The 142,542-nt window shown below is 32.5% G+C and overlaps 1 protein-coding gene across 2 annotated transcripts; it reads right to left on the reverse strand.

The window, feature by feature from the left end:
- Window positions 1-7,224: 7,224 nt before the first annotated feature.
- On the reverse strand, window positions 7,225-80,745 carry LOC143233146 (igLON family member 5-like). 2 transcript variants are annotated; one of them, XM_076469086.1, is made up of 6 exons: window positions 80,474-80,745; window positions 31,090-31,187; window positions 30,750-30,939; window positions 27,167-27,355; window positions 10,825-11,136; window positions 7,225-10,551 (listed from the first exon to the last, which is right to left on the reverse strand). In XM_076469086.1, the coding sequence occupies exons 1-6, from the start codon at window positions 80,520-80,522 to the stop codon at window positions 10,337-10,339; spliced, it is 1,053 nt and encodes a 350-aa protein (XP_076325201.1). In that variant the 5' UTR covers window positions 80,523-80,745; the 3' UTR covers window positions 7,225-10,336. The 2 variants fall into 2 exon arrangements, with proteins under 2 accessions (XP_076325201.1, XP_076325200.1); XM_076469085.1 differs by having other exon boundaries at window positions 27,095-27,355.
- Between the last annotated feature and the right edge of the window lie 61,797 nt (window positions 80,746-142,542).

Raw genomic sequence — 142,542 nt, forward strand, 5'->3', positions numbered from 1 at the left:
TCAATTTTACTCCAATTTCATAAAGAGAAGAGATCAACATGAACCAGTGGAATTAATAGAATTTGATTATAATTTACTAGTATTAAATACGGTTTGAAATAATTTTCTATTAATTGTTCATCAGTACTTTCTAGGAGAGAGATTTACCATTTTGTCCAATCTAAAATTAGGTTAATATCCTCAAAGAAAATTGAAACGTTACCCTGTTGTTAATGTTTGTCATAATTTATTGAAACTTTCAATTTTATAATCTATCAATATTGTACGATGAATTTTCAAAACAAGAAATGTATCTTTTAGTATAATTTACGTCTCAATATTACGTCTTGTTACAAAAGCTAAAATCATTAGTAAAGACTTCGTCCATTTAGTATCAGTGTTTTTAGTAATGATCTACTTTTCTGTACTTCAACAGCAGTAAGAGCTTTATTAATATACTTAAATCTGTTTCACTCAAACCATTTAGATTTTTGAGAACGCCACATGATGGCAAGAACTCACACAATGTTGAATACATTATTAAAAATCAACAACAACAAATTACGATCAACAGTACAATAATTTAATGTTCACCTCCATTAATATCGACAAAAAATATGTTGGCTTCGTATCAAATATTCAAACTCATCCTAAAAACGTTCAACTGAATACAGAGTTAGTGATTAAGTTGATTAGGATACACGTTCGAAATCAGTGTCATGATCCGAAAAAACAGGTTTGGGAGGTTTTTGCGCAGTGAACTGTTGTGCCATTACGAATCAGTGCATGATACCAGTTGATATGGTGAAAGTATTGTACATTACGAATTTATTTCTAATCTATATAAGTCATTATTCCCCTTTTTATTTCGCATCGGCCCTAGTCTGATATTCGTCTCTCACAGCCACTTTGTAGACTAGCAAGCCTCCTTTCTTTTAACAAGCGGACCAATGTTTTTTTCTATAATCGATATAAAATTTACTATATTTAAATTTAAGCCATAAAATAATTAAGTAATGAATCTGTCACGATTGCTTGTCATTTCTTTAAGATGAACGTGAACGTCAGAACATTGACTTTGGTTTTGTTTAGTGATACTAACGGACGAATGAATCTTCTGTAAGAATAAGTTGTTCGCTAGAAACTTTTCGTTTTCGTAATTTAAACATATTACTAAGCGCGTGCCCAGAAAGGTGACAATTAAAATAGGGAGAGTCAGAAGATAGATCATGGCACTCACAAATAAATTTTTTGAATAAATTCTTAATGAAATCAGGGTTAGTGTCGGTAATCTAAATCTACAGATGTTAATTCGTTTGCTGAGAAATTTGTAACAAAAAATCGTAAACTTACCTTAATGTCTTTTTTCAACGTTCAATTTACATTCAATGCATTAATAATCCGGTACTTTAAACTTAAGATCTAATTTTATTTCACTTTATAAAAAAATGAAACAAGGAAGTTATTGTTTCATAAGTTATTTCTTTTTTCATTAATTTTCCATGAACATATAATCAGATTCTACAAATCTTTAGCTAAACAAACTGTATGTTCCACGAATCCATGATAGCATCATCTCTGATCACATTCAGTGTCTCACTTTGAATTGATGTTACATATTTTTCAGTACTGCAGATTTTTTATCACATCGTTTGTGAACGCCATTTGTTTTTCAAAGATGAGTTTAATTTTTTTCACCTATTTCTTTTAATTATTTTACTTCTAGAATTGGCTTCAGAATTTTCCTTTGCTGTAATTCAGTCAGAGTTGTTTGTACTCGTTGTATACGGAATGTATGCTTTAGTGCAGAGAAGAGTTGATATATATTTCTCCTGAATTTATTTTTGAATGTCTTTACTTTGTAGTTCACCGCTTACAACGCTAAAATCATGGGTTCGATTCCACTCGATGTACATAGCATTAGGACTAATCTAACAGAGTCATGGAAAATTTTACTTGGAATAATCATAGCAGAAAATATTTGCAGCTGCTTTTTACTCCAATGCAATTGAACAATGTAACAAACAGTTCATGGATAGCTTCATTCACGTAAGGGTTTAAGAAGCTGAGTCACTGAAGAGCTTTTTCTTTATGTTTTTTAGTTTTGGTGGGTATTCTACTTTTCACTGGTTTTAATCTACTTAAAGCATTTGATTGTGTATTTATGGCATTTGTATCAAAATTAAAAACGATTTTATCTTCAATTATGCGCAATAGCTATGAATAAACGTAATTATCTTTCGTGCAAGAGGCAGAGATTCAGTGTTAAAGTATGGTTCTTTGTTAATCAAATTACTTTCCACAAAAGCACACTCCTGTAGTATCTTAATTACTCTTCTCATTAGTGAATTTGGTAATTTAAGATAAACTTTGGTTTTTACTTACTTTTTTGATTGGAAATTTAAATGCATGAATTCCGAAGACATGTTTTTGTGAAAAAGGAATCACCCTGAGTGATTTGCATGATTTATTACTCGTTAGTAAATGAATCAATCGAACTCGATATATCATAGTGTTCTTCTTTTACCAAACAATTAGTACGGTTTAAATAATATGTTGAACTTCAACTATTAAAAGTGGGGCTGTATTTCAACGAGAAAAATACAGAGTATTTGATTACAGCGTATTAGTATATTTATGTCTTATCATGTTTGTCACGATCTACATGCACTTGCTACTTTTACATTTACTGTAAACACAATAATTCTATAATAACATCCTTATAATAATAATTGCTGTTTAAATAAGTAAAATCTGAGAGATGTATAAACAGTAGATCTTATGCAAACTTAGAGATCAAACGGCAACAAAACAAATGATATCTGGGAAATAATTTGGGAGATTTGAAACAATACTTTACAATCATACATTACTACTTATAGTAGCATAAAAATTAATACATATTTATTTATTTAAAGTAAAATATAATACTAATGTTTGTACAATTTATATCAATTTTCTTTTATATTTAGTCTAATAATGTGTTGTTTGTTTGTTTTGGAATTTCGCACAAGGCTATTCGAGGGCTATCTGTGCTAGCCGTCCCTAATTTAGCAGTGTAAGACTAGAGGGAAGGCAGCTAGTCATCACCACCCACCGCCAACTCTTGGGCTACTCTTTTACCAACGAATAGTGGATTGACCGTCACTATATAACGCCCCCACGGCTGGGAGGGCGAGCATGTTTGGCGCGACTCGGGTGCGAACCCGCGACCCTCAGATGACGAAGCGCACGCCTTAACGCGCTAGGCCATGCCAAACCAATAATGTGTTGTACTAATGAAAAATTACTAATTGTTAGTAACTATGTTCGTCTCTCGACAGTATGTTTTCATAATTATTCGGCATGGGCAGGTGATTAAGGCATTTGTTTCGTAAACTGAGGGTCGCGGGTTCGAATTCCCGTCGTAACAAACATGTTCGTCCCTTTTAGCTGTAAGGGCATTATAATATGACGGTTAATCCCACTATTCGTTGGTAAAAGAGTAGCCTCAGAGGTTGGCAATGGGTAGTGATGATAACTAGTTGCCTTCTCTCTGGTCTTTCACTGCTAAATTAGGGACGGCTAGCCAGGATATCCTTCGTGTATCTTTGCACGAAATTCGAAACAAAAATAATCAAAACCAAAATTTCCTTAAATGCAGAGTGGTACTAAATCTTAAGTTTTAATTTTGTTTTTACTCCTAGAAATCATTTTTATATTAATTTTCAAAGATTGATATGCAATTAAAAATGTATGATAAAACCTGGTATATGTTTTGTCACTTTATAAAATATTTAAGTTATATGTATTTGTTAATTGTACACTGTAGTTTCGCAATATTAGTCAAACTTAGTTCACAATATTATGCACACTGCAAAAAATAATTAAAGTATAAAATGTATCAATATTATTTAAGTTATGACAAAGCAAATGTTTTTGTTATGAAGAGGTCAACCACTGTCATACTTCATTGTAATGCAAATAAGGTGCATAGTGAATATGTGATATGAAATGCAAAAGTTGCGAATTCAGCTAAGTATAAATGAGGACAACGTCGTTTACGGATAAGGGAAACATTCATAATTTGGCAGTCTTTTTTCCTGCTCTTGACACGTTGTTTTCAAAGCTAAGTTGACCCGATACCGAGATATATGTCCTATATATATAAAAGTAAACCACGTTGAATGAGCTTATAACGTGTCTCCGGAAACGTAATTGGCGTCTGAAAAGATATATAGTCGCTCTTTGGAAGATAAATTTTCACATCGTGGGATTGCTAAACTGTAGATCCAGATAGCAGAGCATTAAGAAGAAAGAAGTTTCCAATTTTGCCAAAGAAGCGATAGGAAAACGAAAAACACACTAGAATGTTTAGAGCAGCAATTGGCTCTGAAACCAAGGCGCAAGCCAATCATGGCCAATGTCTTTGTTTTCAAAGTAAATGCTGTGGTTAAAAAAGGAGAACATCTAATCCACACCATTGTAACGAAACTGGGCTATATGTGATGCTGTTAACGAGATATTAAAGATGGGGTTAAGTTCACAAAGGCTTACCAATCAAAATATCCCAAAACGTCAGCCATACTTCGAAATCAACAGCTGTTTCCACACGAAAGATGTCCAGATAACTTGGATTCGTAGTAATATTATTCAATAAGTCATTTGCCATGTACCCTATTTCAGATTCTGAACCAGTTTTCTACTTCACTATGCTCTTTTAAGTCACATATCTACGATAATTAGTATTTTATAAAAAATATCACAAGAGAGGAGAGACAACAATGACATGGGTGTTCTTCATTGGTCTCATGAAAACGAGATTTTAGGGAAATCTTTCAAAATTAAGAAAATAGATAAAACATAATAATTACAGAGAAATACGATTTTCGCTGTCAGTATGTTTTCAGCTGAATCGTTCAAGTGAGACAAAGAGCTCGAAAATCAGTTTTAATTGTATAGTATAGTGGAGAATTATAATTTTTAAATAATAGTTGAAATACTTGTAACTAGTTTCCTAGATTGTTTGTAAGATATATATTTAATTAAAAAACAGTGAAATCCACAAAGTGTTATTACGGGCTATGTCGTATGAAACTGTCCAATGGATGGGCTTGAAAAAGAAAACAATGAATGCCATTTTAACTTTTTTTCATTTATTTTTGTTGTGTGTGTGAAGCAGCTTATATCTTAAAAAGAGTGAACTAAGATTTATTTTAATAATGTATTAGAATATTGAAATTATATACAACAATTAGCACTTTTTGGAATATTCATTGTTTTTTTCAATTTTTGTTTTAGGAATCGGGCGTGTTTATAGAGTGGTATATTTAGGTTGAAACGTAATATAACTCGTTTGATATTTTTATCTCACTTTCACTTTAGTGAGTAGATAAACAGAATCTACTTTTCTGATTTTCCTTTTCCGAAATAATCTGAGGTCAATTGCAGAAAACGTTAAATGAGTAACAGTTTATGAATATAAGTGAAATCGTGTAGAATATACCAGTAAACACGATAAATAACGTCTTTTATAACTTATCTGAAAATCACTATAGAACAGCAAATGCACAGTTTAAACTATTTACTTGAAAAGTAACTGAAATAAATTACAATAACACATTTCAGTTACAACGGTCTTATCGATACTCGAAATCTGAAAGTTATAGGGGTTTTCTATTCATACTATAGCATGAGTTTTGCCAGTAATTTCAAACCTATAATTTACTCGAAACATTTTAGTAAGTTTTTACATTCATTTCATTGGTACTGAAGCTAAACAAGGTGTTATTTGGGATAGAACTAATCTTGTATATATTTTAAATTTGCACTTCACACTTATGTTTACTAATCGTTTTTTTTTTTTTTGCTCAACTGACGACAGCCTTAAGAGCATTCAAAGCAATATTATGGTACATCAATTACGTTAATGGAACCTTTAATCCTAAATGCACTCTCAAGGAACGCGTAACTTATTTGCATATACAAAATAAATGAACACATGATAGGCTAAGCAGTTACAAGATCGGTATAAGTGTAGATATGAAGTCATATCATGACTAGCCTGTAAGACAATGGATAAGGGCAAGATACTTTCTAAGTTTTAGAGAGGGATGATGGTAGAAGCATGTTTTTAAAATCCAAAGACAGTTTCTTTGTTCATATTTTCAAAGCCATCTGTTGTCGAGATCTACTAACAGTAACAATGAAAAAGGAACAAGTATAGAATTAGGAAAAAAACAAACTATAGCTAAATATAATAAACGTAACAAACTTGTTGTTATACAGGTTTAAAAGTAAAGAAAGAACACAAACAGGTTGTATTTTGGTAAGACATATTCCGTCAGTAATGGTTATGAGTTCGCCATCTCTAATAATACAACGAAAAAAAACAACTTACCTAAGATTCAAACGCAAAATCAAGGCTTCAGTAATACATAGAGCAAACATAGGGACATTCAGTTGCTGAAAACGTGTCGTGAGATCTGATCAGTCGCTTTTCATCATCTTCCTCACTCTTGATATAATTATAACTGGAAGTAGACCACATGAGTCTCTTGTCTCTTCCTGTGTAATTCCTATAATTGTACGTTTCTTAATCGTGCAGCAAAATATTATCGTCGCAAAGGATGGATCCTTCAATTCCTTTGAAAATAACAATATCCAAAATATAACATGCCATTGTTCATCATGTTTCACCAAATAATTATGTATTTTCTTTCAAAGGGAGAGCGTATTTTCCAAGAAAGTGCACATAGAATATTTTGAACCTGTCACATGGAATAATCCCATATCAAAACGATACCTTATTCGCCTCTCTTGGAAAAGTTTCCCTCCTGAAGACCAGTCCTTCTTCAACACACACACTGTGACAGTACAGTACTGGCCAAAATACTTGAATACTGTTTCTATATTGAGGTTATTGTCTACTTACATGACGTAGTTATTGAGTAAACGCACGAGTACTAACATAAATAAAAGGCGGTTTATGAGGGAAAAACCTTTTACAAGTTCTTATTGTGGTCTGCATAAGTTGTTTAGAGCAGTTGTTTACCAAAACACACATACACATTTGTTTCGTAAAAAAAAAGGTGTGCTTTTTGTACAATCATTTTTTGAAACAGATCATCGCAAGGTTTCATAATACAACACAACACTACTGTATTTCTATCACATTTTAATGATAATGACCCTATTTGTTACAAAATATGCAAGCTAAAAATACTTTCAGGAGGCAGAATAACTTTATTTATTTTACAGGAAAATGTTATTACATGAAAAAGCAAAAAAAACATCACTCTAGTAATAAAGTTATATCATAAAAAATGAAACAATAACATTCAGTTTAACAGTGTTTTCTACGAATTTTTAATATACAGTATAATACATTAAATCATTTGAAATTATGCAGTATTTATCAACATATTTATTTCAGTTTTGTTTCCTCCTAGGCGATGTATTGATAATTTAGAAATATACTCCCAAACTTACTCTCCATCTCTTTAAGCATTTTGACTTGTTTCCAAAAATATCTACGTATTAGATACGGACAGTGTAAATGACGTTTATACATTCCTCAATATTTAACATCAAAAGTAACAACCATAATTCCAAAATTATTTAATTTATATGTGTATCAAAAGCATGTGATTAGTCTGTTCTATTATGACGTTTTGTGCCCTGTCAGAGTTTAATTACATAATTATTCAAGCACTTTTTTTAACAAAGAGAAAACCAGCGAATAAAAAGTCGAGTTTTCATAATGAATAGAGTTTCAGATCTCTGGAGGTGGCGAGCTAGAAAACTAATTACAAATCCTTCAAAACATAGTTTTACCTAAGCCATGATCAAGTATTGAGAAATACAGATGGTTTTATGTATTTGTTTTTCAAATAAAAACAACACTTTTGCTCTTTGTATGTGCCAAAGAGCTATTTAGAAATTGAAGTAAATTGCTTGCGTATGTGTGACCAGTAATAGTGCCTATAATATAATTGCTTGTTTTGAATTTCGCGCAAAGCTAATTTAGGGGTGTAAGACTAGAGGGAAAGCAGTTTAATCATCACCACTCAAAGCCAACTCTTGGGCTACTCTCTTACGAACAAATAGTGTGATTAACCACACATTATAAAGCCTCCACGCCTGAAAGAGCGAGCATGTTTGGTGTGACAGGAATTTGAACCCGCGACTCTCAGGTTACGAGTCGACCGCCTTAACCAACCTGGCCATGCCACACCGTATAATATAATAATTATATTTGTTTATAATGCCCACTCTTATGTTAAGGCATATATAAAATATGATATATAAACGTAGCATCATGGTCAAAAGTTGCTGTTGTCCTAAAAGTGATATCACTTTTAATAAATTTGTTAAATGCCTCAGAAATTCCAAAACTAGAATAATAAGCGATACGATATTTGACTGAGAGCACTGGCTGACGTTTAAGACTCTGTCAGACTTATTTTTCTGATGGTTAGTTGAATGCTTAAAGACATTTAACTATTATAACTGAAATATCTTAGAAATAATTAAAATAAAATTTTAATTATGTATTAATAAAGACATAATAGTTTTATGAATATTTATATAAACATTTTTAATGCATTTTATATCCATACAATAACATTCGCAGCATTTATTACATAAAAAGAAACATTATATAGTTTCTAATTAAATCACTAAACTAGTTACTGTCAAGATGATTTCCGTTTGTTCTTTTGTTTCGGTGGAATTGGCACAAGAAACAGTTAAAGCCAATATGTACATGTACGGCAAATTGTGTCAGCATTTTCTAAAGTTATTAATTTTCAATGAATGTATTTATTCTAGATTTGCAGTTCTTAAAATTTCAATCAGTCCGCTCAAACGTAAATTTAAAGAATTGTGACGACAGCAATATGTAATATTAATCAATGGCATGTTAGAACTAACACACTATAAAAATGTCAAAGACGTGGGTGAATATCAAATAAAGGAGTACATTTTACAGAAATTCTCTTTCATGAATTGACTACAGATATGGTGTGCATTATTACAGGTACAGCGTGATATATTGTGATAGCAAATTTGTGATGTCGAGAAAACCCACTTGTAAAGAAAAATATATATGTAAGAAAGGCTCGAAGAAGGTCGAAACGTTGTTCGCTCCTCGACGTAAAAATTTTCTCAACCTAAACGAGCCGTTTTTACATATATATAATAGAAAATATGTTCTATTCAATAGTAACAACTTGTCACTATATAACATAAACCCAATGCTAGATAACACGTGTCACCCACAGTTCTGCTCATTGAAGCAAAACTGTCACTTTTAAAAGTAATATAAAAAAAGAACTTTAAAGAAGAAAAATGTTCTTTATATACCTATGACTATATGAGTAATTTTTTTTTAAATTATTATAACTCAGAGAAAACTTCATTTGCTATCAGCGACTCACACTGAAGCATGAGATTTAGTTGTTTGGAATCAAGCACAAAGCTACCAATGGGGTATCTGTATTCTGCCCACCACGGGTATCAAAAACCATTTTCTCACGGTGTAAGTCCACAGACATACCGCTGTGCAATTGGTGGGCATCAGATTTGGAAATGACAATAATAATTTTAATAAATGTGTCACTAAGTTTAAGTGCACTTGTCTTTTATTTGTACAAGCATTTTATTAGTTTTATAATACTGAGTTAATGCAATTATTTTTCAAGGAGATTGTTTGTTTATTTCTTTTTAGAATTTCGCGCATAGCTATACGAGGGCTATCTGTGCTAGCCGTCCCTAATTTGGCAGTGTAAGACTAGAGGAAAAGATAGCTAGTCATCACCACCCACAGCGAACTCTTGGGCTACTCTTTAACGAACGATTAGAGGGATTCATCGTCACATTATAACGCCCTCACGACTGAAAGGGCGATCATGTTTGGTGTGACAGAGATTCCAATATGCGACCCTCAGATTGCGAGTTGAGCGCCTTAACCACCTGGCCATGCCGGGCCATTTTGAAGAATAATACAGTTTGAGGTTATATGATCAAGTTGCATAAAAGATTTGACAATTTTAGTGGGTCTTGGTCTCTGTTTTTACGTTCACATTAACATAAGTTTAAAATAATGTAATATATCCATGTTTTTTAGGTTTTTATACAGATTTTAAGATCTTAAGTTGAACAAACTAACGTAATTCCTTCTCCTTATATCACAGTAATTTTAGTAAAGATTTGTTTTTTAGAAATAACGTAGCCTTTATGAAGCATCTGCCAAAGTTTTAGTTGATTTGTATTTCTCAAAGTTCTCCATTTCCGTATAAAGATATTTCTGATTTTTACATATATAAGATCTGCAATATCTTCGTTCTTTACTTATTCTCTGTTGAAGTCTAGATCTTCAATAACTGACAAAAAATGGCTCCTCACGCATTCCTTGCTCCTCAGCGCGCTCTTCTGCATAGCGAGATCGGTAGCCAAGCTTCAAGATGATGTAAAACGAGATGAAGAGTGGCGGAAGCATACCAACAATAAAACCAGTTACGTTGAACTTTTTAGGACTTTTTTCCTCTTCTGAATTTGCAACGGTTTTGTTTGTAGCTGTCTCATAGATATCTGATAAAAAAAAATACGTAGAACAACTAATGTCATTATGGTCCACAATTGAACAATGTCACATGAAAGTAAAGGGCAGAATCATAAACTTCATGGTGCACTAAGACTTATGAAAGTACACGTTTAGGTATTATCCCGCTAACTGTAACACATTAAGGAATTAGCCCATATATTTATGTATTTTAATTTCTAATTAACGTATTGTACGTATTTAAGTTATCAACGAAGAAAAGAAAACAATTAATAAAGTATTAAATAATTGCATTCTCTTACCAATCAGCTGAAGAAAAGCTCGAGATCTACCGTGTTTGTTGCTGGCTTCACAAGTGTAATTACCATAACTACTGTCATTGGAGATCACAGTGAGAAACCTAGGTGATATATTCAAAGTGGCAAACACAGTACAGTTTGCAGCCTTTTTAATCGATATATTGTAATCGGGGAATGTCCGTTCATCGAGAACCGTGTTATCTTTAAACCAATACACGTCAGGAGCAGGAAGTCCTTCAACAATGCATTCTAAGACACATCCAAATTCCACTGTAATGTTAACCTCCTCATTTGGCACAAAGATCAAAGGCGGAACTGTAAAAAAAGAGAAGAACTGATAAGATCGAAAACAAAATCAAGTTAACGTTCCTTCTTTAATACAACGGTCAGGGAAGTAAAAATTTGCTTTAATAGCATCGAAAATAGATTCCATTAACGAATTGAGATTGTTAATAAGTAATGACATTTCTACAACGAAGAAATAAAACAACAACTACAAATTTTCTCATCTTACGATTTACACCCACGTTAAAGAAACCCGCTGTTTATGAAATGACAGTAACGTCCATAAAAGGAAGAAAGAAAATATTGACCAAGCTGACTGTTTTAAAGGAAAACATAGTTCATTAAAACGTAGATGTTTTTGTAGTTTATTACTTAAAGTGCAGGTTATTTAAGTTACAAAGAAGAACTTGCTAGTATTATTATTTATATCCTATATATAGTTTCATTTATAAAGCAAGTATAGTGTATACACATTTTCACGAAGTAATGTTGACAAAATAGCAATAATTAATTGTTATTCATTCAATGAAATTAAAAAATTATAGCTTAAAATATAAAATACATAATGTAAATATCAACTACATAGCTGTTGAAGGTTTTCAAAATATAAGCGTAACATAGTTGTTTTTCTCAGTTAAACTTTGTAACATATTTTTAGCTGTAACATTGGAGCTCATAGAAAAATTCATAGCTCTGTCATCTTTCCGACCAAATTGAGATCTAACCTTTTTGGGCTTAAGAGGTCAAATTATTTCGATTGGTGCATTTGACCACACCCAAGGTCTCATATATTAATTTATTCTAACCCGGCCTTCAAGAATTACAATCTGAAGGCTGGAGATTCTGATGAATAAGACAATCGAATCTGGTATAGGCATGCCCCACTCTTGGTGTTGCTGACACACAAAAGTATAGTTAATGAAAAAGGAAAACAAAGGTTTAATAAATTAATTAACTCTAATCTTCCTTTATAAATTAAATGCCGCAGCTGTTGAGGATTCCCTCTTGTTATAAGAACATTTTGTTCATGATTAAAAACTATATTTATTTAAAATTTTACCATTTATGAAACTTTAGACCTAAATTAATGTTTAAATAAAGGTTATTATGTATTTATAAGTTATATATTCTACTAAAACTAGTTTTAGTAGGATATATTACTCGTAAGGATTGCCGAAAGGAGTTAAAATAGGTTGAAAATGGGTTTTACATGTTATAATAAAATACAATAAGAAATTGTATGATACAATTATATACGTGTACAACATGTTTAACTGAACTCGGTTAATAGCAAAGCGTTGTAATCGTTGCGAACTTCTAATTTCGTACAAACGACTATATGTTTTTATAAACTTAATTGTTGTTAGTATTTGAAAATGGACATATTGAATTATTCGACCTCAAATGACAGAAACTGAATATGCACACATAAGCAAAAGTGAAACGGTTACTTGATGTTTATCGTATGAGTTATCGTGCATATATTTATTACGTCTACTTGGAATACTTTTTTACATATGAACATAATATTTTACCCAGTTGTAGCTTCAAATGACAAAAACCTGTGGTTACTTTAATTGTTTGTTTAGAATTAAGCACAAAGTTACACAATGGGCTATCTGCGTTCCGCTCACCCCGGGTATCGAATCCGGTTTCTAGCATTGTAAGTCCACATATTTCCTTTAATAATTTTAATATATATATATGTATGCATTGTCTGCTAACATAACAACATATTAGTACTTGTGTATTTGATGGAGGTAAGTTGAAGCTGGGTGTGACATTGTAAGCTATGTTTTCAAGATAAAATCTTAACGAACAATATAAATGTTGTGAAGAGACTTGAATAAAGAAATAAAAAAAAAACTACTTTAACAGTACCACAGTGGCACACTATAAAGTGATCTAATAAAATTATACGTACCAGTTCTCAAATCACAAATACAGATAGCGAGTAAATTACGCACTATTGAGTGGATGCAAATAGAGTTAGGTACAATGGTGAATAAGAAAACTAAAGCATTTTGCAAGTATATAATAACTTTCCTTCTTTTATGCAAAACACATATTCATATTTTAACACAATGTCATTTCAATTGCAGGAACTAGTAAAGGAACTAATAGAAATAAATAGATAAGTTTTGTTTCTAAAAAGAAAGAATGTCGATCAGTGCTGTAAAATCCAATATAATATAATATATAATAATAAAAATCTATTACTGCAAATTAATAGAATTATACCATCAAAAGCACTGTAGAAGCTAAACGTTTTTCATTTTAATTTGTACCTTAAGGCAAAAGAAACTTATAGGGGAATGTATCAACTGGAAAGGTGCTATAAATAGTTTACCCGCAATATTTTAGTTTATCGAACGCTTACTGATAGGTGGACTGACGTCTGTACTGTATAGAAGGAAATTAATTAGGAGTTTTTTGTTTGTTTCTTCCATGAGTAAGAGAAGAACAAAGTAATTACAAATAATATATCTATTCTGTTTCATCTTAAGTACGTATAATAAAGTCAAGTGCCTCATGCACTGTTTGTTGTTGTTGTTATTGAATTAAGCACAAAGCTACACAATGGGCTGTCTGTGATTTGACAACCATGGGTATCGAAACCCGGATTTTAGCGTTGTAAGTCCGCAGACATACCGCTGAGCCACTGCAAGTCCACTGTTTGTTCCGGAACGCATTCTTCTGTCTTTTTGTGAGTATGTATATATACATATAAAACTTGTAAATTACGCTTGAAACATTTATAATACCTCAAGAATACTGTTATCTTTCATCGTTAGATTAATTGCACCGAAATAATCAAAAGAGCATACCTAAAATTCGTGAATTCAAATAGACCGCAACATACTCATGACGTTTCAGCAAACGTTACGTTACAGTTTGTCTGATTATATTACTGGTCTTTTTTTATTCTTTCTCTTTATATCTTCGGGTCTTCAACTTAGTTACACGAATTGATTATTTGCAGTTGAAGAAAAAATTACTAGAAGTGTAGACATTGTTCTACTTCATATACTCTTAATAACAGGCCATTAGGAGTTTGTCTGATAAGCCATGAACGCTCCATTACGTATATACGTATTAACAGAGAGAACTTTAAAAGTAACAAAGAAAACTACTTAGTTGTGCAAGTGTTAAGTTATGGGAAGTATTAAGAAAATATATAAGTTACATATGTTTTGCCAGAGCTGTATCAGAAAAATTGCATAATTAGATAGGTTTTGTTATATCCACTGTAACTTCTTCTGATGATATAATAACATTTGACATTAACAGGCGATATATTATTTGTTTGTTTTTCTAATTTCGTGCAAAGCTACACGAGGACTATCTGCTCTAGCCATCTCTGATTTAGCAGTGTAAGACTAGAGGGATGGCAGCTAGTCATCACCACCTACCTCCAGCTCTTGGGCTACTCTTTTACCAACGAATAGTTGGATTTAGCGAAACGTTATAACACCCCCACCGCTGAAAGGGTGAGAATGTTTGGTGTGACGGGGATTCAAACCCGTGACCCTCGGATTACGAGTCGAATGCCTTAACCGCTTAGTCATGCCTGGTCGAATATAATCATATCATCAGTGGTACTCAAGGTTATTAAATATTAAGATAAATTATTTCTTATATAACAGATATTGAACCTGATAGGGATTATGTAATTCTGATAGTGATGTTAGATAACTACAGAACCTTCGTGTATATGATTTTTAGCATTTAATTAACAGACTTTAACGGCGCAGGTCAGAACAACATTGGTGCCGGAAAGTGTAATGTTGCACGTAGCAGGTGCCAATCAAGATCACCTACCCTAAAGATGTCTGCGTTAGCTGTCCCTAATTTTAAGGTTATAAACTATGAGGAAGGCATTTATTCAACACAATTCACTGATAACTCTTCTGCTATTCTTTACCAACCAATTGTGTGATTGACTGAAACAGTACAGAGTCCTAACGGCTAAAAGGACAAGCATGTTCAGCAATAGATTTCGGTCCCGCAATGTACAGTTTGCAAGACAAGCGTTCTAGTCATGAGGTCCTTCCCACTTGAAGGGTTATTATCTATATTTGTGATGTGGTTCAGTAAATTTACCGCTAACCCACCGGAAGACATGAAAAGTAAGAAAAACGATGCAATATTCCAAAAGCGATTAGAATATGCGTCGTACTGATATGGGATTTAAACATCATTTACTGTCTTAAAAATCCTTCATAAGACCTCCGAGAGGGAAAAACTGGCCCCCCAAAAAAACGTAAGAGCCAGAAACGGACAGGGATCCCCAGACTATGTAAATGTAATCTAATAATACAACCTAAAAAACAAACTTATTCTTCTGATTGAACAAATATACAAATAAGTGAAACCTGTAAAATGCCTTGTCAGAAACATAAACATTGAAAGAAAGGACACTGTTTCACCTCTGGTGTTTCTAGATGCTGATTACCTTTGGATTCATGCTTGAATAAATCAAATCATTAATTGGAAGTGAAGAAATGATAAAAAAAAGTGGAGAAGAAAGAGTAATGAGAAGGACAAGTGACCTGAGAGGTCAAAATCCAATTAGATTAGAAGAAAGCAAGGTATATGATATTGATTTAGGTGAAGATGGAAACGCTGAAACCTCTAAAACCATTACTGCTATGTACAGCTGTATCTTTTTCATACTTCATGGATTTCAAATCTGGATAATTTTATTAGTATTATTTAACAGATTTATTAGATAAAATTAACAGTAGTTTAACCAGTTAGTTATATAATTCACCCTATCAAGGTTGAGTGACCATTGAAACTAATATCTTATCGAGTGCGTAACTGACTATAAGTAGTGCATACAACCACATTATTAGGCTCAATAGACGCATGTCCTACATAGTTTTGATTTTGTTAAGAAGCAAGCAACCAAAAGTAGCAAATCAATATCTAATCTACAAAACAAAACAAGAGGTATATTTATATTCATGTCCCTCCAGTGACATTGTGGAATGACTGCGGACCGACAACGCTAGGAACCGTGGTGGGCAGAGTACAGATAGCCCATTGAGTAGCTTTGTGCTTAATTCTAACTGATCAATCAGTTTGTATATATAAATAATTACTTCAAAAATTAAGTAATTTAATAAATACATAAGCATCACCAATAATAACTACAAAAATTAATAATGTTATTAAACATTAATTCAACCAAACTAATAATGTTATAGTAAAGTTGTACAATGAGAAGTTAAGTAGCTTATAATAGGTATTAAAATGTAATATTAATGTTCTCAGACTGTTTACAATTTCATTGGACAAGCTTATTTATACGTAGGCTAAACAATGAGGCTAGATAAACCCTAGGATTTAGAAATAAACTCATCTAATACATGAACTTGTAGATAGCGGTAACTATCTCACAAGGGCTTAGTCTGGTTTTATAATTCGACTTCAACTTAGAAGAGTGTCCACCGACATCATGACTCGAATCTTAGATCCACAACCCGACACGTCATACCTACTTGGAAACAGAATAATAATCTGTTTACTTTCTGATACTAGTTCTAATTTAAGAAGTACCTTCCCGCTTTTTTGTCATACAAATTTTGTATTGTGTATTTATAATTTGAGGAATGTAGTTATAATTCTTATTTTGAGCAAATACAATTCCTAGCTAAGAAGGATACACCACTTTTTTTTTTTTTTTTAGAAGCTATACTAGTTAGGTGTAATATTGTGTCTGTACTGACGGAATATCATAGCTGAGACAGGCAACGTCTTGTTTCCTGAAGTTAAGGTAATGCTGAAAATAATTATAGCATTACTGATTAACATTTAACTTTATTTTCACATATCAGGCTTAGGTAAACCGTTCATATAAGTTATTCTTTTGTTTTTTTCTTGTATTACTGCTCTATTTTCTTGTGTCTTTAAAAAGATGCTTGTTTGGAATTTCGCGCAAAGCTACACGAGAACTATCTGAGCTAGCCGTCCCTAATTTAGCAGTGTAAGACAAGAGGTAAGGAAACTAGTCATTACCACCCATCGCCAACTATTGGGCTACACTTTTACCAATTAATAGTGGGATTGACCGACACATTAAACACACCTACGGCTGAAAGGAAGAGCATGTTTGGTGTGACAGGAATTCGAGCCCGAGACCCTCCGATTACGATTCGAGTGCCTTAACCACCTGGCCATGCCGTGACGCTTTAAGAAGATGCAGTGACATTTATCCCCTTGAAAATTGTTCGAAATAATTTATTCTTCAATAATAAATGTATGTGAGATTACTCGTAGCTGGCAACAAAGCTAACCAATAGACTCTTCGTGTTTTGCTCACCGCTGGTTTCGAAATGCGGTTTCTAGCGTTCTAACTTCGCAGACTTACCGCTGTGTCGCTATTCGAGTCTAAATTTTTGACTATACGATATTCTATTAAATAGTCTTAATTTCAAATTCATCTTTGTCCTTTTTTGTAGATTTTTATTTTATATAATATTTTTCTAAAAATTAAAGAGTAATATATACATAAGTAATTGAGAGATTGTATAAAATTTGCGCTTAAACAATTTTTTGATTATTTAAAATTTTTTAATTAAAATATAAATTTGGTCATTACTAAATTTTTTCTCTTTTTGGTTTTTAAAAATCTAAATAAATTGCTTAGCTAGGCAAACAAAGATCCGAGACAAACTTTCATGAATTAGGCTGGTGAACTTTTAAAATTCTAGTTTTTTCTTTATCAAAGGGTCTTCATTGTAAACTGATAATTAAACGATTATTTTCATACAAACTCCATTAACGGCTTAAGATACATTTAAATTTTTTTTATATTGATTTTCAGGATTTTAACATATTAGGTTTCTAAAAATTTAATTCATTCTAGAATATTCCAGATTTTTTGGAAAAAATAAGTTTATGTTATACACGCAGATACACGAAAATATACACACACATAAATATATAATAGAGTTGAATGTTTGTATAGAAATGTTTTTACATTTTGGTGAATTAATACTTATAGAAATGAATACTGTCGAAAACACTTGGTGAAAGATTTGTTAGCGAATAAAAATGACTGTGTACGCTAAGATATTTCATTCATGAACATAATGACGTTGTGAACATTAATTATAATTTTTTGAGCTAATGCTGTGTTTTTTAGTAATGTTCAAATAATGTTACTACTTCGACAAGACGAATGTTTGTGACAAGAGTAAAGTCGGTCATAATTTCGTCACTTGTGTACTGAAGTCTCATAACTGTATAAACATTATATATATATAGGTTTTATATTACTAAACTACGAATTATTCAGAACAATATCTTAATACGTTTATCACCATTAATTAGAAATCGTTAAACACATTACATTATAATATATCCAGTCGATTACCGTAAATGCTGTTAATCGTGTTACAACAATATATTAGTATTAAACTCGCCGAGAGAACATATACAGATACCTGTTATTACATAATATCACAAATTTTAAAGGAAATCCAATAGCCTATTTATTTTGTTTTTCTGCTCTCAAATTCATTGCATTTAAGTAAGAATTACTAAAAAAAAAGATTTAAGAGACAAAAATGAATCATACTATCAAGGTTTGTTTTGTTTTTATAAATGCAGCAACAAACATAATCGCGTCTTAGCGTTATAGTTAGTAACAGATTAGAGAACAATATTTTTGTTTTCTTAGATATTATTGTATTACAGTGGTTGTATGATCATTACCTAAATTTGTTGGATTCAATGCACAATATCCTATAAAGATGACGTAAAATATTTACGAATTTTAGGTTATCTATTTGTTTCTCATTATTTTCCTTTTCAAGAGTAGTCGAGAGATCAAAGCCTGTCGCCAAACATGGCCGCTCTTTAAACATTGTGGACGCTACAATGAGAGGACCAATTTTAATATTCGTTGGTGGAGAATAGCCTAAGTATTGGAGATGGGTGCAGTTGATATCTGCCTCCCCTCTAGTCTATCATCACATGTTAGGAATGATTAGTGCAGATACCCCTTGATTAGCTTTGCGCGAAGTCTAATAAACACACAAAATCGTGTCCTTGCTGTGGATAGAACAAAGATAACTTATTGTGTGGAAAAAAATCAAACTATCTGTATCTTCTTTCTTTCTTTTTCAACCATACGAGTTTGGTGGTTTGAATAAGATCCGTATCAAAGTGCACTGGATATTGGAAAGCTCAAATGATAATGGAAATTATGCTGAACACATGATACTTGGAGTAATTTTGCTTATGAATATACTTCATATGCTGACTTAGAATAACAGAAAATGGACTGAAATTATTCTATAGCAATTTTCGGTACAGACGGTATAAAGCCAAATGTTTTAAAATTTAGCTTATGGTACTAAGTTATAATAATTTAAAATGAAGATTCCCCTTTATTCGGATCCTGTGCATCAACATTTATGGATTTATTTATTTTTTATGTATTGATAATTTTTTGAGTGTAAATGGATTAATGTGGGTCACATCTGTTGTTTTAAGAAATAGCCTATTTCTTTTTTTACATCTAGCTTCATTAAATGTCATTGCTTACGCATTTTAATTAAGTTTTTGCATTAATTCATGTCCTGCATTGATTAATTTTGTTTAGAGTTTGTTTGTCCGCGAACTCCATCCACAGTTTTGAAGCTAGTAGAACCCAACTTGGCAGACGAGTCATGGTGGACTAGGGGTGCTCTTATCTATATGTAAAGTTACATTTACTAAGAGGTTACAAAGAGGGGAGTCTGAAGCGTGTGAAGAAGATTATTCATGCATGATGAGGGTCTAGAAATATGTGTTCAGGGTTGAAGGTTGCTAAACTTGAATATGACATTATATTTTGTGTTCTTAGCTTAATCGATTTTTGAATTTTTGGAGGCGTCACATTTAAATGATTTTCACACTCATCCTTACAAGGATGCAGAACGATAATGATCTGGAGTTATAAAGGGGTTTGGTTTTAGATATGTATTACCTCCCTTGGTGGGGACAATAGAGGTTCTTGATCGGTACATGTGACTATGCTAGTTGGTTATAATGCTTAAAGTAATTTGTGATTAATACTGGTTAATTCGGGTATAGTCTTCAGTTTAGATCTGAAACGTTATTTGCCTTACAAACGATATATTCAATTTGAAACATAAAATATTCTAATTGGTATTGAAAATATTAATTCTAGTAAGCTGTAGAATTTATAAAATAATGACGATACTAATAAACATAATTGTAATCTTTGGGAGAGATATACTTGACTCAATTCAAGGTAAATTACATTCTTTATTAAGATAGTAAATTTCTGGAATGAATTGCCAACTTTCATGTTAAGCTGGTATGTTAATAAAGATTCAGAAAGGACTAGATGAATATTTCGACCCCTTTTGTGTTAGGTCATCATGTATGATTAACATGGAAATTCATTTGATTTAATATTTGAATTCGCTTGAATTTTTTTTAAAACAAAATGCATAGCATAGGTACAGGAGCAATATATATATATATATATATATATCCAAATAAAAACAAACATCTTGCTTACTTTATAATGTAATTTAAAGTAGCATTTGTTTTAAATTTACGGAAACAGTTAATTGCGTGGAAATTCATTTAAGGTTATTATAAAGTCAAAATTTGGTTAAAATGCTATTGTGTACAATTTATTTCATATTTCTCTGATTTTACGTTCACTAGATCCATTAATGAAACATATTTACTAAATTAATATTATGTAGATAGCTTTGTTTGAAACTGAAAATGTCGTATGCTTGGTTAACAGCTAGATTATTTTAGGTGGAACATAAAAAAACATTAACAATAATATTTTTTTAGTAAGAGTAAATGATCAAATCTCCTGAAGATATGATTTAGCATAATATAATAGAGTGTTAGGATGTCGAGTACTGATTTGACGTAGTACAATAGTGTTAGGATAAGGTTAATTTGTGAAGAGTAATTATTAAGAGAAAAATCATCAAAGCATCTTAGTTTCTAAAGCAAATAAAAGGATAATATTAAATACAGTGACAACTACAATAAATAGATAATCTATTCACAGTAATCTATGAACTTAAGCAGTGTTATGTTGACAAAAGTATGGGGCTCTAGTAAGGTATTTAATTGTCATCCTGTTTCATTACATAGTTTGTGTAAAAGTGCTAAATTTGTCATTCTAACTAAGAAACACAAAAATTACTTTATCACTTGCTTTCTTATTATTGTTAAACTATCACAATTTACTTCTGAATTGTTCTTTTTAGAAATCCTCCGACAACTTCACGGGAATTCGATTTTATTGGAAGCTCTTTTTTTCGAAGTATAACAAGTTCGACCCTGTGAGAAATGTACCAACTCACATAGGTTTTAATTAATTTTACTGGAGCTCTCAATAGAACTCAGACAGCAATACTCGCACTGAGATACTCTGCTGCTAAATGATTTTTTTATTTAAATGAAGATGATCCTTCTAAGATGTGTCAAGTGCTTCTGGGAGAATTTTACTTAAATTCTGAATGAAGTGCAACAGCAAAATTATTCTCGTCAAGAAATAAAGAAAGGTTTGTAATACGTTACTTACTTAATTACTAATAATATCAATTTTTGAAGTTGAGTTCTTCATTTAGTTGCTGGCTAGACTTATTTGTGCAAACATATCAATCCAATATATATGTAAAAACGGCTGGTATGGGTAAAAAAAGTTGAATCTGACGATGACCGAAGAAGGTCAAACCGTTGTTCGCTCCTCTACATAGAGCTTTCTCTATCCATCCAGCCCTTTTTACATATATATTTTTCTCTACAAGTGCGTTTGTTCGTCATCACGGATTATTATATCATGCCAATTTATTAAATTCATTAAAGTTGTAGTTTCCTTTAATTTTTCTAATGCTGCCAATGTATCTTTCATTTGAATCTTATTGCTTTTGAATTTAAAAAAAAAATACAGTGTCATTTGTTGCCTTATTTGAGAGAAATATTGACAAACAACTTTAAAATAGCGTTAACCAATAATAAGGACTTAAAGCGGTACCTAGCAAAAAAGTTAAAGAATCACAGCCATAAGCCACGAAAAATGTTACCTTTTTCTTAAAATTCCAACCATCTATACTACATACGCTGCTATTATATCTCTGACTTCCACAGTCTTCAAACCATAATCAAAGTTTTATGAGTTTTATATTTTGGAGCTACTGAGTTACGTTCAACTCTGAGACATACTATGAAATATTCCCCATATTTAAATTGTGGTACATTTTAAGAGTATCTGAATTCTTTTCTGGTTGTTCAAAGTTAGGGACGGCAGTACTTGTGCCACAAATTTATTCGTTCTATTTCATAAGGTATAATGCTAGAATTTGTTTCTTAGTATAGCGCCAGAAAAGTGTGTGTGTGTGTTTTCTCTCATAGGAAAGTCACATCGGGCTATATGCTGAGTCCACCGAGGCCAGGAAGATCTTCAACCAACTACAATTTCTTGTTGCCATACAATTAGAGGAGAAACAGAACACTGAATCTAGCTTTAGAGAATACACCAACCAAGTACGTGGCACATGTTTCATATGTTTTTCACTTTACAAAAACACTTATTCCATATAAATAATATTCTAAAACGATTTAAGATATCTAGAAAATTAACGCTTTTAACTTGTAGAGATTTGTGTTTCACTAGAATAGCTCCTAACCTGTAATATATATTTGCCATGAATCAATATATGAAATGTCCAGTTTTAGCATTTCGTTATAAACTTTATTATTCGTTTCTTCAACGTAGAAGAAATATTCTAGTGCCATTTGATTACATTTGCTCTGTCTTGATCGTTAATGTCTTTTAATTCGTTGTCAGTTTTTATTGTTGTCAATGTACTAGGCTTGTTTGCTTGTTTTTAATTTTGCGCAAGGCTATAACGAGAGTTTTGTGCTCCAGCCGTCCTTAATTTAGCAGTGAAAGACTAGAGGGAAGGCAAAGTATTCATCACCACATTGTTTGATGGGACGAACCGATCAACTCGAAACCAAACATTTACCAGTTGTGTCGTTTTTGGTTCTAATTGTTTTCTCTGTTTTCTTTTCACTGTATTATACGTATATTTCACACTCCTTCATTCACTTTATACGTAAGTGATAATTAAAATAAATATTAATTAATTTTAGAGATTAATTAACTTAATATTCATTTACTTCCTTGCTTTGCTCGGGCTTGGGCAGATGGTTGGGGCGTTTGACTCATAATCTGAGGGCAAATTCCATTATTCCTGGGTAAACGAATAGCCAAAAAAAATCGGTGGTGGTTGGTAATGACTAGGTGTCTCCCCGCTAGTCTTTTGGAGGATAACTACATCATTTCATTTGAAGTGACCAGTATGCCGTCGTAGAAACTTTATGGATACCCGTTTCATTTTATAACTGCTTGAGGTACGTTACAGTTGAATAGATACATCGTGAAAGCATCGTATTTACATATGACTTCTGTTACTCTTCAGGATAAAGCTCCTTTGTATATTATGATGCATACTGTTGCTTGGAATACTTGGACATTTTTGACAAAGACCTTTGTGTTCGTGGATCATTTCCTGTTGCAAGATATCAAAATTAGCTTTCTACACCTGCAGTATGATTTTTTTGCTGGTATATTTCTGGATGGTCCAACGCACCAAGTTAATCCATGTTCTTGTATTTCACAATATCATTAACTATAAGACATATATCAGTCTTGAAAATCATAAATCTTCGATATGAATATTTTTCATGGTCTGGGTGTATGAATACTTTGCATAGGAAAGAGCTTTCCAAAAGCGAACAGATTTTTTGTTGCTTCGCACTGTATACAAAACGTCAAAGCTATACATACGTTCCAATGCAACTCTATATCGATATTGGTTATTATACGACTAGCAGACTTGTATATTTAATATCCATTTAATACAGTGTATGTACTCAATCTCCATAGTTACAATTACATTATAGAGGTTGAGTAGGTTGTCAGGGTTTTATGTAAAGACACTCCAGCCCCAAATAAAATTAAATAAAGTTTTAGGGTTAGTAATACACTATTAAAATATTGTTTAACAATTGTATGAAATTAGCTCGAAGATATCCGAATTAATAGAATAATGGAAATATAATAATGATAAAATATTTTATATTAAATATAACTTATGCCTCTACCTCTAAAAAAGTGACTACAAATCTTTGACACGGTCAAAGAGCCCATTTGGTCCTGAAAGATATTAGAATTAGTCCTGACCATAAGATATAATTCATGTACCCTGAATCTGTATTTTCTCTTAGTTTAGATTAATGTAGTTTTGAATGCGTGACGGGAATGATTAGCATGTTGAAATTATTTTACTCATGTTACAATTGGTTTAATAGTACTAAAATGACAGTTTAATAAATGTATGCTACATATAAAATTTTTAATGGTAATACTGTTAGACTAATAAATTTTATTTGTTAAATGTTTTAATCTAAATAACCTTAACGTAGTTTTAAAATATGTAAAAGCATATTATGCTTTTATAAAACGAAAACAAAACACAATTTCTTCTTGTTTAGCTGCTAGTGGAAAGCCCGTAATTGGAAATTGAGTTTCATGCGCCTAATTTGTTCCGTTTTCTGAAATGAAGGAAATCATTGATAATAATATAAAGTTAAATGGAGAAATACGTATTAATGCTTCTCGTGTGAATTTCTTTATGATTCCAACGTTGCAGATCATTCCCAAGTGTGGATATCTACTTTGATTATTTGTTTGTCTCGAATTTCGAAGTGAAGGCCATAATCGTGTAGTTACCCATTTGCAGCTGATAAAAGAGCTTGACAGTTAAATAAGTCATATTTTCTCATTTAAAATAATCGTGTTTGTTTGTAAATTTCGCGCAAAGCTACATGAAAACTATCTGTACTAGTCGTCCCTAATTTAGCAGTGTAAGACTAGAGGGAACGCAGTTAGTCATTCCCACCCACCGCCAATTGTTGGGCTACTCTCTTAAGAACGAATAATGGAATTGGCCATGACGTAATAACGCCCCTACAGCTGAAAGGGCGAGCATGTTTGGTGTGATGGAGAGTCGAACGCACTAACCATCTAACTATGCCGTGTCTACCTACTTTGATAAGAAACTTTTGTTTATATTGTGGTGTTTAGTTGAACAATAAACTTTCCAACTTCAATTTTTATGGTAACACCTTGGTTGGTAAAGCATGCTCTATTAAGTGATTGCTAATTTTTGTGATATTGTAACACAATTAAACTGATTTTTATTTAAACAACATCAAATGGAATATTGCAAACATTAACTATCGAGAGATCATAATTCCCTAATCAAGGTGTTATGTACCATAACACTTGATGTTTTGTAAAGACTGACATAAATCAAGACACAAACGAGGATACGTGTGTTGTAAAACTAATCTAACTAGTGAGCTTTCGAATTGAACGAAAGGTCTCGTTGACAGAGACGTGCAACATACAACGTTTGCAATTGAAATCCTATTCTACACGCTTCTTGTTGGAAATTTATGCAATATCAGCAAAGGACTTGTGGTTGAAACTATTATCTATGCTATAATAATTTAATATTGAACAAAAGCGATGTCCTTTTTATCTTTAAGTTGTGTTGTGTAACTCACATAGATATATTTGAAAAAGTTAACTTTAAAGGCATAAAATTGGACCTAGGATTTTAGGGTTTGTAAGTTCTTAAACTCACCGCTAACCTATCAAATAATTATTAAACAATAATAAATAAGCAAACATTTAGCATGAATCACTCGCATTTTTTTTTATTCTGTAATTATTTGAGTTGCAATCACTCGTTTTAAGTTGTATGCATTCAACATAAATGTGTCTATAACTACTTGCGTCCGGTGCGCAATAAATATTATATCTATTATATTTATCTATTATAGGTTTTGGTTTGTACAGGGGTTCTTAATAAGTATTTTTCTTCATAAAGACGTATACTAAACAAGGTTTGGTTTGTTTTTGAATTTCGCACAAAGCTACACGAGGGCTGTCTTCGCTACCGTCCCTAATTTTGCAGTGTAAGACTAGAGGGAAGGCAGCTAGTCATCACCACCCACCGTCAACTCTTGGGCTACTCTTTTACCAACAAATAGTGGGGTTAACCGTCACTTGTAACGCCCTCACGGCTGAAAGAGCAAGCATCTTTGGTGTAACGGGGATTCGAACTCGCGATCCTCAGATTACAAGTCGAGTGTCCTACTCAGCTCACCATGCCGGACCGAGTAAACAAGGCATACCTCATTTTAATTACTTTAATTTACGTTTTACAGAAGGTATAATGTCCCTTTCTTGAGTAGGATGTATACTAAACTTGACGTCATATTCATATTTAGGGACATGTTAGACACGAAACCAAGCTACTTTCTTAAATCAAACTTATATCGATAAAGAATTACCACATTAATTTTTCAGTTAATCGGGACATATATTAATCAAACAGAGAGGAAAGAAAACTTTTATCTATTAGAATTTGTCATTCATTGGTTTCGATACCCTTGGTGGACACTGTACAGACAGCCTATTGTGTACTTAACAATAAACTACGCAACTCTTTTTAAAGGAAGCATTCATTTATAAGTAATAAAATAATAATATCAGTACTAATCTACATTTTAAGAAAAAGATAATGTTTTCCTAGTAATTAAGATACAACTTACAGCTAAAGAGAAACATGTATTTTCCATTTGACTTGTCATTTACGTAAAGTGCAATCATATTCTTAATAGGATCTCTCAATGGATTAGAAATTTATATCTATTTAAAATCCACTTCCTTCAGTAAAGGTCATTCTGGCCTTATTTCTATTTAAAAAGACAAGCTGTTCTTACGAATATCGAGATGAAATATTTACTTTTCTTATTCGATACTTCAAACTGTTAAGAAACATGACTAATATTTTTTGGAAAGTAGTTGCACTTGATATGAAACATGATTTCTGTTTTTTGAACCTTGACTTACATTCAACAAGTAACATTATGTCGCTTTTTACGATGTAACCCGTTTCATCAGTCGTTTCACAAGTATAAATACCTTCATCTTCTCTCTGAACATTAGGAATGATTAAGGATTGTCCGTGAAATAAATTATTATCCCATGTCCTTCTCCACGAGATGGAAATCCGTGATCTGGAGCTACTGATGTTACAGAGCATGTGAACATTTCCACCCTGACATACAGCCATTCTGTATCTCGCTCGCATAGATCTAACATTTGCTGGAACTAAGATAAAAAAAAAGAAAAACAGCTGTTATTAATAAATACGTTAAACCGTCTGTACTAATTCGAGATTTCTCCAACTTTCTAATTCTTTCTTTAATTAATTACTTTCAACTTGTTAACGTTCTGCCTTAATAATCGTTGGTTTAAAGTAACGGTTTCATTCCACATTTAATCTTTTTTCATCTATCCTTAACCACTAAATATGTTTCCATAAGAAAAGCTTTTGAATTTGAGGTTTCCTGAATTTTACAAAACCATGGTTAGCACAAATCTGTGTTTCAGTTTTCCATTACTCACTACAAAAAACGAGTTTTTACGTAGGATTTGAAAAACACGTAATACTGCGGCTCTTGATTTATTTTTGTTTAAATTATTACACATATAATAAACAATAAATATGAATTTCAATATCGTTCGCTTTATATCTGTAAGATATAATGCAACATATTATTCAAATCTGTATAAATTTATGTCTACTGTGGTAACTAAAACACAACTACAAACACCATGTGTATACATGTCACAGTTCATTAGTATGTGAAGCTTAGTCTCCTATTATCTTTCTCCAGAGTTACTGATGAGGAGAGGAAATCCCCAAAACCTGTATAGTTAAATGACAAGTTGGGACTTTAATTATACATTGAGCTTATTATTTGTTTTAAGTATGGAAATAATTCATAAAAGGAGAGAATAGATAATAAAAATAACATTCTTGTATATAGTATGAGATAAGCAGGGCAGGCTTAAAAACTTGTAACTCTAAACATAAGCATCTGAACACGTGGGTATGAACTAAATGTGTAAGATATTTTAAAAGGTTTATACACTCAAAATAAAAAAAAAATAACCACTACCCAAAAAACCTTCAGTGGCTAAATTCCTAACAGAATGTCGAATGAAAACGTAAGAAATGAACTTATTATAGAGTCGTATAATGGTATATATAAAGAAAAGTGATATTAAATATCAAACAACAGAGGAAAGTTATTTGTTCCTAACCCTATATACATGATGTTAAATATCAAACAACAGAGAAAAGTGATTTGTTCCTAACCTTATACATGTCATATAACTTTGCATACTGAGATGTTAATGTATATCCAAAAGAAAAAAATTCACGGAGCTTAGAATTATTCAGTCGGTAAAGGAACATGTGTACAGTAATATTATTTAATGTTAACTATACCCTTTAAAAATGCTGACTCGCTTTATTAATGCTTGTCAATGAGTCTAGAAGTAAAATGCACCAATACAAGCTGCTTTTTCACGTTAATATTTAGAGGATTTTCTTAACTACAAAGAAAATGATAAAAAAACGTGTTTGTGATTATCTCATACGCCCAACTTGAACAAATTTGTAAAGCGTGTAAATTTACACTTTTGCTGTAAATCTATATTTTATCTTCAAGTGGTTCTTCGTATACAATAGTTCGTTATTACCATGGGTATAAGTTAAGATGACAACTGCAGATGAGAAGATTGCTCGTCTAAAAGATTTATTCCCTTTTTGTACGGAATTTCCGATCTGCTAATGCGTCTGTATCAGAAAAGACGTTTAATAAGACGTAAAAAAATCAATTTGGGTATTTCTATAGATGATGAACACTAGACTGGATTCAGAGAGATTCTATTTTGGGATTATGTGGTTCTCAAACATTAAGCTTTTAACTACACGAAATAGCTTTATTAAAAAGCTGCCATGCAAGTATACAGAATATTACATAAGCACAAAGGATCCTGCTTGCTCCAAGGTGCAAGCAACTATGCGTTGACGAAACGTTGCACGTTTTAATTCATGTCTTATGATAGTAGATTTACGACTGTGTAAGAGTAAAAAATGAACAACTGAATATTATATATGAACAAGTAGAAATAGTATTGTTTTTTTTTTTAATTTCGCACAAAGCTACTCGAGGTCTATCTGTGCTAGCCGTCCCTAATTTAGCAGTGTAAGACTAGAGGGAAGGCAGCTAGTCATCATCACCCACCGCCAACTCTTGGGCTACTCTTTTACCAACGAACAGCGGGATTGACCGTCACATTATAACGTCCAAAGGCTGAAAGGGCGAGCATGTTTAGCGTGACGGGGATGCGAACCCGCGACTCTCAGATTACGAGTCGCACGCCTTAACACGCTTGGCCATGCCGGGCCAAATGTAAATGAGTTAAACTATCTGCTGAACCCACCGAGGGGAATCGAACTCCTGATGTTAGGGTTGTAAATCCGTAAACACACCGCTGTACTAGCGGGGGGCAAAAGGGCAGGCATATTTGGTGTGACGAGTATTCGAGCCCCCGATTCTCAAATCATGAGTCGATCACTTTAACCACCTGGTCATGCTGGGCCGAAATGAGAACTTCCCAAGCCGGGAATCGAACACGGTCCTGCTGCGTGAAAGCGAGGTATCCTAGCCACTAGATCATATGGGATTATAAATAGTATTATACTATTATTACACAGTTTTTCTGACTCCTGCTTGCAGTTTGCTTAATTTTCTGCAACAACCATCTGCGCAAATTTTAAATTTAATATCTTACAATTTTGTTTTGAAAATAAACTATTTTTGTCGAGAGAGGAAGCACACTGTTTATTTCTTACTTGTTTCTTATTCTCATGAATCTGATTGAAAAATATCAACTAAAGCAATAAAAAGTTATGCTTCGAACACTTTTGAGTTCTAATAATCAAACGTATCTTGAAAATAAACTGAGAACTCACGCAAACAGTAAAGCATTGCTGTATCACAGTGAACCGTATCACTTAACAACGAAAATAGTTTTACAGGCAAACAAACGTACTCCAATAAAGATTATATTTCTCTCGGCCAACAAGAAATCAAAATATCAAATGCATTCGTAAGCTATACCCAAAGCTATTTCAAGTCAGTAATTTATCATCAGAAAACACTAAGTTAAGTTATATTAAAGTTTTCGTTAAAAATTAAAATTGTTATCTAATCAATTAAGAATAGCTAAAAGCATATTAATTATTTCATTTAACCTTATATATTGTATTAAACTTCTCTGAAACATACTATAATATTGAAAAATCGAAATTTTCCTGTATTAAAGATTAATTATATCCATCCAATACGAAAGACAAAGCGTCGTGACACGTGTGCACGTTTTTGCAGTTACTTTTAATTTAGAACACATTACGATAATGAACTTATTTGCCAAGTCTTTGCCGTGTCTTTAAAACTAATTATAATAATCCCATACGACGTCTACTTTGTTTTAACACAGTAGTCGTCGTGTCACGTTACTAGTATATGTTTCTCTAATTATTCAATTTAGAATTCATTATAATGATGAAATTGTCTGTCATATTTGATGTTGATTGTGAAACGTTAAAATCACAAAGAATATAGAATAGTACATATAATTTTCTTACCTGAAATATATAGCTGAATTTGCAAAATGCGCGTCTCATTTTTTCCTTCTGAGAAGCATTCGTCAGAATTACTTCGCACGTTTGGAAAGCACAGCGAGCAACATGGACGTCTGGGTGGGTGGTTTTCTAAATAAGTACTAAGTTTTCCATTTGGTGGTGGAGTACCGTTTATAGGTTTGAGTAGCGTTTCCTGAAACAAAAATAATGTAGCATGTTTTTTCACACTTTCTTTAAATCATAGATTATCTATAAGCATATTTGATTATTTTAAAAATTCTAAAAATATTGTTGTTCTTGAAGGGTCGTTTGAACAAATGAGGGTTGAAGAAAACGAGCGTACCGAACCAATTGTTTCTTTTTCTCTGCAATCGACTTCCACTAAGTCTGGACTTACGTGTAGTGGTTGTACTGGATTTGTGGTAGGCAGTGTCCACGAACCTGGTTTCATGAAGAAATACACTTTATATAACATGATGACATAAAAAAAGAGCACTACAATAATTTTTACTTGCTAATCAAAGTATGAGTTTTAATAAGGGTTTAGCGCTAGATGAATCGTTTATAATTACATATCATATAGATCAATCTATAAAGTGTATATTAAGAAAGACTTTGTCATGACACATAGTACTTTCATAAGTAATCATGGCTGTCACTGTGGATAAGTAAAAAGCGGACACAGATGTCTATTATAAGGAAGAGATGGATATATTTAGTTATCTATACAAACAATATATTTTAGAAGTGATTAAATATATAGATAGATGAAAAAAATTGATAGAAAGACCTAACATGTACATGTGAACATTCTTCATTGGTTTCGTGTATTTTCTTTTAAAATCATATCAAAGCAAGAAATAAAAACCGAGAACAGTGCAATCAATGCTTGGAAAGCAACTGAAATTGTAGTTTGTTCTCCCCCAAAAAAAACCAACAAAAAAACCATGAGATATATAATAAGACATTAGAAGCAGAGGCAAATGTGAAGATTTTTTTTCCAAGACTAAAACATCTGTGTTAATAAGATAGCTTTGATAATTCGGTAAAATGTGTTGTTGTTAATCAGAAAGTTATACAATGGGCTATCTGTGACATGATAATAACAGCTAATCGTAATCCGATATTTAACCTTATAACCTTTCTGCCTTACTGGTCAGTAGGGATAACGTAGAGACAAATCATACACTTCATTAGGTAACTGAAATCAATTGATTTTCTTTTCTTAAGAAACACATTTGAGCAGTACAAGCTTGTTTGTTTCCTCTCATAAAATCAAAAGAACTCTATCAAATACTATAATTGTTTTAAATAAAAGTTCTCAAAATCGATCGTGTTATTTCAGGAACATCGTACAAGCTGGAAACTTGAGATTATTTTTGGCTTTGCGGAACTATTGTGTGTGTCTTTTACGAATACACTGTCATTATTCTATGTATCAGTAAGTTCCTTCTATACTACTAATATTTATGGTGCATTAGGGTCTTCAAATAGCCAAGCACGCAACACTCTGTCCTCTATTAGATCGTTCCACGGATTGTTACCAATTATTATTTGATTTTTTCTTGTTTGTTTACAGACTTATGGGATTTTTAATGCGGCTTTAATAGGGATGGGGACAACAGAGTGTGTTTTAAATAGCTAGCAAAAAAGGGGACATGAAAACAAAACACAGTTTGCTGATTCAATACGTAGTTCAATCATATCGTCTTTATGAAAGCATTTATAAAGATTATAAAATATATTTTGCTACAACATTGGGGTATTCTTTCTTCTTAATACATATTATAAACATCAAATGAAAGTAAAAATATTATGATTGGTAAATAAATCAGTGCTTTGGCAATTGTGAATGCTTTGGAAATTTCCCATTAGAAGGAAAAAAATTGAAGAGATAATAATTCCAAGAAGTTTTTTTTTTTAATTTGGCGCAAAGCTACTAGAGAGCTATCTACACTAGCCGTCCCTAATTTAGCAGTGTAAGACTAGAAGGAAGGCAGCTAGTCATCATTACCCACTGCCAACTCTTGGGCTACTCTTTCACCAACGAATAGTGGGATTGACCGTCACATTATAACGCCCCCACGGCTGAAAAGGCGCGCATGTTTGGTGCGACCGGGATTCGAACCCGCGACCCTCTTGAAAAGGTATGTTTTTGGTTATACACAAGAGGAGATTGTAGAACCAACCAATAAATGGGTTTCCTCCCTAAAATTGTAGATTCCTGTCACTGTGCACAGACCGGGTAACTATGTATCTCAAGAAGGCTGGTATGGGTGGTAAAACTTTTATTAAAATAAAGTATAGAACAACGTTTCGACCTGCTTAATTCATCTTCAGGCTAACAAAGAGAGTTTGTAACTGATCGCTTGCCGGGCACATGTCTTAGGGATAACCTAACATCTAACTGCAACGCCACCTACAATCCCGTACACATTTATACTCTCGTACCTAATATACATGCCCGGCAACGATCAGTTGCCAGTAAACTCTCTTTTTGTTTACCTGAAGATGACCGAAGAAGGTCGAAACGTTGTTCTCTACTTTATTTTAATAAATGTTTTAATACCTATTTCAGCCGTCTTGAGACACGTTTTCACTGCAAGTGGGTTTCTCGTCATCATGAAGACCGGATAACTGAAACAGTCAATTAATTTCAAACTTCTGATCTTAGTTAGGAAGGCAATTGGTAGCAACAACTTTCTTTTGTTCTTTATTTATGTTATTTATGTATTTACTGATTTATTTATTTTTTACTTTATATAATGATTTATTATTATTGTTATTAATATGTTTTACACCAAATTATCACAATAAATAGGATTACGCAGTTTATTGTAGATAAATAAGTGAAGATCCCGACTCGACATTATAACAATAGAGCAACCAAATGCGCTACCAATCTATCGTCAACAAATTTAAGCCACGTTAACTTTTGTACACCTAAAACAACTTGAGATAATTAGATTATTTATAAGAAAGTAAAAATGATATTAATATTTTTAACTACAATAAAAGATGAGCTAGGTAAGTTAGGCTTTTTACATATCTTTTAATATAACATAAGCAGGGAAGAAAATAGACCAATGTTCTGTCGTAATATATAATTAACTTGCTGAATTGTACATGTCGTATTTTCATGACAACAATATTTTAGTCACTTTAATTCTTCTCGGATAAAAGACACAAGAGGGCCTTAAGAAATAAAGATAACTGAAAGCTAAGCTAATATTATTAATTTTGTTATATTAAACTTGAGTAAGAAAGCACATGTTAATATATTAACATAATTAATAATATTAGCTCAGTCTTCAATTATCTTTATTTTTAACGCCCTCTTGTGTCTTTTATCCAAGAAGAATTAAAGTGACTAAAATATTGTTGCCATAAAAGTACATATTCAATTCAGCAAGTTAACTTACACTCATCAACCAAAATCATGAATTGTCATGTCTGTATTTTTGCATTAAAAACATTTTAATAAAAAAAATAGATTTTAAAATGTACCTATCTTTTTTATTTTAATTTTCTTGTTTGTTTTTTTGAATTTCGCGCAAAGCAACTCGAGGGTTATCTGCTCTAGCCGTCCCTAATTTAGCAGCGTAAGACTAGAGGGAAGGCAGCTAGTCATCACCACCCACCGCCAACTCTTGGGTTACACTTTTACCAACGAATAGTGAGATTGACCGTAACATTATAACGCTCCCACGGCTGAAAGGGCGAGCATGTTTGGTGCGACCGGGATTCCAACCAGCGACCCTGGAATTATGAGTTGAACGCCTTAACACACTTGGCCTTGCCGGGCCGTTTTAATTTTCTTATTCTAGAGATACTGTATTTTTCCCCTTTTAATAGCCTTTTTTAAAATGTTAGAATATTTCTTAATTTTAGTTTAAAAACCATTAACCCAGAGCTTCCAAAACAAAACACGCGGATCCCTGTGGTGCCACAGAAATACTTCCGAGTGCAATAGTATATACACGATATTTTTAAGGTACTCAGCATATATAGACTTGTGGGGCAAAGAGGCATTTTTTTGGATGAATAGAAAGAAATTTCTGGACATTTCCGTTTATCGCTTATATTTTTCTCCAAGCTTCTGTTAGTGGTGAAATAAATTCAAATCGAAATATCTGACATGAGCTTCTAGACCTTATTCACGATGTTGAATGTTCTGAGGAGGAGGAAGGGACTGAAAAATGTGAGAACTCTGCACTAACACTAGTTGTATATTTATTACTATTATTATTATTATTAGCTGCGCGATTCATAGAACGGCTCAGTTTTTTTCCTTTTTTGTTGAATATAAACTCAAAACTCCACCATCTTTTAACTGATTTAAAATATAATTACATGTTTGGGCTCAGGAGGTCAAACAAGTTTTATTGGTGTAGTTTACTATGTTGAAATCTCATATGTAATCCTGCCTTCAAGAATTTCAGTTTGAGTGTAAGCTAGTAGATATCCTAATAAGTAACAGAATCAAATCAGGTGTAAGTGCACCTCCTGTTGGCATTGCTGGCGCACAAAAATATAGCTAATAAAAATGGAAACACAGGCCTCATAGATTAATTTACTCTAATCCTGTCTAAAAAAGCCCGGCAAGGCCAGGTGGTTAAGGCACTTGACTCGTAATCTGAGAGTCTCGGGTTCGAATCCCCGTCACACCAAACATGCTCGCCAATCCAGCCGTGTGAGCGTTATAATGTTACGGTCAATCCTACTATTGTTGATAAAAGAGTACTCCAAGAGTTGACGGTGGGTGGTGATGACTAGCTGCCTTCCGTCTAGTGTTACACTACTAAATTAAGGACAGCTAACATAGATAGCTCTCGTGTCGCGTTGAGTGAAATTCAAAATAAACGAACCTGTCCAAAAGAATTTCAATTGGCATAGCTATTGAGGATTATCTCTCGTTTTTTTATGTGATGTAATATAAGATATATCAATACATACAAATAACGTCTGTTACATATTATTATCTTCCCGGAAAAACCCCTAATTCATTATATTACGTAATATAATTTATATTTAAAGAATCTCCAGTTTATTGTCGTAAAATATTATGACTTCAAAGAGCCGAAACTTTTATTTTTTAATTTACAAGTTTATTGAATGTCGACATGTATCATATTTATATTTGCCAACAAGATTAACACAGAGAATTTTCTTTTTAAACACGAGGCCCGTTAGCTCGTAATCTGAGAATCAAGGGTTTGAATCCCCGTCACATCAAACATGCTTGTCCTTTCAGCCGTGGGGCATTATAATGTGCAATCAATCCCACTATTCGTTGATAAAAGGATACCCCAAGAGTTGGCAGTGGGTGGTGATGACTATCTGCTTTCCTCTTAGTCTTACACTGCTAAATTAGGAATGATTAACGCAGATAGCTCTCGTGTAGCTTTGTGCAAAATTCACAAAACAAACAACATAGAAACAACAATAAATTTATAATAACGATTATTACCAATAATGATTGATATACAAAGGTTTTACAAACACAAAAATTACCGAGTTTTCTATCTGATCTGGAACTGAATTTTTTATTGACGGTTCACGATGAGCGAATTTGTTCTATGTTGATATCGGTATAGTTCACTTAATGGGTAAACTATTTCTCGCTGCTTACACGTGAGTTTTTCACCGACGAAGATATCTAACGTTCTCTTAGAAATATTAAAGCTTTAAATTATTTCACTGAAGGTAAACAGTTATAATATTTGAAATCTGTAAACGTTCCCGGTCAGTTATCGGTAGTTTGTCGATCGACAAGAGTTATTACAGTTACAGCTTCCGAGGTTTATATCATACTTACTGTAACAAACCAACGACATTATACTATCTCTCCGGATATTGTATAGCTATTTTTTATAATCATTAGGCAAAGTTCTTGATAGTTCAGTTGGGAACAATGTAAAACAATTGTTATTGATTCTTACACTCGAGAATCTACAAATTTAGAAAACAGGTGGGCTTTTCTCAATACCTTAATCGTATAATGCATTTAGGCTAAAAATGTATAATAACAGTTGTGTTGCTGCTAGATCAGCATTTTATTCTGGTTTAAAATACATAAATTTATTTTTACCACACTTATTATTGAATTTGCACTATTTAAGATCTTGAAGTCGTTCACAGCTCATTTCATGTTACAGTTTTCGTGTAAATAACTATGTGCAGAATAAAATTGTGCTAAATTCAACTCCACGTTTTCTAGCAGGACAACTCAGAGTTATGTAATTTATAAAGTTTTAACTTGTCAGGTGTAGAAATAATAGGTTGTTATCTAAAGATTCAAAATTTTCCATATAGTATCAAACAGACTATTCTGTGTTTTTAGTTTAGGAACCTAAGATTTTTTATACTTTAAACAAAGCCTATGACATAACTTATCATCAAAGGAAGAACATAATGTTGTCAAAAGCCCCAGCATCACAACTATATTGCCTTCACAAAACCGGCTAAATGAAGAAAATTGAAAACCCATTCTTGACAAACAAAACAGTTTGAACAAAATACTGAGATTATCCGTATGTTACTAGAGGAACAGTTGTCAAGAATACAGAACATCTCGAAGACGTGCCAAGTATTTAAAAAGGCTCTTTTCTCATCTAAATGATTTGATTACCACTCTTTAAGAACTCTGAGACCATTTTCACTTTGTAGAACTAATTTCCTGACTTTAGATAATTATGACAGAAAAAACTTAATCGCTGTTTAATATGTAGAATGGAAAGAAAATGCACTGCATAAATAACTTTTTAGTTAGGCACACTTATTGAAAAAAAGTCAATATTTCGAGTTAAACGTGTGACATCGAAAGCAAAGGGTAAAATGGAATCTAATTATATCCGATGTGTAGCTATTCTTCAAGATGTTACAGCATAAATGGGGATTAAGATAAGTTCTTTGAGCGTGAATATCACGCTTGACACCCATTACTCGTGGAAGCAAACAGCGTACGGATTGACAGTAAGCCTCATCCATTAATGTTTGGAGAAGCTTTGAGAAAAGTTAGACGACTCTTCCGCTGTAAAAGTAAAGGCTGTGGTTGTAGCTACATTGATGAAAGGGAAATTCTTAGACTCAAGGGTATCATATCTTAACATGAAAAAGTTTGGCGATTATTTTAACGAGTATTTATTTCGTTCATTAATCAAAACAAAACCATTATGCAATTCAACTGATCATAATTTATTTAACGTTTAACTCCTTTACATAAGGATCTCTTTGATGGATGATGTTCTTCCTTACCTTATTTTAATCAGCATATTTTAATATTTCAATATGCAAAGTTTTTTGCTTTCTTCTGGAATGAAACGCCATGGCCCCAATACGGTTTACATCAACCAGGCTAATATACTGTTTGACTAGAAATGAAATTTAATAAACTTTCTAGTCTATAGCAAAGTATTACCTGTATCAAAAGACGACTGGTATGGGTATTAAAACTTTCGTTAAAATAAAGTAGAAAATAACGTTTAGATCTTCTTAGGTTATCTTCAGGTTAACAAAACTTGAACTTTAAGATGACCTAAGAAGGTCGAAACATTGTTCTCTACTTTATTTTAATGACTAATACCAACCATCTTGAGATGCATTTTACTCCAAGTGAGTTTCTCATCATCTTTAAAGTATTACATGGGAAGCGTCTGTAAACAAATAGAAAATAAGAAACTGGTATTACAAAATAATGATTTTTTATGAACAGTATTGCTAAGAGTTTCGTCAGTGCACTATACAAACCACTGTCAATGAGAAATTACGTACCAAAACTTGCAGTGTATGTATCTTTATGATGCACGGATTTCCAGATAAATATATTTTTAAAAAAAATGTCTATAAACACATTGATTTTGAGTTCAACACGAAACTTCAAGTACGTTCTGATAAGTTATTGTCATTTGAAGAATGAATTTGCATTCTGAAACGGAGTGTATCAGTTTGCAAGTACTCGGCGAGTATTAGGCTATGACGTGGGGTCAACAGTTCGTTGTTTACCCACGTGAATAGAACCTTTAAGAGCGAAGTGCATAATTCGTCACAGGTTCAAATCCATTTCAATTACGATTCTGAGGGGAATCCAAATGTGTGAATTCCCCTCACAGGTTTTTGACCAGCTATACTGCTTGTGAAGATGAAATACACCTTGTACATTATAAAATTTAAATCTGCATAAAATACACAAATTACGTCATTTCGTCCAGTATCACAGGTTTGATATGACATGGAGGATAGAGTGCTTGACTCGCAAGCAGTGGGTCGCGAATTCGAATATTGTTAACGATGTTACGTATTATAATTTATCCCAAACGAGACTCTAATTTGTCATGTTACGTAATAAAATTTCACGCAGCTGGGAATTTAAACTTATAAGTTAATTGAATGTCGATAAGTATCAAATTTATGACACTTTCCAACAAGATTCACACAAAATTTTACTTTCTTAACACATGTAAAACTTAATAAAGAAAAAAAACAAAATAACAACAATACAATCTATAGTAACGGTTATTAGAAATAATGATTTCTATACAAACATTTTACAAACGATGTTTAGTCTTCTATTTGCTCTTGTTTGTTTATGAATTTCACGCATAGCTATACGAGGGCTATATGCGCTAGCCGTTCCTAATTTAGCAGTGTAAGAGTAGAGGGAAGGCAGCTAGTCATCACCACCCACCGCCAACTCTTGAGCTAATTAGGGAAGACTTGAATTTCATTAAGTGAAAAATATATGCCTTGTTTAAATTTAACGTTTGTGACACGCGTGTCTATTAATTAAACGTCAATTTCCTTTGGTGTAGTCTACACGCGATTTCTAACCAACCACCCAAGTTGAGCCCGCTTCATTTGAATTAGGGCCGTGAAAATGAAGCGGTTATCAAACTTGAACTGTTTGTTCGATTGCTTGTTCATTTAAACTCTATCCTTAAGGCATAAGTTCCTAATATAAACTTAATTAAAATTGGTTCAATTGGCTCATCACAACAATTTGTTATAAATGAAGATTAGTCTGCAAGTAAGTCAATAAGTAGAATGTTATGCTAATCCGAGAATGGTCGGATGGTTTATAAAGCTAATAGCCGGATTTCTGTAGTCGGGCAGTCAGAGCACGGATAGTCCATTTTGTAGCTATGTGCTTAACAACAAACACAAACTCACACACTTATACAAAACTAGTTGGAGCACTATTTTACAGCTGCTTTACATTTTAATCAAAAAGTACAAAAATATTTTCTTTAAATAGATATTCTTGTTAATGGCTAATGGCAGGTTAACAATTACAAACTCATTCACTTTCCTATAACAAAAATAATCCAGGCCTTTTCTCTTTGGAATGCTACAATCAATACACTTAGTATTTTGGTGCATAGGTTTCGATCAATATTGAGTGCAGCTGATATTATTTGACAGCTAAAAATCAAGTTGTGCTCGATAACTCAGAATTATAAAGTGCGTCGGTGAAAATTTACTCTCTTTTTTGTCGTGACTAATAATGATATATACAAATTATTTATTATAATTTGGCTTACATCAGACTAACTCAGCACACTACTTTTGAGCTTTATATCTTAAAATAATATATTTAACTTTTAATTTAATTACTTTTCTTACGTAGATAAGAGGCTTATTTATCCCAATTGCATTTCACAGTGTATTTTACAGCAATGATATAATAGTTTAATATTAGCTCAGACACAGAATTTATTGTACGTGATAATAGAATAATATTGTCCATAATGTCCATTATACACTAACTTCAAAAAAGTATACCTTAAAACCAGTTCCACTGTTTTGTTTCAGCACAATATTAAAGTAAATAACGTATTTATATTATATCGTGAACTGCGGGAGTTGTTCATAATATGGATTGCAAGGAGTTACACAAAACACGAATAGAACGTTTGGACAAAACGCACCTTAAACAGTAAAAGTTCATTTAAATAAAATACCGTATTAAAACCTTTACTATTAATTGCTAAGGATGCACACTTATAAAAATTGTTCATACTAGACTTACAATGAAAATAAAATCCACTAAAAATGACAAATTTGTAAATTTCTTCGTCTTATTGTTGTTATACTTTTTCCAGACTAAAAGAAAAACAACTTGGTATATTGCATCCAAACCTTTTGTACAATACTAAATCATATACTGTAAAGGTCGTAGGGTAATAAAAGTCGATTTGTTTCTTCTATAATCTACATTAATAAGAAAATTATAATTGCAACGTAAACAGTATTATCATTACAAACTTAAAATCAGTTTTTTTGTTTTTTTTTTACAAATAACTGATGTTCCTTTAAAGAGCTTACCTACAGTGTACAACGAGAATTACCAGCCAATAATAGACGAACATTACATGAATGTAACATGTGGGTACTTAATGTTTTGTACACTACAAAATCGGTATCTTTAGGAAGCCAATCCTTATGTCACGTATAAAGTGAAGGAGTAAAAATGAAATTAGTATATATATATATAATATTTCATTTTATTACATACATTCGTAGAATAGCAACTTAAAAAGACCTGAACATTTATTTAAAGCAATGTTTTATATGTTTTAATAGAAGAACCTTTTTCCTACTTTAAAATTTTTTGTTTATTATGGTTGTCTTAGTCTGTGCATATATTTGCCCATTGCAATGTATTATATTAAGATAATTTAGTTACACAGAAAGTATAAATACTCACTGTATTCTCAAACTAATCTCCTTGAGAATCTTCAACTGAAACTGAGCATGCTACATCTCAAACTAATGCGCCAAAATAGTCAATAGCTATAGTAAATCATCGTGAACTGTATCAGCTAGCTACTAGCCACGTTTATTATCCTTACAACGTATAAAGTTGTCGCTATATCAAGTAATCTTTTGTCAATAACTGAGCATCAGAAAAAGCCAGCAAATAAGATAAATAAAAAAATTGGGAATTTTAAAAAAATCTGTAAAGTGGGATCGTAAAAATATAAAGAAACAAGATTGGAGATGTTACTTACCACGAGCCCGGCATGGCCAGGTGGATTAAGGCGTTCTACTCGTAATCTGCGGGTCGCGGGTTCGAATCCCCATTGCACCAAACATGCTTCCTCTTTCAGCCATGTGGACGTTATAATTCTAATGATTGTATCAGTTTACAAATGTCATATGGCAAACAATAACCAGTCCAAAGGTCGAGTAGTTTAGACAGAATTGTCGAAGCATGGCTCCACTAGTGCTTGAAATACAGTTATTTTTTTCTCTGATTGACCATTTCTGGGAGGATCTGGCGCATTGTATTTGTTAACGTAAGCTTCTACTAAGCCAAATTCAGTCAGTAATAACACAGGAGCAATCTACAATTGTACCATATACTTTTCAACATTTTGTGTAGTCTATATCACATAGTGTCTTGGCTATGATTGTCAGAAATGTCCAAATCCAAACTCTATATTAGATGAAAATCTTAATTACCTGTTAATCAATACGTATACACTTTGACTTAGATAACTTTAGTTGTAAATGTGTGTGTGTGTGTTTTCTTATAACAAAACTACATCGGGCTATCTGCTGAGCTCACCGATGGGAATCGAATCCCTGATTTTAGCGTTGTAAATCCGTAGACATACCGCTGTACTAGCGTGGATCTTAGCTGTAAAACTGTGTTACTTACAATGTAATACAATGCTGACAAAAGATAAAACTACTCCAGAAACTTCAGCACGATTTCACTTGCAAACAACGCTTATCAAAACTACATTACTCTAATCAATCGAAAACCTATTTCAGATTTAACAGTCAGAATGTACTGCTGTATCCTACTCTTATACAGTTTCTAACAAACAAATAAAATAGGATCACATCCTTCCTAATTCGTGCTTAAACTTATAAGTTTCATCCTGGTCTTAATTCTGTTTGAAAATAGCCTCTAATCCCAAATAATTTACAACTGTTTTAACGTCCAGTAGACTTGAAAGTTGAATGAGAAGTTTTTTATGTGGCTCGTCTAATATTCTTCGTTCGACTCGTAGAAATTGAAAGGATTAGTTGAAAACGAAGTAGGTAAGTTATTTATTATTAAATATTAAATTTCTGAATATAGTTTAAAGTTACTTTTTAAAATTATCTTCCCTTATTGCGTTGACATTAATTGGTATGACAATTTGACACCTAACTCAGTTTTATGTGGCTTATGAATACACAAGTCATATGCATATTTTCAACCTAACCAGCATTTTATGCGTGAAGGTGGGCTGAACGGCAAGGATAAAGATCTCTAGGTTTAAATAAAGCCGTCAGAAATGTTGAACCACTGTCTAAGATGAAGGCAGCCCATTAAGAATTCAAACCGGTAACTTTTTGAACCGATTATTAATTTATTTTTCTTGGCATTTACTTCTCCTTGAGATTTCCCGATGTTTACCAGAAATCTCGGAAGACAACTGAGTACGATCAGATACGAATGTTTTTTTTCGACCCTCACGTGATAGAAGAGTACATGCTCGAGTTGTGAAATTTGAGTGTAAGTGAAACGTAGAAATGATTGGAAACTGATCGAATGGGAGAAGGTCTGAGAAGCTGCAAATACATGCAGAAAGCGTATTTTTCTCTTATCTTGCTCGAACTCGAAACCAATCGCACTTGCTTGATTTATGCTCTTTTCAAGGATCAGGGATCTATAAATCCCTCATACCTAAGGAATTTGCTGAAGAGAGTGAGATTGAAGGTAGGCACCTCTAAAAACTCACTTTCACTGGTTAGGGGCCAAATGTTCTACCTGAAAAGTGCTCGATGATGAAATCAAAAAGAATATAGGCTACTTTTAGATAAGATTGAAAGAAGGAGAGATAGGAGTGAAAGGTTAAATCGGTTTTGTTGAATAAGGCCGTAAGGTATTCTTGAAGAAGGAAGAATGAATGAATTTTGCTGAATGAAGGGATGTCTTTCATTTGGGATGTTGTCATATTCATATTCGGTGTTTGAAGGGCGTCGGAAGAAAGAGTACGCTTGGTTTTCATTCGGTGTACGGGTCTGTGTGATTTGGTCTGCTGTTGTTGGATGAGCATAGGATGTTCCGGCTTTGTGGGTTTTTGTACGTGTTGTTGTTTTCCTCTTGATTGTATTTGTTGTTTGAGTGTGTTGGTCTTTGCTTGCTTGTGTTACAACAGTAGGCGGCTGGTCTCTTGGACAATGAGGTGTACTGTGTGACGGTGGGAAGGAGGTTGTTTGGGAGACTTTCTTGGGGTGTTTGTTGGAGGTGGTGATTTATGGAAGGATTTTTTCAACTCTTAAGAAAATGAAATAGAAGAAATCTCCATGAGAGAAACAAGGTAGGCAGTGGTTCGTCCGACGTGATGACCACAACAGTGCGGTGAACTTCGAAATTGTTTTTTAAATCATTGAACTGTGTGTATTTTGTGGCTTTCTCTAGGGATTGATGTATTTCTTCAGTGATAATGGATTGGTCTACGTTTCTTCAAAAACAACGAGAAAACAAACCATGTGTAGACTGGCACTGCCCTGGAGATGGTTGTGGGAATTTTGTGGGTGGGTTAGAGTGTTTTTAGGTTTTTCAGGAAACGGGCTGAAGGAGAATTCCCAATTTGCCTAGTCTTATTGTGCCCTCATGAATTAAATTAAAGTCTACAAGTTCTCGCAGTAAGTAATCGATAGTTACTGGCGGTGTTGATGTCATCTTGAATATTTTAACAGTCTTATATGTCCGATCAGTGAAAAAAAAGGAAATATAAATACGAAAAAGAAAACCCAGCAACAATACCTCTTTCAAACATATAAGGGGACTGTAACTTTTATATTACGCGACACCTAAGAATGTCAAGTGAGTTCAGCAGTTACATGTCTTGAATCGAACTCTTAAACCCTAGATCTGCGGTCTAATACACTAACTACTAAGTCACACCAAGACGTTGTGGAAAGAAATATTCTACTTAATTCAAAACTATTTATTGAAATTATGAAAATGATATCTAATATTTGAAGTTTCCTCATTTAAACACACTTAAAATGGAATTCGTTTTATTCTGTAGTTTTTAAAGTTATAAATTTACGCCTATTTTGTTATGAACGGAAAATTTTAAATTACTTTTTAACTTATGAGTTGCTTCTTAAATTTATCTATATTGTAAAGTAATTTTTTTACTTACATTAAAATATCTCAATAGCTATTACTAATGGTTGTGGAATTTTAGTGGATAGTTAATTAAAAATAACGACTTGAAATTTCACGTTAAGTTTCTCTTGTGAAAGTAAAATATTCACGTAACAAAGACAAAGAGCATTCACATTTAAGTCTAAATTCTAGTTAAAGTAATAAAAAAGTACGTTTGTGTATGTCATGGTGTACTTGATACAGACAGGTAACAATGTTAAAGAACATAGTTCCATTAAATTTAAATCAACATTTTCGTTTCTAGCTTGATATGAGACGGTTTAAATCAATGGTAGCTCAAATTCAAATAAGAGTCATGCTTCAATGTAAAAATGTCAATGAAACGAGTCTAGAAACTATACAGTAAAGAACTTTTCCCGAATTTGTGTTACATACATATTTATGTTTTTAGATCATAAGCAATTGTATGAGTTGGAAGTTTTATTTGTTTAAGTACAGATTCACGTAATGAGCTATCTGCGCTGTGACACTTCCAATCATTAAATTCATATTATTGAGCCTCATATGTTCTCATACGTACTTTTGAGCTACTGGGGGCTGCGAAGAACTTTCGATCGGAAAAGAGCCAGATGGCAATACTTTAGTTTACTCTGTAATTGTCTTTTATTAGTTTTCAAGAGTTAAGTATCATCTTACACAACACTTATTTCGAGGAAGTAGCTGGATAATAGAATACTACATCCAGACGAGATCCAATGAAAGTTTTCACAGTAAAACAATCTAATTGGTTGTAACACTATATATATATATATATAACATAAGAGGGAAAATGACTGCGTCTCAGTAATCAATATAATGGTAGCTAAAATAAAAGAAACAAAACGTGAACACATTATTTCTTTTTCAACAAATGGTGATAAAATTTTATAAGGTCCGACGAGGCCAGATAGTTAGGGCGCTCGACTCGTCATCTGGAGGTCGCAAGTTCGAATCACCGTCACACTAAACATGCTTGCCCTTTCAGCCGTAGGAGCGTTATAATGTGACTGTCAATCTCCTTATTTGCTGGTAAAAGAATAACTCAAGAGTTGGCGGTAGATGGCGTTAATTAACTGCTTTCCCGCTATTCTTACAATGCTAAATTAAGGACGGTTAGCGCAGATAGCCCTCGAGTAGTTTTGCGCGAAATTTGAAAAGAAACAAACAAACAAAATATCATACCTGAAAGTGTAGGTATGAAGATCATTTGTGACGTCAGTCCTATGTGCATAATATATTTACATAGGATACTATCATATACCATCTACATACAGGTAGTATATATTAAATTTAAAGTGCAAAGCCAGTTGCGTAAAAACAACTCTAAGACAGAAACTTAAACCTAAGGTTACTGTCTAACAGAGCAGGTGTCCTACCACTGAGCTGTCCTTGAGCTAGAACAGTGTTTCTCCCAATCTTCATGTATTAATAATTTGTATGTAGTGAACTTCTGAATGTAACCCTTTCCTGATGAATACTCGATTGTATTGAACGAATTTTGTAATTATTAATATCAGAATTTGCTTATTTTAAACGTTGCTGTTATTATATAAGGAACTAATTCTACACTTATAAAGTTTTTTTTTTAACTTTGAGTATGATTACCACATAAGTTATGGTAACAATGGACAGCAAACAACAGCTTATAAGCATAAGAATTTTTTTTTTTTTGACGGTTGAATATTGTTACATGTCCGACAGAACATTGTTCTGTTGTCTTCAGGCATGATCAACACCAAGCACTACAAGGTTTATGTATCGTCACAAAGACAATATGGGTTAAATGTGACAGAAATAGTATCAGTATGTGACAGATAATGGACTGTGACTAAGTCTGGTCAAATGTTTGAACGGTGAATAGACCTACAAAGACTAGATGTTAAAACTTAACTTTAAAACAAATGAAGCTAACGTTCTAAAATAATTAAAATCAAAGGAAAAGCTTACATAACAAGAGATGACAAATATGGTTGCATCGTAGATGTAGATAAATCACATTATATGTTTGTTTGTTTTGAATCTCTTGCAAAGCTACTCGAGGGCTATCTGTGCTAGCCGCCCCTAATTTAGCAGTGTAAGACTAGAGGGAAGGCTGCTAATCATCACCACCCACCGCCAATTCTTGGGCTACTCTTTTATCAACGAATAGTGGGATTGACCGTCACATTATAACGCTCCCACGGCTGAAAGGGCGGGCATGTTTGGTGCGAGCGGGATTCGAAGCCGCGACCCTCGAATTACGAGTCGAACACGCTTGGCCATACCTGGCCCCAAATCACATTATAAATATGTCAACATCTTATTAAATGATGGGTCTAACACCGTACTGAAAAGCATCTCACTAACAAAAATTCATAAGGATAACCTTATATACAATCTTTTGATATAAACTATTTTTTACCTCAATACCTGTTTAACACGCTTTACACTGCCTAAAAGAAAAATAAAAGACAATTCTGCAACAGAACATCTTAGCAACCTCACAAACTATTGCTTAAACAACATTATTTTTACACACAAAGATTTTGACATGATTTTTTTTTAATTTAGTGCAAAGCTACACGATATAATTGATATAATTTCAAATAATTACAGCTTAATTCTTATGGTTTTCAAATTATGAAAATCATTTGTGTTTGTTTGTTTTTGAATTTCGCACAAAGCTACTCGAGGGCTAACTGCGCTAGCCGTCCCTAATTTAGTAGTGTAAGACTAGAGGCAAGGTAGCTAGTCATCACCACCAACCGCCAACTCTTGGGCCTCTTTTACCAACGAATAGTGGGATTAACCATCACATTATAATGCCTCCACGGCTGAAAGGGCGAGCATGTTTGATGCAACGGGGATTCGAACCCAAGACCATCAGATTACGAGTCGAATGCCTTAACTTATCTGGCTATGACGGGCCTACATACAAAGACGGCTTCTACAAACAAACTAATGAGTTAACGATGGAAACCCATTTTCACTTAGTGATCTCTATACGTTCGTTCTAGAAGGAAAACTGTTTGGAAACAGATTCATACATATCAATAAACCATAAAGCTAATTAAGACATATGAGCGATATCTTCAATATATAACGACATAGTAAAGAAACTACTCAATTTCAATGAATTCTTAAATTCATCAAGACCCAGTGTTATAATTTTAACACGTACTCCAACAGTTGTGTTCCCTTTTTACGTGTGAATGTAAAAATAGAAATAATAAAGCTACCACCAGTATGTCTGAAAACCACATTCGGTCACCATACTGATACATATAAGATCTAGTCACCATCTTTCACAGATTATATCCCTCGACTTCATCTATGTAAATCATGCACACACAAAGGTGACTGACTTATTGAAATAAACTACCTACAAATCATAGTAATATCTAGAAATTTTAACCCTAATATAATAAATGGACTTGTTATATCAAACTTCAAATTAGTGAAAAATATTATGTTAACTCTAGCTTTCACCTATCAACAACACAAGCACAACAAATTTGCTTCATTTCCTTTTGAACCGCAAGTTACTAGACTTACTAGACTTTGAATAATTTGAGCATTGAACTCGAACTCTTCCATAGTATTAACATCTCTCCAGCTAGCTATAAAGAATTGTATTAAAATAAAAAAAACAGGTCATATACAGTATCCCATGCGAATATGGAAAAATACCTAGGACAACCGACACGTTCCTTAGAAGCAAGGTGGAAGGAACACCAATGTCACATGCGTAGAAGTGATTTCCACTTATCTACCTTAACTTGTCATAATTAGGAAGGCCCAGTATTGTCAGGTGGTCAAGGTACTCGACTCGTAATCTGAGAGTGGTGGATTCGAATCCTGTCTCACCAAACATGCTCCCCTTTTCAGCCGTGGGGGCGTTATAATGTGACGTTTAATCCCATTATCCATTGGTAAAAGAGTTTACAGTGTGTAGTGATGATTAGTTGTCTTTCTTATAGTCTTATACTGCTTACTTAGGGACGGCTAGCGTAGATAGCCCTCTTGTAGCTTTGCGCGAAATTCGAAACAAAACAAACCATCAATGTGAAACAGGTCGCAAAATGCCTTGGGAACAAATTTTTCTTCTACACCCACCAAATATTAAAATAAGAAAAAAAATATTGTTTATAATTTATAGAAGCCATGAAAACAAATGACCTCTTACTAAACTGTGATAATGACCCTAGCAACATCAGTCGTATTTGGCAAGGTCTATCTACCGTTCATACAGTTGAGCAGGCTTGACCTCCACCTATATCCATCATGTCAGCCACTGCTATTACTTCCCTCGCATTTAATCTTTATAATCTGTTTAAGGATTTATAAACCTGAAGAAGACAGGGCAATGTTTTATCGAAACATATAGTATGCTTCACCATCAATAAAACTTTTCCCCATATTTATAAATCATTGTTTTTTAGCTTTATTTATATGTTAGTATAATATGCTTCCTAACTCAAGTAATGTGATAAGTATAAAGACTAGATTATGAGGAAGTCTACGCTTATATTTGATTTTAAATCCCATTAAGACACAATAATTGAAAAACGTCACATGGACTTCAACCAAAGACCTCTTGCTGTCAGGATCGGTAATCTACCAATGAACGCTCGGAAAATTAGGAAACCATTTGTGGCTCTGACTATTCTATAAAAAAATATTTGTATTTTTATAGTATTTTTCATGATAAACTAACCATGTTCAAATTCATTTAGTTTGAACGAGTTGTGTACTTTATGTATTGAAATTATTGCTGTGTTAAACTTGTCACTATTGTATGTATTATAAAAAAAATTCTAAGAGACATCAGATACATGATATTCAGATTCTCAGTAGGATAGCAATAGTGTAAGATTTGTAACGCTAAAAATCGGACTTAGATACACACGGTGAGCTCAACACAGATGTCTCATTTTGCAATTAACTACAAACAAACGTGAATTTTGAAGCTTCTTAAATTATTTTATTTATTTATTTATTTACAGCAATCATTAAGCCAAGCTAAAATCATAATAATAAGCCGTACTCCACCAATAAATTAAGAGATAGTAATGTGGTGAAAATCATGTTTGACAATTATTAAACCTCACTCGTAACTAGTACTGAATTTCAACTTGTTGGTTCCTTGATTTGTTAGTTTATATCATTTACACTGTGATATAATGTTTCTTGATCCAGGCTGAAAAAAAACAAACAATATTTAAGATAGCGTTCTCAAAGTCACAGATCCATCTGAATTAATTATTTCTGTCATTGAGCAAAATACTTTCTCTTATATCAGACGTAAATTAAATGTATATTTCTTTGATTTGAAATTCGTATTCGTATGTTTTTGAATTTCGCGCAAAGCTACATGAAGGCTATCTGCGCTGGCCGTCCCTAATTTAGCAGTGTAAGACTACAGGGAGGGCAGCTAGTCATCACCACCCATCGCCAACTCTTGTGCTACTATTTTACCAACGAATAGTGCGATTGACCGTAATATTATAACTCCTCCACGGCTGAAAGGGTGGCCATGTTTGGTGTGACGGGGATTAGAACCTGCGACCCTCATATTATAGGAAGTAAATTGTGGGATAATAGTTATCAATCAGATTTATATTATCAAGTCACGTTACACAGAAGGTCAAATACGTTATTAGAATAGTTCACGCAATAACCACAGCAGATATAAAGTTGCAGTAGAACAAAAAGAATCACAACTACATTATGACATTTTTGGCTTTTCATAAACAAATGTCAAACTACCGAAAATTATTTGTTTTCACGAATGGTATGCAACAGACATGTAAAATCTAAAGTATTCATATCATTATATCATAAAGATGTGTTCAAATTAGGGATGTAGAATTCTCAATACTGGGATATTTCTTACTCTTGATAAAATTATAAAACAAAACAATATGGATTAATATGTGTGTAAGAACCATGCAGAAAGAAACTTGCAAAAACCTAAACCTCCGAAACCTAAGATACATTTTATAATACCACGTTGTAGGTTGTACTATAGGATCCCTTTCTAAAAATATGGGGCCTGGCATGGCCTAGCGCGTAAGGCGTGCGACTCGTAATCCGAGGGTCGCGGGTTCGCGCCCGCGTCGGGCCAAAGATGCTCGCCCACCCAGCCGTGGGGGCGTTAATGTGACGGTCAATCCCACTATTCGTTGGTAAAAGAGTAGCCCAAGAGTTGGCTGTGGGTGGTGATGACTAGCTGCCTTCCCTCTAGTCTTACACTGCAAAATTAGGGACGGCTAGCACAGATAGCCCACGAGTAGCTTTGTGCGAAATTCAAAAACAAACAAACAATTCTAAAAATATGCACCTTATTTTATTTCATTTTGGTTTTCAGGTTGAAAAGTTTATGGTTACAATTTAATTAATCAGAGGTCAGGATCTGCTGTTTTTAACGCAGTCCTTCCTGGTGATTTTGTTTATTCATTTTGTTTCATATATATATATATACTCTTCAAAAAAAGAAACGCAAAAGGGATATATTTTTTTATTTTAAAGAGAAATATATGTAATAACGTTACAAGCTCAGAATATGTGATGTTACACGTGCTAAGGCACTGATTGTCAGACCAAAATGACAATAAAAGTTGTGCACTTTGAAAACGGAGGAAAACATCGGATTTTTCGCCAAAACGCATTCGTGTTCAATAAATTTGTTTGAGAGATCTGCATGTTTTGCAAGTGCAACATGTACAAAATCCTTATAAAAGTGACGGGTTTTCGGTTTCCATAGCTCAGTGTTAAGCCACCGACACGCAATACAGTTACGCCAAGACTGACTGAAGCACAACGCAACAACGTCATTGGTCGCTTGGAAGTAGGCGAATCTCGATCAGATGTTGCCAGAGCTGTGAATGTCCACCCAAGCACCATCACAAAGCTACGAAATCGTTACCAACAACATGGATCAACTTGTGAGGCCACGATCTGGCAGACCTCGTGTGACCACGCCCACACAAGATCGCTATATCCGGTTATGTCACCTTCGAGATAGGACCACCACTGAGACGTCTACTGCCTCAACCATACCATGGCTGCGTAGGATTTTCGATTATACCGTACGCAACCGTCGACGAGATTCTTAGGCCCCATGTGCAACCCATCATGGTGAATGTCAACGACGTTTTTCAACATGACAACGCCAGTCCTCACACAGCCCAACTCACCACTGTCTTCTTGAGACACCACAACACCAACGTTCTTCCCTGGCCTTCCAGATCACCAGATTTAAACCCCATCGAACATCTTTGGGACGAGTTGGGCCGATGTCTGCGACGGCGACAACCTCAACCGCGGACTCTACCTCAGCTTGCAGCAGCTTTGCAGGCTGAGTGGACAGCCATTCCACAGGATGTGATTCGTCATCTCATCGCTTCCATGGGCAAGAGCTACCAAGCAGTTATTGATGCTCACGCGGGACATACTCGTTATTGACGTTGAGTGGCGTTAAACTGCAACCAGTGAGCGTGGATTTCGCCTTTGCAGACTTTGGATGTTCAGCAGTGAATGTGCAAAGTTTCACACATGTCATACAGAACTACCCGGAATAAACTTGTTAACAATTTGTCTCAAATTTTGCCTTTTGCGCTTCTTTTTTTAAGAGTATATATATATATATAGGTAAAGGACGGAAAGGAATATATAAGTAATTATGAAAAAAAGATTCACCATCTTAAGTCTCTTTTGTTCACAACCTGTGGTTTGCAGGACCGAAACAAGCCAACAACTACCATTATAGTTGTGGGGGGTCATACAACTCTACTGCTCATTCTAGTTTATAATTTCAGAAGGAGAGAAAGCTAAATTAGATAGCCCACTAGTAGACTGAAGGGAAATTTAAGAACAATCACCACTGCAATCGCTCTTTGCAGTTTAAAACAAAAGGAAAGAAAAACTTGTAGAAAATAGTTGTTTGTTTTGTTGATTAGATTTTATAGGTTTCCAAAGTAAAAGTTTCACTAGGAGAAGATAAAATGTGTTAAACGTGGTTTATTTTACCTCCCTTAATCTAATAAGGCTTAATAGCCGCGTATACAGCAATGTGAGGAAGTTGCTTAATGACATATTTTAAAAGTTATTCGTAAAATGTGATAAACCTAAATGGAAGTATATGTTAGCGAAGATTTTTTTTTTCTTGTAAAACTATTGGTCAAAATGGCACTTTTCTTTTCATGTAACTTTTATTCAAAATGGAATAAAGATGTATTAATAATGGATTTGTCTTTTGATTAAGAAAAATAATAGGAAACAAATGCTATAAGTTATACGTATGCATCAGTACAACCTTTGTAGAACACTTAATGGTTTTCCAGCTGTTCAACAGCCACGTTTCAAATAGCCACAATAGATTCCATATATTTCCTATAAAATTTACTCAGAAACATTTATATTGATTTTAACGTTTTGAAATATTTTATGATGCGATACGAAAAGCTTTCCACTACAGTAGCATTTTACTTGCTAGTTACTTGCCTGTTCAAATGCTGTTTTGCTTTTGGAGTCAAAACACCGTTTTTAGCTTGATTAAAAATAGTTGAATCAAATGGCATATTGAAAAAAATATAGAGAGACAAAGACCATGAAAGCATGCTAATTGCAAAAAAGGCTACCTGAAATTAGTAAATGTCCAGTAACGTGTACTTTAATTCGAGTCATAAACTTTTTACTTTGCATCATAATACATATCCGTAATGACGAGAAACCCCACTTGTAGAGAAAATGATATTTGTAAAAACAGCTGGTATGGGTATAGAAAGCACTATATATAGGAGCGAACAACGTTTCGACCTTTTTCGGTTATCGTCAGCGCTTGCTCTACCCATACCAGCCGTTTTTACATATATAAACATAATACACAGTTTGAAGAAAACGTTTTGCATAGAATAAAACATTTCGTTGAAGGAACTTATATTCTTGCATGTAAGAAAACAACTATTGCTTATTTTATCATTTCTGTGATGCCTATCAGTAAGTGTTTAGAAAAAAGTTTACTACACAAATAACGAGGTGAAACTGAACTTTATTGCTCTTGTGTGTAAAAGAAAGAAAAAATACTTGTAAGCTCAATTACTTGATGCTGTTTGAATGTGGTTCGAAAAGCTAACAAATACGAGTTTAGATCTTGTTGCATATATGTTTCATGCTATAGGGAAAATAATTCGTTCGGGATTGTTGTTCAAAGATTTTTGATGAAATAAATAATTTAAATATTTTAGAAAGTGAGTGCAGCAAAAGTTGTTTAACAAGAATACAAGACAGGTCATATTGACCTTCCTATTAAAGATAAGAAAATATTAACTCTATTGCATTTCTTGCTATTTTTATCTGTAAGAATACTTATCCGATCAATGAAATGTTAGACTAATTTAGTAATAATTGAAATACTATTTAATCTAAAAGAAAAGTTTCTTATGTTTTTCGCAGGTTTTTTTCTTTGGTAGGAAGTTCGATGTTATCAACTCAGTTAATAATTGAATTTGATATGAGACACAAAGATCAGTTACTGCACTTATAATATTTGTATCAGATATTTCTTTCTTCTGTAAAATGCACAAATACGTGACATTCTACTTATATATTGATAAAAAAGAGCTTAAACTATATTTGTATTATAAAATTTCTCGACACGCTTTTCTTTGAAACGAGCAAAGGATTTTAAAATAGAAAAATAGATACTTTTTGTAGAGTAATCAGCATTTCTTGTTTGCTAAGTACCGAACACATAAATATGTTTATTGTTTTGTTGATTGCATATGAGGTCAATATTCAAAATATCTTGTTCAGGAAAGAAGTGTACTTAATTATTTAAGCCATGGCTCAGAAAGTCGATTCATTTTGGAGAATCATACAGGAAATGAAGACTGTTTACATGGTCGTATAGATTACTGGAGAAGAAAGATTCTAACATAAATCTTGATTCTTGTCATAGAAGCAAGAAAATTAGTCTTTATTTTATTATGGTAGTAAATTATGTTATAATTTAGTTAAATGCGCTTCTCTACCTGTGTGATTACGTATAGTATCAAACTATATTAGAAATTTATAAGTTTGCCTTTTCCGACTTTGTTTTCTTCCTTAGATGCTGTTAGTGTATTCTTTATATATATACATTTTTTGCTAATATGGGCTAACAGAATTACTTCTGCCTCTTTGGGAGTAGTATAATGGTTGAAAGTACACCCATTTCAATTCCACATTAGTGTTTTTGTGTACTTTATCATTTTGGTAACAGACAAATTCCATGTGATATTTATAAATATAAGAATGCTGTTATGTTAAACTAAATAACAAAATAGTCAGATGCAAGTTTATTTTTTCTTAAATTAGTTTATATCACTTATCTTTCCATTTCTTATAATAATAATAATTCTAAAATTCTTTGTCTATTTGGAAACCATTCTTTGTTAATAAACATTAACTAGAGAAGCCTTTGAGAGTGATGAGTTTAGTTAATGTGGGAGGCAACAGTTTAAGTTTTTATATTTATATATAATTATATTCTAATATAAATTATATATTAGAACACGAAGAGAGTGTTAAAACATGAAATTTATATCAAGTATAAACATATCTGTTTCTTCATTTATACTTACAGAATTATTCTGTCTTTTCAAAAACTTAAAATAAAATGCGCTATTATTCTTTTAAAATTATGACTATATTCTCACAAGTGTTTTTTGAGGTTTAAGTACGATGTAAACAGAATATTTGACTAAATTTCTTTAATTTTTTTATAATTTTACAAACATTATTTATGTTTTTTTGTAAAAAAAACATATCAGACAGATACTTTCCTTGCATTTTTACGAGCATATCTCGAAATAAGTCGTGATAACCTAAAACTAATTTTAAATTAGATTTTTAAAGTGTGTGTGATTGTTTTCTCATGGCAAAGCCACATCGGGCTATCTGCTGAGCTTACCTAAAGGAATCGAACCCTTGATTTTAGCGTTGTAAATCCGCAAGCTTACCGCTGTACAGGCGGAGAGCATTTTTAAATAATGTACAAATGGAATTTTGCCGAAGTTGTAATTTAACAAACACTAAATAAGAATATATTAAATTATTTTTGAAGACTTACCCACTCTTAGTACCAACTAAATGTAACTAGAATCTCAATTTTTATTTAAATGTATTAAACTGTATATGAAAAAAATGACACAAATCAACTACATATTCCAAATTTTAGAATAAATACACATAACTGTCTGTGAATTGTTTGTCTGTTTTGAATATCGCGCAAAGCTACTCAGGGGCTATCTGCGCTAGCCGTCCCTAATTTACCAGTGTAAGACTAGAGGAAAGGCAGCTTGTCATCATCATCCATCGCCAACTCTTGGTTTACCCTTTTACCAACAAATAATGGGATTGACCGTCACATTATAACGGAGATTCGAATTTCGGGTTCAATAACGCAATATGCAACTTAAATGCAAATAATCCAGTCGTAACTGCCAAATTTTTATCTGATAATAAATTAAAATGAAACTCAATACTGGAAGCCGAGAAATTCCAGCTTAGCCGACCAGTCGTAAAACGTGAAAAATTGTTTACAGCTAGCTATTTATCTACATGACGAATACTTTATCAAATATAAATGTTTCTATACTTTAGTAATAGCTGTGTTGTGTTAGATAAACACGTGATTAACCGTTTTCATTCAGTCACGTTCTAAAAGCACGTATAAATAAGATAGAGATATGGCGAACCCTGCATATATTATCTTTAAAACACAATATAAATTATGCAAGCATCAATCTGCTTTCTATAATAACTGATTAATTATATTCCAATTTATAGAATGATTTTTAATTCTGACTATGATAATAAGTTTCACTTTATGACCTCATCGTAGCTAGGAAACCGACGTTGTATAGATGTCAGCGTGCCGAACTACCAATCTGAGAATCAAAAATTTATATTTTCTGCAGCAGAAAAAAAAAGATAAAAAACCTGTTCTTGATGCTATGTCAGATCGAAATTTTATGGACAACCCCCCTAGAGTTGACTGTGGGTACTACTGACTAGATGCCTTTTCTGTAGTTATTCTATTCAAAATTTGGAACGACTAGCGTAGAATGATCTTGTGTGACATTGTGCAAATATATGAAGGAAATAAACTGCAAATAATCTATTACTACAAATCAATATACAAAAATTAACGCATGATATAGTAATATTCGATTTATCTTTAATAATTAAATGATCATGTCAAGTTAAAATTAATACAAAACAAATTCATGAAACAGTTAAAACAATAAATATGTTACTATAAGTGATTAAAAAATGAACAAGAACGCCAATATTCTATCTGATGTAGATGAAATCTTTATGATTAAAAAATCTGTTGCTATCTCCAACAAAATATTTCAGAGCAAACCATGAAACAAAAATCTGTATCACAAGTACTTTTCTTTCCTATTAATTGAAATCAATTACTGAAACGTTTTCTAATAAAATCATACTTTATTCTTATAAATATGAGTGATCATGCATTGAATGAGATTTATAGTGACGCCCTGAATATCACGTGCTTTTGGAAAGTACTGACACCTAATCCTTAAAGAAATGTATATATGTGGCTACTATTGATTAAGCACATCAACAAAATATACTTTACTGATTAACATAAACATATCAATATTAAAGTTATTTTTAAAAACTGAAAACGACTGTCAAAACAAATAGCTGATACTAAGTGATAAAAATACTAATATATAACATAATAATACGATAAACGCGAAATGCCTAAAATGCGTTACAAATCAGATAACGCCACTTCAGTTGAAAGCATAATACTTATGGAATATCCATGTTTATTCATCCATCATTCATGGCAGATGACAGGTCTTTTGTCTTTATGACATATTTTGTGAAATTTTCATACCTGTATGACGCATGTTAAACAATTTGAATTAAAGCTACTCAAGCGTACTCATACTGATTTAACATGAGTTTGATTATATTAATTTATATATATTTGTTCGTTGAAGTGGGTTTGTGTTAATTCTTTTACAGCTCCAAATAGGTTGCACTAAGCTATAATATACAAAATATTCCCTATCCAATAGCACAGCAACATGTCTACGGACTTACAACGGTAAAACCCGGGTTTCGAAAATGTATGCTCAATTATAAACAAACATATACAAAATTACTATCTTAGCGTTGTAGCATGAGTGATACTAAAAATGTCAAAGGTAGTTATTATTCGAAAATTCTAGATCAACCTAAAAGTAGAGCCTGGCATGGCCAGGTGGCTAAGGCAATCGACTCTTGATCCGAGGATCGCGGGCTCGAATCTCCGTCACACCAAACATGGTCGCCCTTTCAGCTGTGAGGGAATTATAATGTGCGGTCAATCTCACCATTTGTTGGTAAAAGAGTAGCCTAAGAGTTGGCGGTGGGTGGTGATAACTAGCTGCTTTCCCTCTAATCTTACACTGCTAAATTAGGGAAGGCTAGCGCAGACAGCCCTCTAGTAGCCTTGCGCGAAATTCAACAACAAACAAACAAACAAACCTAAAAGTAGTTTGCGATGTTAACCAGCAGGTTGTTGTTGTTTTGAATTAAGCACAAAGCTACTCAATGGGCTATCTGTGCTCTGCCCACCACGGGTATCGAAACCCGGTTTTTAGCGTTGTAATTAACCAGTAGGAGATTAACATAATAGCATCAATTTTTATTATATCGTTCTTGATAAGATGTTTGTTTATGTAAAACAATCCTATTTGTATGTCTTTACATATATTATTTTTAATGTGTGAACATTGACCTATTAAATATCCGAAGTAAACATTTCATATATGCGTTTTTTACTAAGCTTAAATTATGCAAGTGAATTCACAATTCGCACATTTTACTAATAATAAGCTGTTTTATTGGATATTATACATAATTTAATATTAAACAGTACCATAAGTAACTCAGTAAATGTCCAATAGAAAATCTAAGCATTACAGAATGTCATGAGCACTTTAAATATTAACTGGTGGAAGTATTTGATACTCGGTGCACCTGCGTCCTGGTTTTCAGAGATACCACCATATAATTATAAAAGCACTCTTAATGTTCCACTACGCTGGGTTTTTCATTGTGAATTATAATAAATTCATTAAATTGTGAATCCATAAAACTGACTATCTTGATGTGTTTCATTAATGACAATTATGAGCAATGGCGATGTCCACGGATTAACAGTTTTCAACTGGTGAATGACGAGTGAGTGTGTTTTTCATATAGTAAAACCACAACGGGTTATCTGCTATGTCAACCGAGGGGAATTGTTCCTCTGATTTGAACGTTATAAATCGGAAAACTTACCCTCTGTCCCAGCGGGGCACGATGGATGATGAAAAACTGTTGTATGATAAAAAGATAAAAACACATAATGCTATGATGCATTACTAAAGCTTGAGAGCAAAAGTACTGAGCTGTCACGAATGATGTTACATTCTACTTGTGTTCAGTGAGACTAATAACTAAACAGTTTTTATGTTTTCGCTCATTTTTTTATGTTATATCTAGTAGCCATGCGGAAGGAAAGGCGCTCGTCAAAGTTTACGAAAAGTGACACATAAAGAAATATATTTTCAAATAGTTTGAATATATCTCGGAATGAAAATAAAACCCTAATGGTGTTTTTCTTTATTTTAAATTGGTTAAATTTCACATATCAACCAATCCATCTTGCAGTTAGATATAGATGAAAGGAGAACATACGTCGTAACATTGTGATTAATTTCGTTCCAGATTCATAACTAGAACTTTTACAACGCATGGCTTTTTAGATCAAAATTATTTGAAAAGTTTTTGAGTCATTTAAACATGGTATCGAATTTTAGACCATAGTTGAAGTCTGAGATGTATCTTTTTGTATGCTAATTTGTAAGTTTATCGTATATTATAATATGTAATGTTTGTAGTTGTGTCAAATATAAAATAAGAAACATTTATTAATATAACGTCGAAAGAAGTTTTAATCTCTTGCACCACTATACACTAGTGTGTAGTCTGTCAGTCAGTCAATAGTCACTAAAATGACATCACCTGAGGTACGCTTAATGTTCCAATTTGTACTGTCGTGACGTCGGTAAAAAGTGTGAATGTTGGTAATCACGTGAGGAATTATGCATTCTGGGCTACAACTAGTATGACATACGAGCTCTCATTCAGTGGCACAGCACTATATATATATATATATATATATATATATATATGCAGACTTAGAACGCTAGAAACCAGCTTTCGATACTCGTGGTGACAGAGAACAGATAACCTTTTATGTAACTCTGTGTTTATATACAAACAAACAGTTTGTTTGTTTGTTTTTGAATTTCGCTCAAAGCTACTCAAGGGCTATCTGTGCTAGCCGTCCCTAATTTAGCAGTGTAAGACTATCAACGAATAATGGGATTGACCGTAACATTATAACGCCCCCACGGCTGAAAGGGCGAGCATGTTTGGCGCGACGGGGATACGAACCAGCGACCCTCACATTACGAGTCGCACGCCTTAACGCGCTTGGCCATGCCGGGCCATGCAAACAAACAGATATAAAAACTTGAGAAGCAAGAACTTAAAATATTTATTACTCTTAATTTTGGTTTTATTTAAACTTGAAATCGAACATTTCAGGAGGCCCTGTGGTATACAACTAGTACGTCCCACGCTGGTACGGCGATACGTCTACGGATTTACAACGCTAAAATCAGGGGTTTGATTCCCCTTGGTAGACTCAACAGATAGCCTAATGTGGTTTTGCTATAAGAAAAAATAGACACACACATATACAACTAGTACGATCACGTGCTGCATACGCAGTTATTTTTTGGAAGGAATCTGTATTCTGGTCGCTTTGGGTTAAAGCTAATAAAGTTCAGGCAGGGAAAATAAATGTCAGTATATAACGTTTAAATTTTGTACTTTAAGAGTTTATAAAGCAAATAGTACGTCTTTTATAAAACACATTGGTTTTATTTTTTAACCAGTATATATATATATGCAATTGAATTATCATAGTTATATCAAAAGTTAATCCGTATATGCAGTTTAAATTTTTATCATAAGTCACACTATAAAACAGATGGATAGTGAGACTGAATACTTAAAATCAGTTGCATGGAACTCTGGAAAATGTGCAGGCGATGATGAATTAAGCCTGCTACGTTCACAACCATCTAAATTTTTATCTTCGATTTTATAGGTGTTCTTAAACTTTACGGAGTTTTCAATCATGAATGGAAAAAAAGTATTTCCTGACTTCTATTAAAACATAAATGCCGCTATAAAGCATTTTCCTTCTAGCGTCTGGAATCATTGAAAGTTTGTTTTGAATTTCGCGCAAAGCTACACAAAGGCTATCTGCGCTAGCCGTCCCTAATTTATCAGTGTAAGATGAGAGGGAAAGCAGCTAGTCATCATCGCCAACTCTTGGGCTACTCTTTTACCAACGAATAGTGGGATTGACTATCACGTTATAACGACCCCACGGCTGAAAATGCGAGCATGTTTGTTGGGAAAGGGATTCGAACCCGCTACGCTCGGATTACGAGTCGAGTGCCTTAACCTCCTGGCCATGCTGGGCCATCATTGTAAGTAGATAGTTCGTTTTCAGCATTTTCCTCATAATACGCAAGAACAAAACACAATTATTAAACTACAGTTCATTTTTAAAACACTAGATTTATGTAGTACATTAACTTTGATTTTACACGAACTTCTATTTATAATTTTTTACGAATGCATATACACACAAATAAATAATAAAGCAATCGTGATAAACTACAATTTGAGTTAGCAAAAATAATCGAAAACATCAAATCACACGTTCAATCATTTTTCTTGTTATAGCTATAGATAAGTTAATTGTTTATAGCGTTTCTAATTATAATTATATATAAATCCACAAATGCACGAATAATAAGGAAATAAAGCTTGATAAAATGCACTCAACTTTTGATGAGACAAAAAAATAACTGAAAACATCAACATGATTGCATTTTCTTTTTTGTTGTTTTATTTGCATTTAGTATAATTATTTCACAGCAAGAAACTTCAAGTTTGAAATATTAAAATATATTAATATGTTAATTAAACATATTAATTAAATTAATTAATTAAACTGATATGTATAACGTAACTTGATGTTCTGAAAATAGATAGTTTTTGTATTAAGGCTTATTACACCAGATTTTATTACTGATTATATATATATATATATATTGTGTTACACATAAAGGTAAACACATTTGTTTAAGACAAATAGTAGGAAACGTTAAAGGTTTATGAAATTACTGTACAAACAAACTTCTTTGGAAATCATATAGTTTACGAAAACTTGAATAAAATGCTGAACTACATTATTTTATTATTTCGCCAAAAAGTATGAAATCTAATATCTATATATCTTTTACAACTTATGTTTAAGCTGCATTGAAAACTAATAATCTAAAAGTATAAATACAAATTTTGAATCTTTTCAACGTGTATGTACATTTATACAGTATTGTGTAAAAGCATTAGGAAAATAAAATATTTTGCCATTCTTTCCATTTCATGGGACTAGTTGTTTCATGCTATTAGACAAAGTAAATTTCAACACTGAACCCTCTTGACAATGTAACGAGCAAGGGCGAAAATATTTATTTTTATTTAGAATTCCCATGTACGTGTACCAAGAGCATGTCGTAAGTGTTCTGTTTGAATGAAGGTATTGATGATATTTAAAGTATAAAGTAACTGTCATGGTGCCCTTACAGTGACTTAGCTATATGGAAAGAAGCCAGCATATGGTACTGGTATGTGATGGAAGAAGTCAATGTAATAGCATTCCACAAATAAACATTAATAAAAACAGTGTTTAACATTATATATATTAAGTTTTGTAGTCATGCCACGTTTCAAAAAGCATAGACAATTGTCATTTGAGCGGACAGTTCATATAGAAGCTTTATATGATTCTGGTTGGACTCTCCGATAAATTGCTGCAGGCTTGAAATGCTCTTCAAACACTGTCAAGTTTATCATAGATCATGAGATCGAAACAAGTAAATTTGAGAATATGAAAGGAAGAGGTAGAACACCTAAACTTAATAATACTGATGTTAAGTATCTTCGTTTTTACAGCTTTTGGGATAGAAGAAAGACTATCACTTATCTCAAGTAGGAAGTAAACGACCACGTATTAAATGACAAAATCCAGATCTGTATTATTATGAAGACCCAACAATAATGGAATATTTGGTTGTGTATCAGTTAAAAAAAAGACATTTACTTCGATCTCCAAGTATTGTCAACAGATTGATATTTGTTAAAACGTACAAAACCAGACTGTAAATGACTGGAAAATGGTGTTATTGAAGGATGACCCAAGTTTGAAATATTTGGTTCAAATCTTAGGTTACATGTCTGGCGAAAAAAAGATAAAAGATACCTACTTCAATGCATAGCACCGACCATTAAGAATGGGGAGGCAGTGTGATGGTTTCTCGGTGTTTTTCTGATGAGATGAAGGAAGATCTTTGCAAAATAGACGGAATAATAGATATTGATCCGTCATGGTATACAAAGTGGTTTGTATATTATTAGTAAAATTATTTTACTACCACTTGAACTTAAATACGAAATATACGTTAGTGCAAATAATGATAAACAAAATCTACTACAGAATTGTTTCAGTGCTTTTGGGGCGATGTACTGTTCTGCATAGTTCTAAACATATATATGTACCATATGGTGAGAATGTAACATTCTAAAACACTTATTTATTGTTATTGTTGCTGATAAAGCTGAAACTAGCTCTGTTTTACGAGAAAAGCTTTATGCAAAGTATAGTAAATAAATAATAATATTGATTTACATTCTCTGTTATAAATCACATAAGTAAATATACTATGAAAGGCAACAACGATTGTAAACCTTAAAGAAATACAGCAAAAAACAAATATATATATACACTGCTGGTCAAAATATTAAGGCCAATGAACATAAAGAAAAAATATGCATTTTGCGTTGTTAGACTCAACCACTTATTTTAGTAGAGCTTTGAAAGATTAGAATAAGAAAAGAGAAAATAAAAATATATTTTTTAGCATTTAATATGGAAAATATAAACACTATGAAATTAGCCTAAAGCTGATCAAATTAGGTGGTCAAAAGTTTAAGACCAAAGAAGTCCTAAACAGGGTAGGAAATGCCCAACAAGAGGTCTCAGTCGTGAGTTGCACGGCCGTCATTGCGAATAACTGGAAACATTCGCTTTGGCATGGTCGATATAAGCGTTTGCATAAGGCTGGCTGGAATATTTATCCAAGTGGTGAAGATGGCTTCACGAAGATCATTCACTGTTTGAAATTGACGTCCATTTCTATAAACTTCCCTTGCCATCCACTCTCAAACATTTTCAATAGGGTTCAGTTAGGGCGAACACACTGGATGGTCCAAAAGAATCACGTTGTTCGCCATGAAAAAGTATTTGTCCTGCGGGCATTGTGGATTGCAGCGTTGTCCTGCTGAAAGATCCAATCATTTCCACAAAAGCGGGGGTCTTCAGTCAATAAGGAAGCTCTCTCCAACATGCCAATGTAGCCAGTTGCTGTTTGACGCCCCTGTATAACCTAAAGATCCATTATTCCATGGAAGGAGAAAGCACCCCAGATCATGATGGAACCTTCTCCACGGTGTCATGTAGAAAATATCCCCAGTGGAATATCCTTATCGTGCCAGTAACGTTGGAAGCCATCTGGACCATTCAAGTTAAATATTTTCTTATTAGAGAACAAAACCTTCGTCTACTTTTCTACCTCCCATGTTTGGTGCTTCTCAGCAAAGTTTAACCGAACTGTTTCGTGGTGTAAAATGAGGCGTGGCCTTTGAAGACTTTACGGTTTTTAAAGCCTTTCTCTCGTAGATGCCGTCTTATTGTTCTTGAGCTGTATTCTGCATCTGTAATGGCCTTAATCTGTTTCGGCTGGTGTCTCGCCGGACAACCCGTCGAATCCTCCTGCTCAACGCCAACGAAATTTTCTTGAGCCGACCACTTAAAATTCTCGTTCCGTATCTCTCAGGGTCTTTTAACACATTTGCAACAGCAGTTTTACTACGCCCAATCTCACTAGCGATGGCACGTTGAGAGGGACCTCGCTTTTGCAGCTCGACAATTTTTCCACTTTCAAGCTCTGTCAACTCTTCAGCCTTTGTCATGTTTTCACTCAATGTAACACAGGATATGTCAGTGGAAGATGTTGACAACGCTAATACTTGAACACAAATGACTAAATTTCGTTAGGCGTTTACCGATTAACGCTTCATTTCAGTATGGTCTTAAACTTTTGACCAGCTAGTATTTAGGCTAATTTCATGGTGTTCACATTTTCCCTATTAAATGCCAAAAAAGTTTTCAAAAAATGTTCATTGGCCTTAAGGTTTTGGCCAGCAAGTGTATATATACATACTTTGGGCCAATCCATATTGTTATTAAGAGCCAATAAGTGTGCAATATTTAAGAACATTGATTATTATTTGGGATTCAATGTGTTTATAGAACTTTAGAATTCAATAAATGGAACGGAGCTTTGAACTACATTAGGACATTAATAGAAAATCCTATTATACGCTACTGTATAAAGTGCAAATAGCTTTTGGCAATATTTTAATGTGAGTGAATTTTGATCAAAAATTGTTTAAAATTCATTTTTATTACCAATTTAAACATAAATCAATTGTTATGCGTACATAAATTTTTCACTGGATTTTAAGGTTCACATATTATTCTTTTACAAACAGTTAGCATGTTTGTTGTGACACATTCATTATTAATTTATCTTGTTAAATATAAATATAACAAGTATAATATAACTAGATTTCTTATGCGTTTTGTTCATATCTTGATGAGAAATCAATCAATATTTATTTATTTTAACAGCTGTTAGTTTTAAGAATTTAAATTATTTCTTTGTTATAGTTTACAGGGTTTTTAACATATCCTCTGAGAGATTTGTTACTTCCACTAGGCCCGGCATGGCCAGATGGATTAAGGCGTGTGACTCGTAATCCAAGGGTCACGGGTTTGCGTCCCCGCTGTACCAAACATGCTCGCTCTTTCAACCGTGGGGACGTTATAATGTGACAATCAATCCCGCTATTCGTTATTGAAAGATTAGCCCAAGAGTTGGTGGTGGGTGGTGATGACTAGCTGCCTTCCCTCTAGTCTTACACAGTAAAATTAGGGACGGCTAGCGCAGATAGCCCTCGAGTAGCTTTGAGCGAAATTCTAAAACAAAACAAAAACATAGTTCCACTGTATGCTATGCACTTGAGTCGGCTGTACTAATTCAACATCAAACCAATCAGTTGTTCAGTGCTTTAAAAACACATACAAATACGCTAGATTTATACATCCTTCAGAAACTTGATTTAGCTTTGTTTTTAATATATTATATTCTACACCCAAAAACACCACACTCCGCTGGAATAACGGTAAATTTACACACATAAAACGTTAAATTAGGGAAATCGATCCCCTGCGGTGGACATATTACTTTTCTTAATGTGACTCTGTTCTAAAAGAAAAGAAATAAACAAACCTAAAACAGCAGGTATACACGTTGTTTCCTCTTTTCAGGATTTTTGTGCAGGTTTGCACACAATTCCAATAAACGTCTCTGATTTTGAGCTGATAGACTAAGGAATAGGTCGGTAACGTCAACTTTTGAAAAACTTTTGTTTGATCGAATAGTGGGATCTGACGGCCGTTTTCATTGCACACTCAAGGCCACAAATAACAGGAACTTAATTTTGTATTTTTTTGTGGTAACTGGATTAGTTCTTTAATTAAAACATAGAAGATTAATGTTCCTTTGCCAGTACTGAAAGATTGTAAGTAAGCGAGGTGACAAAGTTTGCCTTAAGTACTTGTTATTATTTTAAAATTAATTTACCATAATTGTTACTAATTGTATGATGAAAAATGAAAAGTTTGAATAATTATTTTAGTTTAATAACTAATTTACAAATTATATTAGATGTGAAAACCATATTTGTAGTCATACGATTTAATCTATCACAGTTTTATATGGCATGAAAAGCTTTAATTGTCTAAATTACACACCTCTCAAAGTTTGTTAAAGATTTTTGTGTTTCGAAGCTAATAAATGGCCAATTTTATTTTTATCTAGATCCGTATTGAAAGTAAATTTTTTTAAATTCAAGTGATCAGTGGAAAAATGTTCACTTCTATTCACTTCTAATATTATTCAAGTGAATTACAAAATCCTTCCATAAAAGCTTTTTTTTTTCAAATGGTTTGCTGTTTGTCATGTAGCTCATTATTGTATTGCCCTTAGTTCTGATATTCCAGTAATTGCGTTTTCAATTGTCTCTCAAACACGTGCAAAAAGGCGTTTAAATTTGAGTAGATTGTCACGTAGAAGTGACTTAGAATCCAAGGCAATGCAGTATGTCAGTATGAAGACGGCTTAACAAAAGCAAAACATTAAGTAAGAGGCACTAAACGCGTGTATGTTGTTTATAATTTCATTTCACCAAGAATGACATTATTTTTTTCACTATAGTTTTCTCCAAAAGAATTGTCTTTCAGTATTTTGTAATAGTTAAACTGTTATTAGGATCTGTAACTCTTTATATGTAACAATAACTTGCGTAAATAAAATTTTATAAATAATTTCTTACAAAAACGATCAAATTACATTTCTGGCACATAACATAAGTGTAATATACGTGACCCTCATAAGAATTGGAATTAAACACTAATTAGTAGTCATAAGTCATTCGTATTTTGATTGATTATATTTAAAATGTTTACTTCAAGATATTTGGACATTTATTTCTACAACAAATGGTTTTCATGTTGTGAGTGGTGAATAAACGGAAATGTGTTTTATTATGGTTGAACGATACTCAGTTAAGTTAATTATCGAGAGTCTGTTAGATTAAAGTAGGTGACATTTCTTTAATTAAAATACAGCTTATAAATAATAGTTTACATATAGCTTGTGAATTCTGTAATGTATCCATACTATTGGGGTGGCTGCTCAAATATCATCCGGGTAGTTTAAATGTCAGCAGGCATTTTCAATGTTGCAAGGAATTAATTAAAAGAAATTCATCTGTAATACAATACAACTAGGGTGAACTAAGAAATCATTGCTGGTTTATTTTAATATTCTACCATTTCTGGTGAGTATTTATAAAGCTTGAAAACATTATCATTTATTTCTTAGCTATTAAAATCTGGCATGTACTACATTTCTGCTAACTTTGTTTGTTATTTAACAAAAGTGGAGATATAAGATTTAATGCTATTATTACGCAACTACAAATGTTAAAAAGTAGGTTTAAGAATATAAAGGTGCATCAGTATGCTTGTGAACACGCGATAAGTCACTTACACGTTTTAAATCTTACTAATTTATCGCGAAAAATGATTCTGTGGATCTTGAACAGTGCTTAAAAAAAGTACGCATTCTAAAAAAAAATATTGTTAAGGTCGATCAAACTGGTGGTACAGCAGTAAGTCTACAGATTTACGTTTCTAAAATCTGCGGTTTGCTTCCCCTCAGTGGACTCAGCAGAAAGCCCGATGTGGCTTTCCAAAAGAAAACATAAGCTATAAATTAATTTATTTCACAAGTGAAACTATGGATAGATGAAAAATATGTAAACTTCAGATCTTTTCAATTTATAAAAAAACTCTTTATATATGTATGTTTACGTTTTCTATAGTTTTAATTAACGAACGCTGTTTTATCACATGAGAAGAGAGAAAGTAATAATGTGAAAACAACAATAGTTTAAGATCACATACAGTTAGTTGGTGTTAATGTTCATAAAGTTTGCACAGTTGTGCACAATTAATAAAACAAGTTTTAAAACATGTTTCTTTGTCTTGCGGAAGGAGCTCGGTTTTAAAATGAACTCATATGATTGAAGACTTACTTATAACCCGTGTTCATAGTTACACTTATTCATCAGAACATTTATTTCTATGTTAATATATATCACGTATTTATGGTCCTTTAAAACGAAAATAATACCATTTAGTTACGAAACATTTATCATTCTGGCTGGTAGGAATTTCACATAATTTATGAAAGTGTAGTTGTGTGTTTAATAATATTTTTAGTTGAAGTTTAAAAAAAAATACTGAACATTTCACTATGTATATCACTGGAAGATAAATGAGTAGATACAATAAAAAATGTACATTTTTGGTTTGTTTCTTATTACCAATGGATATGTTACCCATTTAAAACCTGTGAAGGTCTGATGTTGGAATAGTCGAACAAGACTAGAAATAGAAAAAAAAAACTTGAAAAATATTTTGAAGTTGTAGCTGATATCCTGATATCCTAATATCCTGATCAGATGTTTGTAGGCAATAAATAAATTAAATCTGGGGTTTTCTGTACACTAAGTGTTTTAATAGAGAAGATAATTTTTTTTCTTATATCTAACTAGCAGGATACTTTTGAATTATACAAAATGTAGCATTTTCATGACCTACGATGAAAATTAACTACAATAGATCTGATTGAGAAAGAAATATAGGTTTTTGTACGTAAAATAAGTTGTGAAATATTTTTAACTTTTTATGAATGAAAATCCCTTGAAATAAAATGAAAAAGTTGTTTAAAAAGTGTATAAAAACATTTTCTATCAGAAAATTTGGTTCTGAATAAACTACACTAACAGAAGTTCCACTCTACTTATTATGTGTCCACCGCTGGTGCAGCGGTAAGTCTACGGATTTCCAACGTTAAAATTAGGGGTTTGATTTCCCTCGGTGGATACATCAGAAAGTCCAATGTGGTTTTTCTATAAGAAAAACTCGCATACTGTGGTTATTATATAATAAAGCATTGTGTTAGTCTAAGTGAGAAACTTTAGTGAAATGCTATAAACGTACAACTAATACTCCGTTTATGTAACAGTACACTACGTGAAATTTGGTTAGTTTAACTTCTTGATACAGAATTTTAATAATAACTGGAAAAATACTACAAATTATATTGTAGTTCGTTATGGAATAGTGAAGTACGAGCCATTACTTGCATTGTCGACCAATCACTTGAAATTGGCTGGATACTTTTGTAAAAGTGAATTATTAAACAAATATAAAAATACCAGTTATTCTGTCTGTAATAAATTATAACTCAAGTGAAATAAAGTAAATATACTATTCTTTCGAACAACAGGCGCTATCGCGTATGCTAATCAATTCTTCTATTTATAAATAGGCTACTATAAAAATGTAACTTCTTCAAATATTCTAACATATGGTTATGTCGTATCATAGAGTTTTACGTAATAATAAAGACAGAGGCAATAAAACGAATATTAACCTGTTCAGTGTCGTAGACGAGATAACTCGTCCAAGCCGATCGGTAAGACAGTGCCACGGACGAGTTAATTCGTTTTTAATAATACCTAATTTCAACGCTAGATATCAGCACCATACATGCATTTGACCTACTTACAAATTGCTTCACTTTCGATCCAAAATGGCGTCACGAAAAAGTTACAAAGTGGAGAAGTATTAGAGTTGTATTTAGCAGCTGAAATACTTTGCAGTCAACAGGTTAACTTTAGCTAGTATTTTATAATTAGCAGAATCTACTGAAACTATTTGAATAAAGAATAACTAATTGCAATAAAACATTAACAAATAATAACAAATTTAACTTTAAACATTCTTTAACTACGAAATAACAAGAAAGTAAATTCAAAGAGTGAAAGGATATACATAAGCTGCTTTCTCACCAATATTTTATTTTAGAATTAAGGATAGCGTCCTCCGCTGGGACAGCTGTAAGTCTTTAGATTTACAATACTAAAATCAGGGGTTTGTTTACTCTCAGTGGACAAAGCAGATAGCCCGATGCGGCTTTGCTATAAAAACACACACACATCAAGGATTACTAGCATAAACAGTCAGCTCTTGAGAATCTTTCTGTATTACTCGAAAACAACGACAACAGAGCTACCGTTTTAAAGAATTTTTTTTGTAATTTCGAATTAACTTTAAAGTTAAGTACCAGTACCTGTGACAAAAATGTAATTTTAAATTAACATAAACTTAAATACGTTTTTACCATTTAAATGACACTTATTCCCCTTACTTTCTGAGAACCAGATGTGGTTAAAATTTATTTTTGTTTCATGAATTTGCAGCAAAGTTACTAGAGAGCTATCTGCGCTAGCCATACCTAATTTATAAGTGATAAACCATATGGAAGCCAGCTTGTTAGTCAACATCGTTCACCTTACGGTTTTTCTTTAGCAAAGAAAAGTGGAATTTATCATCATGTATAACATCCTCACGGCTGAAAGGGCAAGCATTTTCGGTGACAGAAGAAAGATTTATATTTAGTGTTCTGATACCAAAAATACTCATTCTGCGTTTTGGGGCCAAAGGTTGCTTTATAAATATGATAGTCAAATCCCATTATTCGGTCCGGTAAGTGTAGCCAGAGAGATAGCAGTGGGTGCTATTGACAAATTGCTCTCTTCTATTTGACTCCTTTCTGTAGCTTTGTGCGAACATTTTAATTAAATAAACAATTTTGTTCTAGAAGATTAGCATTCGTTTTTGCATAAACGTTTTGTGGATGCTCAAATTACGCTTATAAACAATAAAACTCTGGGAAATATAAATAAACATTTTAAAGCCAAATACTACCATATAACTAGCTGGAACTGATAATGACACTATTCTATATGAATTGGATAAACAAATGTCTATTTTTTAAGTTGCGGATTTTATAATTTTAGAAATCAGAAATACGTAGGTATGTGACATAACATATGGATTGGAACGAAAATGTCACACGTGGGAAAACTAGTTAAAATACAATTATTTAGGCAGTCATACAATTTTATAATTATATATCTTAAAAGTTGCAATCACTTTAATTACAAGTATTTAAGAACATCAGCAGTTTCTTACGACTTATATATCACGTATACTGACTCAAGCTGATAATAGTATAGAAATGAAAGCACGTGTCAGAATAACACGAATTACAACTAAAATTACTAATGTTTTAATTTTGGGATTTATGCAACGCATGCCAAAGTTTAAACAATACTATGAAGGGTTTTCGTACATTTTAATATTAAATGAAAAGGTTGTTTGTTTTACACCGAAAACACGTTGGTTTATCTGTTGTTCCTACCACGAGGAACTGAGCCCCGAGTTACAGCTTTGCAAGTTCAGAAACTTACTACTGTATTACCGCGAAACTGAATGTAATCAAATAGACACTTTGATAACTTAATTTAAAACAAACACCATAAGAGATTCACAAATAAAATTAATAAAATGCTCCAAAAACACTGAACTGAGGTTATATTTTTCTTTGGTTTCTTCAGATACATGTTTTCAAATACTTTGTTTTTATCGGTGTATTTTCATGCGTAAGAAAACTACTACATCGTATTTAGTTTCAACTTGCTTACTGATAAGCTTAATACTTGTTCAGATTATAATAGTTTCTGATTTAATTTGATATGAGATACTGTATTAATAGGCCCGGCATGGCCAGGTGATTAAGGTATTCGATTCGTAATCTGAGGGTTGTGGGTTCGTTATAATGTGATGGTGAATCCCACTATTCGTTGGTAAAAGTAAGCCCCAGAGTTGGCTTACGTTGCTAAATTAGGGATGGCTAGCGCAGATATCCCTCGTGTAGCATGAACACATGTGGTGTATCAAAACTTATTAATTTGCTTTGTAAATTCTAACGTCATGTCGGTGAAAGGTAGGTCTAAATTCAGATAAAATTCATTCTTATATCGACTGTCAAGTGTAATATTATTTTTAAACCGAACAGAACTCAAATTTGTTGTACTGTATATTTTCATTGCCCCTTTCGAGCAAACTGAAGTATTGATGCAACGTTTTATGGTGGAAAGAACTTGAATTTGTAAATACGGAATACCATAGGAAACGGTACAGTTTTACTGGAAACACAAACAGTGTAAGATATAAAGACCGAGTATTAGATGCCGCAGCACAGCATGAAAGGTTGTCGCAAGAGAAAAGATATTAAAAAAGAACCAAAAACCATTTACAGCAGTTTCTTCTGCATGAGATAAACGGAATTGTATAATCGCATATATCTGGCAGAAACTGCCGTTTTAAAGAATCATGAATGTACGTAAAGCTTTCACGTCCATAGCTGCGTATTAATCGCATTCCATAATGTTCCTCTGGCGCTTATTGGAGTGAAGAAGTCACTCATTGGAGATCATATTTCCCGTTATGTAAAACCTATTTTTTCGTGATAAATTCCAACTCATGCGAAATGACTCAGTTATATAAAATTCACGCATTGAAAGTATATTTGCCTTAATCTTGAAGTTAATGCAAAAAGTTAGAATAAATTTTTTATTTGAAATTTGGTTTAATGCTCATAGTATGGCTGAATACTCGGTTTCGTCAGTATACAAAATAATAAAAGAAACAGAACAGTATGACATATACCATACCCAGCAATATGAAAAACGTTGGAAGTGGACTCTACTTTAAAATGATGGCCACAGATATTTCAATTAATTATCCTCATTAAGCTGGTTACCATCTCAGTCAGTAATGAGGAACACATTCGAGTGTAACTAAGCCACAAAATTTTTACTTTGATAATGGATTTGTTTCAGTGAGTTTTAAAATAGTTTCAACAACTTAAATAGCGACTGGATGACCTTCGATTCAAAATAGCTGGAAGAATACAAACATAATGGTTTCACTTTAAAGAAATACTGTGATAAATATTGTCATTTTTTAACATGAAGAACGTGGATGAAGCTGGTACTGGTCTTGTACATTTACACAAAGTTACAATACGGTTTTTTCCACTAGTCGACCAAAAATTAGAACTGATAGAGTATTCATCAGCGTTCCTCTAAAAAATGGGGTAATATAATTGAATGGTGAGAGTAGAGTGGAATTCCTTCAATGGTTTCAGTTGCGAAACTGATTTTGCTACAATACGCGTATAACTAGGCCGTGAATGAAATACAAAGAAATATTTTATTCTTATCAAAACTTAGTTAAGCTTCTTAAATAGATATAACAGAGAATAATCACAGTAATAAACTAGGTAAACTTGTTCTTTGACAGAGTATTTAGACAGAGTACTTACGATAGAACTTAGTTGAAAGGGCTGCAACTTCCTGTTGTAGAAACACAATGTAGAGGACAACGTTTAGACAGATGAAGGACGAAAGACTTTCGAGAGGTCGTCCTCTACAATTGTGTTTCTACAACAGGCAGTCGCTATCCATTCAACTAGGTTTCATTAAGTTTCCTGAAATTTCAGTTTTATAAACACATATTATTAGAGAGGGTTTGTACGCAATGTTAAAACGAGTTTTAAAATACAGATCAAAGAGACATAAGACAAACACAGCCAATATAAAGTCGCAGCGAAATGGAGTGTATTAAAACTATATCATGACTTTGTTATAGCGTTACGTTTGACGTGTGATGCTAATGCTAATGAGCTCTGATCGCTTTTGGGAAGGGTATGTAATATACCTTTCTGAATGAAAATATTGATACACATAAAAATAAAGATGTGTTCAGATCAGGTGATAAAGACCATAACGACCTAGAGATGATCCAAAATGATTTTAATATCACGTACTCAGCTTTTATATAGATGTATATTCTTTGTAGAATTTATTATAAATTAAAAAGTAAATGTAGTATTATGAGCATATGGGGGCGTAAAAGTCCGCATCGTTCATCGTTATTCACCTTCTATACTTATTTGTGGGAACCCCTCACTAGTACAGCGGTAAGTCTACGGATTTACAACGCTAAAATCAGGGGTTCGATTTCCTCGGTGGGCTCAGCAGATAGCCCGATGTGGCTTTGCTATAAGAAAACACACACACATTTATGGGAAATTACCTGTCCTTAAAACACAATAAAAATATCAAATTTCAATAGGTTATGTGTTATAATAAAAGTTATAAACAACTTTTATTCCTTCTAACAACTTAATCCTTATAAAGATCACACGCAGACCTATCTGAACAGGCATAAGTTAATATGTACTGGTAGATGATTAAACATGAAATTTACTTTTAAATGCAGTAATGTAAGATAGTGCGTTACTTGTAAATTGTTAATTAATCTTTCTACTCAAACTACACGTTAAGACAACAAATAAAGATTAAATTTAATATTATTACCCAACTGGATGGAATTTACATCTACAGACAATTCTCTCACCAAGGTTGAGTATGCCAGTTTCGTGTTAATATTTTCACACTTTATTTTATTTGTATGAATGGCAATAATATATTTTCCAGCCTATATGAGGGAAACTTACTTTTTTACTCAAATGAGGTTATTTTATTTATGCGCTAAAGTTAACATAATCATTGTCTTGCTCTAGGTCTCAAATACTTAATTGTATATAAACTTTGTTGATGGAATACAAATAAAACGTATTTGAAGAAACAAGAACAATAAATTACTAATCCATGTTATTTTTCTCTCATTGTAAAATACTTTAATAACAACACAATGAATACTGTTGATTCACGATGGTTTGCTTTTAAATTTGCGCAAAGCTTCTCAAGGGTTATTTGCTCTAGGAGTCGCTAATTTAGCTCTGATAAACTAGAGGAAAGGAAACTATTCACCACCACCCACAGCCAATAAATAGTGGGATTGACCGTTACATTATTACACTCCAACCCTAGGCTAAAAGGAGTAAGCTTGATCGATGACAAGAATTCGAACTCGCGGCACTCAGATTGCTTCGCGATAGATATATAGTCCAGCAGTATGTTGATATTAAAATAGAAATATTAACAACATGAAGTGTGAACCTACTAAATTCTAACTGTTTTATAAATTATACTCTAATTTGTTTTCGGTAAAGATATATATTTCTTTCAGTTTTGTTATTTGTTTGTTATTAAACCCAATTTACGCAACGGGTTATCTGTGATCTGCCTACTGCGCGTAGAAAATTCCGGTTTATGGAGTTGTGAGTTCCCAGACTCGCTGATGAGATATTGGAAGAAATGAAGGGTAATGTTTATTAATGTCTGTATTTCTTATCTCAAACTTGCGGTTATCATAACATATTTTGATAAGCACAGTTGCCTTTGTGACTTAGTGAGGTGGATACTAAAGACAGAGTTGAAATATTAAAAGAAAAAAAAAAGGCTGCAAACGAAGATTTTAAGGACAAGTGAATTAATTTCTAGATATTTTACAGGAAACAGAAGAGAACAGTTTGTTTGGTTTTTGAATTTCGCCCAAAGCTGCACGAAGGCTATTTGCGCTAGCCATCCCTAATTTAGCAATGTAAGACTAGATGGAAGGCAGCTAGTCATCACCACCCATCGCCAACTCTTGGGCTACTCTCTAACCAACGAATAGAGGACTGATCGTCAAATTATAACGTTTTCATGGCTGAAAGGGCGAGCATGTTTGATGTGATGGGTATTGAAACCCGCGACCCTTGGATTACGAGTCGAGAGCTTTAACCACCTTATCATGATGGGCACAGGAGAAAAGAAAGAAAATAATACAAGAAGGGGAAAAATCTTCATAAATGAAAAAAAAAAAACTTTTCAAGAAATAGACATAAGAAGGCAACTATTAAAGGAAAACACTAATAAAGAAGTAAATACCTGAACAAGAAGTATGCAGAAATAGGGTATTTTGAACCAAAGTATAACATGTGTAAAATGCACAGAAGCATGAAAAGAATTTAACAGGAAATTTCCCTTCTCTGCCAGTGGAACCACTAAAAGAAAGGATGACAGAATACTTTTTGAAATCGAGGATGTTATAGAGAGGTAAGCAGAGAATGTTAAATAATTATATAATGATGCTAGGAAAGAAAAGTTAGCCCTATGAGGGGTGGAAACATATTAAGAATAGTCGAGAAATTCTCGAAAGGAAAGTACAGGAAGCCATTAGAAGATTGAAAAATGAAGAAGCTTTCGGCACAGGTAAGGTTCCAGCAGAAAGTGTACATTAAATGAAAATTTTAGGGATTAAATATATTACTGAAACGTAAAACTAAACTTATATAATAAAGTTTGCTAATATATTTTAAAAGGTCTGTTTTCGTGCTTGTTTCTAAAAATAATTAAGTTATGGAGTATTATGAATACAGAACTATGAGTTTGATCAGTCATACCTTTAAAGTATTGCAAAAGTGAATACAATTAAAAATTAAAAATAAGGTTTAGCATTAACTGTAATAAGATCAAAACTGACAAAGAACTAAACAATTGGCTTTATATATTAAGGGCATATGACAAGGATGTGCGACTCGTAATCCAAGGGTCGCGGGTTTGGATCCAAGTCGCATCAAATATGCTCGCCCTTTCAGCCGTGGGGGCGTTATAATGTGAAGGTCAATTCCACTATTCTTTGCTAAAAGAGTAGCCCAAGAGTTGGCGTTGGGTGGTGATGACTAGCTGCCTACCCTCTAGTCTTACACTGCTAAATTACAGACGGCTAGAGCAGATAGCCCTCGAGTAGCTTTGCGCGAAATACAAAACAAACAAACATATAAAAAAGGTAATTATTGATAAAACAGAGATCGTATTAACAGAAGATTTGTAATGACAGGTATGTGGCTAATTTTAGAAAGATAAGTATTAATAAAATAGGGCTCGTGTTTGACGGAAGTAGGGTTGTAATGATAGATATCTAGATGATACGGAAAGTGTGAGTTTATTATGAAAAATGTTTTATGATATGACAAAAACGTAAAAGTTAAAACCAGTAAAATAATATATTTATTAATGAATATCTGTAGCGATGGCAACTAGGAAAAAAAAAAATAAAATAAAGAACTGGAATGGGAAAAAAGTTTTTAATTTCAAAGAATTATTCAGGAGAACTAAATAAGTGACTATTAAACATTTGCGTGTAGTAATTCCTACTTCATAGGATAAGAACGAAGACTCTACCTCTTGAAACAAGACAGCATTTAAAAGCTTTTGAAATGGGACATTATAAATGAATAATGAAGACCAGCTACACAGAAAAAAAATGAAGTAGAACTGGAACATGCAAAGAAAACAGATAGCTAGGATATGGAAGTTGCACAACTTGGAGCTCATGGCTAGATCCAAAGGAAAGTTGACAGATATTTGAAAGGATAAATTAGAGGAAGAAGAACAAAACCAAATGAAGATTTCCTTTGCTCTAAGACATTAGAAAGTGGATGTAAAGAGGATATATTTGAGTTTGATAACCAGTGCAAGCAGAAAACAATGAGGAACCATAGCTATCGTCCCTCAGAACCGGCGAGGATTTTATGGTTGATTTGGCACATTGCGTATTGTGTATTTTCTTATAGTAAAGCCACATAGGGCTATCTGCTGAGTTCACGGAGGAGAATCCAACCCCTAATTTTAGCGTAGTAAATCCTTAGACTTACCGCTGTACCAGCGGGGGACAATTTGACACCTTAGGTAAGCAAGAAGTATTATGTAAGATCTTCCATAATATAAAGGTGTCGCTTCATATTTAGTAGAATTGTTGATAATAGCTAAGGTGATGAGTTATAGAAGGAAGTTCTAGTTCACTAGGATAATTAATTAAAATAATTACTTAATTAATTAATATATTATAATAAGTATAATTAATAAAAGAGGGAGCTTTTATAATTTGATGTTTATGGCTTAGCATTAATATTCGTACATTAATATAAGTTTAAGGTGTGTACAAATTAGGGTTTCTTAAAGTCATGCTATTTTACAAATAATTGCATATTTTTTGTGTTTGATTATTAAACAACAAATCAAATTTAAAGTTTATCAGCCAGTCTTTATTACATTAATTAGCTGCCCCCTGTTGAGACAGCATTAATTTTACGACTTAAAAGCTAAAAAATTCTGTATCCAAATTGGCCAGATAGCCCACTTTGACTATTATGTAAAAAAACAAAGTAATTTGAGTTGTCTTATAGCAGGCTTATATTGCTATAATCTATACTGTGATAATTTGTTGGTGATGTGAAGAATGTTGGACGTTTTTTTATTGAATACAATTTAGGTTTTGAATTCACGATAATTTTACAAATATTATACATTGTACACAAATGGAATGACTACAACATAAAATGAGCACGATTCCATATGCTTGTCATAAATTATTCAAAATTCATAAATTTTTAGATCTACTGTACAACTCTTTTTGTGTGGTTGTATAAAATTGGTCTTGATATGAAAAATATAAAATTAGATTAAAACGTTTACGAACTTAATCATAAATGTTAATAATTTGTTGATATATTTTATATACAACAATAATTAATGCTTTCATGAAATTAGATCTGCTTCATTTTGATGCTTTATTTGCTTGAAGAACAAAGAGCATAGATAAAAGGTTTGAATAAGATATTAAATATACACATAAGTCTCTTTGACAAAATCGGAACCTAAATTATTATGATAAATATTTCATTAAAAAAAATCACAAACTTTGCTGTTTGATCAAAATAGTGTAATTTATCTTATGAAGTGTGTATTTGTAACATATCATACCAGTGAATCACTTATTCTAAAACTTGTGATATATTACATTTCAATCAAAACTATGTTATCCATCATTTTGTTAGAAAGTGTATGTTAATTTTCTGAAATAAAAAAACAAAAACGTGCTATGCTTACGGGAATGTAACACATTTATATAGTTTAAGGTAAGTCATTAATAAACTAACAATAATGCACAGCCATTGTTATATATCCAAATAGACAAAAAGTATTCTATACATTTCTTGTCTGAGTGATTTGTTATATTCATTTTTCTTGGATCAGTAACGATTTAAACACATAAGTAGATTAATTCTACACTTCTATTGAATAACGCGGTGTTCTGATTTTCTTTATTTTTCTGGAATCCAGAAACCACAAACTACTCAAACTAAACAACGCATAACGTTTGGTACTGAGTGAAATATCAAGTTTTCAAACCGCCGTTTATTAACAACTAAAGACAAAGTTGATGAAATTATTGGAGATGTAGAGTTAAATAGAAACAACAAGATTTAAAAAAACATTATAGTTTTATAACTTCAAATGATATACATTCATATCTTTCTTCAATAAGTTTTTCTTCAGAACATGACTTAAGTTATTTTTTGCAAGCTTATTTCTCGTATTCTGATGAAAACCTATATACAATTTTTAACAGTTTAATGTATAGTTCGTCTTTCACGTTTATCTAAAAAAAGAACAACACAAAATCTTTCTTTTTTAAATGCCATGATAACAATGAGTGACAGCGACTGTTCCATGGCTGAACGAATTAAAATTACAATTAAAGAAATATATATATTTTTCATATTAATACACAAATGCGCATAAGTATAGTCTCACAAATAATACTGTCAAAACTTCTGAACATTTCTTTGTGAGAAATAAAAATTACACAATACCTTTAGACTTCAATTAAAACTTTAAGGGCTTTATAATGTTTCTTTGACTTGACACGAGTATTTGGAGTGACGTAATGTTTACACATTTAGGTAGTAAGTGAGAACCTTACTTGAAATATTTAGAGTTGCAAGAAAGGTTATGACTGCCCATTCATACATAAAAGACTCTGAATTCAGTCCCGGATTCTAAATGTTACAGCAAGACGTGGAGAATGGAATGATTCACCACGTACTTCTTGAGAATGTTCTGGAACTGTGCTCGCATCAATGACAAAAATATTTATGTAAAAATAACACAATTCTGGAACTGAAGATTGCAGCAAAACACGTGCGGGAAACTAAGAACCCTCTGTTAAAAACTGGCTGTTTCATCGATCCGCCAGGTGAGGTCTACGTTACGCAGGTGAGTCAGTGGGGAGTCAGCTTTATACACTTTGAAAATTTGGCACATTCTTAGCTTTCATTGGTTGAACTTAATCACGTGATATGGACGATCTCATTCCCTTCATATCAGTGGGTTTGTAAAGAATATCAGATTGAAGATCGTGTAAAAGTTTTGGTAATGTGTGTTGTTTTCATTTATTCTTCTTTCTAATTATTAAATAAGTGAATATAAAATGCATGTTTAAATGACTTACTAACATGCAAAAATGAACAAGAACAAACAATTTAATCATGTTTATTATTAGAACAGGTTATCTACTTATGCTGTCAGTGCTGGAAATCCAGAATAGATCAACAATTGTGGTGTAGTGTGTGTGAACTTCCTGCAGTAAAGATATTGGGAAGTAAAAAAAAATAATATGGATTTTTTTTCCATAATGTAATTATTATTTCTTTTGTATGGGCGCTAAAACGTTGAGTTATAAGCCTTTTTCTTAATGTATTAATTGATGTGTATAAGAATACTTATATACACAAACCCCAATAAAAGACTTCGACAGTTTTTTTATTTGGAACATTAACACTTTGAATATCCTCATGTGGCTCAAGATATTTTCACAGGTAAGATATATACAAATATATATACAGTGAAGCAACTAAACATAGGTATAGGCCTGGCATGGCCTAGCGCGTTAAGGCGTGCGATTCGTAATCTGAGGGTCGCGGGTTCGCGCCCACATCGCGCCAAACATGCTCGCCCTCCCAGCCGTGGGGTCGTTATAATGTGACGGTCAATCCCACTATTCGTTGGTAAAAGTGTAGCCCAAGAGTTGGCGGTGGGTGGTGATGACTAGCTGCCTTCCCTCTAGTCTTACACTGCTAAATTAGGGACGGCTAGCACAGATAGCCCTCGAGTAGCTTTGTGCGAAATTCCAAAACAAACAAACAAACATAGGTATATATATTTATATATTACATCGTATATAAAACACAAGTAGCTTTCTATGTACAAACTTTCTTAATGTGAAGCTATTATTATTATTTTTTACATTTTATTTTGTACGCCAAGCAGTTGATTAATGCCGCCAAACCGTGGTCCACATTAATCACATAACGAAGTAAATTACAGCTGGGATTCCAGGTTCACAAAGAAGACTGAAGTTGGAATAGCTATGTTGGTAGCTTCCGGTAGTTAATTTTCACGTGGCCAGTATTCTCAGCAATTGACGCTACGCAACAATGCCAATTACTCACTTTCTGAGATCCACACTTAGTACTTTCCGTCATTCTTCTTTGGTGGACGATAAATTGATAGAACAGTGAACATAGAACTTCTATTACAATCAGTGTTATGGATCTTCTGCAGCTGTTCCTGTTCTACAAAAGATGATGAAGTGATGAATAAATGATAACCGAAACCGAAGATTGAGAACTGCAGTACGTGGTCAATGACCACTTACAGTTTAATAAATACCCTTATAACCGCTTACCTTATTTGTTACGGACAAGAGTTTATTCATTTTTCATCCAATACCTATCGAGCTGATTCGAAATAAGTGTGTATTGCAAATCAGTAAGGTTCCATGCGTTTCTTGTCGTTGATGTATTTTAAAATTATCACTCAAAGCTACATAAAGGGATATCATCGTCCTTAATTTTGAAATGACAGATTAGATGCGAGGTTACTAAAGAGAAGCACCCATAAAAATCTCCAAAGCTGATTTGATCACTTTTTTCAATCCTTTCACTGACTGTCCCAGCTACACCAGGTCCAGTTTCATACGTATGGAAGAAAACTATTTACTTAATAGATTAGACGTTATAGAAGCAGAGTAAATTATTGTATATTCAAACTTGGTTTTAATTCTATTAGAAAAGTTCCAATATATACAAATAATGTATGTATATATATATATATATTTTCAAAAGGGAAAATTATTTCAAGCCAATAAATGGGTAACTTGCTCTACAAGTAATTCACCAGTAGTTTTATATTAAATATCTTAGTCATGAAAACTGAATAGCAGTAGAATAATTCTTCAAAATCAATACTTAGTAGTAATTCAAGAATAAACAATTTAATAATTAGACTTAAAACCTGCCAACTAGAAGTATTTCAGCTCTGAGACATATTTAGTGTAACACAATAATTTATCAATATTCTTTTATTTCGAACTAGCTGGGGTATCCGTTCCCTCGAGGGGTATTATGTAAATGAATAATTAATGGAAGGTTATGTTAGGTCATGGAAAAGTTACTTCCCTGATATGTAATTGTACCAAACATAAACGCTCATAAAAACTGCAAAACACAAAATGTGAAATCGCGAAGTTGCTAGTATTTTCTCACGGACCCAAGAAACCTTCTTGCCATATTTCGTGATGGTTCTTTTAGAGATGGTGAAGTATTGTTATAAAATATAAAAATGCTCATAAACAGCGCAAAAATCAAAATTCTAAACTGGAAAAATAGTTTGTATCTCTTCATAGAGCTATTGAATCTCGATACCAAATTTTGTAAAGAGCCATCTACAGGAGATGAAGTAGTGGTAACAAAGGCGAAACCTTCAATGAAACCGCAAAATAAAAAACCAAAAAACTGTATGTATCTCTTTCTATGGACTCAATGAGCCTCCAAACATATCTGATGAAGCTCCGCTCACAGGAGGTGAAATAGTGATAAAAACACAAAATTCCATTAGAAACCACAAAACTAAATAATGCAAAACTGAAAATTTGTATGTACCTGTGCAGGGAGTTAATGAACCTCCATACTGCGTTTGATGAAGATCCAAGATGGGAAGAAGTTACATAGACGTACAACAATATTTGTTTATGATATGCAAAGAAATAAAACAATCGTATCTATTAATTTAGATTTCATTGCAATAGAATAGTGACGTCATTGTTATACATTCCAAAAAATAAACTTTGTCTTATTTTCACTTTTAAACTTTTTTTTATTCAGCCTATCTTTCGGCCAGTGCTTTGAACTGTGACAAACTATCTGTGTGACAAATGCAGACTGCAACCAAATATGACTTTGATGAATATGGAGTGCAACGAATTGGGTGTGATGGGTACGGATGAGCCCCACTAGAACAGCGGTAAATATATGAATTTACAACGCTAAAGTCAGGGGTTCGATTCTCCTCGGTGGGCTCAGCAGATAGCCTAATGTGGCTTTGCTATAAGAAAAACGCACACACACTCGAGTACGGATGTGACAAATTGTCTCAAAATCATAAGGTAACTCCTTTTGAGGATCATTGCAATCTTTAATTATATAATATAAGTTTATTTGTTTGTAATTAAGCACAAAGCTACACAATAGGCTAGTTGTGCTCTGCCTATCACGTGTATCAAAACCTAAATTCTAGCGTTCTAAGTCTGCAGATTTTCCACCGCTATGACACTGGGAGGGAGGCTATATAGTATATGAGTTTTAATGAGATAAGTACATTTTCCTTAAACTGTATACAGTCTGCAAAGGAAGATGTACATTGTATTTTTATTTTTCAGAAGTACAAAATATATTCTGTAAAAGTTTGGACATATACATATTATGTATATAAAAATGTAATAAATATATAAAAGCATATTTTTGAAATTCACCGAACTCTACTCAATGCTCTTTTTTACAAAGTAAAAGTGAATAACATTGGATAAAATCCATTGCACCGTGTTAGCTATGACACTTTCTATCAAGACTGTTATTTCGAATGACAGGAAATAATAAATTTTCTCTCAAATTATCTTTTTTGACCAGTCGTAAGTCCTCGTTGGTTCCGTTAATTGAAGTTTTCGTTCACGTGATTAAAGAGTCTTAAGTCAACTACAGTTTAGTTTCATTCCAGTTAACACGAAGTTTGACTTTGTGAAATCAATTTGATTACAGACATCTCTGGAATTTTCTAAGATATTAACTTTCACAGAAACGCATATCCGTATGAAAGATTATATTGTGCATCGTGCACCATAACATTCTGTATTAATAATAAAATTCATGAATCATGTAACCTTTCGAGTACTAATAACGTAAGAAAATGCATTGTATTATTAAGATACTGATCCATTATCTTTAACTTTGCACAACACAAAGTAACGAATTCCCATACTTATAATTACTTTATTCTTATGTGTCAATAATACAGGCTGATTCTGACATATAGTCTTTGTTTGAATTAAGCACAAAGGTACACAATGGACTATCTACTTTCTGCCTACAACGGGTGTCGAAACCCAGTTTCTGGCAGTGTGAATTCACAGACATACCGTTGTGCCATTTGGAGTATCATATAGTTTTTAAATATGGGTCTGTGAGTGCATTGTTTTGTTGTAATACTCACATTTCGAGTACGTAACAGAAAGAAGCATTGGAAGTTATCAATATATATTATATGTTAGTCTTTTGTTCACTGGATTATCGATCTGTTCTGTGTGTATTGTATAGAGTATATATAGATCTTGTTTTAATTTGTTTAAATCATTTCATCTTGTAGCATTCTACTCTCTTGAGAAAACGATATTAAAGATCTTATTGGGGTTATAATGTTTAACTGAATTATTAGAAATGTTTTTAAAGGTAGGCAAAGTTAAAGAGATAATTAGGGCCTGGCATGGCCAAGCGCGTAAGTCGTGCGACTCGTAATCCGAGGTCTCGGGTTACAAAACAAACAAACAAACAAACAGAGATAATTAATGGGTTAAACCCATTATTTGATCGTATTTTCCCCGACAGGGTTACCCCTTTTAATCACTCGTACAAATATACAGTAAAATTCTGTCTATCAGTGAGATCAGGAAACATTAAAATGATGTCACATAACTTGTTTGCTTTTGAATTTTGCACAAAGCTACTCGTGGGCTTACTGTGCTAGCCGTCCCTAATTTAGCAGTGTAAGACTAGAGGGTAGGCAGCTAGTCATCACCACCCACCTCCAACTCTTGGGCTTCTCTTTTAGCAACGAATAGTGGGATTGACCGTAACATTACAACGCCCCCACGGCTGAAAGGGCGGACATGTTTGGCGCGATGGGGATGCGAACCCGCGACCCTCAAATTACGAGTCGCACGCCTTAACACGCTTGGCCATGCCGGGCCAGTGATGTCACTTAAATGACTCTTAACGTTGCAGTTTGTACTGTTATGGTGTCAGTAAAACATGCGCATGCGATAAATCACGAAAATATTTTTGAAATAGGTCAGATAATTTATGTATTTCGTCCCATTATTTTAATTTTCACTTTGTTTGCTTTTTAAGAAATGGATATTCTTTTTTCTCTTAACAATTTGTATTGCATGAGTTTATTTTATCTCATAAGACGGCTACTTTTTTTTACCAACGAATAGTGAGATTAACCGTCACATTATAACGTCCCAACGGCTGAAAGAGAAAGCATGATTGGCATGATGGGGACTCGAATCCGCGACCCTGAGATTACGATTCGAGCGCCTCAACCACCTGGCCATGCCGTGCCACTTCAAAATGCAATTGCAACTAATACACAAATATATATAAAACTGCTATCCTCTCTTTGTAATCAATTATTTATTTATATAATTAATGATGGGCGTGAATGAAAGAACATTATTTTCAGGTGTTTTATTAATTTAAAAAAAATCGAGTAACGATAATACACATCTTTTAACAAAAAAAAAACACAATTGATAGCTGATCACAATATATGAAAACACAGATGAAACAATATTTTAATTTGTATCTTCAAATACGCAATTTAATTTAAAGTTTGTAAACATGTTTTGATGTTTAAAGAGTTATATGTTAATACCATGAGTTTCTGTACTTCATAACTACATAATTAATATGTATTAACTAATATAGACAAACATACGGACACTAAAAATCTAATTTAAAAGGCACGACCTCAAATATTTCAGTTGTAATAAAGTGTAAGTAATGTTTTATGCTTTGATTTAGTTTTAAATATTTTTAAACTGTAAGTGAGAGTAATTTGAATTTGTTCTTGTTTCTATTGGTTTTTCTGTGGCGACAAAGTCTTCGTTTACTAAGATTTCTTGGACTTACTTGCGCAGAGCTTATTTAATTTCAACCATCAAAATATGAAAAACTAAACACTTTACAAGAAGACTGATCGTTATTAAACATTTGTTTTACGAGAACTTTTTTCTTTCTTCGTAATTTACAGGAACTATCTTAACTATATAACTGCATTTCTCATTAGTTTCGAGTTCTTCATTTTCGATAAAGCAGAGGTGATTGTTGCCTTAGCATTACCCATCTGGTTGTGGTACGACTTTTAACGTTTCTTTCGCTGTTTTCTTTTTTAAAGCGTTCTCCTATTTACACAAATTTTTGTTGATTGACCTGTCAACCTCTTCCCAGGAAAAGTCTTTGTTTGTTCATTTTTGATATTTTACTCAAAGCTTTTTTTTTTTCTTTTGAATTTCGCGCAAAACTACTCGAGGGCTATCTGCGCTAGCGGTCCCTAATTTAGCAGTGTAAGACGAGAGGGAAGGCAGATAGTCATCACCACCCACCGCAAACTCTTAAGCTATTCATTTACCAACGAATTGTGGGATTGACCGTCACATTATAACGCTCCCACGGCTGAAAGGGCGAGTATGTTTGGTACGATCGGGATTCGAACCAGCGACCCTCGGATTACGAGTCGAACGCCTTAACACGCTTGGCCATGCTGGGCCCTCACTCAAAGCTACTCGAAGAGTCACTGCGCTAGCTGTATACTTAAGTTAGAAGTGATAGACTAGAATGAAAGCAGCTAGCCATCACTATCACCGCAAATTCTTGTGATACTCTTTTGCCAACGAAAAATGGTGATTGATCTTCGCATTATAACGTCTCTACGGCTAAAAAGGCGAGGATGTTCGGCTACGAGATTTGAACTTGCGAGTAATAGGTCATGCCAGATCTCAAGAGAAAATAATTGAATCTATGTCGTTTATTTAGTTTTTTTTTGTAAAGCAAAGAAGTTAAACAGAAAGCTCTTGGCGCTGAGCACATTAAGCATACAGAAATTCAATTGTTAGAGTAATAATCTATCAGACTTAGCACTGAGCCACTGGGTGGGGAGTTATTTTCCTTTTCAATGTAATGTTGCATGTTGAAAAATTGTTTTTCTATCTATTATTGATACTTCAATAAATAAAAATATAAGCACGGTGTGAAAAATTTTGTTTTTAATACATTATAACTCGAATTTGTCAAATGTAAGTTTATGGACTTAGAAAACTAAAATCTGGAATTCGATTCTGGCAAAGGAGAGAGCGAATATAATCTAATGTGTAGCTTTGCGCTAAACAAGAACAACCAATCATTTTTTCATTCTGAAATCAATTTATGTTTCTAAACAGACAGCAATAGCTGAGACCAACGTTTACAATTTATTTTATATTTTAACGCTCTGAATTACTTTAACTGTTTAGGCATTAACATGCTGATAATAATTAACATGTAGCTATTATTAGGTTCATAAGTGATGTAAGGTAAGAAAATTACACTTTTAATAATACATTGTAAAATATACATGATGAAAGTATTTTATGTTTAACACTGATGCAGCTTTTGAGATCTCTTTTAATTGTTGATGTAAAGCGCTAAGGTAAACACCCAAGGATCTGTGATGTACAGAAAACCCACTTGTAGAGAAAAATATATATGTAAAAACAGCTCGTTTGGGTTAAGAAAATATTTTACTTGGAGGAGCAAACAGCGTTTCGACCTTCTTCGGTCATCGTCAGGTTCACAAAAAATGAAAGAAATAATTGACCGGAAGCTTACCACATGTTTGAAAGTGGTTGTGTAACTGAGTGTCGGAATGTAGAGGGCGTGATTAGATGTTTGAATATATAATTTTATATTATTTGTTTTATTATTATTATTTATTATCTTATATTTTAATATAGATATAAAGGTGTTCGTTTGTATTGGTTTATTTTGGGCTTAAGTTGTTGTATAAGTAAGGCTTCTTTAATTTTGCGTTTGTTTATGTTTGTTCCTTTATTTAGTATTTGAGTGTTTTCTATGATTATGTTGTGTTTATTTCACTTACAGTGTTCGAAAAGTTGTGAAGGTGACTTTTTATGTTCTTTGAATCTGGTTTCCATTTTTCTAATTGTTTCTCCAATATAGAAGTCGTGGCAGTTATCACATTGTATTTTATAAATAATGTTGGTGTGGTGTTTGTCAGTGTAGTTTTACATAGTATAGACCTCAATTTTGTGCCTGGTTTTTGAATAAATCTGGTATTAACTGGAATGTCATATTTTGTTACTAGTTTTTGCCAAATGTTGGTTATTTTTCTGCTGATGTCGGAAATATATGTTATGCAACAGTATATGGTTTCGAAATTTTTTGATTCGTGAGATATATTTACTTTTGTTGGTTGATTTTGCTTTCTGTCTAGATGTGTGCGTATAATGTTTTCTACGGTTTGTGGAGGAAACTTATTGATGTTGATGAAGTATTGTTTTCTTTTGTCTAATTCATCGTTAATTTTATCTGGTGAGCATAGTTTTATGGCTGTGTTTATTTGGTTTCTTAGTATGTTGAGTTTTTGTTTTGTTTCATGTGCTAAGTCCCAAGGAATGTATGGTCCAGTCGGATGATTTTTTGGTAGATTTCTGTTTTAACTTGTGTATCGGTTCTGTAATTTTGAGGTTAAGAAATGATGTTTGATTGCTTTATTCTTGTTCACATGTGAAGTTGATGTTGGGATATATAGCGTTAATGTGATTGATAAAATTAAGTGTGTGTTCTGTAGATGTGAATCCCGCAATCGTGTCGTCTACATATCTGTACCAGTATAGTGATGGATGTAATGCTGTGTTAATTGCTTGTGTTTCAACTTGTGTCATAAAAATATTGGCTGTAACTGGTGATACTTGGTTGCCCATGCTTAGGCCATTTGTTTGTATATAGTTGTGGTTGATGAACATGAAGTTTGTCTTCATCGTGGTGAATTCTGTGAGTGTTGCTAATTGGTTGCTGGGAATGTCTATAGATGGGTTAAATTAAAGAAGTCTTACTTATACAACAACTTAAGCCCAAAATAAACCAATACAAAAAAACACCTTCATACCTATATTAAAAATAATATAATAAATAATAATAATAAAACAAATAATATAAAATTATATATTCAAACATCTAAGCACGCCTTCTACATTCCGACACTCAGTTACACAACCCCTTTGAAACATGTGGTCAGTTTCCGGTCAGTTATCTCTTTCTTTCTTTGTGAACCTGACGATGACCGAAGTAGGTCGAAACGTTGTTTGCTCCACTACGTAAAATATTTTCTCAACCCAAACGAGCCGTTTTTACATATATAACGAAGTATCTGTGTTTGCCTATCTCGGGTATCGAAGTACGAGTTTTAGCATTCTAAGCTATCGGTCTAACTACTGAGCTATCGATAGGGGGGACGTAAGGACGAGGTTATAATTTGGTGTTTTTAATCTGAGGGGCACGTTCAGCTCACTTGGCTAAATGACCAGGTCGGAGTCCCCAAACTTCAGGCATAGTTGCTTTAGTTTAATTATACAAAGAAGAGAAAGGCTAACCAGAAAGTAACACCTGTCGTCTTTTAACCGGATAGCAGGAATGAGAGTTACTTTAGTTACAACCAACAATAAGGAGATAATTTAGCATAATACCACTTTCTCCTGTCTTGGACTGTCTGAATAACATTGGTTTCTTATTTGACAAAACTAAGCCTGAGTATGTAAGTTGTTTGGAAATTTAAATATAACTTGGTGGTCTGATAACTTAAAATTTCTCTAAAAAACAAACGACAACAAATATTTCTTATAATGTGTTTGATACAAAACTATGTCCACACAAATTAACCAAAATGAAAGACGTTAGACATATCTTAGCAAACCAATTAAAGGTTAAAATAACTGAGCAAGCGAAGACCTAAAACAATAAATAATTATATATATATGTATATATAAGGAAAAAATTGCTCGAGCTTTAATAAAGGCCAGGTGATTAGACACACAATATTAATGGTTTCTTTAAATGTTATTTTCGATGCCAGCGTATAGTGATTATAATTTATTTTTGATGAAGAGATTTTGTCCGTCGATATTCTATGCAAAATGATCTCACAAAGATGTACCTATTTCGGCCTAAAGTTAAATGTTTGTTTTCTACATTATACATCGAAGTGTCGTCACGGAAGAAATAGTCTTTAACTATCGATATCACGAGCTTTCTAAAAATTACGTATCTGGTGATTATGGTTACATGGAAGGTCCGAGGTGTGCTTCTAATTACAGATGTATTTGTATAATGAACCGTTACTTTAACAGCTTTCATTTTCAATATATGTAAAACACTTAATGACTAGTCTTGACTGACCCAACGAAAGATGAAAGGTTTAGGTTTGGGAAAACAATAACGAATAAACGGTATTCTCCGCCCTTTCTTCAGCGAGATGTATTCAACCAACTTCTCCACTTCATCATAAAAGAAAACAACAATCACACATTGAGAATATAAAAACTATTTTCTATTAAAATTTGATATTTTATTGATTCTATTGATATTTTCTATTAAAATATCAATATTTTTATTGATATTTTATTATCTTTGTCATTATGACATGTAGAGTTGAGTTTTCTGCTAAACTGTAAATGTTTATATGCTCGTCTATTCCATACCATTTGTTGTTTATTCAGCAAAGTTTATTCGGCAAACTTTCAACACTATTCATAAAAGAAAAATGACAAAACATTAAGAAAATAAAACCATTTTTATTACACTTTAAAAAAAAACCAAAAGAAAACTACAAAATAAGAGGGAATTCTCAATATGCGCGGCTGTAGGTAGAGCTGAAATTAGTTAAGAGATGGAGCCATTCTATGAGCCGCTGTGACGCCGCTGAAGAAGAAAGGACAATTAGGAAAATAATTAGTGTCAAGCCAAAGGTCACGACTTTTATATAAATTTATGAACATGATATCAAACTTATTAACATTATTATTATTATTTCCACATTATGACTATATGATGAATGTTTGCATGTCACATCTAATGTTACTGCTGCATAGCACAATATTTTCAGACGTTTTTAGCTAGACTATGCTTGAAGCCTTAGTTATTCGGGGTTGTAATAAACAACTCTAGGCAGCAGTAGTTTAAGGCTTCACTAATATAATTCTGTCATACAAAATTTAACTCATAAATTCTCAGACGAAACTGTTGACGTATAACCAATTTATCTGTTTCATGAGGTTGTCTTACTCAAGTGGCTAGTGGTAAGTGGAACATTTCACAAAGCCATCGAAATTTCACACATATTTTTGTAATACGTCATGTAACCAAAATTTTACAGTTTAAACCCGAAACAATACGAAATACTCAAAAGCAATATGCCTTAAATTTATTATAAAATTCTATCACAAAGTTTAAACCTAAAAATTAATTTCAAGTTCTCTAATCAGTTAATAGTGACGTAAGTACATTTGCAAGATAGAAAGAAAAATGTTTTATCTAAAAAAAATTATAGGAAAACTGGAAAATTTCACGAACACCAAAAATAAACACAGGAACTAAATCCATTAATTTCTAACTTAAATGTTTTTAAAACTCGTCAAGAACATCGATACATCTACGCCTAGCTAAGTGTATGCATAAACTAAAACGTAAAACAATTTAGAAAAGTAAGATTCAAGCCAGGCCGCGTGAACCTTCGAAATATTATTTTCATATTTAAGACAACAGTATAAGGACTTCGGTTTGTTGCTAAGCAACACAAACAAATGGCGAGTTATCAAAAGAAAATTGGTTTTTATATGTATATTAGATTGCAGCCGAAAATTGGAACCAGGTGTCAATAGTAAAAAGACCTTAATTTTTTGTTTATCTCGTACCCTTTTCTCAAACTCTTTAGTATTTTGGAATTATCTTATTAGACGTACATGTTTGTCTAGCAAAGTATTTTTATGTTGATTATGTTAGATTATCACAAACCCGTGATTGTGTTTTAGAAGGATTTTTAGCCCCTATGTTGGCTTTTTTCCCATATATTTACAGAATATATACACTTATTGTTACTCAAAAGAAATTTATTCATAAGTTTCTCATATGACTTAATTAGAACCAGGTTTTTTTACTATCAATCTAGTAACGTAGAAATAATGTAATAAACATTCACTTGTTCCAAGAAACTTAATATTCTGGAAACACAACGGGCAACTTTTGTTTCATGAACCTCACATATTATTGTGTTTTATTATCTTCACTGATAGATAATATTAGATTATCCATAACAATAAAATAGTTTATGGCTGAAGCCGATAATTACGAAAAATATGCATGTTGTTTTCTTAGTACACAGATACACAATGGACTATTATTACTTTCTCCACTGCAGGAAATCGAGCCCAAGATTTGTTGTTGCAAGTTCGTAGAATTACTAATGAATAAGTATGGTACACGAAAAACCACTGATTACACAATTAATATAAAATTAATCCATTCAAAAACAAGTAAGTAATCTAAGTAAAGATTTTATTTTATTTTTCAAACTTCTCACGTAAAGACAAATCAGGGGCTACTTACCTGCGTAAAACCATTCACAACTTTTAACACGTACACTAGGGAAGATAGCTAATCAACATAGCCTATCGCCAACTTTTAGTTGACTCTTATTTAAACGAATAGCCGAATTTGACCATCATTCTTAAAGTGCATCAATATCTTTTGTGCAAAGCATGTTTTTGAGGTAACATCACGCGGACTTTGAATTTTCTAATCCATGGTTTGGTTTGGTTTGGTTTGAATTTCGTGCAAAGCTACACGAGGGCTATTTGCGCTAGCCATCTCTACTTTAGAAGTGTAAGACCAGAGGGAAGGCAGCTAGTTATCACAACCCAACGCCAACTCTTGGGCTACTCTTTTACCAATTAATAGTGGGATTGATCGCCACATTATAACGCCCCCACAGCTGAAAGGGCGAACATGTTTGGTGTGACGGGGATTCGAACCCGCAACCCTCAGATTACGAGTCGAGTGCCTTAACCACTTGGCTGATCCATGGAGCGGGTACTTTAACTTCTCGGTCATGTCCTGACTCTGAGTAACAGAACAAGAAGACAGATAACTTGAACAATGTATGTTGAAAGTTTAGATTAATGCATAATAAATCGAGAATTTTCATGGTTAGATAGCTAGTTTTTATAAGTAATGGATTAACCTTCATCCTGAAAGGCTGCTCCCCATATGGGGACTGCCCAGTATGGCCAGATGGTTAATGCGTTCGACTTGTAATCTGAAGGTCGTAGATTCAAATCTTCATTGCACCAAACATGTTCTCCCTTTCATGTGTTGTGGCATTATAATGTGACGGCCAATCTCATTATTCGTTGGTAAAAGAGTAGTCCAAGATTTGGCGGTGGGTGGTGTTGACTAGCTGCCTTCCCTCTAGTCTTTTACTGCTAAATTAGGGACGGCTAGCGCAGATAGCTTTTGTATAGTATTGCGTGAAATTCAGAAACAAACAAACCTCCTGTGAGTCAGTTGTAAATTTATGAACTTGGAATTCTAAAATTCAGGGTTCAATTATCGATGGTAGAAATGATGCAGATAACCCGTTGTGTAGATTTGGGCTGAATCAAACATATTAAATGAATTGAGAGGCGATACTATTTACAAGGTAACTACTACTAGGCTTCGTGATTTTACTCAGATTTACTTTTTCATAACTCACTTGTTAAACTGTTAAATAACTTCCGTACAGTTGTTCTGATAATAATCCTTAAGAGCTTTGTAAATAAAGTAATCATTAAAAAAAGATTATATAGATTCTTCAAGTTTCGCTTATAAATTTTTACAAACAAACTAACAATAAATAAGTCTATATACATTGTAACGGATTTAATATCATTTTAACATCTACGTTTATTTCAGTAACACATATATATATAGAAACGTATGTACATAAATGCCAGTATTATTTCCAGCTGAAGTTCGAGAATCTCTTCCAAATAGTGTAACATGCGGGGGGACAGTTGTATATAGTTCGGTCGCTAAAATCAGTATACCATAAACGTTGGAAGCTATAATTATGATAAACGCTTACTAATCAAACATTACAAACCGTTTAATTTCAGGAAATTAACTTTGGACGTTAGTATTTCTACGAGGACATTACCCATCTTCGTCGATAGAAAGTCAGCTTGTAAGTGGATTGAAGTCAACCAAGAATAGACAACTAGCTGGCTTAAATGTAGTGTAACAATATCAACTCAGAATTAATTCGCTCATCGTGGACCTAGATCATAGATAAAATATTCACTTCAAGACCAGATAGAAGACCGAATATTGTTTGTTTGTAATACTTGTGTATATAAACCATTATTTGTAATAATGCAATAATTTGTAATATAAATATATTTATGTTAAGCAAGTAAATTGTGTGAATCAATCTTCTTAGCAAATATAAATTTAATATGTATATACATTTAATTAACTTCTAAATCAAACTTTCCGGCTATTTAAAATCGTAATACGTAACGTGTGTGCGTGTTTTCTTATAGCGAAGCCACATCAGGCTATCTGCTGAGTCCACCGAAGGGAATTGAACAGATGATTTTACGGTTGTAAATGCGTAGACTTACCGCTGAACCAGCGGATGACAATACATAAAATACGTAACATTATGAATTGGAAACTAGTCAGAGATAAATTATAATATGTAACAACATACTTCTCGCTTTCTTTTTGGGAATATGTCTATAAATAAACTAACAATAAATAATTCTATATACAAAGTTCACACTTTGCGTTTTGGAAAACATCTTATAAATAAACTAACAGTAAATATGTTTATCTCACGTTTTACGTCTTGGAATAATTTTAATGGATACAATGCTCAAGCGTTTTCTGAACATAAAAATAGAACATTTCGTGTTTCGAACATGACCGTCATTTTAAGTAGGCCCAGCAAGGCTGGATGATTAAGACACTCGGCTCGTAAATAAGCACGCACTTTCAGCCGTGGAGCGTTATAATGTGATGGTTACTCCCACAATTTGTTGGTAAAAGAGTAAACAAGAGTTGGCGGTGAGTGGTGATGGCTAGTTGCTTTTCCTGTAGTCTTACGCTGCTAAATTAGGGACGGCTAGCCCAGATAGCTCTTTTATAGCTTTGCATGAAATTCAAAAACAAACAAATAATCAAACATATCATTTAGTATATCTCTTTATACGTACAATACACACACACACACATATATATATATGTATATCTTATATGCACATACAAAATTGGTTGACATTTGGAAAAGTTATGTGTACTGTATTATTTTACTAACATTACTGCGTGCTTTCAGAATTTTTTGTTTTTTGGTTAAGCACAAAGATACATAAAAGGCTATCTGTGCTGTACACAGGTGTATGAAAACTGAAGTATAATGGTTACTATCACGAACTGTAGATCTGTAGGTCCATAGTTCTATTACAGAAAAATATAATAATATCATGTCTCCAATTTGGGGCCATGGGTACTCTATGAGAAAAACAATATAATTCGATTATTCGATTAGCGTAGTCCAAGAGTTGTCGGTGGGTGTCTTCCCTTTGGTTTATCAATTTAGAATTTGGAACAGGTAGCGCTATCGCCTGGGTAGCTTTAACTTTTCGCGAATACTTAAAAAGAAACTACAACAAACAAACTTTCTAGGAAGGTAACTCGATACCTAGAATAACACCATTCACCAATTACCCGTTTAATGAGTCGTTTTTTTTAAATACCCGTGAACTTTTTATAAACGTATTTGTAAATCGAATTGTGATCTTTGGATCAAATTAAGAAATAAAAGAAAAAAGTTAATTATCTGTTACTGTATTTTTTATAATTTTAACAAAATGTTGATACGAATTTTAAAGGCAACTTGTCCAATTTATATTTTTAATTTTCGGTCCGTTTGACCACCCTGTAAATGTATACATTAATAGTAAAGTAATGATGTTGTTTGAAGTAAAGCACAAATCTGCATTATGGGTTGTTTGTGTTCTGTCCACCAAAGGCATCGAAACCCAGTTTCTAGCTGTATGAGTTAAGGGACATACTGCTGTCTCACTGGATGGATCACTAGAGTGATTAAAACATGTTACCAATTTTAGTTCATTAAGTTACGTTCTTCAAATATATGTATTAATAAAGCCTTGAAACCAAATATTTTTATAACTAGTCGCTTTGTGTTTTGTATGGAGAAATCATGTTTATCTAACACATCCCATAGGAGAAACGGGTGTCTTTACACTATAATTAGGCCCGGCATGGTCAGGTGGTTAAGGCACTCGACTCGTAATGTGAGAGTCGCGGGTTAGAATCCCCGTAACGCCAAACGTGCTCGCCCTTTCAGCAGTGGGAACTTTATAATATGACGGTCAATCCCACTGTTCGTTGGTAAAAGAGTAGCTCAAGAATTAAGGGTGGATGGTGATGACTAGCTGCCTTCCCTCTAGTCTTACACTGCTAAATTAGGGACGGCTAGGGCAGATAGCCTTCGTGTAGCTTTGCGCGAAATTCAAAACAAACAAGCAACACACTAAAATTTGTTGAATATTAAAAGTAACCTCAATCCAGAAAGTCCCAAAGAGGGTGGTTTAGGGTGTATCTTTTCGAGAAACGTTTTTAAGTTATAAAATATTAAATCTTCTTACTGGCTGATACTGAGGTCTACCCTTGGAGATAAATGCAGTATATATATAAATAAAGCTATATTTTCAGCATCATTAACTAAGCAATTGCTGTCCTCTGGTATGAACTTGTATATGTTTACTTTTCGACTCAGACATGAACGATTTCACCTGCGATTCAGTGGAGAAATTCTAAGCATACTATAGTGAGCAGTTGGATAAGAAAACAGTAACACTTTGAATATTAGTATCTTACCAATAAGTTTTGGTACACATATATAAATATTTTATCACGTGATTCTCTGAATTATTCATTAATAGCGTGCGTGTTCTTGTCTTTTTCAGTTTTCCTTAAATAGTATTTTCAAGTGAAAACTAACTTCTCAACAAGTATCAGATAGATAGCCTCCTTAATAATAGCAAGTTCGTTCAGAAAATTAAAAAGGTAATTCTAAACCTGATCACTGAGTCTTTCTGGTACATATGAAATAATAGGGCTGAATAAAGTTGTGAAGTGGAGAAAAAGAAATTTTAGATAAACAACATAGAAGCGAATACTTACTTTCTCTCTTTCTTACCTCCACAGATTTCTTACTCTCAGGAAAGATTTTCAATGAAATAAACACGATATTAAAATACGTTTTTAGTCGAAGCACTCCAGTTTCTTTATCCATTGAATAGCGTCACTTCATGATTTTGTTCTCTCACAACAATTATTAGCTATCCCAATTAGGAAATGCCAACTCGGCCGGTAAAAATGTTACAATGCTGATTCCATTAGCTCGGATATTATGTGTTGCTGCAATATCCTTTCAGGTGGAATAGACATTAGCTAATACAGAGAAGAAAGAAACAGAGAGATTCTAACAAAGCATCCTCAACGACATTTTGGCTATCGTATTGAAACTAAACCTGCATACAAACCAAACAAACGAAAAAATTTAAAATGTTCCATATTATTAGAACAGGATGAAAGAATATTATATGCTTGCATATCATACACATCGTTTTAGCTGTAATAAACATTTTTCATATATCCTGCCTGAGTGAACAGCGATGGATAGAATGATTTGGAGAAATGTTACAGAAAGAAGTTACAAGTTTATATTTGGAGGAAATGGATTAACTTTACCTTTTTTCTAAAAATACAGTGCAGTCGTTTAGATATATGTATGTATATAGAGTTAGACAGAAAGAATACAAGTGGAGTACTACACTCTTAAATATCCTGATCAAAGAAGCACCGAACAGATCCGGATAATTTTGATTAGGTTTATTAATTAAGTGTTTATTAATTGATACAGTATATACACATGCTCATTAAGTGCACACTTTATGGACTGTAATCAAGAAAGCGTTTAAATGCTGTGCGTATTGGTTACTGTATATGTAACAACATGTATTCAGTATCTATATTATGATATTACTGCATTTACTTTTGGATTTTGATTTTTCTTCATATCATTACGTATTGTAAGCAAATACAATAACTAATGAAAATATTGCCTGGGTTAATATGTGAATTATTTACATTAATATTTCAAAGTATAAAGGACGTAAATATTTTCATGGTTGGTAATAGTAGATTTTCAAATGAAATATTTTTTAAACTGAATAAAAATTGATGTTTCTGTTAGATGTAGTTTTAAATCTAAAACTATTTTAATTTCCGATAATACCTTGAGTAAAAAATATTAAATAAGAAATAGTCTTTAAAAACTTCTGACGACTTTCTTAGCTTTAAGGTTATGAAAGATATGTAGACATGTTTGAAAGTTTCCATAAACTTTTTTAATGCTGACGCAGATAATAAATTAAATTTTACATATTTTGAAATGTACTCTTTCATATATTTTTTATAATTTTAATATTTCTTATACAGATCTTAGTGTCTCAACGCATATACATATTTAAGTTACATAAGTTTCTGCATTTGTGTTGTGTCTCAGCAAATATGTGTCTTTACAACTACGTAATAATAATTCTCAAAAATTTTCAAGGACAAAAGTTAATATTTGTTTAGCACGAAAATAATTCTTACTTAAGAAGATAGATGCTGTATAATATATATATATACAAGTTAAATATAAAATTTTATTTCTATTCGAGAAAGACAATTTTAGAAAACATTAATTTCTTACGTGAAATCCAATTATACAGTGGCTTACTTAAACGTCATCAAATTGTTTAGACTTATCATTTTTATCTGTCGGTGACTCTACATTATCGGAACTAGACTATTATGCAGTTTTCGCAGATACATAGGATGGAATGTGGAATAAATAGGGAGAAAATAATTAGATTAATCTATCCAGGGGCAGAAATGGAATATATAAATAATAAAGCAGATGATATGATAAATGGTGAAAATCGTAGTGTGGTACTTGTAGTGCTGACGATGTAGGGAAAAGTAAGTCAGAGGAACTGTACAAAGCAGTGACAATGATATTCAAAGAAAACGACATAATAACTTAATTCTGTCTGAGATGTTATTAAAATCTTACTGTGGATATAAAAATTATAAGTAGGTCACTTGGGTTAAACACTTAGCTTAGGTTAATAAGTGAGGAAGCGCACTTTGATTTAAGTTGTTGGATAATTTCAGTGGGAAAAGGGGCTATTTGGAATGGTTGGTATACATTTAAATAGGGTAAGGGCTGGCTTTTGATAAGAGCAATTACTTCAACTGTAAGAGCAATTTTAAATCACTACAAGGCAGTGGAGCGAATCAGAATAATGAAGAAAAGTAATATGTATAGAGGGAATATTATATCGAAATTAGGCTAAACTGTTGTTATTATAAATTTAGATGTTTAAGAAAAATATGAATGACTTTAGAGCAACTGTTCAAACAGCGGGTTTTGATATAACAAAACAATTGAAACCTGGCTACGTGTAGACAACTCTGATGACAACAATTTTTTTTAAACACAAGATTATTGGTTGTTTAATAGAGATGAAATACAAAACACGAGGAAAAGGGAATTTACGCGTAAAATTTCATTTACAGCATGTTCATGTTAAGGTTACCAAATTAACAGTTTTTATTTATTTGATTTTTGTTAATGGTTACAAGAGGAGAAACCTTCCAGTTGGAATTTCTTACAGTCCAACAGATGAAACCGATGAAAATATGCTGTGAGATAAATAATTCAACTTTTAGTGAAATAATATTGTGGAAGATTTTAATTTCAAACATATAGATGGAAAACGTTAGAATCACGAGGAAGACAGGTTTCTATAAGCCGTTCAAGACGGATTTCTTCAGCAACTTTTTATGGAACCCGACATGAACAATATTATTTTAGATTCATTGTTAACCTCTGACAAGCAAATGGTCGATATGGTACAGATCGGGGAACACCTGGGTAGCAGATGATCATTGTTTAATTAGATATGATGTTTTACTGCAGACAGAGGTAAGGATAAATGATATTTTGGTTTCAAATATCAAAAAAGCACATTTTGATGACATGAGACAAGAATTATCTGCTGTTAGTTTGACAACTGAATTAGTTAAAGATACTGAATCAATATGGAAACATTTAAAAGCAAATTTTTAAATCTTCAAGATGGAGATGTTCACTTCTAGGCAAAAACAAGGTTAGTACAGGTAAAATAGAGGTTAATTCACACAAAAAAAACATTAGAGATAAAATTAAAGTAAAGCATTATGAATATAAGAAGCTTAAATTGCCTGCAAACATGAGTGGTTCTGCAAATTATAAAAGATGAAAACAGTTAATGAAATTGGAAATTAAAAAATCAAAGCGTGTGTGTTAAAAGGTTGTTTGACAATGTAAACACTGAATTTTAAGAATTATTTGGTCAAATGTAATAAAGCTAAGCAAACTGTTAGAATGGAAGAAGAGACTTTGAAGGATGATAATATGATGATTATAGTTAACAAATTTTACTTTTTCTTCAGCATTTTGGCCCGGCATGGCCAGGGTGTTAAAACACTCGATTTGTAATACTAGGGTCGCGGGTTCGAATCCATGCCACACCTAACATGCTCGTTCTTTCAGTCATAATGGTGTTATAATGTGACGATCAATCCCTCTATTTGTTGGTACAAGAGTAGCCCAACAGTTAGCAAAGGATGGTAATGACTAGCTGCCTTCCCTCTAGTCTTACACTGCTGAACTGCTGACGGCTAGCGCAAATAGCCCTCGTGTAGCTTTGCGCGAAATTCAAAACAAAACAAATGTTAAGGCAGCAAGTCTGATCGCTTATATCGCTAAAATTTAGAGCTCGATTCATGCAATTTGCTCAGCGCAGATAGTTTATTAAGCAACTGTGTGCCTCAACAAAAGAAAATTAGTTTTAAACCTTAGAAAAGCAAATATTCTTTACTTTTGATGACAGTGTGCATACATTTGATATTTATGTCTACAATAACTAGTCACTTGAGATGAAGAAACTTCATATGAATATATATTTTATTTTAGCCAATGGTCATAGCGTTATGTAAATGTTACATACATAGTCGATCAAAATTTATTTTACATATAATCATTTAGGTTCATTTTCTGGCAATATATATATAATATTATATCCGAAATAAAACAACATTACTACTTTATCTGTAATCAAGATAGAATATAAGTCTCTGTGATAAAAAACTATAGACTTTTTAAGAAACCTAAAATAATGCTAGACTAACATAAGGTACAGTAGAATAAAAGTAGTAGAAAACGTAGGATAAAAGTTGCAGTTATTACGAACTTATCACTTCAATTTACAGCTATAACAGGAACTTATTTTGGTATACAAATTTTGTTTCAGTTTTGTATGATTTCCTACTGGAAACAAAAATGACTCCCTAATGACTCATTTTGAGTGAAATTATGGTAACTACTTATATATCCACTTTGCCAGGTGGGGAATATAGAAAGCTAATACTAATACAAATTTGCACACTTACAATACGAAAACATGCTTACTAACCTAAACAACTATGGTTTCCCACAGAATATTAGATTTGTATATAAGCAGAAATTCATTCAAATGATACAAACATAAATCTTAAAATGTCATTTTGTACACAATGGAAAAGCTTCATTAGTTTAAAGCGTTAGAATGATACCTTATTTTTCATGACAAATGTTACATAAATTTTAATTTAAAGCTAAACTCCAATCAGTAGTGTAATTTAAAAACTTAATACAAATCCAAATATTTTCCTTGTGTTGACAAACATGGTGTTCTCTAAAGTCACCTCTAGCATCAAAAGAGAGTTGTATCATATTATTTTGAAAATGTGTTTGTAAATTTCAATTTTATTTTATTTTTATCAATGGCTTTTATTCTGTCGATAACTATAAATTATATCAAATTGAAATTTGAACAAAATACATAAAAATAGATGAAGAGAAAACATTCATCTCTTAATGATAAAGATATATTGTTGTTAGTACTGAGTTCAATACCCTTTTAAATAATCATAAGCAAGTGTATGATTAAACAATATAAGTAGTTTTTAATATTTATAAATATTCTTTCTACTAATTTATTGATTGTATGAATTAATTAACGTTAAAATACTAAACTTGCAGGACCATTAAAAAAATGTATATCGTCTAGCTGTTTTAAAATCGCTATTTTTGTAAAAATATTATAATTTTGGTTATAACTTTTAGATCAAAGCTTATTTCCCTAATTATTAATTAGCATAAATAGAGGAACACCTGTGTGCAATTATTAATGAAAAAATAGTTTAAGGTAACTTTTAAACAATGAAAACATATTATTTAAAAATAAATCTTTACTTATTTAAAGAATGTATTTCATACACTGTCACATCAATATTGTGTGATGAAACGGAAATTGTAGGAGAGGTATCAGGATAAAAGTGTTTAAATCTTACTTATTACAAAGAACAAATATGATGTGGTGTTATTCAAGGTCTGTACTTGGACTAATATTAGTTGAAATATCCACAAATTACTTCTGTAATCTATATTTAAATTGTAAAAATACTATGTTACTGATGATGCAGCATTAAGCTTTTGCTCTGTTCATGGATAAGAATTAGAATGTAAAATTATAACAATGTACAAAATACAAAATAAAACAAAGTACGTGTTTTTAACATGGAGAAACGGATAAAAATAACAGAAATTAATCTTTTATCTGTATGTTCATAATTATGGGTGGAATGTAAAAGGATGTTAATTGTAAAATTCCAGAAATTGAAAGACTGTGCGCACATTTTAAACTACGTGGTTTCAAGTTGATAGAAACATAAACATTGAAACAAAATGTAGAGGACATGATTAACACCGCAAGATTTATTTTCATTTATCAGTTTGTTTGTTATTAAGCACAAGCGTTGCACACTCAGCTAACTGTACTGTGCCAATCACGAGTATCGAAGCCCGATTTTTTTATGTTATAGGTTCTTGGAATTACCATTGGCGCATCAGGGCATTTATAAATATATATACAGTTCAAAATTTACTATCTAAAAAAAATATACATATATATAAGGAACCTGATTACGCATTTACTGATGAAACCAATAAATTACGTATTTGTGAAATGTACAGATGTCTTGTTTTCCTCTATTCTGTAGTTACAGAATTTCATGAAGAGCCGACGGTTTCAAGTATGAATCACACAAACCACTTTGGTTATTTAAACATTAAGCTTTGTGCTTAATTCTAAACAAACAAACATTAATATTATAAATTCGGATGAAATGAAAGTTCTTGCGTTAATTGTATCCTAATCATTACAATTAATAATGAAGATAAAAAATATTATGTTATAAAAATTGTATTTTGTGCTGTACAGTACTGTATTGATTTTAATTAAAATAAATAAGTAACAAAATATTCTATTCCATATATACACACACACACACGAAAAACGATATTGAAAGCCTTTAATTTAGATAATATACATGTAGAGAGTAAATATATATTTTCTAAGATAAACGAGAGAGTGTTACATAGAGAATAACAGAATATTTATAATATAGATAAACAAGACTTAGGATATACAAAGATAAGAGCAGTAGCAGATGCAGCTGGTACTCACTATTATCAAGTTAAACTTACATGAGGTAATAAAATCCATATCATGACCGGCTGAAATCTAAAACTTCGAGCAACAGTGGATTTTATATTACTCTAGTTGTGGAAAATGGCTTATTGTTGTCATTTGAAATGTAAACATACCTATATGATCTTTCCTTCTGAAAGAGAGCTTAAGGACATTCGTTCTTTCAACTGATGCTAGTATTACAGAATTTCTTCATTTCTCGGAGATGTGAGTTGTAATTTGAAAGCACGTCAGCTCACATTATGTAATAAAACCCATATCATGACTAGCTGAGAACTGCTGCTTAATATTTCAGTTGTTATCAGCTCAGTTACATCCTAACGTTACAGATAGAGATGGTCGCTTGGTGTTGCTGTATACGAATTTAAAAGCGTGCCGTTCTGGTTTTGGATCAGACAAGTAGAATTAAAAAAAATATATAGAAAATCACTTGATTGTTCGTGTGAATAGAGGACACATATGCTTAATATTCAGAAATTAAATAGTTTTACTTTATACACATGTTATATTTATGATTTTTTCCAGAATACACCAAAAAAAATTGTAAAATAAAATGTCTAATAAATACAGAAGTTATTTTCTGAAGCGTTATATTCGTTTTACATTGTTTATTATGTCTTATCTACTTACGTTAGCACTACATAAGTTAAGTTTTGCTTCCTTTTCCTTTTTTGTAAAAATATGAACCTCAAAACGTATATAATAATTCTATGTCTGTGCATATGATGCTATGTTGTTTACATAATTATGGACTCCGCTGCTTTCAAGTGTTCTTAAAATACTTAATGATGCTATATGATTCTAAATCCATTTTTTCAATAAATTATTTTAACTTTATCACTGCACTTTTTCTGTATTGCTCTTCGACGATTAAAGTTGGAATTTTGTTATATTTCATGCAAATTTGCCAAATTGAACGATTTAGAGCATCCTTGTACAAAAGTAAACACAATGTATTTTTGTGGTTAATGTGAGCGATATATGCCGAAGTGACTTTTGGCTATCAGTTGTTATAGTGTAGTACTTTCCTACAGGAGAGTTATGTCACTTGTTTCGAATTTCGTACAAAACGAAAATGTCTGATGCGCCAGTTTCGAAGTTTATATGCAAGCGCAAAATCACAAATTACTTGGAATGATATCCTTGCGGCAGATGTGGATGTAATCTTGTCGGGATATTTGTGACCCCAAAACTAAGCCGTATAAATAATAATTACATACGATTTATTTCAGACATAGGTGATGATTCAAATAAAAAACTGAAACGTTTTAAATAATAATAAAAGGAGTGTGAGTATGGACAATGGCAGAGTGGCAATAAACAGCGTTGGCGAATTGTTTACCATGTTCTGTTTGGCCTAACTGATGACAATTGTCTAAGTTGTTTGATATGACACTTTTTAACTCTTCATCCGTGCAGCCTTCATACAACCTTTTCAACTGCAACAAACTGTGTGACTTTTGCTTATGTTTTTTTTTTCCGGATTTGTCAGTTTTCCTACTCGCTTATCGAAGTAGTGTAATATCATTTATCAATAGCATTAGTCATTAACAAAAATAGGTATGTTCAAAAAATACAACTCTAAATCAAATTAGCCTTCTAAATGTTTCCCTGCGAGTTTATTGATTCTCTTGCTATGAGCAGTTACAGAATAAATTGAAGAAAAATAGATATTGCGATGTAAGACATTTATTTAATTTGTAGAAATAATGAATTCCAAAAATTATTCACAAGACGTACAGTTCCAAAAAAAACAACTTAATATTGCTTTGATATTATATTCTGCAGTTCTGTGACAGATTCTTAAGTGAGCAATCAAAGAAGGAAAACAGTATGATATTATTTTTTCTTAATTTTTTGACAACTAAATTATTGTAGAATGACACTTAAGACATTTATCTTTAATCTTATCTTATCCTTGATGATCGGGATGATAAAAGCTGGAACTAATTTCAGACTAAATTCAAAGGCTGAAGTAAAAGGGTTAAAAACAGGAACAGGCACAACTTTGATAGAATGTTTAATATCGAATTAAGAGGGGAGGGGCTGGTAAAAGAGAGTATTTACTCCTGACTAAAAGGAAAATAAAAGTACTCACAAATTTGATGTCTCATTAAAAGACATGTTTATGACGTGCATTATTTTTAAGTTCTATATAAATGTATTATTTTCTATTGACGTGTTCTTACAGCTTGTTCTTTCATAAATAGTTATTTGGACATATAATAAAGTATTTTTTTATTTCATTACTTTGCCTTTACTAGATGTATTAGAATTAGTGATTTATATATAAATTACCCATCATATGTGGTTGTGTACTGCAAGTTATACTTAGTGAATAGTAGTGAACTATATTTCTTTTATTTATTATGCTCCCAAAACAAATTGCGCCAGTCTTACCCAACTGCATAAATTGGTCTTTATCCGAATGCTATAATATTTAATGTGTCTTGAAATACGTTTGTTTGTTTACATGTTTTCAAATTTCGCACAAAGCTATACGAGGGCTATCTGCGCTAGCTCTTCTAATTTGACAGTGTAAGACTAGAGGGAAGGCAACTAGTCATCACCATTACCCGCTAACTCTTGGGCTACTCTTTTACTAACAAATAGCAGGATTGACTGTACCATTATAACACCCACACGACTGAAAAGGCGAGCATGTTTGATGTGACGGGAATTCGAACGAGCGATACTCGGATTATGAATGGAGTGCCTTAACTACCTGCTATGCCGGGCGCTATAAATACGTAGTCATACTGAATTGGTATAGTAAATCTATAAGTCAATAGTTGTAACATCTGCTGAAAACCAAACAAAAGAAATTGATAACACTTTTTAAATGTGACTGTTGTTTGTAATTACAAGGAGAACTTTATCTTGATATACTTGATTTAGTACTGCGCTACTATAGTTACATTAGAGTGATTGTACATAGTACTGCGCTACTATAATTACATCAGAGTGATTGTACATAGTACTGCGCTATTGTAGTTACATCAGAGTGATTGTACATTGTACTGCGCTACAGCAGTTACATCAGAGTGATTGTACACAGTACACGGCTGAAAATGCGAGCATGTTTGATGTGACGGGAATTCGAACCAGCGATCCTCGGATTATGAATAGAGTGCCTTAACTACTTGCTATGCCGGGGCGCTATAAATACGTAGTCATACTGAATTGTATGCGCTAATGTAGTTACATCAGAGTGATTATACATAGTACTGCGCTACTGTAGTTACATCAGAGTGATTATACATAGTACTGCGCTACTGTAGTTACATCAGAGAGATTGTACATAGTTCTGCGCTACTGTAGTTACATCAGAGAGATTGTACATAGTTCTGCGCTACTGTAGTTACATCAGAGTGATTGTACATATACTATAAAATCTTCTTGTTGATTTTTAGCCTCGGTATAGAGGTTTGTATAAAGGTTTGTACAGAGGTTTGTAGAACAGCTCTAAGTTTTTTTTGTTATATATATATTTTTTTCTTATGAAGATTATTTTTCTTTGTTAGAATAATACATGGACGTAGAACTAAGCTAAACTTCCTAAATTGACCGAACCACGTGAGTTACTTATGAGATTACAGTAGAAAATATCCTTAATATAGAAACGCTTCAAAGGATGAATCAATGCATCTTGGTTCTTCTATGTAAGTACATTTATTAAATTAGCTATATTCATATATATTGGAGTAATTTCAGGTTTTGTTGTATTTAAGTAGTGTGCTTTTTGAAAGCTTTATTATCAACGTTGTCATCAAGATACATTTAAGCTTGTTGCAATTGCCATTAAACTGAATTTTAACCCTTGAAAGTTGTGACAATAAAGTTGCTTTGAAACCTAGTTTTAGACAATGAGATGTATATATTTGTTACTAAAATAGCCTTAACTTTCTGAAGCTGTATTAAAAATGTTACTAAGTTCAGTTTTAAAATTTGAAATGTGTATTTACTGAGTTGTGTAAAGTATTATCCATTACAGTTCTATAATTTTAAATTTATATGAACGAAACGTCCATTAAGCTTAGGAGTTAACAAAGTTAATAATATTTTCTCACGTTTTAAGCTTGATAACTCATGAAATGAAAGGTAAAATATTATTTGCTGGTAAAATATTATTTACCACCTATAACATATGAGAAAGGCTTAAATCAGATATCTATTTCAATTTATTTATATTTATATACTTGATATACATTTCCGTACCAAAAGAAACCTTGATTTAATTTGCATTACTTATAAATATTTAAATATGCCTTTTATATTCTCACTGTAGTTGAACGTAAACATGTTAATTAAAAAATAAAAGGAAACTGTGTTTATAATTTAATATACCTTTAAGAAATCTGTTTCATATTCAACAGAATCCTTGATGTAAGGCTTTATGTAGAGAAATTCTTCACATAAAGTTTGAAAGAGAATTGAAACAAATAATAGATATATGTTTAAGTCATTATAATATTATCTTACTTACATTGAAATTAAGATAATTTTCTTGATTTTCACACATTCCTCTAATTAAGGAAGATATCTTTCTAGTTATTGGTGTGAAATGTGTGTGAACTAGATTCACTTGATGAGCAGCGAGTTTTATCTGGACATTACTATTTTTATGAGTTTTACTTGCATCAAACTTTAAACTTATTTTAACAAAAACTGCAAATTATTTATTTATTTTACTAGATGTATGTTAGCATGTTCTCTTCATCTGCCTTGTTTGAGCTTAAAGAAACATATTTTAATATATTCTGTTAAACTGCACCGTTTTGTTTCATTTTCAGTAGAACCCAATTATATTATATAATTGCAATTTAGTTGTACATTACTTAATTTATATCGAAGTTGGTGAGACATTTTAATTAATTTATTCTTTATCTTACTTTGTTTGTTTGTTTGTTTTGAATTTCGCGCAAAGCTACACGAGGGATATCTGTTCCCGCTGTCCCTGATTTAGCAGTGAAGGATTAGAGGGAAGGCAGCTAGTCATCACTACTCATTCTTGGGCTACTCTTTTTTCAACGAATAGTGAGATTGATCGACACATTATAACACTCTAACTACTTAAAATAACAAGCATGTTTGTTTGGTAGGATGGGAATTCCAATCCATCACCCTCAAATTACGAATCAAGCGCCATAATCACCTTGCCATGCTAGGCCTAATATGTTATTTCAAAGGAGCCAGGGGGAAACATCCAAAGGCTTACTTGAGACGTTATTTAATTAAACATTATCATGGATAATACTACTATATGCCCTGTTTCATTAGAAATACAGAAAGCATATACACTGTAAGTTTATGTAGTGAAATAAAAATTGAAACACTATCAAGTTCAATGACGCAAACGGTCTTGCTGATATACGGGATGTTATCATAAAGCATTGAATATTTGAAACTTCACTTTCTAGCTTTGTCACACAGAAATGATGTTCATGATGTAATGTCAACTCTTGCATACTCATGAAAACAAAACAAAACAGACATCGATAGATGGTAAAGACGTGCGACGTTGTAGATAAAGCATACGCATATGCCCTTTTTTTTTGTAATCATGCGAGACCGGCAAATTTAAGGTTAAACTTAACAGACGGTGTACTCCCAATACAATTTTGTCGTACTCATGCTAGTACCTCTAACAATCAGGGCACTTTTCATAATGATCGATCTTATGATTTTTGTACATGATTTTGGATGCTTGTATTGTGGCTGCGATTTTTCCTCTCCTTATTTTCTTTTGTTCCAAAATAGATTTAATCTAAAGTTGGTCAAGTGGTTATAGCTATTGAGTCACAATATGAGAGTCGCAGGTTCGAATCTCTGTCCTACTAAACATCATCGCCCTCTCAGTCGTAGGGGAAAGTATAATATGGATGGCAGTTCCAATATTTGTTAGTGAAAGATTAGCCCAAGAATCAATGGTAAGTGATGATGACTAGTTGGCTACCTTTCCTTTAGTTTTACACTGCTAAATTGGAGATGGCTAGAATAGATAACTTTCGTGTAGCTCTGCGCGGCATTCAAAAACAAACCTTCTGAAGTTTAGGTAAGCTTCGTAAAATTCACGATAATATTCATTTTCATGTATTCTCTTCTTTAATGTTTTGCTTTCCTTCTCGGTTATTGGAGTTTTTCTAACTTATAAAAGTATGGGAAGTATTTTATGCAAAAATTCTAAATACATGTTGTATGTATATGAACATATATAACTTACATGGAATATTAAATAACCTATGTATTTTATTTATAGCTAACTTGTTCATTCGCTTCGTAAACCTACACAATGGACTGTCTGTGCTTGCCTGCCACTCGAAACCGATCTCAACATTTTAACGATACGCTGACCGCTGACCAGTGAACAACTACGTGTAGTTAAGTTGATGCTTTAAGAAAGCGATTTTAAACTAGACATATAAAACAATCAATATTAGTGTATTAATCCTTCTTCGAAACAATTAATGTCCCTGTCCTGAGTGTACAACGTATATGCAACAAAACGAACATTTTAATTCATATAATACCGTCATTTGTTTTACAAACTTTCTGTATTCGGTTATTTTAGTATTGGTGTTACTTACATAAAGATATAAGTTCAATATAAGAAAGATTTTTAGAAAAGCTGATAAATAGTTTGAAATGCACTAAATCACCAATTTAAACAAAATCATCACTGTTTTATTACAGATCAAATGATGCTGTAACAATTGAAATGTTTTATATGATGGTTGAAACACAGTACTTGCAACTTTAAACCATAAGATACCCGCAAAAAATCAAAGAACAAGTAATTCGAAACCAGAAATCCACTGTTATAATTAAATGGCTATTATGCAAGTAGTACCATAATTCTAAATTGAAGTGTGTTTCAATTTTCTATTTATGACAAACCTGCTGGATATTTCAGTCCTGTCAGGAGCTATTGATTAGGGGATGGCAGCTAGCCAAAAGCACACTACCACCCGCTATTCACATTAAGAGATTAACTGCGTCTCTGACAACGCATTCACAGTTGAAACATAAGGAGCATTTTGTGGTATCACGCTGATTCGAATCCAGATAAAGAGCTACGCTGCAGCTCCAATTATAAATTCTACAAATACATATCAGATACATAACCTAACATAATATAAAGTACGTTATTCGGTGAAAATTAAATACATGACAATACTTGAAATTAAAAAAAAACTGTGCTTGTGTGTTCTATCTTTTTATAATGTTACTTTCGTTCAATAAACCTATATTTATTATTTTTAATTTTATCTTATTCCACTTTTACTACAGACACTATTTAACGTTGTTGGCGTAATAAGTATATATTTAGAACAGATATAAATGTTCTAAGCTAAACAAACCTCGTGTGATATTATTGAGTTTACGGCTTGAAATATTGTAAACAACGAGGGTATTCAACTGATGAAACAATACATTCTAATTGTTATAAGTAAGAACAGTATAATTAATTGGTTTTACTTCTTACCGTGCTGATCTTTTGTTTGAACTAACTACCTTGTTCTCATAGGAAATTAATACAAATAGAGTTTAAATCAATGATAAAAGTTGGGTAAATTTATATTTTTTAAAACAAAGTAATATGACCAAGATTATTAATAGTTGATATTTACAGTCTGAACGATACTTTACGTAATGCATCATCTAAATGGCAAGATTGGAGGATGTATAATATTAACAGGCCCTAACCTTGAGCTACTAACTAGAGGGTGTCAAAAACAATCAGAATCACTCACCACTGCGCAGCTACTCGTAACCAAAATCGACAGTCAGATTTACATACTTGGGAACTGAAAGTCCTATCCTCGGGTTAGTATATTCGAATACCTTTGTTGAAAACGATAATATTTGGATAACATTTCGGATTAAAAATTCGTCATGATTATCGTGTTTACCCTTGGAGTTAATCAAATTTGTATACGCTTGGTCTGATGTTTATTAAGATAATTGCCAGTGAGATTTAGTTTTTGTTCAATATTTTCTGCTTTGTCTGTGATTAAGTACAAAAACTACACCATGGGCTGTCTAAGATGCGCCCAACAAAGTTTTTGAAACCGATTTTTCGCATTATAGGCCATCAGACTTACTGTTGTGCCACGGGTGTTTTTTTAAAGCTCGCTTTATTGTATGAAATGATGTAAAAAGAAATAAATGTATTTTTAATAACATATAATAGTAGTTTGCCTGCTCTATCGCATGTATTATTTTTCAGGTATAAAGTTGTTTTTTACAGTGTATCTTTTGTTTGTAGTTAAGTGTAGAACTATACAATGGGCTAGTTGTGCTCCATCCACGAAGGAGATCGAAACCGGTTTATAGCGTTGAAGTCTGCAGGCATACCGTTATGCCACTGGGAGGGATCACGTTGGAGCGACCATCAACGTTACTACGCCATGTAAATGCGTGATATTTATATGTTATTTATACACGATGTTAAGTTTGTAAGCTGAAGAAATCTATTCAATAACAAGATAGATAAAAAAAAATAAATGCTTTATTTATGACAGCTGCATTTCATTCTTCGACTTTTATAAACTCTCAGCTTTACAGTATTCAGAAAATAATGTTGTTTTTTACAAGTACTTATGAGCTTATGATAAAGATATGGTAGAAATACTGACAAACATACAATCTAAGAGATCTGTGTTTTTCTTTAATGTTTTACTAAAAATCGCAATTCCAAGGACTCGGAAATTACAAAAGCTTATAAGTTACTAGGAGCTTTTATGTTTGGTTATCAAGTAATGTTGATTTCACCGAACAATCTAATTATCGCCATATACAAAACTAGTAATATATACAAATATATATATATATATAATATTGAAAATAAATAATTTTTAAATGACATTTTTTGAAACACACCTCTGTTGAGAAAAATTTGAGTTAAGAAACTAGGGACTGCATGTTTCTGGTTAGAAAAGATACATTTTAACCTTATGTGAAACTTAATTATCGAGGCGTTATACAACTTAAAGTATCAAAGAATTGAAACCAACACTTTTATTAAAATCTCTTTAAATACATCATAGTATAAAAATGTTATGAACTAACGCTTTCACTAGACCTTAAGAGCATTTACCAGTAAGAAATTAGTTCAAGTTTTTTACTGTTTTAATATCTTATAAAGCCAAAATGTAATAACTGAAAATGTAATTACGTAACCCACATTAACCTGGAAATAGTAGATTAAGGTAAACTGCTTTGTTTTGCTCCTAAGTTTTGCATTTCCTGTTTAAACGCAATTCAGTAACGTGCACCATTTAAAAGCGCTATTTAGTTTTTCCTTGTGCGAAATTATCCAGAAATACCGTATAGAACTCAATGTTTTGGGTTCGTCATAATTCTAAAAATCATAATCTAAAACAAATTTTCAGCTAGAATAAACAGTTGTAGACATAGTAAAGAAATTCCAAAATATAAACCATTTATAAAATATTTTTATAAATTTTAACATCTTACATCGATCGAAATTTAAATTTTTACAATACTTTACTCATCTTCTGTATGGCGTACCTAAAAAATAAGGTCACCAGAGCGCGCTATTTCAGGTTTAACTTTCAAAACCTTCCAGGAGTAGACCCATTAGTCCCAACAACCAGCGGAAAATTCCTGTAGTAACTTAAATGTACTTATCTTATCGCTTCTGACAATCATTAACAGTTGATTAATGTACGTATTTGAAATTGCTTAAACACTATACGAAACAAGTCAAAGAAATTTTACTTCACATGAAAGAGTTTGAAATCAAAATAGTATTTTTCATGCAGATCAGTAGAGCTTAAAGCTGTCACAGTAGCACATAAATATCAGGGTTATTTGACATGTCTTTCATCACAAGGTTTTATTTTTTGTAAAACAAAACCGTGTAGTAGCTCACGGAAGAACGTAATCGTATATAAATTCTGCTACAAATCTCAACTTTACGTAAATGTAATGAGGACCCACAATAATATTTTCGATAGCGTGACTACAAAGATAAACACATTATAGTCATTTTTGCTGAGTTAAATAACTAGTTTAAATAATAAAGTCAGTTTATTTATATCCTCTTTAAAATCTCACTTGCACACCCTGTTATTGAATAGCAGCTGAAACGTAACAATACTTCAGTGTACACTCTCACCTGAAAGTTGAATTTTTATTACTGCTAGACACGCAAAATTCTATTTACTTACAAATATTAGGCAGCTATTGAGACAGTAAAAGTGCTTACCAGCTGGGAGATGGTGCCTCAAATATTAATGTGATTTTTATTATGAAAATAAATAAGTCTTCCTAGAAGTAAGTATTGCATAAAATTTCATAGCATAATACTGTAGTTTGGATAGTATTCATGATAGTATTTTGGGTTATATCTGTTCTTCAACGAGAACAAAAAAGTGTGTAAAAACACTTTAAAAAGTTAAACAAAGGTTAGGCTTTTCTGAACAGTTTATTAATCTTTTTCAATCCTTGTGTTCAATGAACATTTCTATAAAGCGTTGTATAGTCACTGTAGTATCATCTGCAGAATTCTAAATAGAAATATGTTTCTTAAATGTTTTCAACTGTGTAAGCAATCCAGTCAGTGTACATAACCAACATAACAGTAGTCCATTCAAAAAAATTTAACGCAGGCTTATGTACACTGACTGGATTGCTTACACAGTTGAAAACATTTGGTGTCATATTTTCGCTAATATTTAGCCTTTGTTTTAAAATGTATGTCAAAATAACCTTAAATCACGGATTTCTTGATATTTCCTCATTGACTATTCTAGGCTCAATACTAAAAGATCTGGGTTGGCTGGTGTTGAAACACACATTCGTGTGTGAGGTGTTAAAATTTATCTATTATAAAATTGTTTCGCTTCCTACTTTGAAAAAAAAATGTGTTAGTGTTTTTTCTTTCTCTGTTCTAAACTCTGTGCTATAGTTCATTTATTCTTATCATTATTGTTACATTTTGTCTTTCATAGACTTTAAGTCTATTTCTTATTTACTCTTCTTATTTGTTCATTTAATTTTAAATTTACGATTTCGTGTTTCCTTTTTTCAAGGCGTGTAATAACTATAAAGTTAATCCATAAATGTTTATTGTTACAACTAGGTTATTTGTTTCAGAAATTTACGCAACGTTAGACTATCTAATTTTTAATAGATAAAGTAGAAGGAGTTGGCCTGGCATGGCCAAGCGCGTAAGGCGTGCGACTCGTAAGCCGAGGGTCGCGGGCTCGCGCTCGCGTCGCGCTAAACATGCTCGCCCTCCCAGCCGTGGGGGCGTTATAATGTGACGGTCAATCCCACTATTCGTTGGTAAAAGAGTAGCTCAAGAGATGGCGGTGGGTGGTGATGACTAGCTGCCTTCCCTCTAATCTTACACTGCTAAATTAGGGACGGCTTGGTGCAGTGGGCTAATAACCTACTCACTTAAATACTTGTTGAAGAATCCGCAAGCGATTGCGGCCCTATGTTCCCAGATGGAACCTAATGGTGATAACTGACTAACTGTACCATGTACCGCCGGACTCATAGCGTGGCAATCATACCTCATTCATATTCGACTCTATTACAGTTTAACAAATATATTTGTACTACGGACCACAAGACTAGTATTTAACGAGGGGGGTTAACGGTGTAACAACTAAGCCAAAAGCAGTTATTAGCAATAAAAGTTTTGGTGTCAAACATTCGAAAAGTTGTTGTTCTCAAATGCTTTATTTAGTATTGCAGCCGTTGAAGTGAAGTCAGAGTGATTAAATTATCCCAAGATTCAGATTCTGATTTAGATCATAAACACAGGAAAATAAAACGACTTGTCATTACTCAAATTACATCATTCATGCGGAGTTAGATCATAAACACACCAAAATAAAACGTCTTGTCATTACTCAAATTACATCATTCATGCGGATTTAAATTATAAACTCAGCAAAATAAAACAAGTTGTCATTACTCAAATTACATCACTCATGCGCTGTATTACTCTTTCAAAACTTTCTGGATGTTTTTTTTACCATTGTCATAATAATAAGGAAATAATAAGCTGGTTTGTATATTGCATATATAAGTCATTTTATTAAATACATTGTTGAGTTTCGAAGGAGCGTCACATCTGATGGTGGTGACATATCAAAACAATTTGAAGCAGCAACGACAACAGATGACACTTTGTTTCTGAGCTGAGCTATGTAAAAATACGAATTGAGCTGTAGGAATGAAAGTGACTAGATACTAGGTATTAATATTATTAATTGATGTCTTTTCTCATTCACGACAGATGTATGTCTTGGAGAGCAAATATTTATTTCCAACTGAAAAAGGAAACAACTAACTTTTTCTGTTACATATACGCAGATTGAATTACTTTACTCATGCTATTAGCAAGAGAATTAGTGAATATATATATCGTAAAATTTGAGAAATTAAAAAATGAGGATTTATTGAACATTGTCCCTAAGTACTGAGTCATTCGTTTGCTGTTGCATTTAGTGTTCTAAAACGTGTGTAGACTTTTTTATTAGGAAAGATAACAGAAGACAGGCTATTTTGGAAGCTATTTTAGGTATGTGTATGTTCTACATTTTTGAAAGTCTTCACTTTTAGACCATTAGGAAGAGCAATGATTGCACCATTTTTTAAAAATTGATAGACAAAAGTTGTGGGATATTGAAAATAGACATTAATATATTATTCATATATAAACAGGTATAATAAACAAACTAAGTTCAAGGGAGGTACGATCAACATACACTTTCGTCAACTGTGGTTTTGGGTTAAAATAGTTATATTAAACATTTTTTTTTAAATAGTAACTTTATTTATATAATGTGAAAAACTGAACTGTGGTCAATGACACTTTTTTTCTCTTGACCTATTCACTGTACAAGTTTATCTCATAGTGACTATAAAGCACGTTCACGCCAACAGTATGTTTAGTATATAAAGAGAAATTACAACGGTTGTTCTGTTTATTCTTTCTTCTATTTCATCTTGGCTATAATACTACTGTTTTTTTACAAATAGTTACAATTTTGTACGGTGCCTAGAGACCCATGTAATTCCGACGTTTTTGTTTATTTAGAGATTCCTTACCAGTAGTAAAAGTCACGAGGTTAATGAAGAAATATATATATAACTGGCACTTGGGCTTTTCTTCGCAAAATTGTCACTTGTAATTGACTCATAAAGACAATGAAAAGTAATTTACATTGAGAAACAACATTTCTGAAAGTATGGGTTTGTGTAACCAGAAATTCGTCAATTCGAAAGAAGTATCAGTATTCAGGTACTTTCTACAGACTGAGATCTTATTACCTGCTACATGTTTCATGATATTGCTGAAAGGAAAGTAACAGTAGAAGTAATTCACGAGTAAGTCCCACTGGTATTGTTCCAGATAAGGTGTGTTAAAATTAAACAAGCTTAGTTTGTTTAGTCCCACTGGTATTGTTCCAGATAAGGTGTGTTAAAATTAAACAAGCTTAGTTTGTTTAGTCCCACTGGTATTGCTCCAGATAAGGTGTGTTAAAATTAAACAAGCTTAGTTTGTTTAGTCCCACTGTTATTGTTACAGATAAGGTGTGTTAAAATTAAACAAGCTTAGTTTGTTTAGTTCCATTGGTATTGTTCCAGATAAGGTGTGTTAAAATTAAACAAGCTTAGTTTGTTTAAAAGGCCAAGGCGGTGACATCTATCATATTTTATTGTTGATAAAAAAGTTCATTAATTTGAAAAAATATGTGAATTTTAGCGCCATAACCCATGTTTTTATTTTTACCTTTAATAATGATGACCAGTGTAGGACTTTTCCAGTTTGCTAAAATAAAAGGAATCACGTTAACTAAATGTCGTTGTTTTTAAATTAAACACAAAAGGGCTATCTGTGTTTTGCCTACAACAGGTTTCGAAACGTGGTTTCATAACGTTACAAGTCTGCAAATGTACCACTGTGCTACTGGGGGTACGATGTTAGCTATCTCATCCATATATTTTTTTTTTTTTTATACTGTGTTAATGCTAGAAAAAATACAATTTTAAGCGCAACGTATGAAATAATATGCGAACTATGTAATCTCGTAGATGTTCTCTGAAAAGTCTAATACTTTAAATCAGATCAAAAGCAAAACTGGAAATTTAAATTACTCGCCTTCATGTAACTTATTTATTTATTCTCCAATTTCTTTTCTGACACTGTCGCAAACTTTTGTTTTCGATGTTTATATTTCTGATTGTTGTCAGAGAAGTAATAATAATATTTTTTTTTTAAATCGTCTTACTGTAAATTGGAAACGGGATCATTGGAAAAACGACAAGATATTAACAGTACTTATGAAAATGTTAAATGTAGATTTTCAACATTTCACTGAAACATATTTTTTACTGCAAAAAGTCTTATTTTAAGACAAAACTAATGACAAACGAAAATTTACTTCATGGCAAAGAACTGTAATTCTACAACATAAAATCATTATATTCATAATCTTTAGGACTATGTTCATTGTAGATTAAAGTAATACACAATATGTTCGTTTAAGGCGGGAACATCACTAAGGCTTCCGATTGACCCAGTTGCTCATTTCGAAATACTTTATATGAAAAGTTTGTTCAACTCAATCTACTTGACTAAATCTTAGAATAATAGTGTTCTTTCTTTTGATCCAGTAATGTACTAAGTAAGAAACATGGTATTAAACTTGTGAAAAATTATGTGTAGTTGCTTCAACCTTTTGTTGGGTAATGTGAGATATCTGTTTCTAATATTAAATGTGGTCCAACACGGTCAGGTGGGTTAAGGCGTTCGACTCGTAATCTGAGGGTCGCAGGTATGAATCCCCCTCAAACCAAACGTGCTTGTTCTTTCAGTCATAAGGGCGTTATAATGTTACGGTCAATCTCACTATTCGTTGGTAAAAGGGTAGCCCAAGAGTTGGCGGTGGGTGGTGATGAGTAACTGTCTTCCCTCTAGTCTCACACTGCTAAATTAGGGACGGCTAACACAGATAGCCCTGGAGTAGCTTTGCGCGAAATTCAAAAACAAACAAATCTAATATTAAAATGATAGACTAGAGGAAAGACAGCATCCTACCCCACCTGCTGGTGACTTTTAAGCTATTGTATTATTAACGAATAGTGGGATTGATTGTCATGTAATAACATTGAAATACATTTCGGAGAAGGCGAGCATAATAGTTGCATTATCGTTTTGGAAAGTTGCTTGTTTATGAGGATGGAAATAAAGTAATATGCAAGTTTGGGGTGAACTTAACTGGTAACAACTGAATCAAAGAATTCTCGCATGATGATACTCTCTATAGTTTACATCATTGTTATAATGTATACCCGACATTAACGATTAAAGTATCTAAAGTATGTAAATTGTCGGTGAAGAACTGTTAAGCAACTAGTAAGCTCAACACAACCAGTAAATGAAAAGAAATAAGAAAACTAAACATGTAAACATAGGATTATATTTTCACACCATTGTGTTATGTTACCAAACTGGCTTGGGTCTTAATTATATGTAGCTATTTGGTTGCTGCAGCATAGAAAAGGAAAAAGCACTGAAAAGTATATTTAAAAAAGTACCGAAACCAGTAGAGTGAGATATGAAAATACTAAATTTAATAGTCGTACCAGAGTTTTAGTGCGGTACCTCATGATCCAAAGTTTCAAATGATAGTCTGTATATATTTTTAAACCATATTACGTTTATCTGTACAAATATCTCTATCACATGTTTGAATGTGATACCTTCCTAAAGAGTTCATGCAAAAACGCCTTGCATACTAGATTGAAATAAAAGTTGAATTAATAATCATGAACCGGTATAAAATGATTCCCATGAGTTTAAGATCTTGTAATATCCGATTAATACGCATGTGATCATTAACCATATACCAAAAAATGCATGGAAGTTTTAAAAGAATCTGAATATACCTAAATAAAACTATGTTCTGTACTTGTTATAGAGGAAAGGAATTAGTGCGATTTTAGCGTTAAGAAACATAAGAATCATTAGCTACGTGACGTGCTTTTGTTCATATTCGTATTCTAAGTTGTAAGTGTGAAATGCACAGCAAATAACAATTAGTTAGCGTATTTCGCACATATCGATGAAAGGAATGTTACTTAGTTTATGATCATCTTGGTAGAAGCATTACAACTTTTAAACTTGTAACTGTTATGGATAAATAATTCATATTTTATCGTAACAAGTACTGAATAAAACAGTGATGTCTATTTTAACCTATGTTTTCAACAGCAGACATCAAAAATAAAAGTATCTGTTAAACATGAAAATGAATCAGTTATTTTTCTGCATATTTTGGTATATAATAAATTATATATAATAAATTAATTTCATTATAGGTTGCAACAGCTTTTAATGCATCAAATTACCTGTAAGAAAGTCAATGGACGACGAAGTTTCGTGTAACTTCATATATCTATAACCCGTATTTAGAGTTATAGATTTTACCCGAAACGGTCTGACACACCGACTATTTAAATCAAAGGATTCAGCGTTTTCAAGGCTGTTTAAGTCCGTAATGAACTTCCTTTTGAACATGAAAACGTAACCTAAAGCATGTTAACAAATGAGGCTCTTTTGGTTGTTGTGAATATATTAATTCTGTATTTATTCTGATTTATATGCTTCGTTTGATGCCTCTGTTATTGCAGGATTTTATAATTAATTGGGTTAAACATTTAAATAATTATAACCTCAGGTACGTTTTAATATGTTACTAAGTAGATATTAAACAGAAAAGAATTTTAATGATTTCTTTGTTTGTTTTGAAATTACGCACAAAACTGCACAATAGGCTATCGGTGCTGTGCCCTCCACGGGTATCGAAACTCGGTTTTTAGCGGTGTGAGTCCCTAGATGTACCACTATGCTATTGGTGAGCTGGTTTTAAGGATTACGTTATTCGATATGCACTAAAGTAAGCGGCCCTATCTTAAAATTATATAGCTTATTTTTTATAAAATATTGTAATAGTTTTATATTATACAAAATAACACTTTAACTATGTTGATAACAAGTTAGTAATTCTTTAATGTAAAACAAATACACAAAATTAAGATCAATATATCTTAAAACTGAGTTTTTAGAACAAGCAAGATTTGTTTAAGGTTGTAGTTCTCTTGAGTAAACAATCGTTTAGTGTTCAATCCTTATTGTCAAAAAGTATGTATAGAGTTCACGCTAGGTGGCCGTTCAGTGGTACAAAAGCAACAACCTGTGAGATTATTTGCTATTAAGCACAAATCTTACAATATGGGCTATCTGTATTATGTTTACCACGAATATAAATATTGAAATTTTGAACTTATAAGTCCCAGACTTGTCGGTGAAAGAGGAAAGAGGTAATAAGATCTAGGAATTCTCACAGTTTTGCTTATTGCATATTAACTAGTACGCTGTGTCATTATAACAACAGATAGAATCAGTTAATGAAGCTATAGTTGAAGAGAGCTGTGTATCCTGTAATGGAATCTTTTAACACGCTATTTGTTAGCAGTTCTGTATTTTCACTTCTCATCAAAATGTGAGGTGATAGTTCTTCTTTCGTATATTTAGTATGTGACTTAGTTTAAATGTGCGTAGAGATTGTAATAAAGTTGCCAGTAAGTGTAAGTGTTGTAAAAGTCTCAGAGAGACTACTAATAAAACAAGAAATTGAGAATTCTGGAACGAAGTAAAGAGATTCTTTTGTATATATATTTAACTGAGCACTCCAAAAATGAATAGCTTTGCTAGCCGAACGATACATGTTATCATATTATAAAAGTTACAGAGAGTCCTAGTGACAAACAAATGCTTTATACAACGCTTAAGGAGATTTAGAATGACATTTATAATCCAGTTATCAGTACTTTGTGGATATAGTCTTGTTAGAAAAAAATATTATACATTTTTATAGGAAGATTCATTTGATATATCAGTACACCTATGAATGATACGAGTATCTCTTTTTTTTTCGTATTACTTCACTGATTTTCTTGTATTTTACAAAGTGTACTTAAATACCCGAATAAAATAATACAGAAATACGTATTACTGTTTTGGTAAATGGTGGATGAAACGTATTGAGGAATTGTGAATTTAGGTTAAGGACAACCTGGTTAAAAATGTTACTTATATTATAAGTATTTCAATAACTTATTTCAGTAGACTGTTGGAATTATTTTTATCTCTAACATATATATATATATATATGTATATCTACAAGGCTATAGTTGTGATATTTGAAGTGTATAATTTTTTTTTCACGTGTAAATTACTGGGTATTGATTATCCAGGAGATATTAAGAAAGTTGTAAGTTACCCCGCTAGTACAGCGGTATGTCTCCGGATTTACAATGTTAAAATCAGGGGTTCGAGTACCCTGCATGAGCTCAGCAGATAGCACGATGTTGTTTTGCTATAAGAAAAGACACACACAAAGCTATGAGTATACTTCGCCCTCTAGTGACATCATTGTGATATATTGTAACCAGTTTAGTGAAACAAATATTTCTAGATATAAATTTTTACTTATAAAGGTGATTGATTAATTAATTAATTAATAAAAAATATCGCTAATTTTATACCGTAAACATAATTGCGGTATTTATTTTAAGCATTAAAAAACAGACTTTATTTTCTAAAAACGATTTATTTTATAACCGCTTCACAGTTGTTTGGGTGTAAAGATACTACTGAATGTACGTCTTCCCTCTGGTCAGTTTGATGTTAAGAGCAAAGTTATACAAACGGCTGTCTATACTGCCCACAATAAATATCGAATATTATTTTTAGCGTTATGACAATCAGATTTACTTGGTTTGAAGGTTTTGGTCAGTAGCTCAAAATTAGAGCCAGAAGATTTTGTTTGTTTTTATAGAAGTCTATCTGTACTTTGTCCACCATGGGTATCGAAACCTAGTTTTTAGGTGAGGGAGTCCGCAGACATACCGCTATGCTACTGGGGGAAGAATAATCATTTTAACTGGTTGTTGATTATTGTTTTTGAATTAAGCACAAAGCTACATAAAGGACTGTCCGTGTTCTGCCCACCGGGAGTATCGAAACCTGGATTTTAACGTTATAAGTTCGCAGACGTACCGCTATACCACTGAGGGCGGTTCAGTAGAACCGTTAAAGTATAGTAAAGTATAGTTAAAATGTAGGATTATGAAGAAAAATACGATTATGTTAATACGTGAAAACAATAAAAACAAAACCAATTCGTTGAGGATATAACAATAACAGTTATAAATTGTAATATTTGTTTAAATAAATCTTGATCATTTGCTACAATTACGTATCTTACGGAATAATGAGTTTTAATGTTAATAAAGAAATACGACTTAATTAAAGAAATGGAAAATTTAAAGTCATATAATTGACCAGTTAGAAAGAAATTGTTGGGAATAGTCTATACTTTATCTAACAGATGGCACTATGCATTTACTGGTAGTAGAACGCGCGCGCACACATATGCAGGAAATATTCTTTAAAAAATGTTTTATTTTATCACATTGTTGTGATTAAATACTTAATCTAACCTATAAATTAAGCTAAGGCCATGTGTTTTAGTAAATTCAATATCGTAACTGACGACATCTGAGAAAAATTAAGGAATTGAATGAATGAAAAAAAGAAATATTGAGCAGATTGAAGGAAATCATGCAGCGAAATCCAACATTCTGTTAAAAAAACCAAAAACATCCGCTAGTCTTGAAAGAGACTATTTTGTATATCTGATCCACAACTTGTATTTTACGTAAATCAAACAAATATCATCCTTAGATGCTACAGCCGGGTCAAGATTGCAAGAAAACTTTACTGCGCCCAGTCGTAAAGATGGACAGTTTCTTTAAATTGTCCATAAGTTATACGTTATAAGGCGAATGTCATGGACATGCAAAGCTTTTGATTATTTTTTTTTTTGCTAACGCAAAAAATGTCTTGCGCTTTTTGATTATATATTCAATATAACTGTTTTTTACTATTTTTAATTGTATGACATATTAAACACGAGTTTTATATCAACGTCGTTCCCATACGATTTCTAGTTGTAGTGTAAATCAAACCTTCACTTTCGTGGATGTCAAAATTCGTCATATAAATGGAGGAACTGTCTGAAATAAAATTAGTTTAGGTGTTTCCATATCGGAGCTAACATCTTCCACTTTTTTTTCGTGGTTAGGAAGTAAAACAAAACAAAAATAATTGAAATTTAAAACACATTGGTTACCAAATATGGTGATGTTAAAGATAATATTTAAGATTTAAATTCGAAAGTATTTCTACGTTGTCTCTTATTTGCGCTTCATCTTCCAGGAGTGAACAATATCAAATAAATGTCAAACATAATTACAACTAAATTTGTTTCTGTTTCAACTCAAATTAGAAATATGAGGAAAACTAGATGCTTCGTAGTTTTGTATTAAATTTTAAAATATGCTTTCTTTCTTGCAAATGATACAGTGGTAAGTCTACAGATTTACAACACTAAAAACAGGGGTTCGATTCTTCTCGGTGAACTCAGTAGATCACCCAATGCGCCTTTATTATAAGAAAACACACACTACTTGCGCAACGTTGCACGAGGGCTATCTGTGGTAGTGTGTGTGTGTGTTTTTATAGTAAAACCAAATTGGACTATCTACTGAGTCCACTGAAGGAAATCGAACCCCTGATTTTAGTGTTGTAAATCTGTAGACTTACTGCTGTACCAGCGGAGGAGAGATGTTGGGGCCTAAAAAAAAAAAAGACAGACAAACAATAAAACAAAATGACTTCTTTAGAAGCACAATAAAATCTTTAAAAAATTGTATTTGTGAAGCATAGGATGTCGTGGCTCAATATAAGTTCCCAAAGCTTCAAGTAAAGAAATATTCCAAGTTACGTATTGATATTTAAACACCAATTTAAATAGCGAAGAAGTATAAACACTTTCAAATATTAATACAAAATAGAAACATTTTCAAAATATTTTACATTTATCTTTATAAAAGTTATATTTATCTTAATTTTAAAGATTATTGATCCCACCTCTATCGCGTAAGTCTACGGATTTGTAACGTTAAAATCAGGGGTTAAGTTCCGCTTGGTGGTCTCAGCAAATAGTCCGATGGGACCTTGCTATAAGAAAAACACATACATACATTACCACCTTTACAGGGAAAACAAAATTATAATTATTATGCATGATCGGATGATATTTCGACAACATAAAATTATTTTCATTTTATAACACTATGAACAGGACCTATTGATGGTTTAAAATTGAATTACAAAATACTTTTCGTTTAGGAATTTTAATTACATCTACTGAAGTTAATGCGTTTTTATATCTGTTGAAAGAATTTTATTAAATAAACACCAACTAAATATATTAGAATTAATTCAGATTATCTTTTAGGTAAATCTTACCAAAAACAATTATGTGTAAAGAACTAATTCGAATTAATTAATATTATAAATAAGTAAAACAGAAAATAAAGAAGCACCAATTGACGATATTCATTGACTCATAATTCGAGTATTCTCGAAGTTAAAATGTATGGTTCTAGTCCCAAAATTATCTTACAATACTTAATTAGTTTACAATACTCGAAGTAGTCTTAAATCTATGTGTTATGACAAAATGTAAAAGTATTTTTAAGTATAATGTTAAATTCAGTGATATATACAACATATGTTAAGTATTATAAACAATAACATCTAATGAAACAAATTAACAAATAGTAATTAGAATTGTAGCTTCACACTATGCATGCCTGCTATTATAAGCTACTTTGAAATTTCATAAAAGTTAAAGATAGGATTCCAATGTTCTTATTTCCTATCGATGAGCAGTTGTTATATACGTACGTAAAACATGAAAGTATTTACTCAGTGAACACTCTAAAGAAAAGAAAAAAATAGTTATGTCATTATCTTTGTTGTTAACAATGGTTTGGACATTGTGACATACTTTACACAACATTAATAGTTACAAAGTTACGCGTCATTCTGTTACTTGGTAGAGACATGATAAAATTCATTACAGACTCTACCATTCTTCATTTTTCATAAAGTGATAACTCGTATTCTAAAGAATAAAATACAAAGAAAATGTTAACAACTAATTATTTAATTTCCAAACCTTTGGTAGTCAGTAGCTAATGAGAAAATTTATAATTCGATTTACCACTTGTTACTGAGTTACATCAGTTTTGGATGATTTCATCTTTTGTCGGTAACTCTGGACAAACAAACAAAAAATAAAAGAAACAGGACCAGGCATTTAACAGAGGTGAAGTGCATTTTATATGTATAATTTTTATAAGTGTTTGTTCCCTAATCACAGTAATTATATTTTTATATAGAACCTGAAGAACATAACCATATTGATATTATTAATATATTCGTCAAAATTATTCAGAAAATAAAATCCTTTAATATACAGTGTTACTGATGACGAGTGAAATTATCCGAAACTGGTTTAACTCAGCGACAAGTGGTGAATCGGTTGGCGTACTGGGCTTCGTGCTGATTTTCAATTGTTTAAACAGTTGTTTTTCTTTTTCTGTTGAATAATTATTATTATCAATTTCATGTGTTTTTGACATCCAAATAATTTCAAATGCACAATGTAAGTATGAACTGATGACAGTGTGCGCATCAGCTAGAAATAAAAGTTTATTCTGATCTGAGCATCATGAAGGGTTTTAATACCAAAACATTATTTTTGTGTACGTAAACAAATATTATAGCAAATACTATAATCTATTTAACGAAATTATTGCATTGCTTCCACACTACTTCATTTAGATTCATAGGTGAACCGATGTTTAAAAATAATTCAGATAGGAAGGAAGATGGGGAGCTTGTAATTATTTTATCATTAATACAATCAGTAAGCCACCAAGTGTTTAGAGTAATTCCAGAGTTCATTACACAGTTGATTTGTTTTCCTTTGAAATGGAACAAACTTGGTTTTCCAAAGATATTCATACGCAGACCCACACAAATGGTTTGCAATGTGTCTGAAACCAACGGCTAAAGTGTTAAGAAATGAAAAAAGCTACCAGTAATTTTGCTAATCTGTCAAAAGAAGAATTTATCTTATGACTACAGAATGTACATACTGCCACACTAGAGAGACTTACGTATCATTGTAAATATATTTTTAATGAATAGTTGTATGTATTTTATATACAGTGTTTGCAACTATGCGCATGTTTAAAAGACAAAATTCACATTTTGTTAACATTCCTTTGTTAACTTTACTTACAAATTGAATGAACAGATTAAATATGCAATTAGGAAAGAAATACTCCACATAAAAAGTATTATCAGAGTATACTTGCTGTATTATTTACGATTAAGTGAAGAAACGCTGCAGTTATCATTGTTTGTTTTGTTTATCGTATTTGGGAAGAGTACAGCGAACGACGCCCGCCCAGTGGTTCAGCGGTATGTCTGCGGACTTACAACGCTAAAAACCGGGTTTCGAAACTCTTGGTGGGCAGAGCACAGATAGCCCATTGTGTAGCTTTGTGCTTAATTCAAAACAACATTATCTTATTTATTTCAACAGATTTTAGCAACAGAAATTTGTTAGCATTTATGTGTACATAGCTTTTTTTGTAGAACAATGACGTTTAAGTAGTTAAAATGTTTTTTTATCATAATGTATCTAAACTTAAACTCAAATTGGAAGTTATTGGTCATTGAACAATTACGTCTCTTGTCAAAACACAAAACTGTCAGGGAACATTTTACAATGTTCTATTGTATTCTATTGATGCCTCAAATGACTAGAGCAATTAATATCTTTAAATTTCAACTGGAGTTACAACTTTTTTCCATTCTGAGAGTACACATATATTAACATATATCTGTGTTCCCGTGTACAAAGAGAGGTCCATAAGGACATGGTTTGTCGATGTTGGTGAGAACTTGAGTGAGCCCTGACCACAACCCTATCGAACACCTTTGGGATGAATTGGAACGCCGACTGCGAGTCAGGCCTTTTCGCCCGACTTCAGTGCCTGACCTCACTAAGGTTCTTGTGGCTGAATAGGAGCAAATCCCCACAACCATGTTCCAAAATCTAGTGAAAAGCCTTCCCAGAAGAGTGGATGCTGTTATAGCAGTAAAGGGGAGACCAACACCATATTAATGCTCATGGTTTAGGAGTGAGATATTCAACAAGTACATATGGGTCGGGTGTTCACACACCTTTGGCCATGTAGTGTATTTTATTAATATTTTAAGTTGGTTAAACTGCAAAAGACTTTTCTTTCAGGTGCATTATAACTAGACATTAAGACATTTAGCAAACGAATTTAATTTTTATGGATTTATTCAATTTGTCAGGCTTTGCCTTCGAGCTACAATATTATCGTAGTCGTTCAACACTAGTTCTAATTGTCTCAATATTCACTCACAAATTATATATACCTAGCACTTGATGATGTGTAATAAATACCAAATTAAGGTGTAATTTTACATGAATAATCAGAATATAGTCGTTTTAGATATTTTAGCCGCCCTCATAAATCAGCCAACTTGAATGATGCCATAAACCTTATTTTCCCCTTACCTGAGACTACAAACTATTTTATTGTCAGGAAAACTCAATGTCCTTTTGAAGTTTATTGTAAAGCTATAGTATTATATATATATATTAAATCTAAAACACGATAACTAGGATTATATGTTTTCAAATGTCATTGAACAATGAAAAATTCATAACTCTTTTACTCTCTTTATATCAGTTTTTTGTTAGATACACAATGAAAGAAAAAGGTGTTTTAATATTTCTAACTTATGTACAACTTGCGGGGTTTGGTTTCAGGGAAATACTGTTTCTTTATCATGGTACAAAATTCCAATCTCACATGTGGTTAGTTCCTCAATGGATCAGCGGTAGGTTTACGGACTATCAGTGCTAAAATTTGGGGGTTCGACTCTCCGCAGTGAATAGATCACAGATAAACAATTTTGAAGCTTTCTGTTAAATAACACAAACGGCTACAAAATAAAAAAAACCAAACAAACACCTGTGGTTAAACTCTCACTTTTTAAGGTTAAAACTAATATATTTCACTTCATTCCATTTTTGTACCCATGACAGTGAAAGAGCTCTGCGAAAGATTAGTTTTGAACGTAGTTTAAATTAATGCCACATTTAGACAAGACTAAGTGTTTGGTGCCATTATTTTGCGAGGTTTTATGTAAACAGATCTCATGCTAGTAAATAAACTATTATTAACATGTGAAAATTAAAACTCCAAGAAACGGCAGAACATTAACGATTTTATTCATTAATAGAAAAACAGTGCTGTATAAACACGGTGTGCTAATCGTAAAACGAATGCACGTTTCGAAAGGGAACTGTTACTAATTTAAGTTAGAATTAATTACCCCCTTGATCGGTAGGAACCTTACTTGACATTAATTTCTAGTTGCCAGTTGCTTATACTAGTATAAAGACATTCTTTTATTGTGTTAACTAAGGCAGGCAAAAGAACTGCTTATGTCTGGATGTCGAGGATTGTTAATCTAAATGGAATTTTAGCTACTCTTCAGTAAACCTTCAGAGCTTCACAATACAAAACAGTTTCCTTTTACATCAATATTTACGTAATGACTGCGTCCAAGTTCTAGGAATGTCTGTAAACATCATAGCGAAAATTTGAATTTATTGCTCTTCTTAATTATGGTTAATTTTATGATGCCCCCTCTCCCTCCATGGCACAGCGGTACGCCAGAAACCAGGTGGAGCTTTGTGGTTAATAATAACCAACATTTTTTGTTAGATGATAGCCCAGAAACAAAAACAGTGGCGTCATCTACGTCCATTGAAATGACAGTTCAAACGGAATGCCTCTTTTTATAAATATTGTTAATAACCAATAATTATTATTAAAAAAAATACTTCTAGTGTAAAAGATGCTATAATTACCCCTTAAAGTTAGCTTTCTTACAGAAATGTGTTGTTCCGTTGAAAAGCTTACATACGAGTTGAAGCCAGAATTACCGGTTAATAACATTATCGTTGAAACCTCATTGTATTCAGAACTTGATTATAAATACGACCTTCCTTTGTCTATTGAAATAATGCGTTAAAACGAGTAAATAAACAATCTTTTCAATAAAGGAATTAAATACATCGATGGTTAATACCAATCCTTCAAAAATAATGCATCAGAAATATTAGGGATGGCATTTGCATCTCTCCTCCCATCTTGTTTACATTGTTTATCACCATTACTGAGCTAAGTCAAGTCACGTCTCTGACATCCGACATAAGTTTAATTGCTTTCCTTTATTTACCTAGAGAGAACAATGAACAAAGAAATCGTTCAACATTTTGACAAATTTAAATTATTTTGCTGAAAGACAATCCTGCACGGCCAAAAAACGTTTTTGACAGATTATTGGAAAACGTGTATTTTGAGCATACGTTACAGAAGAGAAACATTATCTAATAGTTTAATTCAGGTTTACTTGCCAAGTAGTTACATTTACAATAAGATATGTAGGTTGCAACACACGACTACACGAGTTCTTAAATTCAATATTATAAGTGTGGCTTAAGAATAACTGAAAAAAAAAGGTGTAAACTAATGAATGAAACTGAATGTAAAATAAAAATTAAGAAATAATTATTTTGTATTTTTTTAGCTACTGTAAAAATGTTATCATTATCGGTAACTTCAAATCAACTCATTCTATCTACTTAGATCAGAACTTAAATCAACATACTAACAACTGACCCAACTTGATACAGATATCTAGCTTGGAGAATACAATATAATATAATAAAATTTATAATGGTTAGAATATATCGTTTGATTTATATACTGACTCTCCTTTACATTGGTAGAGCTATCTTTGCTAAGGAAAAAGTATAATCATATGTATTAATAATAAACCAAAAGCCATTTAAATGAAATTTTCCACCTTATGTTAATACGTCATTTGCACAATTCATTGGCTAAGAATAAAAACAAAATGATAAAATAATTAATATTGTATTGATATAATTTCAAATAATTACAGCTTAATTCTTATGGTTTTCAATAATGAAAATCATTCGTGTTTGTTTGTTTTTGAATTGCGCACACAGCTACTCGAGGGCTATCTGTGCTAGCCGTCCCTAATTCAGCAGTGTAAGACCAGAGGGAAGGCAACTAGTCATCACTACCTACCGCCAACTCTTGGGCTACTCTTTTACCAACGAATAGTGGGATTGACCGTCACATTATAACGCCCCCACGGCTAAAAGGGGTGAGCATGTTTGGCGCGACGGGGATGCGAACTCGCGACCCTCAGAGTACGAGTCGCACGCCTTAACACGCTTGGCCATGCCGGGCCATCATTTGTGATGTAAATGACTGAATTTGGGTTTTTAAATCTGAAATTAATATAAGTGCGAAAAATTTCTGGAACAAATGATATATTTCAATTAGTCGTGGTGAACGCTGATGTAATTTTAACCCCCTAAGACTTCAGTAAGTTTTGAAACTTACAGCGTTAAAACCTTGGTTTCGACACTTGTGGTGGGTACAGCATAAAGAGTCAGCCAATGGTGCAGCTTTTGTTTGTTTGTTTTGAATATCGCGCAAAGCTACTCGAGGGCTATCTGCGCTAGCCGTCCCTAATTTAACAGTGTAAGACTAGAGGGAAGGCAGCTAGTCATCACCACCCACCGCCAACTCTTGGGCTACTCTTTTACCAACGAATAGTGGAATTGGCTGTCGCATTATAACGCCCCCACGGCTGAAAGGGCAATCATGTTTGGTGCGACCGAGATTGGAACCCGCGACCCTCTGATTACGAGTCAAACGCCTTAACACACTTGGCCATGCCGGGCCATGGTGCAATTAGATTTTGCTTGAATGAAATCATGTTTCTAAAATATTTGTTTTCCATGTCTATAAAATTATAATACTGTAAAACTGTAAGATCTTGAAGCGTCTTTTGGTATATTTTTAACAATAAACGTCTAATGAAAAATAACCAAGTATTGTCTTGACCAAAATGTTTGCATACCGTTCAATATTGATAGTGTTGTCAAAATGTACGGAGATGTTACTGAGTAAATGGCCGAGTGGTAACAGAAAAGGTAGTAAGTGTATCGCTGGATAAACCTATGCGAGTTGTTACATTGCTGTGTATAAACTGTTTTGAGTATTTGTTCATCAAAACATACATGCAATTGTGTGCTTTTAGTATAAGTTTTTCGAAACATATCAATGCTTCGTTCAGATAATTTTTTTGTATTTGATGTAAAGTTGTGCCTCGTCAAGTGCTACAATTTATGAATTGTCAAATTCTTCGACTGTCTAGAAATGGTATGAAGCAAACTGGCATTGCTAGAGCAATAGGGTACAACAGTGTACTGTTACCAGAATTCTGAAACTTCATCCAAAAACTAAAACTTGAGATGATCGTGTTTTGATCAGATTAACATGTCAAGTTTGAAAGGACGCTTTATGACAAGAATAGCATGAACGCATTTATTCTATGCTATCCAGAAAATCAGTGAATATGAGATTGACCAAATAATGTTATTTTTGAAAAAAGGTTATCTGTAAATCAATATTCACCAGAATGCACCACCGTCATCGTATTACTTGGGTAAGACAGTATGCCAACTTATAGTTGAGACATTGGTGACATGTTATTTGTTTTAAATGATTCCTGTTTCTAGGTTCAAAGCAAATGGTATGATTCGTGTGCGTTACTTGCCTGGCTGTCTTCTGTCAAGAAACACACAGGAGGAGGTGCAGAACGTGTTTAGGCAGCTATTTATCATAACGTAAAATTGGTTTTCATGTCCTGAAAGGAAGAGTTAATGCGAACCTGTACAGCATCACGTGGAGATTATATTTTTGCCCTATATCATGGCTTGATGTGACGATTTTGTCGTTATATATGTTTTGATAAAGTTTTGCTGTGATAGGTGAAATGCTGAATTGAATTACACATATTCTTAGAGGTGTATGATAAAACTGTTTGCTGTTTCAATAATTTGTTCATAATATCCATATAACTCGTCTCATCAAACAGATTACATGTAACGCGGTATTCCCACCTTGACAGCGCTGAGTGTATTTGTATTACATTTTAATAATACTCATCTTATTTGTTGAAAAAAAACAAACGTTTTGGCTAAGCCTGTACTTAGGTAAATACACATCGATGTTGGATTGTCTTACTTAGATTATATTAAAATTACTTACTGAATTTTGTTTATAAATTGTGAAATATCTTTATAAACAAGGTACAAAATTTATATATTTTTTGTGTTTACGGTTTTTCACTCGAGACTCTTTCCAAGGCTAAGGCATAATAAACGTATTCCTAGTAAATCACTTGTCTTATACTCATGTTTTGGAGATTATAATAAAAGAACTTGAGATAAAAGGCATCAGCAAATAAATTAATGATTATAAGTGACAGATGCTTTGATATTTTAGAAATTAAACCACTTCTGTGGAAAATATCTCTGATATTTTGAAAAGTTTTTGGAGTATGTCTTTGAGAAGAATTACCAAATAGTAAATGATGCAAGATACAGACTATTTCACCTAAGTTTTAGAGGTGATAGATGGTACATTTTTTTCCACTAGAGATAATCTCATCCATCACTGCAACAAAAAAATATCACAAGAGTTTATGTTCTTAGGTTTTTTAGAATATTTTGGATACTCCGTTAGCTGGTAGCTAAAGAAGGCTAGTTAATGAAGATTAACTAGTTAACGAACGAACACAAATCCTTCTGTTCTAAATGTAGAAAGTAAGAAGAACAAGCAGCAATATTTTTAACGTTATTAAAACAAACACTTTGTGAAGTAACTAGTAAGATCTTAATAACAAACGTTTCTTAAAAATCTTATTTAAACATGTTTCGTAGGTTCTTGTGTTTCATTTAGTAAAATATAAGAAATAATAATACCAAGGAAAGAGAAAACTGATCATAAAATGGTTAATGGTTTTGTTTTTTTTCTGCTTTAACATAGCAAATTCTTTTAAATTTCTTATGAAATCACAACACAAAATACCTGACCTTAAAAATAAATTTAAAAGTAGCAAATAGCGTATGGCATTCTATCGAACATCTTTCAGTTTCTAGTCAAATTAATATTATGGTTTCTGTCACAAACAAAGAATGCATAGCTTCATTGAGAAATACATATACGTTTTCTATTGGCTTTTCTTTTTCAACTCATCTTATTGCATTTCCATATATCTTTCGAGATGAATCAGTTTTCAAAAACCGAACTAAGTTGTTATGTTTTCTTTATTTTTTAAGCTCCAAAAGTTAGAATATACATACTTTACCCAGTATCTGTTATTACTTTCGACTCGTTTGGTCATCATCTGTGTGCATTCTGCATTCTTACTTGTCTTATTACACTCTTTCAGCATCTAGACTTACAACATGCAGACTACAATTGATAAAGATCGATACCAGATTCTATAATATTTTTGTAGTTGTCGATAACTTTTAAAAAAGTTTTCTCAGACAGTTTCTAGAGAATTTTCTTTTTCTTTGCTGCAATATTCAGGTAAATGAAGGTATGATTACGCCTTATGCTTTTCATGTCCTGAAAGGAAACGTTAATGGCACTTCCTACAGCATCACGTGGAGATTATATTTTTGCCCTATGTCATGATTTAGGCAGCTACTCATCATCACGAAAAAACTGCTTTTTGAAATTAATATGAAGCTTTTGCAGTATGATGTAGTATGAGACATTGGCGACATCTTATTATTTTTAGATGATTCCTATTTCTTGCTTCAAAGCTGATGGTATGATTCATGTTCGTTATTTGCCTGTAGAAGAAATAAGAGAAGGGTGTCTGTCTATCAGGAAACACACAGGAGGAGGTGCAATACATGTTTAGGCAGCTATTAATCATGTTGTACTTCTTAGCAATATAATAAATTAATCATACATTAGGCGTTATATACGAAATCAAATTCAAACAATGGTTTTTATCGTCACTTTATCTTCAACTATCATCTGTGCTAGCATACTAATATGTTTTACTGGCATATGGTCTTCAGCTAATTGCTGACACATGCATTATTTAGCTACATGCTGCTGATACTAAAATGTCTTATTTTTTACAACAATATACATTTTAATCAATTTAATTCCATAGCGTTCTTCTTTGCAAAAACAATCACATAATTGCACCAATGCTTTGCAACCAGTATTTTTTATTTAATGTTTTTATTATTTTATGTTATATAAAGTGAAACAATTATCGAAAATTTGAATTGAGTAATCGTGACTAATAAAAATAATCGTACCAGATTGAAATATTTTGCAAATTTTGTGCTAGAACTGACATATTTGGCTGTCTTATTGATTTAAGATAACGTTTGTACAAAAACATAAACAAGTAGAAAATATGCATGTTATTTAAGCATTTAGCCAGATTTTGGTTTCTGCTCCGAAAATGTATGTTATCTATCTTTGATGTTTGTTTTTTTTATTTTTGCGCAAAGTGACATGTGGGCTATTTGCGCTAGCCGCCCCTAACTTATCAGTGATGGGCTAGAGGAAAGGCAGCTAGTCATCACCACCCACCGCCAACTCTTGGACTATTATTTTACCAACAAATAACAAAATTGATCGTAACTTTATAACGCCCCCACGGCTGAAAGGGCGAGCATGTTTAGTATGAGGGGAACTCGAACCCGCGACACTCAGATTATGAGTCGAGCGTCCTAACAACCTGGTTTTGCCGATGGGCTAACGGTATGGTAACTTTGAGAACTTAACAGTATCAAATTCGGGGCTCTGTTCCCCTTGAATGAGAGTGTACATATAATGCTTTGTATATAGTTTACTGCTAAACAAAGAAAACTATGACAGAGAATCAAATATGTTTTTGTCATTATAGCTAATTTATTTTCCAGTAATTTCAACAACTAATAAAACAAACTGAGTATTATATATTACTTTTTTGTGAGTAGTGAAGGGTAATTTTTAACATTAAAATTTGCAATAAATAGCTGTTTATATTGCTTCATAACATTCATCTAATCATCTTAATCAGATTTGGTCGTAAAGAGACACATTAACCTGATGAGAAGGTGTACTTGTAAGACACTTTTATATATAGAGAAGCACCTATTGCGTGTACTGCCTTTAATGTTATAATGAAGTTTAGGGTTTTCGAGATAGTTGTTTTTAATAAATCGTTCATTGAACGAATTCCACATCTGAGTTTTAACACATGGCAGATAGTAAAATAAATCACGTTCACTAATCAATAAAATAAATTTGGTGTTGAAACATTCAATACGTTGTTTCTGGTTGACTGGTGGAGTGTACAATATGATAATTATGCCAATATTTTTGAAGAGCTTTTGAACATACGCGAAACAAAAGAAAACAAATGTCTGTTTTATGTCAATACCGTGTTTTATATTCAATATCATATATATATGACAGAACTTCTAAGGCATGAAAGACTAATACATTGAATCAAGTATGTTTGGGGTTTGCTACGAATACAAAGCCAATATTATTACCAATTCTATTGCATGGTTTAATCATGCTTTGTAGCTTAAAAGATATTTGATATAATTAGTACATGGATAATAACAGTAAATTAATTAAAACGATTGGTATGGTATATTATTGTGCTTATTTTTTTTTGTCAAATATGCTGATTTTCTCATTGGGCAGACTATAAAACCCTACTACACTGACTGTATTATCAATAGACCTGTAGTGTGCAGATAACCCACAACATTAACAATTTGTGATAGCAGCTCAAATATTAGTTTTGTTTTGTTCGATTATAATGAAATAGTTGTACATCAGATAACCAGTTTATACCATCCTGTGACTGAGCGGTAAGTTTGAATGTTTATAATGCCATAATTCTTGTGTCGATACCCGCTATGGAAAAAATACTGACAAGCATTTATTTATATCTCTGTTTAACGAGAAATTAAAGAAATGCCACATTCTACAAATGATTTTCACAACATCGGTCTTTTGCCATACTTAGTGAAAGTTTTAGTAATCTGTGATCATATGCGTGACTTAAGAGTTTATATTTTTTTAGAAGCGGCATAGCGGTATGTCAAAACGAGTTTTGATACTATTGGCGGACAAAGCACACATAATTCGTTGTGTAACTTTATGCTTACCTGAAAATACATAAATAAATAAATTTCTTTCAATTACCAGGACTGGATGAGGGCCTCTTAAAATTGCCTTATCTATTAGTATTCTTTCAAGATGAGATTTATTATTAATTTTTTAGAGAGGTAAAAAATTAAGTATATAACACATGACTTCTGATAAAAAAAACTCTAGAACCTTTTGTGTAAGTTTCCTAGAATACTCATTATAAAGCAATTTATCAAAGTAAGTTAAAAAACAAACACTTTGTTACTTTAGATATCTAGGGATATGGCGAGGACACGTATTAAGAGAACGACATAAAATTTAAGTTACAAAAGTATTTTATCAAGTTAAGTTTGTAAAAGCAACGAAGAATTAGATAAGTTCATTCATTTGTGTTTACTATTCTGAATAAAGTTGGTCTCCCAGATGTTATTTCTACAAGGGATATAGCATTTGAACTTTGAATTTCGATGGTATTTATCAAATAAGAGAATAAATATGAACTACTTTTCTCTCGGAACTTTAATATATTTAATTACATCCGAGTATGATCTGCAAGTAATTATTCAAGCCTACATGATGATAGACATTTAGAAATCAATTTTCTTTTTTTCAGTGGAACTTTGTATGTTGTTGAAACATAACTCTAACTTTTAATGAATGTTACATTATTAACGAAAATTTAATTTTACCAAAATGAAGGCCGGTCAAATATTAGTGTGAGTGTATAAATAAATATAAAATTAAAAACAAATATATCTATTTCTACCTTTTAATTAGATGGCACGACAGAAAGGATATATGTATGTGTGTATATATATTTATATATATATCTATTGTTTGTATAGGCTGAGTATATTATAACAAAATGATTTTGGAGCCTCACTCCTTCGTTATAGTTGATGTCACCGCGTCTAGTCGTGCTCTATTTGATGACCGTGTGTCTTCACAATATTTTTACGGTATAGTTGAAAAAGGCTCCGTCGTAGGTTTGTCATGCCGAAGGTATATCCGTTATTTTTGCTGGTTCTCCATAATCTCTCTCACGAGTGAGGATGACAATTTTTCATCTTCTATTTCAACAGTTCAATAGTACAAAAATCCGGTTCGCAGCTTCACATGTATGTCTTATTATGAAATAACACAAACACCCATTTCATTTTCCAGCTGCTTCAAGCAGGTGAAGTAAACTTGGGTACACGTTTGGGTACTTGTGTAGCTTTCCCAGAAGAAAAAATTATATTGATTATATTGCGCACTGCTGTCTGGAACACCTGTACGGCGTTTGTCACTGATATTAGTGGTCTTACGTTTTCTATATTTATAAGAAACCGCACACCACAGATCGAGTATGCCTTCTTCCAGATCTTCCTCCTAATATTCAACGTTATCCATATTCGTATGTTTTCTAAATGCAGTTAAGCACAATAGATATTCGCGTCTTGAAAGTTCTAAATCTCCCCTCTGAACACACTTCCTTAGATAATTTGATAGAATAAATAAGATATCGAAAAGTTCGGTTCTACATCATTCCCAAAAATGATATATTTTTAGTGTTATCTTGTCGAAACCACCGTACAATATCAAAATGTAGTTCTGATACCTGCCATCCCACAGCGATTTACGTTAGTTGCGCTTGTCAGATATTGCTCTGATTTGCATATTCAAAAAAATTTTAATATATCGTATAAACTCTTTACTAGTACAAATGATGTGCATATCTATCCTTATCCACATTAAATAATACATAAATTAACATTAGGTTAAAATTTGTTAAACGACAACACCGTATTTAACATTTATACATTTGTTTTTCGTATCTAACAGATGGCCCCGTAATTATGTAATAAATATGGCTTTCTATGCATGGTTGCCATGTTATTATATAAATACATATTGAATTATACATTTTCAGTAGTTATTTTAAAGCTGGTTCTATAATTAATAAAATAATGTGTCTTTCTTTGGCAAGTTGAGAAAGTTAAAATAAAATATGCAATAGGTAACATATTATCATTTATCAGTGAAAGTTGGGAACTGATAAACTTGTGTACCTACATTATGTTTTTTTTTCTCATTTTCGAAACATATCATTTTATAAAAAAGACTACATTAATTTATATTATTTTTAATCAATCAAGCGATTGATCAAGTATTTATTACGTTAATCAGTATCACTGTGGTAGCTGTTTTTCTTTCTTTGTTTTCGAATTTCGCGCAAAGCTACACGAGGACTATCTGAGTTAGCTGTCCCTAATTTAGCAGTGTAATACTAGAGAAAATGTAACTAGTCATCTCCACCCACCGCCAACTCTTGGGCTACTCTTTTACCAAGGAATAGTGAGGTTAACCTTCACATTATAACGCCCCACGGCTGAAAGGGCGAGCATGTTTAGTGTGAAAGGGAATCAGCGAGTTATTCCCAGTACTCGAACTTTTGTTCTAAAGGAAGTCAAAATCCCTGCTCATTTTCAGAGAAAAGTTCTTAAATAGTTATAGTAAAAACACTCCACAGAAAGAGACTGAAACGTGCCCTTGTTTCTTTTACAAGGTGCTTTTGCGATTCCAAGGAATCGTTTCTTACAATTCTATGCATAACAGTGCAGAGCTTTTTTATTTTCGCTAATTGGATATTTTCTACGAAATTCGGTTATTGTGAGATTCGCTTTTCATGGCTTATTATACGATTTTACGTAGCAACATTACGAATTTGAGGAAAAATACTCTTTTACTTGTCTCGGTTATGTCATCGTAATCTTGCATTATAAGCCTGTCGCTTTTCAAACGTACACAGAAAAAAAATATAAGTTTTATCCTAGTTATATTTTCTTGAGTTAAAAAAACCTATAAAGAATTGTGTTCTCAAAAAGTGTAATTGATTTTTATCGACTGATAAATATTCGAGAGAACACACGTATATTTCGATTGTTATAATTCATATAATTCATTATAAAAATATTGTCTATAAAGTAACTTTTTAAAAAAATCAAAGATATAAGGAAACGACTAACACTAAATTATTCTTTAAGAAATGCAAATGAGCAGATTACAGAGAACACAAAAAATAAGACATATGATTTGAAATAAAGAAAATCAGAATATATTTCGTCTTTGGCAAATTGTAGCATCAATGGTAATGTAACATCGCTTTTATTTTAGTTTAAGATAATGTTTATATGAATAAATACTATTGAGATATAAGTGACATTCAAATTAAAACAAAAAAAAGTAACTTAGAATACGTTATAACCTGAATATAACAGATATAAACCAATCGAAGAGATTTTAACAGATTCGTAATAATTTTTTTTAGGTAAAAAGAGAAACACAGTCTTAAGGCAGATAGAATACTGATGCTGGATGCAAAAAATAATAAAATAAAAAGTGAAATAAATGCAGAAAAATGTTTGAAATAATGTTCTTATACACTTATATAGATGATGAAGTATTTATGTGAGGAATGATTTATGAAACCAGTACTTTAACATAATGCAGGACAAAGCCTGGGAACTAGCTAAGATTTCTACAGTTTTATGAAACATAGCCTTAGAATAAACAGTAAAAAAAATCAACCGATTTAAAATTTTGAATTCGGTGATAGAAATGTATTTTCAGATTTCCGAAGCATATATGATTATGATCTTATAACTCAGCTAACGTAAATAAAGGTAGAACAGCTATGTGCCTGTCGTTATTCTTAAAAGAATTGCATATTCTGAAAGCAAAGACGGCGTTATCTGATATTTATATGACAGTAATATGTGACTGTTAAATAATATCTGGTTAAGCTGATGTGGACGTCCTTGTAATGCTGGTTCTGAATATTCGATTGCAACGAACTGAGGCACAACCATTTGATATTATATACAATTGTGGGGAATTGTTTCGATATAACATTCATATTTTGTACTAAAAGTATCATAGAAATGGAAATTTGTTTTAGACATTCATCTGTTCATGTGATATTTTATTTCAAAAATATACACTCTATGATCAAGAAATGTTTAAATTACAATTTTGCAAACATAAAAAAAATTCATAAGTTCTTTCTTTGTACTTCTAAACCAACATTTTAAAATATTAAACAACGTACATACATCGTTTTGGTCACTTCAAAAATCTATATATTCTTTCAGCCGTGGGGTGTTGTAATGTACAATCAATCCCACTATTCATAAGTTCTTTCTTTGTACTTCTAAATCAACATTTTAAAATATTAAATAATGTAATTTAATATATATATACATATATAAATTGAAATAAAGTATAAAACATTGTCATGCATTTGGTTAAACTACACTATCTACACAATATCACAAATAATTCGTAATCTGAGGCCGCAGGTTCGACTCCCCTTCACACCAAACATTCTCGTCCTTTCGGCCGTAGGGAAGTTATAAAGTACGGTCAGTCTCACAATTCGTTGGTAAAAGAGTAGCACAAGAGTTGGCGGTGGGTGGTGATGACTAGCTGCCTTCCCTCTAGTCTTACATTGCTAAATTAGGGACGGCTAGAGCAGATAGCCCTCGGGTAGCTTTGAGCGAAATTAAAAAAACAAACAAACAATGAGAGGTATACACTAGTCTTACCAAGGTGGTAATTAGACTAAGTATAGTTGCATAACCTGATTCAACAGCTACCAAAAAGTAGTATTTAAAACGTTAAAAAGAAAAACAAACACAATCTTCAGTTTTAAAGCTTTCACCAAAATGAGAATGTACGTATGATGTGTGAGTGAAAAAGCGATACAACCAGGTAATTTATTCAAGATCTCTCTTCTGGTTACAGCTGATAAAACGAAATCAGGCCTAAAAAGATGAATTGAGAAAGTCATCCAAATAGCGAAAAGTTGTGGCATTAAACTTTTGTTGTTGCTCTTCTAAACAGGAATGTCTTTTCTTTCTGACATTCTT

This window comes from Tachypleus tridentatus, chromosome 12, assembly GCF_004210375.1.
Source record: "Tachypleus tridentatus isolate NWPU-2018 chromosome 12, ASM421037v1, whole genome shotgun sequence".
In the NCBI taxonomy this organism is placed as follows: Eukaryota; Metazoa; Arthropoda; class Merostomata; order Xiphosura; family Limulidae; genus Tachypleus; species Tachypleus tridentatus.

Excerpts from the sequence above, each read along its gene's own strand:
- LOC143233146 (XM_076469085.1), bottom strand. The coding sequence starts at position 80,522 with ATGTATGAATGGGCAGTCATAACCTTTCTTGCAACTCTAAATATTTCA. Across the intron at positions 27,356-30,749 it reads AATTCAGCTATATATTTCAG|TTCCAGCAAATGTTAGATCT; the intron begins GTAAGAAAATTA and ends TTTTTATCTTAG. Across the intron at positions 11,137-27,094 it reads CATAATGTTACTTGTTGAAT|TTCCGCCTTTGATCTTTGTG; the intron begins GTAAGTCAAGGT and ends CTTTTTTTACAG.